General features: G+C 37.4%; 1 protein-coding gene and 1 long non-coding RNA gene across 2 annotated transcripts; both read right to left on the reverse strand.

The window, feature by feature from the left end:
• Positions 1 to 46,561: 46,561 nt before the first annotated feature.
• Positions 46,562 to 91,660, reverse strand: LOC126366198 (roundabout homolog 2-like). Its single transcript, XM_050009201.1, has 11 exons — positions 91,504 to 91,660; positions 66,295 to 66,434; positions 57,220 to 57,552; positions 56,017 to 56,170; positions 54,588 to 54,718; positions 54,117 to 54,389; positions 52,684 to 53,997; positions 52,271 to 52,604; positions 52,014 to 52,186; positions 51,052 to 51,398; positions 46,562 to 50,975 (listed from the first exon to the last, which is right to left on the reverse strand). Exons 2-11 carry the CDS (start codon positions 66,347 to 66,349, stop codon positions 50,391 to 50,393), a joined length of 3,699 nt encoding a protein of 1,232 aa, XP_049865158.1. The 5' UTR covers positions 66,350 to 66,434; positions 91,504 to 91,660; the 3' UTR covers positions 46,562 to 50,390.
• A 43,331-nt stretch (positions 91,661 to 134,991) lies between these two features.
• On the reverse strand, positions 134,992 to 136,720 carry LOC126366364 (uncharacterized). The gene is made up of 3 exons (XR_007566331.1): positions 136,577 to 136,720; positions 136,032 to 136,157; positions 134,992 to 135,165 (listed from the first exon to the last, which is right to left on the reverse strand). It is a non-coding gene; the product is annotated as an uncharacterized LOC126366364 (long non-coding RNA).
• Positions 136,721 to 144,179: the final 7,459 nt, after the last annotated feature.

Raw genomic sequence — 144,179 nt, forward strand, 5'->3', positions numbered from 1 at the left:
GAGGGCAGGCGGGTCTATAGGTATACAGTGAAGTGACTTTCTATAATAAATGAGAGTGCCCCCTTTGGGCGCAAAGATCCTGTCGTTTCGCACTAAATTATAATTCGCCATCTTGGGGTCGCGATTAGAGGGTTTGAGGAAAGATTCCTGCACTAATAAAATATCTACCTGATGATGTTTTACAAACTCGTGAATCTCTACACGTTGACCTAAGATGCCATCAGCATTGAAAAAACCTATTGTAAGGGAACGCGGTTTGACTCTACTTTTATTCGTACAATCCATTATTAGGCTTTAAATTGGGACAGGGAGTCTAATAAACTGTCAAGTTGACTAAGGGCCGACTTAAAGAGAATACTAAATTCCCTAAACTGGTTGACAGGAAACGCAGAGGCCTGAGGGGCCATCGCAGGAACCGGATGAGGCGCAAGAGTGGCTGCAGGAATACCTAAGTTGCTACTAGGTTGGGCGCGGAGCGGATTTGTGGGTCGGACGATTGCCGGGGGACGAATCCATGCGGATGGACGCTGTGGCGCGAGTTTGGTTTGCGTGAGTGGCAGAGCCGGGAAATCGCGAGTAGAGTGCGAGGAGGGGGCCATATGGGCCTTAGTGGGACCGGGTTGGGAAGCTGCAGCGCGGGCTGCCCTTCGTTGAGCTACCTTATGGTGGGTGCGTGGAGCCTTGGTGCATCCGCGATAGTTCGCAGGATGACCTTGCTGACCACACAGCACACAGCTAGGGGGTTCCACCTCGTTTTTGCCTCTAAGGCAATCCGAGGTAGCGTGATCACCTAGGCACTTTACGCACCTAGGCTTGGCATGACAATGCCTACTAGAATGCCCGTAAAGTTGACATCTATGACATTGCGTTGGGGGGCCTCCCTTATGGGGAGTTTCAACTTTAAGGCCAGATAGACCGCAACAAGTCTTCAGGTTGAAGATCTTCTTGCCCTCATCCGTCCTTTCTAATATAACGGTGACCATGTCGTACGGGACTTGGCCACGACCGCGGTGCATACGGTGCACCTCGAGAGCCGGAAAACCGTTTTTAATAAGGTCCTCCTTAACAAGAGTGGTTTATTTATTTATTTATTTATTTATTTGTTTCCCACTCCTTAGGGATTCCCTTTAGAATAATACGGAGGATACGTTCCTCCGGGAGGGCGTAGGTATGGAATTGTATTCCTCTACCTTTCAGAATCGAAGTGAGCTTTCTATGCTCAGAAGATGACGGGACCTGGATTTTGATCCCATCTTGGGTCGTGCGGGCGCTGGTGATTACGATGTTCTCCTCTTTCGCCCGAAGGGAGACTTCATTCCACCTATTTTTGTCCCTCATGTACAAGGGCGGAGGGGTGGGACCTTTTTGTACTTCAGTGACAGCCTTAGAAGGGCTGGAAGGGACCTTACGGACCTCGGGGATGGAAGAGGGGATCGACTTTCCCGAGGACGTCTTCTGAACCTTAGCAGGCTCAGATTCACGGTGACGGCGGGCTCGTTTTCCCTTACGGCCCTCCACGAGCGTGAATATGTCCTCCGAAGAGGACGACTCCACACACTCCGACGACGAATCGGACTCGGCAACGTCCATACGAACATCGCACGATACCTCATCGTCACCGGCGAGGAGGGAAGCAGGGGAAGGAGATGACGCGCGCGATTGGGACAAAGCAAGAGACGCGGTGGGGCGGGCAGGGCCGGGAAACGACGCGAAGGACGCGGTGGGGCAGGGGGTCGCGGGGAGACTGGGTGACGAAGCGCGGTCGGCACGAGGGCTATCAACGCGGGGCGCGGAAGGCAAAGTTAACGCCGCAACTTGCGGTACTAAACGGCATATCTCAGCGTAAAGCGCGCTGCTTTTATCCGCTAGGATATGCGTCAAAATGAGTTTACCGATTTCGGCCCACAGCTCGGAGCTGTCGGCCATTTTTAAGGGACGGCCAATCTGCTATAGAATAATTACTACCGCTTCGCAAAAGCGTTCCTCAGAGAATAAGCGGCGCAAGAAACTCTGAGGCGATCGCTCGCTAACTTTCGCAACTCGAGTGGGATTGCTCGAGGGTGTGTGAGAGTGAGTTTTGCCTCTTTGGTTGGGGTTAACAAAGAGGATGTGTGCTTATGGTGTGCCCTAAGCTGGTATCCCTTTGCCGATCTTATTGTGCAAGAGGGTTCCTATGCTCTAAGTGCGGAGGGTTTTTACACCCCGAAACACGAAGAGAAAAGAATAAGGGGTAGAGATTGGTCACTCTACCCCGGGTGACAGCTAGAGTCGACTAGGGTAGACCCCAAGGCCGGTGGTTCTAGCCCCGTCCGGGTAATATGCCTGCCTCAAAGTGAGGCAAGCGGACGCCCCAGGGCCACGTCCCACTCAGCTTAGTTAACACCGCAAGGTATCCACTGAGGACCACGAAACTGTGGTTTTAAATTAAGATCGATGCAACTGTAAAATAACAGTCGTTATTTTAACCTTGAAACTTAGATAAGCCAGCAAGTTCTGAAAAGAACTATTGTTGGCTCAATGTATGGCGGCAGGGTCACGCCAGCAGGTAGCCGGCAGACAATGGCGGCACGGGGCGCGGGGCGCGCGGCGGGGGGCTGCGGGGCGCAGCGCGGGGAGCTGCGGGGCGCAGCTCGGGACCTCTGAACAAACGACCGTTCGGGACGGCCGCTCGACGCAGAGTGGCAGACTTGCCCGAAGGCATTGACGAGGCCTAAGATGGAGCTCGCTCGCCCAGAATTGCCTGTTCACTCTGGTCTTGAAAGCACCTGGGTTATATGCATTCGGAAATACAGAAGACGGCAGAGAATTCCACTCCTTAGCAGATTACAAGATGTCTTTTTTTATCTTGCTGTTTGATGACGATGTACGGTCACGAGCATTAATATGTATATACTTCGGTACCATGTCACATTTACTTTTTTGACAAATTGCACTGTAAGTCTCACTAAATGTCAAATATGTTAATGCGACAGAGTCCTGAAGTGTGTACATTATATTGCTCATGACTGTACACACTGCCTTTTTACAAAATGAACACTAAAGATAATAAGTAAGTACCAGGTTTAAAATATAGTCCGCCCGACGAAAGAGGTCCTCGGATTTTAATGGAACTAATTGAAAAATCATAATACTAATATGCGGAATATGCAACACTAGCGCCGCCGCCTAAGCTGTATAAATTTTAATCCTGGTATTTTTTTTTCTTACTTCGAAACTAAGTATGTACAAAAAACACATTCACGAACATTGAGGTTGAAAGTAAAACATTTAAGGCATTCATTTCATTTATTTTTCCCTTCAAACATTGTTGGAACAAGCAGAGGTCTGTCCATAAATTAAATACCAAGATGTTTTATTTCGCATAACGGTACGGTGGTCATTTTTCGCATAACTCAAATAAGTAGGTAATAAAATAAAATCAACAACCTTTCTTCAGAACCGTCTGGAATTTAATAAGTGAAGTGTAGGTATTGTAAGGATAATTTGAATGCCATAGACTGTAAATTCAAATTTAGAAGTTGTTCAGTTAAATGCCACAGTGTGTAAATTCAAATTTAAAAGCAGTTTGGTCGGTGCCATTTTTTTACAGTAGCTTATAGCACAGTAAATATGTAGCGACATATAAAAACACACACAATAAAACACACACACACATAATAGTAATAATTCTTAGTATCAACTTAGCCTGAGAAGTAACATGAAACTCTTGTTTACACTGTGTCGAGACCGATAAATGTACCTAGTACGATTACATTTTCTTTGAGTGTTGTAGTTTATTGAAATGAATTGAATTTGGTTCGATGTTTAGTTTTAAGATTGAAAAAAAATTTTTTGGAAAAAATATTTTCTTGAAGGAAGGGGAGTACTGTAGCGACATATTTCATTACATTTTACAATGTCAGCTTTGTTTTTTTTTTTGACGTGACTTATTGTAGATTTGCCGCAGATGGCATTAACTACTTGGCCGGACAAATGGGGAGCGCTGAAGGCTCTCACCCGATACAACGTTTAAGACAACAGGCCTGAGGGTGACCAGTTGGGCGCGAACCTCGGCTCAGGGCGTCGTCTGAGAGGAAAAATATTTGAAAGAATTAATCTACCCTAGTGGGTCGATAGCGATAAGCGCTGAATGAGGGAAATCGTCGACCACGCCGGCGGGGTCGGTATCGGGGTCCAACAATGTCAGCGTTCTTAGTAGCAAGCAACGGCAACGTGGCCCTGTGACTGGGAGTCTTCCGTTCCGCCATCAGGCTACGTACACTGCCTGTATTTCATATAACCGCATGTTATTTCCCGGTGTTCCTCATAATTTCTAAACAGTGTTTACTGGACAATACATATTCTAAACTCACTAAGTGTTTTTACTTTCGTGACTTCCTCCTGATTAGTTATAGTCAGAACAATAATTGGTGTGGGTCTAAGTACTATATTATTATAATATACCCACATATACAAATGAAGGACCCCCCACAAATATCTTACTTAAGCTTATATATTTACTATGCACATCGCCCTGAGCCGATGTTCGCGCTCAGCTGGGCACCCTCAGGTCTATTGTCTTAAATTTTGTACCGGGTGAGAGCCCTCAGCGCTCCCCATTTGTCCGGCCAAGTATTTAATGCCATCTGTGGCAAATCTACAATAAGTAACGTCAAAAAAAAAAGTAACTAGTGTTGGCAATTTCAAAAAAGGAACGTCACGTCACTTTTTAAGAGAAAAACGTTTTGGTGGGTGTTCCGTCTGGGACTACGAAGAAGAAAAAACAAGTGAAGACGATTATTGTCGAGAGAAGCAAAAACTGAAAGACTATTTGTTGTATTCTTTAGTATAATATTTCTTATTACAATTTGTAGTAATAATATTTGGTTTCCGTAATAAGAGTGATATTTGTGGTACTTAACATTTTACTGATTAAAACAGGGTATGTTACTAATATTTACGTTTTATTGTAGAGTTAGCTAACACTAGTTCAGACCAGAACTCGCTGGCTAACTGGATTTGCATCCCAACGCCATTATGATGGAAAAATTCATTTCTTTATTTACATGTACGGAATATTTAAGCGTTCATTAATGTTTGACTTTCTTCCGCTCGGGAACAAAACTCATAAATATGTAATGGAGCTCAAAACACGGGCTATGCAAAATTTCAGCTCGCTTATAATGTCAGTTTCGATTTAACGTTTCATTGATTTGAAGCTGATTTCAATTTCTGAACTGTCAATTTAGAAAAGAGGAGATCTAATATAAAAATTGATTCTGTTGAATCGTGGCATAGATAATTTAATGAGCAACTTTTCAAACACGAAAAACACGATAGATGGCGTTGTCAAGTATTTTCTTCGTTTAAAGTTCTAATACACGGTAAGAATGAGATTTTGTGAGACACTTCATGTGTCTGAAATATGACAGAACTGCAGTTTCCAGCCCCACTAACCCGCAGTGGAGCAGCGTAGTGTAGTCTATACCTCCTCCGGTTGATTGAAGGGTAGCCTGTGCCTTACAGTTTGAGGTATATAGGCTGTTTATGTTTTGTTTTTCAGGCGCGTCCCAGCGTACCACCATACAAAACATAACATTCGAATTTTGAAAAAAGTAATATTAAAAAGAACACTCTTCTGTTTCACAGCCCGCAGCACTCCCATGAATCCTAGTAACTGGCTGATTAGTAATGATTTATCTGTCTGAGTGACTCTGCGTGCACCGAAATGCATTTCCCGGATGTGGCCGCAATAATTCAGACGGGACTGTCCTGGTTTGCACTGACGCAATGGACACCCTGTTCCTGCCTACAAATCTTTGGATTGAATAGGATTTGATTTAATCACTATAGCGTAGCAATTACAAGAAGATCATCAACTTGCTGATAGCTGATAACTGTCTGTAAAGGCAGAAAATATTATCCTGTTGGTAATCTATCTCAATAGGCTACTTGAAATGAAATACTTTTTACGAAACGTCAAAACGAAAGTTTTCTTTGGAGTTTGTATGGAAATACTGCCTTGTGACGTCATCGATAAACACGGTCAAACGTCGTACTTATTGTTACTCAATTTATAAATAAAATTCGAAAATAAGTTCAAAAAGTAAAACGAGCTTGATTTTTGATCATCTAAGACCGGCTTCTATTTCTAGATTAAGAAAGAAAGAAAGAAAGAAAGAAAGAAACATTTATTATTTAGGACACCACAGACACGGATTACATATACCTATATACATTATAATGACATCACATCAGAAGTCAACGCACACACGAAATATTTTCTATATAGACACATGGAAAACGAACACAGAAACTTATACCTAAATTACATGTGTAGTGGATGGTGTCCCGTATAAAAGGTTCTCACTCAGCTTATGCCGCGGCTTGAGCCGCGACGCTAGTATTCTGTGAGACATGAGTATTGAGTGACGTTTAGCATTTTATAATTTATCTTTGACCCAGTCAAGTACCCTATTAGTGTTATTGAAATATCGATAGTTTAGAAATCGATAGTTTTTACTCGTATCTAGATAAAAACATACAAACTACAAAAATAGTATCGTCACTAATGAGAGACTTTACAGGCGACGTTCCCCAACAAAATTCAGATGGCGCTGTACAGATTTGCCTTCGTTTAACCTTCTAATTTCATGAATAACAGACAAATATGAATCTTTTATCTTTGTTTTTGGGTATCAATGATGACCCTTGTTATAACACCCAAGCATAACACATATTCCACCCGTTATTATTCTGATCAAAATAAAGAGAAGCAATATAGGTAGCAACATAATTCTATACATAATGTGATACAACAACACACAACTTGTACAGGATTCGGATAAAGAGGAATTAAAGGCTTCTGAGTATATGACGTCTGATGCTTACCATCTGTAAGAAATACACACTACAAGTAAATTGCGGTTGTATTATTTTTGGGATCAGCGTGTTCATTGGTATTTAGCTTCGATCGCCATCGACTCGCAAAGAAGAAGATGTGATACAAATATCAGGAAACATTTATTTTTATATATGCTTCTGTTATTACATTATATTTTTGAATAATTATTTACCTACCCGAGCATAGGTAATTATCACGTTAAATCTGTACAACGCAACGCTATCTATATTGTTTTTGGAGAATATAGCGTGGAATATCCCTCATTGGGAATTTGTATTGTATCGATACTATAGTTAATAGTTTTGTTTCTGAGAGCCTTAATGGTATAGATTACTATCAAAACTATCTATGTACTAATTCTAAAAGGCAGGGTATTCTAAACGCTGCGTTGCTGCGCTGCGTTGGTATGGGCATGTTAAAAGAAGACCGCCTGAGTACATTGGCAACGTGGCACTCGACTTCAATATTAGAAAGAAAGAAAGAAAGAAAGAAAGAAACGTTTATTATAAAGGGACACCACAGCAACAAACAAAAAATATACAATAAAAACACGGAGTAACACATAACTTACAATCAAAAACATAATAAAAAATAAAAAACAACAACATACACAAGAAACACAAACAATCGAGTGTATGGACTGGTCAACGATGGTGGTGGTGTCCTTTATAAAAGGGCCTCACTCAGCATAAGCCGCGGCGCGAGCCACGACGCTGGTATTATGTGGACCCTGCGAAGTGAGGCACGGAAGCCGTGTCTCTGCTAAGTTAGGCACGGAAGCCGTGTCTAGGCACGGAAGCAGTGTCGTGTATGTATACGTGTTGTCGTGTGGTCAGCGACGTAGAGGAAGACCTAAGCTGAGATGGTTGAGTGTCGTGGAGAAAGACATGGAGAGTTGCGGGTTATCCGAAGACGATGTCCAGGATAGGGCAAAGTGGAGGAAGAACAGTAGGAAAGCGGACCCCGGCGCAAGACGGCGGGATTCACGCTAGGAAGAAGAAGAAGAAGGGTACTCTAAACGCTGTCAAAGAGAAGCCATCTACAAAACTTAAAAAAACCCAAAAAGCATTATTATAACATCAGTAATTTACCAAATTACAAGAAAAGGGCCATCAAAAGGAGATCTAATTAATTTCCTCTAATCTCTGAGGAAAACCTTTAGACGAAACAATTCTATTCACGTTTTATTCCTGAAAAAAATCCTTTGAAAACATTTTAGAGAAAATTGTCTTAAATAATTATCTACGTGATCTTTGACCCTTAGTTCTGGGTAAATGTAAGCATTGTGGAGGTGGCATCGTCTTATTGGAGAAAGCTCTACAGTTCATGTTTAAACCTGGGTACTTATTATTAAGAAAAGATAAAAATATTCATCATCATTAATTTAAGAGCCACGCTCCTATCGGTGTGGCATTCTCTATTCTTGTCTATCATAGGCCAAAAAAAGAAAGCGTAGTCTACATAATACTATCTATACCCTCTTCCGGACTAAATATCCAGACATATTAGTTTGACAATAATAATAGCTTTAGATTATAACGTAACTTTGGGCTTGAAAGGTTTATTTTTCCCGCAAAATAAAACCCGTTCAAACTTTATGAATTTAGTAAAATAAAATACCAACTTTTATACACTTAAAATTTTTAAACGCTAGGTAAAAACTAGGCATTCATTTTATTATTCTAAAAAATGAAAAGCAGCTAGCTAGCTAAACTAGCAAAATCCCAGCCAAAACTCGTCGTTAAAAACCGCTTAAAAAAGTGGCGTTTCAGCTCAGTCCTTTTAAACAATTTTATTTACTTGCGCCTGGTAAAAAAGTAAGAGCAACTCAGTCCGTGCGTAACAGCTTGCCAGAACAGTTATTTACGGCGCTCGCTGAGATTTCGGCAGTTAAAAAAAGTTTTTCCATTACAGAACTTAACCGAAATACGCTATAAGAGGTAGCGAAACATGAATAATAATTAACGGGTACAATCTCATTCCAAAAGCAAAATTGCTCTGAACTGTTGTTGGAAACAAAAGAAATTAAAGGTGCCATCTGTGTATAGGGAATTAAACAGTAATTGGTCGTTTTCTTAACACATAACATACATTTTTTATTTTTGCAATACTCCGGGATCGAAGCAACTTACTACTTATTTTATTTGTTTAAATATTATTGATATACTTTAAAACTGGCCGGAAGTTCTTGACGTTTCCCATTTCTTCGACATAATAATTATAATTATTATGATACTAATTTGTATAATACTATCTGAGTGAGTGAGTTAACCATGTTTATTATTGTTATACAATAAAGTTCTTAATGATTCCTTAATCAAATTCTTCAGGGAAGTCCTGATAGGCATCGGTTTATTGAAACAGTTGAGTACTTACTATTTCTCTGTTAAGCAATCATATTTTTTTACTATTTTTGTAATTAAATGTATTTATTGGACGATCAAAGACAAAGGACGAGCTGTGGTAGCCCAGTTGGTAGAACGCTTGCCTCTCACTTTAAGGTCGCAGATTCAATTTCAGCACAGACTTAAAACCAATGATTGTCGAATTTATTTTCGAATTTATGTTTGGATCATAAATGATTATCACGCGCTCAGCGGTGAAGGAAAACATCTTGAGAAAACCTTCATTCCGAGAAATGCGTTTTCGGAGGTAAGTGTCCTGCATTTGGCTAGTTTTCCCTTCACGGGTTGGCAGGCAGCCGTTTCTGTAAAAAACCGGACCTGTCAAATCTTTAGGTAAGCCGACCTTGTGAAAAAAGGAATAATGCTAGGGAAATGATATTTGACGAAAAAACTTGACAAATACAATACGCGCTAGCAATAGTATCTATTAGTAAAAATGGATACTTACCCATTAAATATCCTCAAAAATGGCCTATAAACATTTCCAACAAGCGCTGAGGACAACCACATAAAAATACTTTAAGAGGAGCAGCCTAAAAACATAAATATCACACAACATTAATAATGTGTAGCAATTAATGCTCACGATAAAAGCCGTAACATAATTATGTTCTTTTCTTCCCTAGTATTGTTTATAGAATACTATACTATGTATATTTACATAAACATATGTATTTTTAAATGTTTATTTTACACTTGTGTTTATTTATATATGCATATATTTGTATGTATACACACAAATATATATATATTTGTATTTATACGGTTTTTTTGGATACTTTGTGCCTTCCCACTTTTATTGACCTCTCACACACTGCGGGGTTTACGGGAAGTGATCTCTTTCAGAAATACGTCCACCTTTTGTACCTATTTATTTTTGTTATTAATTTAATTAATATGTACAATAAATGTTATTTTTTTAAGAGTGAAATTAATTATTGCAACACTCACTACGCTGACAGAATGATGACATACGTGGCCAAATGTAGCATCGAGAAGATTCATGTCACACTATACACATTATTTCTAAAATATACCGATAAATGTACTGTTATTTACAATTAAAATGGTGAAGTATAGCGTATGTAGTCTGCTCCTCTTAAAGTAGGTATAAAACGTTTGTAACGACAACTTAATCTTAAAAAACTGTCACACTAACCAATAAAAAACCAACGTATCTACTTGTCTTGTCTTTAAAACGTCTACATAGCTAAAACTTCTCAGTAAAGCCACCTTTATGTCGGAATGTCCTGAAACGAGCCAGATGGTAGTAGCTGCCTCATAAATTAAGGGCTGTCGACCCCTCGTTCCTAGCAGCAAGACGTTATTCTGTTTAATAACAACCTGCTAAGGCATGTGATAGGATGGGATATAAAACCAGCTAACCGTTTTAAGTGCGAAGCAGAGAAGCGGTTTAAGAGATACTTTGTCTTTCAACGGAGGAAATGAAAGGTTTGCAGCGTTTACATGGTCAGGGTTGCCAATTTTTGTATACGTATGCGTATTACGCAAAAAATAAACCAATGTATAAAATTTAAATATCTTTGTTTGGAATAAGGAAACCAATGAGTTTTTATTTTTTTGCGAATTAAAATTGAGTTTTCTTGTTTATCACGTGCTCAGCGGTGAAGGGACACATCGCGAGAAAACGCAAATTTCCAAGTATTGCGTTTCGGAAGCTCTTCAGTTTATGTAAGCGGACCTTGTGAAAAACGAGATAATGCTAGGGAGGTAGTATAGTTGTTAGAAATAAGGCTTACCAAGAGTAAAGGTAAAGTTTTCAACTTTCTTGGCACCTGTATTCTGAGTGTGAGATCATCGGAACATACACAAAAGCGGTACGCAAACTTTTTTATATATGTACATATTTATAGACGATATTTATTTATTCACACAATAATTGAAATCAATATAATCACACGTCTTATATTTTTTTTTATACCTATCCAGTTATATTATTTTGTTCTCTCTTTAATTAGTTCATCTTGAGAAGGATGTACCTACATGTGACTAGCCCATTAGAAATTAAATATGTTTGTGTTTTTTTTTTCATTATAATACATCCTTAATCTAAAAACATGGTTTGAATGATGCCGTTAAACCACAGAGGTTTGTCTCGGCACCCATTCGTCGCATTAAAATAGAAAAAAAATATATAAAAATACAGAAAACATTCAAAGGAATCATATCGATAGCGTTATACAATCATATCGATAGATAGTTCCCCTAAGCTGATCAATATCAGTATTTTATTCCATCTCATCAACGTATTTCAATCCGAAGTCTTCAGCTTGTTATTCCGCACCACGTCGGGCAAAGTTTGGGCAAACAAAGTCATAGATTCAGACGGAATGTAATTATATAATTGTGTAGAATAACATTGAGACTGTCTCGAGGCGGGCGCGCTCAGAGTGGTGAGTTTCTTGCTGCTTGCTCAAATAATAAACTACACAGATATAAAAGTGTGGAAGCGACAAAGTCGTCACCAATATAGATACTAATTCCTGTACACGCCATCTAATTGTTAGTTACATACATACACATAACATACATAAACACACGCCCGTATTCCCCGAAGGGGTGGGCATAACTACAAATAGTCAAGAAACTATTTAAAAATATCTAATAATTATTATTACTTATAATATATGTATAATAATTTTTAGTTATACCTGTCATTTTCTTATCCGCCTAAAGGAAATTAGTAAGGAAGCTTATGGAATTATTTACACATTATACGTCACAGTAACAATTAAAGACCATAAATAAACGTAAAACATTTTATAAACAAACGATGTGAGTGAGACTAATAATAATAATACACACCATCTGCGCATTGTACCTTTTGTGTATTAACATTGGTCGAGCAGGCGCCATAGTACTCCATAGCCTCAGTATCCCGGTCCACTAACCCCCAACCACAAGAGTCCAGTTCCCTTTGTTACCATAACCTGCAATAGTCCTACACGAACTAGGGATTGTCTTTGGGTGCACTCGCATAGTGCAAACAGAGATAATCGCCGGTTGGTGCACCGTACCGTTGGTGTAAAGTGCCTCTATGTGTTGGCTTCGGCCCCACCCACGCCTTTAAAAGTGCGGGACTCCATAGTCCCGAGATATGGAAAGAACATTAATGCTCTTAATGCCATTTCCAGTCTTTCTCTACAACGGAAACAACAACAACTGTATGTCTCGGAATTGTTTCGTGCAGTTTGCGGCTCAATTCGCCGCTAAATTTGATAGTTTATCTACAACTGCGCACTTTATAGCCCAGAAGTGGGATAAACGAGCAAGTACCACTAATATATGGGTCTAAGTTAACCACTGGCCGTTAAGTAAATCGAATGACGTCAGAAGGTTTACGTTTATGGCGACGGTAAATGTAAAGTTAACGATGGTACATTTTCTGTTTTTTTTTTTTTAAGTAAAGTCACTATGGATTTTACTTAAGAGTAATTATTTGGATGCACAAAATAAATCATCATCATCATCAGCCGCAAATCCTCAATTTCTGGATATAGGTCTCCCCAAGCCTCGCCACAATGAAAGATCTTCAGTTGCCCACATCCACGGAATAAAAAATACAAAAAAAAAAAAAAACAAAAAAAAATTAATTTATAATTTGTTTTAAGTTCTGTGCAATAAAGTATATTTGTTTGATTTGATTTAATAAAAGAAGGAGGTTGGAAGGGCCAAATGTTTTGTCCGGCCAAGTAGTTAATGCTACCTCAAACCTTAATGCCAGCCACCTTAATGCCAGTCAAATCTTTAAGTTGGATAAGAGGACCGTGTGAGAAACGGGACAATGCTAAGGGGATGATGATGACTCTTTCAAGCAGGTTTTGATATAATTTTAATTTTCTATTCGGCATAATACAGTGATGACACTAATGGTGCTGTCATCATCTCCTTAGCGTTATTCCGTATTCACGGGGTCCGCTGACCTAACTTGAAGATTTGAAATATCTGTTTTTTTTACAGAAACTGCTGCCTGTCTGACCTTCCAACCTGCTAAAAGCAAAACCAGCCCAATACAAATTCGTCGCAGAACTTCGAAACGCATTTCACGGGTAAGTGGGTTTCCTTAGAATTGAATTGAGCCCGCGCTGGATTCGAACCTGCGACCGCAGTTCGAGGGTAAGCGTTATTCCCACTTGGCTACCACATCTATGTCAATATAGTGCTGCAATAATAGAGGAAATATCTATAGCATATACGTACCTAAACTAAGTTCTTTTTGTCTCTCCTAACAAATTAAATTCACTAAGAAAAAATCATAAAAGGTAAACCTTAATAAAATATATTGCACTGTAATCCTTAAGAATCGTATGATTGTGATCCTTTTCAATTTGCTACAAAGATCAGTGTTCCCGGCGACGCAATTTCCCAGAAAACAGATGCAGCTATACCAACGTAAGTAGTTGGGAAAGTGATATAGAAAATAATAAGAAGGTAGCTTAGCTAAAGGCAGAACATTGTACGGGCTACGAAGGCTCTATCTCTAGGGAGTCGTAGCTGACTGCTACGGCCCGTAGCACAGACGTAGCGACTACGGTAACGAACATAGAGCTTTAAATTTACTAGAACGTTTTGGTATAAACATTGATCGAATATTCGACTACTTATATACGTACTTCATAAAAGACCATTTGAAATGCTACTATAGTATGGAAACTTATTAAAAGAGTTTATTTTTAAATAAAAAAAAATGAAATAAAACATTACGATGGTTAAAAATGTTGTAGGTTTCCTTAAAAAAAAATTAGGCTATTGAATTTGGTCAATCGCGATTTGCGGGATTCCTTCAATACAAAAAGTACTATCTTACGCTGCGTTACAACATCATTGTACTCGGTGCGTCGCGACGTACAGTTCGCGAGAATATACAAGTAAAAATATTGAAAGTAATACAACTGAAACCCATTACATAAAGATATTATTTTATATGATAAATATAATAAATAAATAAATAAATAATAATATTGCAAATTTTTACCTAAATATATTATTTGTTGAACGTCAAATGATTATAATGTGACTAATTATTAGGTACTTACTTATTTCCTTGATGCTTAATAATGACATTATTTGTAATATTGTACGTCCGACATGGACAATTTTATAATTTTTGACACCTGCATGTATGTACCTACACAGCTTCTCAATAAATCTTTCTTGTTTCTTGTCTAATCTGTCTACAACTTATGCCGAGAAAAAGTAGCTGCAATAAAACTCCGGCTTCGAGCCAAAAAGTTTGTTTAAAAAAAACTAAAGCTTACTTGCCATGTCTAAACGTTCTCAACACTCACCGAGACGTACGTAATCAGTATCGTTCATCGCCCCACGCAACCGGTAGTTGGATTTCTTGAACCGTGAAATTTTATCAAGAGAATTAATCTGGAAACTTTCCCCTTGGACACCGTACTTTTTACTTTTAATCTGGCAGAAATTGATTTTACTTTTCTCAGCGTTTGACCTGACGAAAGGCTGGCTTTGATGTTAGATAAACACTTGTATTGGCCCAGTTTATTTAACATCAAAGTTGTATCAAAATGCTAATAAAAATATGTTTGAGTTGTGGATTTGGTGAGTCGATTAACTTCTTTACTATTTTCTTTAATATTTACTGTATGAGAGGGTTATTTTTAGGCTTTCACTAAGTTCCTTATAAGTCAAACGCTTACGTTAAGCTGCTGGTCCCGGTCACTACTTACTGATGTAAGTATGTAGTCGTTACATGAGTCATGTCAGGGGCCTATGGCCGCTTAGTAATAACCCTGACACCAGCGTTGATGGGGTTGGTAATTCAACTCACAATCCACACGACAGAAGAAGATAAGTCACATAAAATAAAAACAAATTTAAAGTAGCTTATAACTAGTATTAACATAACATATAACATAAATAGCCTATATACGTCCCACTGCTGTGCACAGGCCTCCTCTCAATCAACCGGAGAGGGGAAACCGGAGGGGGGGGGGAAGGGGAGAGGGTAACTAGTATTAGAAAAAAACAATTTTATATCACGAGTATACTGTCAAGAAATCCTACTTAAACCTCACGAAGATTACACAAGTATAATTTCCAACAGATATTAAATTCAGAACTTCAATAATAGCCGGAACTAAAGCTATTGTCGCAAATCACTGTCCGTGTAATTACAGAAGCAACTGGCTAAAGGTGTTGTTTTGCTTCCTGTAATAATGCATTCTACATACTGGTCATTATAGCAGGAACCCTCGCGCTAGTTGCGAAGTACGATCGATAACGTGTTATAGATATCTATTTCTCTAATATACGATCCCGACGACCCGATTGGCAGCCAATCAGCTCGTGACACCAAACACTTCAGGACCCCGACACCGAACCCGCCGGCGTGGTCAACGATTTCCCCCAATCAGCGCTTATCGCTATCGACCCACTAGGGTCGATTAATTCTTTCAAATATTTTTCCTCTCAGACGACGCCCTGAGCCAAGGTTCGCGCCCAACTGGGCACCCTCAGGCCTGTTGTTGACGTTGTACCGGGTGAGAGCCTGCAGCGCTCCCCATTTGTCCGGCCAAGTAGTTAATGCCATCTACGGCAAATCTACAATAAGTCACGTCAAAAAAAAATATACATTTCTCTAGGAGTATAAGACATCAAATTCCAATAACTAAAACCCGATGACGTGGTCACTGAAAAGTATTTTGTTTTAACTTATTAAATGAAAAGTACAAAATAATGTAGATTTTTTTAGCAACCTATAGTCAAAATTTGTTTCATAAATGTTCTCCTAGGTTTACCCCGTCATTCCCTTATATTTTTCCTTCTATGATGTTTGTTATAAATGAATCGTGTCGTAAGAAAAGGTGCAGGTCGTGTCGTATCAGGTGGTGAAGGATTTGGCGGGAAGAATAGAGGAATGGCGATTACTCCACCGACAAGAGCGCAGCTTTTAAATAAAGAGAGAGAGAGAGTGAAAAATTATTTACACCATAATCAAAACAGTTGTTTTATTTTCAGTACTTAGTTACTGAAAAATGAAATTATTAAATGTGCAACGGTTTTCAAAGATTTTTCAAATATTAGCTATGTCAATAGTGTATAAGAAAAATTGGCAAGTACATACATAAATTGTTAAATTATGGCTCTTCCTTTTGCTTTTGCCGTAGTCGAATGAAAACATTAATGCGTTCAATTTATTTTATTTATTCCAAGTTCTGCTTCATATCGTGTAGGTTGTGAAGTGGATTACCAACCTCAACAATCCTGGTGCCAGGGTTACTATAGAGCCGCCAAAGGCCCCTGACATGGCTCATGTAACGACTACATACTTACATCAGTAAGTAGTAACCGGGACCAACAGCTTAACGTGCCTTCCGAAGCATGAACCATCTTACTGTCGGATAATCAGGTGATCAGCCTGTGATGTCCTAACAAAACTAAAGATCAAAAAGTGATTTTTGTGATATGTCCCCACCGGCATTCGAACCCGGAGCCTCCGGATCGTGAGACCAACGCTCAAACCACTGGACCTAGGAGACCGGTTTTGCAAGTTGAAAGAAACACTTATCATTTTTTTTTAAGAAGTTTATTCAACCACAAATATTTTACAAAATTACTTAAACCTAATTACATATGACACATTATCAGTTGTGGCCGAAAAGGAGGAGCCTCAGCATTGCTGCTGCTTTTCAGTCACCCCCTGTATAACCAACTGAGTCGCTACACAGCACGCCGCGAGAACATATTACCAAAACAACAACATAATTAAAATTAAAATTTATTTATTTATTTCTTTTAAAATTTAGACAGAAACATAAATATAAACCATGCTGCAATTTGGTCGACCAACGATAAGCGAGGAATAAACGAAAGTACTTTTCGGGGAAATCATTGTCTTTAAAACAATCAAACCAAATGAATATTTCTACCAAATAAAAATATTTATTTTATTTATCCAAGTAAAACATTCAACTAACGTTCAAAGATTGAACCGTGGGTTTTTGTTCGCGTAAGCTGGGAGCATGGAGGTGCTCATAAATAAGGTTGAGTCGTTGAATATTTTATATATCCGCCACCATTATCGGATGGGGCGGGACGTCCGGGCCGGGAACTCCCGGGCTTTCTTCGGGAAATTTGTTTATTATTATCGTGCTTCGGTTAGTTGTAATAACCCAGTTGAAAGAACGCTTGACTCTCATTGTAAAGTCGCAGGTTCGAATCCTAAAACAGGCCTTAACTTTTCGAATTTGTTTTCAAATTCATGTTTGGATTCGGTGAAGGAAATCATCGTGAAAAACTCACAGTCCCGTGTAAACACCATATTGTTTTATTTTAAGTTATACCTGTCATTTTCTTATGCCGAAAAGGAAAGGGACGGGCAATCGACATGCATAAAGTTTATGGAACACACGTCAAGTTTGGGCAGAAATTCATAAAACCCTCCTAAAATAATGATTACATTGGTCAATAACCCGACAGACTTAAGATGACAGCAAACATCGAACGGGTTGCATATCAGCGAGATGCCTATTTTATTCGCCCGGGTTATTCGTTAATTCACTCAGCATTTTTTGTTGTGTAAAGTGGCTTCGCTGCAGAGCATACTCTCCAGCGTACACATAAAATCTTTTTTACGTACACTATGTACTTAGTACGTACATCGATCTATATATGCTTCAATTTACAGGAAGAAAACATCTCGAAGTATGCAAACTGAGTGGCTCGCACTTCAATTTGTTGTTTTCTTTCTATATCTATATTATAGCACGTACACATAAAATATTTTCACGTACACTATGTACATGGTACGTACATTAATCTATATCGTCTTCAACTGAATTGTAGGTGGTGGCCCCGCGACAGAGCATCACACCACTATTTGTCCGGCCATAAGAGTCAATGGGAGTCGCGGATCGTTCACCTCGTTTCCGATGTTTTCCACTCCGTTAGATTCCTATGCTGTCTGCCAACCTTTGGGGTAAACAAAACAATCAGTTGGGAAGAAATCGATACGTCATACGCAGATGCATTGGCATCTCTGAAATAAAGTTTGAGACTGAACATTTTTCTTTCTTGATTATATTTTCTTGTTTTTTATTTTTTATTGTATTTAGATTTTAATGGATTATTTGAATGGTTGATGGTTGGGCTGGCAGAGGAAGACCTAGAAGGACGTATACTGTCCAAATTGGAGATAACCATAGAAAAGGTTTAGTACGATCTACTATAAACATACATTTCGGCATTTTTTTTTTCGGCATTTTCTGGGTAAGCTCGTTCCAACGTCGATCTCTTCTTCTTGTAGAAGAACGAAGTCAAGAGCGAACCCATCTTAATTAAAAAAAAAAAAAAAACCGACGTGCGTATGTGAAACGATTGATGAATGTGGAGGAAGCAAGATAAGTGTGTCAGGATCGAAGCAAATGGAATTCCATAGTCTCTGCTTACCCCGGTGGAAAATAGTCGTGAGTTTATGTATGTATGTATGTATGTAAAATTAATCAAATCAAATCAAATATACTTTGTTGCACGGAACTTAAATCCAACAATCAGACATAATACATGAATACAGTACAATTTGGACGGCCTTATTGCTCTAGAGCAAATGAACTATGTACGTATAACCACGGAATATTGTCGCGTCGCCCCATAAAGTGTCGTAAGACTAGCAAACTCGAGGACATTATAAACGCTGGGCAGGCTTGTATGCAGGATTTTCTGGCAGCGAGGTGGTGAACACGGAAAGCGGTAGCATGAATGTTTTATAAACCCCAGATCAATGGAGCTTCGATAGTCGCTTCATCTCACGTGAATGAACTGTCAACAAGTTTCAGTTCACTTAGAAAAGGTCGACATAAATAAACGGGGTTCGAAGCGAATAACAGCGTTTGCTGTGCCCTAGCAGGGCATCACATGTACGCATATATCTACTTTAACACCTTGTATAACTTGTGACTGCAATAAACTTCTATTCTAAATAACAAAACAATTCTAATCATTCATAATAATCCAACCTTTCAACTACAATTCCAAAGATAATAAATCACACGTTTTTGAAATTCGAATACGAATGTCATTAAATTATTTTATTCTAGAGCAACCGTCTATCGCATAGCAATTCGATTTGGTAACAAGAGAAAATCCGCGCCGAGACGTTTCCAATTTTCATTACCAGAGGATGAGAGGTTGAAAGGAAAAACGTTACAAGGAAAGATTATAAATGCAGGGTCGAACAGGATCCGGTTGCACTTCGATAGGGTGAAAAGCGTCTATGAAATTCGAACGTTCGAACTTTTTTAAAGGAAAATTGTTTGGTAGATGAGTCACATACTTATTTATCTACATAATCTAACAGCTTAAGCGTTGTTAAGCGTTGGGTCTCGCGATCCAGAGGTCCTAGGTTCGATTCACAGTTTTTTTTTTGACGTGACTTGTAGATTTGCCGCAGATGGCATTAACTACTTGGCCGGATAAATGGGGAGCGCTGAAGGCTCTCACCCGGTACAACGTTTAAGACAACAGGTCTGAGGGTGCCCAGATGGGCGCGAACGTCGGCTCAGGGCGTCGTCTGAGAGGAAAAATATTTGAAAGAATTAATCGACCCTAGCGGGTTGATAGCGATAATCGCTGATTGAGGGAAATCGTCGACCACGCCGGCGGGGTCGGTATCGGGGTCCTGAAGTGTTTGGTGTCGCGAGCTGATTGGCTGCCTCTATGGCTAGAGTAATCGGGTCGTCGGGACCGTATATTACGTCCTTCACGATTCCCAGTGGAGACATAATCAGGAAAATAATTTTGTGATATTACGTCGTTTAATTAGAACAAGTCAATTCCGGCCAAGTAGTTAATGCCATCTGCGGCAAATCTACAATAAGTCACGTCAAAAAAATAAAAAAAAGAACAAGTCAGGTAAATGTAACTCAGCACCGATGCAATATAAGTACGGGACGAAGAGTGTCCGTTCTATACGTAGTATTATTACATACATAAACTCACGCCCGTAATGCTTCATGGGGTGGGCAGAGCCACAAGTAATCAAAGACAACTTACAACCACTGTTGTTGCGATGTCGTAAGCTGGATATGATGAACCTTACGGTGTAAGGGATTAGCCTACCGCCCATAACCAGTAGTCTAACATGTAAGAGGACACAATCTCTCTGTCGCATTTTACGACATGCCCGGTAAGACAAGCAGATGAACGTGTTCTATTTTTTTTATCGCGTCCAGAACGGTTTAGAAACGACGTAGTTTTATTACAATACAAAAACGCTTTATTGCACATAACATAAACTGCCTATATACGTCCCACTGCTGGGCACAGGCCTCCCCTCAATCAACCGGAGGGGGTATGGAGCATACTCCACCAAGCCCTAAAACTAAAAACAATTACAAATATGACAAGAGAAGTACAATCGGCAACCGAATGGGTTATTCTTCATTCCATGCTATTAATACGAAGTCCTAAACCATTATAATGATAGGTGATCAGCCCAGCATCGTCCATACCTATATAATGGTCGTTAGAAGCAGCACAGTCCTTCTATCGTGTTTTTACTGCTCCAGGGGGGTTAAAAAGGCCATATCGAATTATTCATCTCGAAAAGCAAAATTGCAATTTAACATTTGCGCTTATAAATGAAGTGCGCAGTGTAACCAAATGTCAAAAAGCAATATTGCTTTTCCGTTTGATATTTGCTATCGGAACAGCAAATACATTTTCTGTTTTCATATTCGACATAAAATTTCTTATTTCCATCGAATAAACGCGCTAAATCCGGCACTGCAATCGGCTGCCTTATTGCCAGCTTATCGCAAAATATTTTAAGGCCCAACAGAATGTTCAATTACTTTGGCATGTGAAAAGCAATGTCTGTTAATAGAAGCCTTCAATGCTTAGGGAACGTCTGCCCCGAACGCGATTTCCGTTTCCCGAAGGCAACAATGCACAACGAATTTTTTGCATTCCAATCTTGAATAATTGGTAATATGAGCAGACGGTTCCGAAATATAAAGCCGGCATGTTTCTATTTATTATAGAAAAATGATGGAGCGTTTGCTTTGCGAGGGCTCTGTGTTTTATAATAATTTATTTAAGTATGTTTAAAAATAATAAGACCCACTTAAGGATATGATCGACTCGCATGACAAAATAATGACCAACTTACAACGATGCCTCAACAATGACTAAAGATAAACTAGGGTTAAAATAATAATCCACGCCAATAAATATGTCGACGACAATATATGACATCAACGAAATATGTTCGAATTTTAATTAAATTAAAATTAGTTTTTTATAAATATGTTCAAATTTAAATTTAATTTAATTAAAATACCTGTACTATCTGTTTCCTATGTATATTCCTTGAGACTATTTTATTATGTACTAATAAATAAAATTAATTGACGAAACATAATAATTCCATGTAGAATCCGCAACGTTTCAACGTTTCATAAGACGTACCATATTATTTTATTAATTCAAACCTATTTTATTATTTAGTCTTCATCATGTACATGGGCCATTTATGTCTATAATTTTATTTATTAGCACTGTAAGTGTATATGGCTTGATTTCTTCCGAAACTAATATCCTACGTCGCATTCTTGCCAAAAAATCAAGAAATATTTTCACTGAACATTAATTATTTAACTGACTAGCTAACAGACAAAAATCAAACGAAAGTTACTTCAGTCATTCATTCATTTATTTATTTAGTCAGGTACTTTGCCACATCACTTATTGATTGCTAAATGAAATTCTTGATTAATTACCAGATTGCCACTCGCATCAAACGCCAAGAAGGCTATTTACTCGAAGGTTAAAAGGCAGTGCCATTACTGGAATGAACCTGCAGTGAAAGGAGGTTGTTCGGAAGATGTCGTCTGTCACAAAAAGAGTGTAAAGGGAAGCAATATATAGGTATATGAGAGGTACCTACCTACGTAGGGGAGACACCACGCCTTTTGCCTCTTCGAGTTAGTCGAGAACAGACTTGTATTCGCTGAATAAATTTGTCTTGCATATCGTGAGATTTAGGGTCACGATCTGGAGGTACGGGTTCGATTCCTGATGGGGACATTGTCGAAATCACTTTGTGAGACTGTTCTTTGTTTGGTAAGGACTTTTCAGACTTGAATCACCTGATTGTTCGAAGAAGTAAGATGATTCCGTGCTTCGGAGGGCAAGTTAAGCCGTTGGTCCCGGCTATTAGCCGTAAAAACACCTCCACCAACCCGCATTGGAGCAGTGTGGAGTATGCTCCATACCCCCTCCGGTTGATTGAGGGGAGGCCTGTGTCTATCAGTGGGACGTATATAGGCTGTGTATGTATGTGTATCTAAGTGATTGGGAAAATTTATTGTATTCTTGCAAGAGTCACCGCTTTCTTCATAATGATGACTAACTTTAAGCGTAACTTTGATATTATGCACTTCTTTTCCCGGCCGAGTAGTGAATGATATCTGAGGAAAACCTCAACCAAACTTAAACATAACCTGTAAAAAGTCAACACGTCAGAAAAGCTATCTTTTTTGCACTAGATGATAAATTATTACCTACATAAAATTTTAATAATTGTAGCATTTCACAAAACGATCAAACAGAAAATTTAAATCGAAAAAAATTCTGACTCGGACGCGTCTAGAATCCTTGTCAAGCTAGAACGAGCGTGTTAACCATTACACCACCGGGTCGTCCCGGTTTGACGAGAACTGCGAGTCCAAGTCCCGTCCGTGTCTGAATTTTTTTTCGATTTAAATTTTCTCATTGTGTCTTTCCCTAAGCACGGGTAAGTGATGTCAAAACGAAAATTTTATTTTTATTTTATTTGGGTAACTTACATCGATAGTATACTTAAATAATAGAATAACTTAAAAATAGAACAGCCTTTACAAGTTACGTACGAAAATATTTCGAAACGATTATTATTTAAAAGTAGAAATGCAACTGTGAGCATTGTAATTTTTGGCATCGCTGGTATTCATTATGAAAGTGTTTGGCCAAAGCACTATAAAGTTTGATAATTCACAAGAAGCCTCTTTTATAACGTGACTTATTGTAGATTTCCCGCAAATGGCATTAACTACTTGGCCTGACAAATGCGGAGCGCTGAAAGCTCTCAACCGGTAGAAAGTTTAAGATTAAAAAACCGTAGAGACATCTTTGTTCACTGACGGACATTAATTTTGCCACCCCGTTATCCGTTTTCTACGAAAAAAGGGTTCTGTTTGTCCTCCATTACACCAGGGTTGGAGCTCTGATCGTCAGTAAATCAATTGCACGGGATTTATTTATGTTGGCCGCGCGACATTTGTAACTCCTAACGGGGAGCGACGGGATAACGTGGATATGACTGATTGGACTTAAATTGACCGTTATTTTGATTTATTAAAATTCAAATTCAGAAATATCTTTACGCGGTAGGTATTACAGGTAAACTTTAAAGGTAAAGGAAGGAATTTTATAATATATCTTCATCCGGGGATCCAAATAGTATTACGCGTATAAATAATGGAAATCGCAGCAACATCTATCTACCTGGTGTGTGTGGAAATTTTTATTCACAACTGGACCCAAGAAGATTCAAGAACTCACTCAAACTCACACAAAAAATCTTTTTTCGAGAATGCTTTTACTTTTTTTTGATGAGCGCACAATAATTTAAGATGTAACTAAGTACAGATTTCACTATTTTAAATAGGTAATTGCTGTTTCTTCTTCTTTATAGCGTAATTTTCAAAAAAGTTGACTACCGCTTTGCATTACGCCTATATCTCTGGAGGACTAGACAGAGGTGTATATACACCTTCCTCGCCAGCCATAATTATTTTTAAGTCCCATGTAATAGAGAAACGAGAGAGAACCTATTACCATAAAGTAAGAAAGTAGTTTCATTTTCTATCGACCCTTGAGGCTTAGGTATCATCTAATTTAAGAGCTAGGCTCTTGTCGGTGTAGCTTTCTCCATGCTACTATTTAAGGAATTATAGGTCGGTGGTTACCCTCTTCCCTGCCCCCAATACTCTGTCTGACGCGAGTGGGATGATGCCCAAAATAATATATTTCAAAGCAGCACCTACTAAAACTCCTGTCCTCCGTCTCTGAATAGTACTGACAGTTATTGCTGCCCTCTATCAGGTTCCAGGTTACAGTCCCTGTGACTTGTACCTTCCGTCCTGCATTACCGAGGTTTAGGTATACCAAGACAAATTGATAAACAGCGACACTAATTTTACGCTGCTGAAAGTAGCTGTTCTTTGAGCACGAAAAAAAGTCTTATCCACACTAAACCAACATAACTTAAGTGCAGAAAACTTCGGAGCAGGATACGGATATGCGATAACGAATGCAATTTTCCAAGTCCGTGAACAGAGTTTAGTCGGGATGTGATCTCGGGACTCCTTACCTAGGGCTCAGGTACTAGGGGCCAAGGAAAATCGATACAGAGCGATGTACGGTCATGAGCATTAATATGTGTACACTTTGGTACCATGTCACATTAACTTTTTTGACAAATTGAACTGTAAGTCTCACTTAATGTCAAATATATTAGTGCGACAGAGTCCTAAAGTGGGTACATTATATTGCTCATGACTGTACTAATAAATAAATATTTGTAATTATAATAATTCCATGTAGAAACCGCAGTAGCGCCGCTTCTGCGGGACCTGTTTCACGAGACGAACTATATTATTTAGTTATTTCAAACCTAGTATATTATTTAGTCTTCATCAAGTACATAGACTATTTATGTTTTTATGTATTAGCACTGTAAATGTATATGGCTTGATTTCTTCCGAAACGAATATCTTACGTCGCAATCTTCCAAAAATCAAGAATTCTTTTCACTGAACATTAATTACTTAACTAACTAGCTAACAGACAAAAATCAAATGAAAGTCAGTTCATTCATTTATTTATTTATTTAGTTAGGTACTTTGCTGTAGTATGAGCGTGGCTCGCCAACAAGCATAACAGTTTGGCGGGTTAAGAAAAAAAGAAAACAATAAGAAGTATATATCGGGGCAGGCCCGTATTTTATTTGAGATAAGTCTTCTCAGCGAGCAACCACCTACTCACACAAAACGCTTCTTCTTCTTATCTTATCGTGTGTGTTGTGAGGTGGAATACCAACCTCATCAACCTTCGTCTCAGGGTTATTACTGAGCCGCCAAAGGCCCCTGACATGGCTCATATAACGACTACATACGTGTACGCGTGAACGTTATATTTCAATTCCAAGAGTGATTGCAAATTTCCTCTCCAAAACTACAAACGATTTACTTACAAAACATGAAAATCTCGTAGCTGCAAAGGATATAAAACTAATGTCAGTTGAGACTATCGTTGCTTTGTAATCTAATAAAAAAAATATAACTATCTTAGATAAAATCGAAAATATTCGCATTTATCTTTGTCATCATAGCTCGATAATAGATATACGCTGCTGATCCAATAAATCGTCTCGATGTCCCCCTAATACATTGACCTATATGTGGGTGGACGGAGTATTCCATAATGGCATAATCCCCCAGGGATCCCGATTTACCATGGATAATCCCCCTTCATAGAAAAACGTACAATACACTGCACTTTTATGTAAATTAAATGTAGGGATCTTTATTTCGGTCGCTAATAGAGTAATGGAGTGAAGAAAGTAGCTACCGGAGTGCTTACTTGTGTGATTTGTTCAGGTTAAAGAGAAACTAGAAAATAATATTCAAAAGTCCTTTAGAAAGTCAGTTCATTCTAAAGAGTAAGCCATCCTTTGAAAAGAAGTTACGCAGCTAAGAACGAGAATTTTATTGAAGAATATTTAATAGACAGTATAGTAGCATCTTAACTTTTTGAAAAGAGGCTTAATGTGCTGTCGTTAATAATAAATTGAATACTTCCCTATAACGCAATGTTGGCACCACCAACAAAATATAATATGCAGTTGCACAAAGGCTAGCTAACCTGCTTTCGCAACCAATTTGTAGTCAGCAACCGATCCCGAATAATCCCACAGATGGTGCAACTATGACGTCCCAGTGTGATAAGTATCCGTATATGCAACAATCGGGTAAACAACCCCGACCTAATTACACCAAACAACCAGTGACCTTACAAACTGTGATTTGAAATATAGAAGAAAGGACAGGTTGTGAGAAGCTGCAGTAGTTATATAACACAATTGAAATTATCTAAACCAAAAGGATCTCAGCGGTGAAGGAAAACATCGTGAGGAACCCCACATTCCTGAGAAATGCATTTTCGGAGGTGTATGTGACCTAAACTGTATTGGGCTGGAAATCCCTTCGCGGGTTGGAAGGTCAGACAGGCAGTCGCTTCTTTAAAAAACCGGACCTGTCAAATCTTCAGGTTAGGTCAGCGGACCCTGTGAAAAACGGGATAATGCTAGGGAGATGTGGTAGTAGGTATTGAAGACGAAAAGACGACGAATTTGTCACCAAACCGTATGAGCTTGTAAATACACATTACATTTTAATGCTTCCTTCATCCATGATTATTAGTAATATTATCTAAGTGAAGGAAGATCGATTTATTTATAGCAAAATGAACGCGAAGCCTTTAATGCCAGCCAACTGTGCTGTTGAATTGTTTCACAAGATTGATTGGGAACCCAGTCAATAACTTTCATCAATCAGAATTTGGTATTCAGGCGGTGTTGGTTACATTTTGAATAATTAGACGAGAGAATATTTATTCACTTCCACGAGAAAGATGGAGTAGACATCGATTTAAAATGTTCACTTTAACAATTTATTCAAAGATTTTGCTTCACTTGCACTTTATTAAATGAAGCTATGGCATTAGCGATTTAAAGTGTTCTATACTCTTGATGATTTAATAGACCATTCCTTTTTATAATGTACATTGTGAAATGAACAATTCAGTAGCTACTGTTACTTACATAGAAGCAACCATTTATTGGCTGTCTACAAGTTTCCAATCAGTGTGAATTGCCAAAACTTGTTAATATTCTTGGCAGCATCGGTCTAGACAATATCGTCATTGAGGTGTCAATTACCTAATAAACTCTTCTAAAGAGCATATGACACTAAAACACCAGACAAATACTGCAAGCAGGAGCGTTAAGCTTGAAAATCGATGGCGCCGTCGGGTGCCCTCAGAGAGAAACTTTCTAACGACATAACCGCGTGCAATTGATATGCCCCAAGAGTAGGCCCATTGTAAAGAAAGGAAAATCCCAATCCGAAAATCTTGGGAGAGTTAGGAGACTGGCTGCATCAGTATGCGGCATGCGTGCCCTCCCCGTGTCGGTTTCACCCCCACTCACCCTTCGAACTCCTTCAGTAATTTGACTTTGTTGTTATAACTCAGTTTTAGTTTGTCGCCGCTGGCAGATTTATTAGTTTAGAGAAATGCGCTAAATACTTTGTCATGCTGTTGCGAGTATGAATTTGTGGTAATTTGTCTTGTGGAGTATTAAGTACCTGTCGCAGCTGTAATGTAATACCTTTGTTCTGAGTACTTAGAAGACGTATGGTTTGGGATATAAAAGGTAAAAGCTGACGCTAACTCACTTGTGAGACATTTTGTTTAGGAGGGTGTGCGAAGGTTTCTAGGTCTTTAACGCCTGGTCGGGTGATTTACTTTAAAAGTGCTTTTGTTTAGGCACTACGTGTCAGACATGCGGATTTCTAGAATAAGTATCTAAACAAAATAATTAGGTACTTTATTCAGTTTGTGTTATATCTTCATTGAGTCATTTCATTGTGTTAGGAGTGGAGCTAGGAAACTAACCGTTACAACAGCCACCATCTGTGATATGTTTAAAATGTAATTATGTCATGAATACTAGTATAATAGGGTTTCCAACTAGTTAAATCAGTTACTTTTTATTAAACGTCAAAACACGAAATTACTATGGAACTTGTATGAAAAAGCAACCTGTGACGTCATAGAAAAAGTGACACAATGTCGCACTTATTATTAAAATTTTCTTTAGTAAAATTCATAAATAAGCTAATTAGTTAAACTTCTATGTTCCTTTTGATCAGTCTTTATTTAGTAAACAGAAATCATAATTTATCTTTGACCTAGGAAACAACCTATTTATGTCATTACAGATATTGGCGTGTCTAAAACAACCCTCCGCCAAACTAATAGGGTCAGTTCGAGTATTTTGGTCCCATTAGACCTGGGTATTGTGGAGTACCGTATTCAGCATGAATGGAACGTTGGCTTCATCAAATTGCAGTGAATGGACGGAGCTCTCGACCACCGAACTAGGGGAAAAATTTGAATTGAATACGTCCTACAGCGCGGAATTCACAGGTTGATGTCTGACAGACGTTTACAAAACACACATAATTATATATGTCACCGTAAAATTGTAAATAACGTTAGATTATAATCTATCTCGCGAGATTGTGAACTGTCGAAAAATTGTGAAACGTAATATACTGCTTACAATTTAACGTATTATTATTCGTCAGATTATAATCTATCGAAGTAAATCTGTTAAATCACAATCTTACAATTGTCAAATTGTCAACTGTCCGACGGCTGTCCCTGATTGGTCGGCCTTACAGTAGACCGTTCTATGTCCATAGAGTTAGGAATAAAACACAGGTGTCAGTCAAATAAAATAAATGCTCTTCAAGATTGTGAAATCAAGTACGTATTTATTAATTATTTAGTAAGTAATCAATAATTCTGACATCACATGGTAAGAAAAAATTATACTAATTATTCAGTATACTTTTCGTGTGTAAGATAAACATGCTGGCGGCATAGGGGTGGCCCAAGGGCCACCCCCGCCGCACCCTAACCTACTGTTATGCCTTGTAAAAATTATGACAAAACACTATTATTCTAAAAAAAAATATGGATATCTATTTATTAATCCCAAAAATAAGTTATACCTAACAAACCAGTATTCCTAGATGTTATTATGGGAAAGTAAAACTATTATGCTAAAAAACGTTATGCAAAAAGGATCATGATAATTAAAATTATGACAAAAACATTTATGCATTTTAAGAGAATCCCAAATTAACATTATGCTCACTCTAATAGTTTTGTAACTCTATGGTATAGCACGCGAGGTGCGTTTCGTTTCACAATTTGACGGTTTCACTTCGATAAATTATAATCTACCGAAAAATAATACGTTAAATTGTAAGCAATATGATACGATTCATAATTATTGGACAGTTCACAATCTCGCGAGATTCAAATCGATAGATTATAATCTAACGTTATTTACAATTTTACGGTGACATATACATACATAACATAAATAGCCTATATACGTCCCACTGCTGGGCACAGGCCTCCTCTCAATCAACCGGAGAGGGAGAGGGTATGGAGCATACTCCACCACGCTGCTCCAATGCGGGTTGGTGGAGGTGTTTTTACGGCTAATACCCGGGACCAACGGCTTATATACAGTCATAAGCAATATAATGTACCCACTTAGGACTCTGTCGCACTAACATATATTAGACATTTAGTGAGACTTACAGTTCAATTTGTCAAAAAAGTTAATGTGACATGGTACGAAAGTGTATACATATTAATTCTCGTACATAAACTCACGCTTATTTCTTGCCGGGAAAAACAAATTAAAAAAAATATTCTTTCTTATAATTATAGTTTGAGCTGGAATTGCCACATGTACCTAGTTGGGAATAGCAAAATTTCAAGTTTTAATCTTAACCTCGTATTGCCCGGATTTCAAGGCACAACAACGGATTTTAGATTTAAATCCCGTTTTTCTTTTATCACTCTGATGTCCGCCTTAAAATTGGATCTCTTTTTTATATATTTCTATAAGATTTGTCTGGGAACCTACATCTTGGTAGTACAATTGGGTAATTTCCTAGGTCAAAGATAAATCGTGAAATTCTTACTAAATAAAGACAGATCTAAAGCTGTCGAAAAACGTTTAGTTTCCTATTTAAATTATTTATGAAATTTAATAATGAAAAAAGTAATAATGAGTGCGACATTTTGTCATGTTTTTCTATGACGTGACAGGTTGCTTTTTCATACAAATTCCACAGTAATTTCGTGTTTTGACGTTTAGTAAAAAGTAACTGATTTGACTAGTTAGAAACTATCCTATTCAAAGATCATCCTGTACTGAATGGTCTGCTCTACAGGGTAGTATGAAAAGCCTCGGTGACGCCCATCGGGCATGCTTCCGTCCACTCCTCTCACAATGGGACACGCCGGTATTGAAATTTGAGCTGAACTAACGTAGATTCCCTTTGTCGTTGCGGTTTAGAGCAAAATCCAATCAGACATTTTGTCAACGAAAATTGAAGGATTTTTGACGGATTTTTCGATGTCCACGTTTTGAGTGATAATTGCTTGTTGCATTTGGTTACCGAATTTTCGAAGTAATTGGTGTGTGTTTAGCAATTTTATGCGTAAATATGCATTGTATACGATCTACACCGCAATACCGTTGGTTACAATATAAATTCCTTCTTCTATGCTTCAGTAAAAGCCGGACTGATGTAAGTAAGTAGTCGTTACTTGAGCCATGTCAGAGGTCTTTGGCGGCTCAATAGTAACCCTGACACCAGGGTTGATGAGGTTGGTACTCCACCTCACAAGACAACCCATACGATAGAAGAAAAAACCGGACTTGTCGAATCTATAAGTAAGGTAGGTAGACCCTGAGGAAAATGGATACCGCTAAGGAGATGATGATAATCCCTTCAAATCGGTACAATTGTGTATTTACCTAGATCAAAGATAAATAATGAATTGTGATTACTAAATATAGACAGATATAAAACTGTCAAAAAACGATTTGTTTTAAATTAACTTATTTATGAATTTTAATAAAGAAAAGTGTAATAATAAGTGTGACATTTTGTCACGTTTTTCTATGACGTCACAAGTTCCTTTTTTATAAAAAAATCCATAGTAATTTCGTGTTCTGACGTTTAGTAAAAAGTAACTGATTGACTAGTTGGAAACTACCACACAATATTGTTTAGTTTTGCCTTAATTAAAACACATGACTGTCAGTCAGTCATTCCGTGATCATGGCACTTGCAACAGTGTCGAAATATCGGGAGTCTCATATCCCTATTTGAAACGCGGTAAGAACCCGTTATTATGTGTTTTAATTATGACAATAACCGCGTAAACATAAAACAATGTATAGTTTTGACTTATTAAATTTCGGGAATTCCTTTCTTAATGCACCTCTACGGTACCTAAGGTACCTGCATGACAAATTTCAAACGTCTAACTTGAGTGGTTTAGATATTTCATACAAAATGATTTTCCCGCTAATTCCCGTTCCCGTGGGAATTTCGGGAATTCCTTTCTTAGTGCACCTCTACGGTATCTAAGGTACCTGCATGCCAAATTTCAAACGTCTAACTTGAGTGGTTTAGATTTTTCATACAAAAGGATTTCCCTTCACTACTCTGCTCCTATTGATTGTAGCGTGATGAAAAGTATACTATAGCCTGTCCAGGAGTGTGAAGAATAATTGTACCAAGTTTCATTAAAATCCGTCCAGTAGTTTTTGTTTCTATAAGGAACATACAGACAGACAGACAGACAGACAGACAGACAGACAGACAGACAAAAATTTTACTGATTGCATTTTTGGCATCAGTATCGATCACTTATCACCCCCTGATAGTTATTTTGAAAAAATATTTAATGTACAGAATTGACCTCTCTACAGATTTATTATAAGTACTAGATGTCGCGTGGTTCGCTCGCAGCAAGCTGCTCGCGTGTCTTGTTTTACCGCCATTTTTTTACCGCGATAAAATTTGACCAAGACTAAAATAGGTCTTGTGAAATCAAAAAAAATCTAGGTGCTATAGTTTTGCCAGGCCGTAGGGTGTCTCCCTGATGCGGAGCAGTTTTCCAAGATGACGTTCCGATCATCAATTTTACCTCTGAGACATTTTTGGAAAAACAAAAATTTGTATGGCGGCCATCTTGTTTTTCTGCCATTTTGTTTTTTTTTTCACCAGGGAAAAATTTGACCAAGAATTAAATAGGTTTCGTGAAAACAAAAAAGGTCCAGATGCGATAAATTCGCCAGGCCGTAGGGTGTCTCCCTGATGCGGAGCAGTTTTCCAAGATGACGTTCCGATCACACCCCTATACATCATTTTTACACCCGAGACATTTTCTGGAAAAACAAAAATTTATATGGCGGCCATCTTGTTTTTCCGCCATTTTTTACCGCGATAGAATTTGACCAAGACTTGAATAGGTCTCGTGAAATCTAAAAATTTCTAGGTGCTATAGTTTTGCCAGGCCGTAGGGTGTCTCCCTGATGCGGAGCAGTTTTCAAAGATGACGTTCCGATCACACCCCCAATACATCATGTATACCCCCGAGGCATTTTCGGGAAAAACAAAATTTTGTATGGCGGCCATCTTGCTTTTCCGCCATTTTGATTTTTTTTCACTGGCGATAAAATTTGACCAAGGTTTAAATAAGGTTTATGAAAAAAAAAATGGTACAGGTGTGATAGTTTTGCCAGGCCGTAGGGTGTCTCCCTGATGCGGAGCAGTTTTTCAAGATCGAATAGTTTTTTCATACTCAACAATACGTTTCGATTACACCCCCATACACAGTTTTTACCCACGAGACATTTTCCGGAAAAATAAAATTTTGTACGGCGGCCATCTTGTTTTTCCGCCATTTTGATTTTTTTTCACCGGTGATAAAATTCGACTAAGGTTTAAATACGTTGTGCGAAAAAAGAATTGTTCCAGGTGCGATAGTTTCGCCACGCCGTAGGGTGTCTCCCTGATGCGGAGCAGATTTTCAAAATCAAGCAGTATTTCCATACTCAACTTGAGGATTTGATCACACCTCCCATACATCATTTTTACCCCCGAGGCATTTTCTGGAAAAACGAAAATTTTGTATGGCGGCCATCTTGTTTTTCCGCCATTTTGATTTTTTTTCACTCACGATAGAATTTGACCAAGATTTAAATAGGTTTTGTGAAAAAATAATCGTTCCAGGTGCGATAGTTTTGCCAGGCCGTAGGGTGTCTCCCTGATGCGGAGCAGTTTTTGAAGATTGAGAACATTTTCCGTTCTCGACAAGACACTCCGATTACATCCCTATACACAGTTTTTACCTCCGAGACATTTTCTGGAAAAAAGAAATTTTGTATGGCGGCCATTTTGTTTTTCCGCCATTTTGATTTTTTTTCACCGGTGATTGAATTTGACCAGGAATTAAATAGGTTTCGTGAAAAAAAAATTGATCCAGCTATAATAGTTGCGCCAGGCCGTAGGGTCTCTCCCTGATGCGGAGCAGTTTTCCAAGATCTGGAAGTTTTCCCATACTCACCGGGACGTCCCGATCACACCCCCCATACATCATTTTCACCCCCCGACCCTCCTTCTGGGAGAACAATTATGTCAGTGAGTGAGTGAGTGAGTCAGTCAGTCAGTCAGTGGGTTTGTAGCTATATATAATATAACTAGATGTCGCGTGGTTCGCTCGCAGCAAGCTGCTCGCGTGTCTTGTTTTCCCACCATTTTTTTACCGCGATAGAATTTGACCAAGACTTAAATAGGTCTCGTGAAATCAAAAAAGTTCTAGGTGCTATAGTTTTGCCAGGCCGTAGAGTGACCCCTGATGCGGAGCAGTTTTCCAAGATGACGTTCCGATCACACCCCAATACATCATTTTTACCTCGTGAGACATTTTCTGGAAAAACAAAAATTTGTATGGCGGCCATCTTGTTTTTCGGCCATTTTGTTTTTTTTTTTCACTGGCGATAAAATTTGACCAAGACTTTAATAGGCTTCGTGAAAACAAAAAAGTTCCAGGTGCGATAGTTTCGCCAGGCTGTAGGGTGTCTCCCTGATGCGGAGCAGCTTTCGAAGATCGAAAAGTATTTCCATACTCAACATGATGTTTCGATCATATTCCTCATACATCATTTTTACCCCCGAGGCATTTTCGGGAAAAACGAAAATTTCGTATGGCGGCCATCTTGTTTTTCCGCCATTTTGGTTTTTTTTCACCGGGGATTGAATTTGACCAAGATTTAAATAGGTTTCGTGAAAAAAATATTGCTCTAGGTTTTATAGTTTTGCCAGGCCGTAGGGTGTCTCCCTGATGCGGAGCAGTTTTTCAAGATCGAGCAGTACTGAAATACTCAACATGACGATCCGATCACATCCCTATACATCATTTTTACCCTCGAGGCATTTTCAGGAAAAACGAAAATTTTGTATGGCGGCCATCTTGTTTTTCCGCCATTTTGGTTTTTTTTCACCGGCGATAAAATTGGACCAAGTTTTAAAAACGTTGTGCGGAAAAAAAATTGATCCAGATGTGATAGTTTGGCCAGGCCGTAGGGTGTCTCCCTGATGAGGAGCAGTTTCTGAAGATCAAGAAGCATTTACATACTCAACATGACCTTCCGATTACGCCCCTATACATTGTTTTTGCCCCCGAGACATTTTCTGGAAAAACAAAATTTTGTATGGCGGCCATCTTGTTTTTCCGCCATTTTGATTTTTTTTCACCCACAATAGAATTTGACCAAGATTTAAATAGGTTTTGCGAAAAAAAATTTGATCCAGCTATAATAGTTGCGCCAGACCGTAGGGTGTCTCCCTGATGCGGAGCAGTTTTCCAAGATCTGGAAGTTTTCCCATACTCACCGGAAGGTCCCGATCACACCCCCCATACATCATTTTCACCCCCCGACACTCCTTCTGGGAGAACAACCCTGTCAGTGAGTCAGTGAGTCAGTCAGTCAGTACATGGGTTTGTAGCTATATATAATATAATATAGAGTATAGATTACGCTACTCAACAGTATTTTCACATAATTTCCGTATAAATTCCTTATAAATATCAAAACATAACGACGTGTCTAATTGTCTTTTAATATTCAAAAACGTGTCTGCTCCTCTTAATCCCTGTTTGTTTTAACTCTTGACACTTCTGAAATTACTTTAAAAGCGCGCAGCTATGTTGGTCTGTCAGGTTATGATGAGGCAATGTCGTCAATGCATTCAGAGGCACGGAGGGTCGTCCTCCCCAAATCATGTCCCTCTAATCATTAACATGGGCCAAGAAAGATCACTGAGGACACTATAATTATTACTGTTTGATTGATTAGACAGTTATGGGAACCAATGTATAGAACACATTATATACATCATCATAAATCATAAACATCAATGATGGGAACACAGTTTTTTTTATAGATCTATGTTCTTCTTCTATCGTGTGTATAGGGTGTATAGGGTTACTAGTGAGCCGCCAAAGGCCCCTGACATGGCTCATGTAACGACTACTTACTTACATCAGTAGGTAGTAACCGGGACCAACAGATTAACGTGCCTTCCGAAGCACGGATCATCTTACTTTCGGACAATCAGGTGATCAGCCTGTAATGTCCTAACCAAACTAGGGATCACAAAGTGATTTTTATGATATGTCCCCACCGGGATTTGAACCCGGGACCTCCAAGTAGTGAGCCCAACACATTTTCAGGACATTATTGTTTTTTTTTTTTTAATTTGTTTCGCTTGTACTTGTATTTGATCAAATAATAATTGAAATAGATAGATTGAGTAGTTTAGCAAGCAAGAATGACACAAAAAATCGTGAACCTTTCCACATTTATTTAATGATAAATATTGTTCATTTGGTTGTAAGATTTGTAATCCTGTATTTTGAAAATGTTGTCTATGTTTTAATAATACTATAATTTGTTGTAATAATAATATAATTTGTTGTTGTAGTGTTGCCTGGCTGTAACTTTTCGTACCTTTTGTTATTCCGTTAATTTTTAATTATTATTTTTTTTAAACAAATTCTACATACATGTTAATTACATAAGTTGTGCACGTCTGTAATTGGTGCAAACACTAGTACTAGCCCTAAGAAAGTTTTATTAATTGTTGTGTGTTTGTACTGTTGATGTGCCTAATAAATAAATAAATAAATAATAAGTAAAAATAAAACTATTCTCCCTCCAATAAAGCCCTTGCATTCCCAGTGTCATTAACGATGGCATCCCTCATGCAATGTAGGTTACTGTGCAAACATACCATGGGGTGGTTGCCCGGAGACCGCTTAGTAAGACGATGTCTGGTCTAATCGGAAGCTCAGTACAATAGGACTGAGCGTTTCGGATCGAAAATTGAGAGTGTGTTTGTAATCGAACACGTGTGAGTATTTATCTGTGAGCAGTCTTCTGTTTGAATTTAGAACAAAACACTGTTGTCTCTTGTTACCACAAAGCAATCGAAATTCAAAAATATAAAGCAATGTCAAAAAGCAATATTGCTTTTTTAGATGTGCATGTAAACTCGAATAGCTATAACTAAAAATCCCGTAGTCGGTAGTTATTTTATTCTCCTTGCACTCGGTACCGCCTCTGTATTTTGATAGATATGTACTTACAAAACATTGATGCATTATTTTACTATAGTAACACACAAAATACACTCAAACATACACTTTTGTGTGAAATGCTGCCTTTACATACTTTCTTGTTTACAAATTTAGTTTTAAACATTAATCATAGTCAAAAAGAAGATCTGCTAGCATATTATGTATAGCTTGAGACATTTTACACAAAGCTGTGCGACGTTTCTAGCGTTTTATAATTCAAATTCCCCGAAAACACTCCAGTCAGGTTAAACTAGCATCGTGAAAACGCAAACAAGACAAAAAAGTGGTTTCATTATTCCCAACAGCACAGCCATAATGTTGTGTCTAATTAAAAAATATGCATGGCCATATATTACAGAAGACAATGAAAAGGTTTAGCTTACACGCTCGGCGATCCCTAAACGCGATATCTTGACTTGCGGCGAAATTTATGGGCCAAAATAAAACGAAACTTAATTGAACGTAAAATATTTAAGATAATGTTGACAATGGCTAATCCCGCACCCTTTCTTGCTATAAATTAAATGCACTTGTGTACTTAGACGGCGCACACGCAGCGCATGTCGTGACCATTAGAAGCCCCTTGCAATAGATGCATGCACAAATCACTTGCCCTTATATGGATGGGGTGAATGAATAGGATTGTTATTACAGTTTTTTGATTCTAGCTCAAAAAGGGCAATGATTGTAAAATCTTATTTTGAATACGTCAAAAAATATGGTGGGAAGTGTAATGTTTAAATGGATGCGTTCGAAATACTTACTAAGCAAGACAAGATTTAGAGTTAGTTGGTATCTTTAACTATATCTATATTTTTGACGGCCTCCGTGGTCCAGTGGTTGAGCGTTGGGCTCACGATCCGAAGGGCCCCGGGTTCGAATCCCAGTGGTGACATATCACAAAAGTCACTGTATGACTTGGTAAGGACACTAAAGCCTGATCACCTGATTGTCCAAAAGTAAGATGATCCGTGCTTCGGAAGGCACGTTAAGCCGTTGATCCCGGTTACTACTTACTGATGTAAGTATGTGATGTTACATGAGCCATGTCAGGGCCTTTGGCGTCTCAATAATAACCCTGACACCAGGGTTGATGAGGTTGGTAATTCACCTCACAACCCACACGATAGAAGAAGACTATGATAAATATAAACATCCAAAGCAGTATTTACAACCGGGTAGGTACAGTCGACATAAACATTGCAATTTTGTCGAAAAAGCAGATATAACTAGATGACCCACATCAAATTTGGATAAAGTTGTTTAACATTAAACTTTTTTACTTTTTTTGCTTCTATGCTGTTCTGGGAGCAAATAAAAAACATAGAACACGTTCAGCTGCTTCTCTTCCCGGGCATGTCGTAAAAACCGACAGAGGGATTGTGTCCTCTAACATGATGGACTAATGTTATGGGCGATAGGCTGATCCCTTATCACCATAAGGTTCATCATATCCAGCTTACGACATCGTATCAACAGTGGCTGCAAGTTGTCTTTGATTACTTGTGGCTCTGCCCACCCCATTAGGGATTACGGGCGTGAGTTTATGTATGTATGTATGTATGACCCACATCTCTACTGGGAGACTTACATTTTGTGCATCCGTTGGGAGCAATATTTATAGGGTGCATTATGCACATGACATTTTTATGTATTTGGCGTTGCGCTGATATAGAGTGAACGGCTTCCTTTTCGTTTGCACATTGTCATGTTGACTTGAGGGTTGATAAATCTTTTGTGTATCTGTGGATTTGGATTTATAAATCTAAATATATAAAAGGAGAAACTGACTGACTGACATATCAACGCACAGCCTAAACGGCTAAACGTAGGCACTTGAAAGGGACGTAGCTTAGGTACCGTAGAGGTGCACTAAGAAAGTAATTCCCGAAATTCCCACGGGAACGGGAATTAGTTGGAAAATCCTTCCACGCGGACGAAGTCGCGGGCAAAAGCTATGAGATATAAACTTCCTCCGCGGTCCAGTGGTTGAGCGTTAGGCTTACGATCCAGAGGCCCCGGGTTCGAATCCCGGTGGAGAAATACCACAAAAGTCACTTTGTGATCCCTAGTTTGGTTAGGACGTTACAAGCTGATCACCTGATTTTCCGAAAGTAAGATGATCCGTGCTTCGGAAGGCATGTTAAGCCGTTGGTCCCGGTTACTACTTACTGATGTAATGAGTCATGTCAGGGGCCTTTGGCGGCACAATAATAACCCTGACACCAGGGTTGATGAGGCTGGTATTCCACCTCACAATACACACGATAAGAAGAAGAATGAGATATTTATTTTGTATTTCTGTCTATATGAAACTTAATAATAATTATTATGTCAACTAAAAGTAATCAAAAACGCCGTAATTATAGTATATTTAACAACAACATAGCATAGCATCGCGCTTGTATCCCTGAAAGGGTAGGCAGAGGTGTTATTGTATTACCATCCATTCCGCTGGTTTATTTTTCTTTATATCTGGGGGCACGGTAGTGCCACCGCCAATACGAGCAAAGCGAAGCGCAAAGGCAGGCACTACCTACCTTTTCTCGAAACGTTTCGCCGATTTTTTGAACCGTCATAACTCAGTTTTGGATTACAGTAGATAAACTAAACTCTCAGGATATGTTGTTAATGGACTTATTAAACCTATAAAGTTTCAAGTGCATAGCTTTTATACTTTGAATTTAATTATTTGATATTTATTATTAGAGTTTGTGAACTTATAGTTGGTATAATTAGGACGTGTAGAATAAGAAACTTGGCGCTACATGAGATCAGATGACTTTTTGACATTGTGATCGATATGATCTTGTCTTGGCTACATTTTTACATGAAAATGTTTTTGTTGGTATCACTAAACTTTATAAATTACACATACATTGGTTTACGAAAATCGCTAAACCAAAAGAGGTTTGACTCGAATTACTTAAATCTGTTTTCGTGCAAGTGATGAGAAGCAGATTGCTGCTTTGAATGAATCTTCATCCACTTTAACAAAATAAAAGCCTTCCATATATTTATCCACGCAGGAAATTATTATCCCTGTACACATAACGAAACCAAAACGAGTTGAGTATGCATGAGTCTGATGTTTGCTCGTCACAAATTTCCGCATTGTAAATATCCTGATATTCCTTCGTTTCTATTGTACCAAAATCGGGGAAAATTCTAACAGCGACAACGTAAGGCCGTTTCAGCAAAATGACAAGAAATTATTGTTTAATTCTTGTCCCCTCCTCAAGTAGGGCCAACGCAGCTGGTTCGCCATTGTCTCCGAAATTGCTGTTTAGATTTCACTACACTGTTATTTGCACATGCAAATCGGCATTTTGTTTTTGGAACGAGGGATGAGAAAGAGGCGAATTTGTGCCGAGTCTATTTGACATAGATTTGCATAAACTATTAAGAATTAGCAGCTGAGCTTAATATATTCTGAAGTATCTCGCGCGACAGTCAATTTGGGTTTAATTTGAACGAGCTCATGTGCGCGGATCTGTTTCCAGCCAGCGAACGAACAATATTTCACAGACTTACATTAACGTCGGGAAGAGCATTATCTATCATCTCTTGGAAATCTAGAGCAGACTGTTTATGTTAGTTCAATTTTGCAGGAATACAATTTGCAACAGAATATACGTTGTGGTAACTTGTGTCTTAAGTGTGCTTGACATTTGTGTTAAACCTTTCTTTCTGATAAACTTTTAATTTGATAACGGACCTACTTACTTCTTGACATTGAAATATAATTGGAGGTAATACTAAGTGCACGCTTATCGTTACACGCTAAAATTTATATTCAACAATCTTGGCTGGATTGCAAATGATAGACCAGCAACGAGGAAACACTGAAGACCAAAAATATATTTACAATATGGACCGTAATAACGCAAAGTAATATATCTTTTATTTGTTTATTTATTAAGTACTACTACATCATATATGTATAAAATATTAACAATTAAGACAATTACAGAAGTCAAGGAATTGGCCTTTGATAGACTGGAATGGAAAATGCTACACCGACAAGAGCGTGGCTCTTAAATTGATGATGATGAAGACAATTACAGTGTACATAGCATATACAAATGAATATCTTTTCGTGTAATCGCTTCAAAAAGAGTGTAAGAAGTATGTTCAAAATATTTGGCGTTAAGAAACCATTAAAATTTTGTACCGCCAGAAATAAAAATAAATTGCCAGCCACTATATTTCATCCGACGAGTGAGTTTATGAACAATATGTTGTTAAAAAACAACAAAGCAACCATCGCCACTAATCAACAACGAAGTTTTCACAAACCACCTGCATATGCAACACAATTTTATCGGTAAAACAATTGGACCGACAAATTCTATTTATAAAAGCAACACAGACTACGGTTCGAGCAAAAATTGGTGAAAATCAATAAATACGAGTTCCCCTCTAATGCAATGATGGATCGCACAGCACTTATCTGGTGGCGACATCGGTGGTTGGACACCAAACACTCATTTTCGACGTTCAAAGCTTTCTTTGTTGTTGCAGTGCAGTTAGAATGAGTTTGGAACTAGTGTAAATCGCACGATTAAACTTTAAGAGTGGTCAGAACGCGGATAAGTTTGCTAAGGGCCGTGTTCAACTTTGCCCTCTACACCATTATTTTTGGTAGAATAAAAAAAAAAATGATTAGGTGTTTCAATTTAAGAGTATTGTTCTAAATGTATTTACTAAACCACACGTAAGAGAGATAAAAAAACCGCACAACGCCCACACAGCATGTACTTAATGATAAATCAATTTGTAAATTAATTATAAATGAACTGATTATTAAATTTTTTACTCCGATAAATGAAGGGGTATGAAGGGTAATGAAGCATCTCACTTTGTGGTTTTTAACACCGGAATTAATTAATACCAACCACAATTCGAATAAAAGTAGACAGGAAATTAAAAATATTACTAATATTATTATTATATTATTATTATTAATTATGTATCGTTTCTGAATACATTGTGAACTCACTGTTTTACTAGTTCGTAAGAACTTTCACCCTCTTTTTGTATGTCTACGGAAGTTTACTACTTGCCTGTCCTATTAAGATTTCTTTTAACTAATCATGTATGCCATATTGTCGTGTCTAGAAGCAATAGGACAGGTCCCAGGCGCGACCCCTGTGACAAACTTCTCCCTTAAAACTTACGTTATAGAAGACATAGCCCTATTTTATTAGTTACATGCACGCAGATACTTGTTTTTGACAGCAAAGTATATCGTCTTAAGCATTTGTGAAACAAAACAACCGACGTAAACTAAAACGATTGCTTACCTATTCAAAAGCAACTGATTTCACCTAATAAATTCCACCCCACTTTTGATCGAGTTAATTTTAAGGGTAAAGACATTATAAAGAAAGTCACAAGTTTGACAGTTCGAAACCACCAAAAGATCAGAGAGTTTGTAAAATGTCGGTTAAAGGTAGAGTTGGGTATTGGAACTTGTCAGAATTACCAATCAACGTCAAAAAGTGGCGTCACTCTTTGATCAGATTTTATTAACCGAAACTTTGTGTAAGTAAATTAGATCTGTGCAAATCTAAGTGAAAGTTGCCGGGACTGTCCTCATATTTCAGCGCAGCCGTCGGAAAAGTTTAATGCCATCAAGTTTGTGAGTAATAGAGGCTTGTTTCCGACAACGCTAGTTTAATTCGGCGGGCCAAAATCTAGCCCATTTATTGCCAGTATGTGCTGCTTCTAAAGTCTGCTTTTAAATTGCAATCGTTTGTATTTTATATTTTACATATTATCTTTTGTACTTACCAAAATGTTCAGTGTTTTGGCAATTATATTTCAGTATAGTTAATAATGTACCTACATTAAGTTACCTACATCTACCCATATCGACAGAAAAATGTGTTGACCGATACGACCGTGAATGCTATTTGCACTCACCGTTTAAAACTTAATGAATAGGGTCTTCAACAATTGCAGGAGTAACATTTTTAATATCCGTAACGATAACACCATGTACTTTGCAGATAATCCCGGATCCGACCCTCCAATATTAACCCGTCCGAACTAACGACTTCACTATCGCTCATGGGCACGCACATGCGACTGACAGAACTGTTATTACGTCATTAATAAAATTACAAAACTCTGCCCCATGTGCCGCGCCATTCAAACTTTAGAGCCCATTTTGTCCCATCCATAGAGAATAGAAAATCTCTCTTCTGATATTACTGAAAGCGGTAGCACTTCTGACGACAATTTTGTAACCATTTTGAAATTTGTTTTTGCGCCATTAACTTGAAAATTGTGAGGGAACAGGTTGGTTATTCAGAATTGGCTACTGGCTACTGAAGTTTCAGAACTAGTCATTTTGTTTGGGTTGCATTATATAGGCTATATTTTATGTTATAAATGTATGTTATGTAGTATCAACAATTTGCTTAACATAGTTTCAAATTGCTGTATCAATATGTAGCTGAATAAAAACTGTGTTTAAATTGTGTATAGGCCTTCTTGCCAATAAGATACTGTCGAAAACAATTATCTAATATTCCAAGATCTCAGTCCTACTTTATAGTTTCATCCGAGGGGTTGGGTTGCAGTCGCTTTAATTAAATTTGGGCAATCGTCATCGCTAGTTGATGAGGACGTTACAGTGCGACAATGACCCCGATGTATGAATTGAGTGAATTAAGGGTGAATCACGTTTGTCTTGTGTTATCGCGTGATACAGGCAGGTTGCTGAACCATCTACAAAATGTATTCAAACATCATAAATACACAAAATTGCAATATTAAAACGATTTTGACAGAAAATTTAACATGCTTATGAATATTTGCTTTTGATAACGGTATCAAAGAACTCAAAACGAGAAAATGAAATCGAAAAAGTCGGGCTCGGACGGGATTTGAACCCGCAGCTCTTGTAAAGTCGAGTCCTCATTCTGTCTATGGGAATTTTTTGTCATTCGATGCCATCAAAGAAGCATTATGTCTATACCATGGCAAATACATGAACAGTCACAGTCAAATAGCACTTTCAGAAACCTCAAACAAGCTCCGAATCATATGTTTGTAGCCACAAATGCCATTAAAAAAGGTTACCTTACGCAAGAGATCCGATAAAAACCCGAGTGTACGGGGGTGCGATATTAAAAGGCTTAGAAGTGTTGGGCCTGAAAAGCCTCTGAACATCTCTGAACCTCGCCCACTTAAGCACAGTATTAAGGGCACTCTGGGCTTAAGGACGACCGTATATTATAGCCGCCTTTTCTACACGGCGGCGAATTTTATTATGCAGTTTTATACTTTGGAAATTAATACTTTCCTTTCAAAGGAATTGTGAATTACCGTTCTTAATAATTATATCGAGATGCAGACCATTCAATCTACAAGATATCTGAAATGGTTAATAAAAGGAAAAATCCGTTAAAATTTATTGAATCCTTAGATAGTAACTGGTTATTCCAGACGAAAATAAACGGGAATGGCAAAATTCAGATAAGTTTACAAAGCAAACGCATCCAGTTTCATCTGACGAGACGCAGATAAATCCGAACCTTTATGGACATTGCTAGTCTTTGGGTTTTATTTTTGAATCCACCTGGTCGGTAAATCACTCTGTCTGCAGGCATACCTATTTATAGGTGATGATAAAATTGCTTTGCACAAACACCGTCCATTAACGGAATTGACGCCAAAAACACCGCGCCTCCAAACCATATTCCGAACCAAACCAAACGAGGGTTGGCACGACTTAATTTGGCAATTAACTTCTAATTGAATTATATCACTCATCGAGTGGACGCCGGAAGAAGGATCAATTTTCATTCCGCGTGTGATGTATTGAGTGGTATGAATTTGTGAGTGATCGGAATCGAATTTTGATATGCAATTAGTGGAGACAAAAACCACTGCGGTGGGATACCCTTGAACCTTAATGAAGTTTGGTCAAGTATCATTATAATGACAAAAGGGCATGAAGGTAGTGCGTTTGATATAAATATAGAATAGATCACGGGCATTTAACAAATTAAATCTGTTCTTTATTTGTCTACAGTGATAAAATTGAGAAAAATAGTCCTTGTTTTACCCCTGCAGCAAGACACATTACCCGTGAGCCCCGCCGTTCCTCCGGTGAGACCGTGATCAGTTAACTTTTAAAGCTCATTAAAATAGATGGTTCATTCAGATCGTGTAAATTTCCACGCTGGCGGAAAATTAAAACGATACCCGCGGCGACGCGCTCCATACACCGCTGGAAAAATATGCAAAACTGGAACGCAAGAGAAAAACTCTGCATGTTTTTATACGCTTACTTCGCTAAAAAACTTTATCGGACTCACAGATACGGGTTAACGGATTTTATTTCTATTTCCAACTGTATTCGCTGCATGGATGTGCGATAAACGTATTTTAGTAAAAGCGTGCGCTTTTGGATTTCTGATGACAGTCTATGCTTAGCGGCAGGATTGAAATGCTCGCTGGGCATTAGCGGGCATTACGGGGAGACAAAGCGGGTTGGCATCCAATCAGCGTATGGGTTGGTATGGGCAAGCCACGTTAATGTGAGTAAGCTGTACGTCTGTATGGTTATCAGGCAGTTTCAGCCGAGCCGGCCGCACCGCAAGCTGTGCTAAACACCCTCCAATAATGTACTTATGGCGAGTGTCGAGTGGAGATTTGCTTTATGATTCGCTTGCTCGCAAATTGAATGCGTTGTCAACAATACTGACGTGTGCTTTTGTTCGCGGCGATTTAAATTTTCATTCATTTCAACATTTCGAACCGTTCATTAGTGTTTCTGTTTGATAGCGACGTTCTTTGTTTAAATTTTCAATTATTCTACTTAGGTTTTATTTGTCACGTTTACTATGCGACTTAATAATCAGGCTTTGAATGCGTAGACAAACGTTTAAATATAAATAAGTCCTTCTAATCCGGGTTTGTTTGGCTCAACAGTAATCCTGATACCAGGGTTGATGAGGTCGGTCATTAACCTCACAACCCACACGCACGAGAGAAGAATAAGTAGTTTGAATTAGACTGGAAGTACAAAAGAAAAGAAAGGATCCGCGTTCATTTAAGTGTAGTCTGTGGATCGTCTTTTATTTACAAGAAACAATATTATACTGCGTCATTAGCGATCTAGGATGGAGATCCAGGTTCAATTGTCGAAATAATTTTGTGAGACTGTCCTTTGTAAAAAGACTTTGCAGGATTGAATCACCTGATTGTCCGAAAAAGTAAGATGATTCCGTGGTTCTTCCCTGCTATTAGCCGTAAAAAAACACCTCTACCAACCCGCAGTGGAGCAGCTTGGTGGAGTATGCTCCATACCCCCTCCGGTTGATCGAGAGGAGGCCTGTGCCCAGCAGCGGGACGTATATAGGCTCATATCCCTATTTCAATCGCGGTAAGAACCCGTTATTATGTGTTTTAATTACGTTTATAGGCTGTTTATGTTGTGATGTTTATGTTTCATAAATAGTAGAAGGTAGCTATATTTAATGTGTGTTGATGTAGCAACAATTTTGTTCGTTGTCTTCAGCAGCAGGTAGGTATTTAAGGAAAGTACTATCTATCTTCTCAGCCTGTATCCAACTACTGCAGGACATAGGCCTCCTCTCTTTTACGTCATCCTTTACGGTCCTGTGCAAGTCTCGTCCATACTATCACTTGGCCTCCATTCAGTCACAACCTTAGTCCATCTGTTGTCTTCACTTAAGCCTAAGCCTAGCGATTCTTATACTTACATCTTCGACTTTAGTGCGTTGCCGAATTTCGACGTTTGGTATACGATCTACCAGGTGGATGCCTAACGTGGCGCATTCCATAGCCTTTTGTACCACTCTAAATAAATCGATTGTTGTCGAATAAAAGTCACCAATATTAGTAATTTAAATTATTTTATTAAAAAATAGGTATTCAAAGACTAATACAAAAATCAAAATAGTCTCAGATCGTTATTGTTGAGAAAACTCTCTATTTTAACAAATGGTCATGACGCACACAAAAATAGGCATTCTACTATGACTTGCATAACTGTATAGACACCTTGCTATGTCACTACAATGATATTTTACTTTATAATGTATTTACTGTGAACATGGTTGTCTTATAGAGAAAATCTCGTCAGTGCCGTTTTGTAAGTCACATTCTGATTCGATTTTCTTCAACAAAACCTCGCATGACACACACTAGTTTCGATCCAGGTCAAAACTGAGACTACGGTTTTCTACCTGAAATGAAAGTAGCATGACCGTTTCGAGCAATATTGCTATTTGACATTTATTAACATTGCGCACTTATTTTCATATGCGGAAATGGCCAAATCTGCCTATTTCTCGCATCAGGTGTGACTACTGTTGTGTTTTCTTCAATTTTGACACTTCTCCATACTTTTTAGTAGGTAAACAAACATATTGTTTTGGTTAGATTTTTACACTACAAACCTTTACACAGCGTTTTACAGCAAAATCTTAGTGTTATATATTTTGTTCCCTAAATATCGGAAAAAGGAAAACTTATTTTCGTTCAAAACTGCCTTTTCCCACTAGCTGCTTTTCTTTTTCGTAACTCCTCCTTCAGAGGGGATACACTCTAAGTTGCTCCACATTTTATAGCAATTTGTCATATCATATTTGCTGTACAGTATGAAGAACTGTCAAAATTTAGGAACAGTACTACCATCTACATTTGAGCTACTAGGTTTTATCCCCATTTTCTACAAGAAACGGTCATGCTACCTTTATTCCAGATAGAAAACCGGAGTCTCAGTTTGTACCTAGATTGAAACTACGTGAGAGGTTTTCTTGAAGAAAATCAAATTAGAATGTGATTTTCAAAAAGCACTTATAAAGTTTTCAGAATAAGACAACAACATGCAATATCTTCAAACATCACCTGTGAATCTACAACAAATATTACTGTCCACTTCTCACATAAAATCTTGAACATTTAGAAGTTGTAAAACTTATTATTCTGTAATACAATCATAATATATTTAGTGCGAATGATTACATTTATGCATGCAATAGATAGGCCACCGATAACTTTAAAATAGTTATTAAAGGTGGTTCCACACCGGGAGCATTCGCTTGTAATGTAACAATCCTGTAATGTTCGTAACATCTGTAATGGAAGATTTGATTCGAGTATTACATATTTTACAATAGGTACTTCATCATTGATTGACGAACACGTGCTTATTAAAGCCGTAAGACCGAATGTCATTTTCAAATCTGGAAATCTAGTCTTTACGAGGTTAAAGTAACAACAAAATTCAATTTTGAGCATTTTCCTGCAGTTGAATAAGTTGTTTTTACAATGTCAAACGAAGCAGTTATACTGTTGAGCATTGTGTTATTTACGTTAAAACAATACAAGAAATTACAATCCAATATAATTTTATTATAAAGATTGGACATAAGAAAGCTGAATGCTCCTTACTTATTGACGTAATGCTCAAATCTGTGATGGGGTGGGAGTGTGAGATCGAGTGAGAGTCACTCAGTCCGGCCAAGTAGTTAAAGTCATGCGAGGAAAATAACAACAAGTTACATCAAAAAGATCTACAATTTTAACTGTTTCATTACAGATTTCATTGCTCCCAGTGGAACCGCCTCAAAGATCTCACAGAAGACGATGACGTCGCCCACGCTTCACTTAAACGAAGTGCGAAAATAGGAACTAGAAATGGTGAGTTTAATAAAAGGAATCACCTGGCGAGTTGTTAATATAATACCTACATAAATATGGCACTTTATAAGAAGCAAGGTATCTCAGAGAGTCCACTTGAACAGGGCAAGATATCAACAAAGGCAGTCAGACATTCTCAAGTCGAAGTATAAAAGGCGTTCAACTTCATTTTACATATTTACAACGTGATAAATAAGGACGAGATGTGAAGTAAGTAATCGCTTCTTAACATTGTTAGGTTATATTTAGTGCAAGAATGTATGCTAATATTTGATGAAAATACATGGAATTACTTACTAGAAAACAGCTGATATAAAATCGACTGAATTAATAGCAACTAGGAAACATTTTTAACGTTAAAGGGTTTTACTAAAATAGTTAATAAAGTAAAAAAAAAATACTTTGTGGTTTCAATTGCAATATCGGTAAAACCAAACATACTTGTATAAGTAATTTTGAAAATCAATAATTATTTTCTTATATTATGAAATGGAAATAATAAAACTCATATGCATATGAACTCAGATTTTTTGGATAAAACTTGCATTAAATAGAACCTACATTCGTCCTAATTTATTAACATTTCTTTAACTATGTCTAACCTAGTTAATTATGATATGCAACCATACAAGTTGTGCTATGTAGTAGTTATAACAAGTGGCTATATAACTCATATCACATATCTTACGTAGATAATAACTTTGTATAATTCCCGGCACATAACTTGACCTATGCGCATGTCGTTTGTGTACTGATGTTAGTGATTTTTTATTTTATAAATATTATTTTTATTTAAACAAAAGTCGGCTGTGGAGAAAGCAAGAGAATTCCATAGTCTCTGCTTATCCCGGTGGGAAATAGGAAAAGTTTAAGTATGTATGTATATTAAACAAAAATGAGCTAACATAGATTAAAGAGAAGGCGAATGTCGTGTCTTATAAAGACGTCAATGAATTGGTGTTTGATAGACAAGAATGCAGAATGCTATACCGACAAGAGCGTGGCTTAAGTTATTATAATAATGATAGTTATTTAATAAATTAAATGATTTTTTTTTAATTTTTAGGCGCTGAAGACATTTTGAATTAATTTATGTGCCGGTACCTATAATCATTTGAATTTTATGTCACAACTCCAATGTTACTTTATATTAAGATAAGCTTCGTATGGCACAAGAAATAAATAAAACTATTTAAATGAAATAATCACTAAATTATAATCTAAATGTTTTTTTCAATTTAAATATAAAATTAGAGAACTACTTTAAATAAATCAGAATTTAATTTCATTACTCTTTTATTTTACCTAACAAGCTATAAATAAAAATGTTATTACACTTCTAAACATTGTATTGTTCTGAAATCTATAACTTTACTGCTAGTATTGATATTTACACTACGAGTTACTTCAAATTATTGCCAAGCGTTAATTTGTTTCATTCTCTATGTTTTATTGTGCTTATACTAATGATATTCGGATTACAAATTCGTTATTGATATTCAGACGGACATATCAATTGAATTCTATCAATTCCAATATTAACATTACAAACATTTATTAGAATTGATACAGATAACACATCATCAAGAATCGTAACTATCAGATTTTTTAAGTTAATATATTCAATAAGTTATTTACAAAATTTACAATTAGTGTACTATACAAAAGACTAGGAATACTTTCATGTAAAGAATATTTGTAAAGTACTATCTATAAACGAAAATATTTCCGGCAGATTGTGCATTTTCAAAGCCAGCTACGTTAGGCCAAACTCGTCACAGTTGCTGTCCCTTTAGGCCTCACAAAATGAGTTCACACAATTTGTAACACTCACTGTCATCCAGCACAAACTAAACCTTTCGAAAATAAAGTGAGTTCTTTACACGATACACCGAGCCTGTTCAACGTTAGGAAGAACTGCGATCTTTCGTTAGTGACGTCACTATTCTATATACTAATTGGAACAATGTCTAAACGTCTGTTTGGCACAAGTCGCCGAAAGCCGGCAAGGCGTGATACTACCGCGTGATAGAGTCCACGCGGGGGTGCGGCGCGGGAGGGGCGTGCGTCGGCGCAAGAGACGCCTGCGACGACCCGTGAACTCCTTGCCCGTGTCTAAACGAAGTCAGTCTCGCTAAGGTCCGCGTTGCATCGTTGTCGAAATTAGGCCTCTCATACTGATGCTGTGGTCTCTGCCTCTGAGGCTGCATGGCCTGCAGCTCGTCATACCCACCATCTTCAACATAATTCTCATCATCTGAAGTTTCTTCACCAAAAGCTCTATAAGTCGCTTCAGTTTCGGAATTCTTCCTCGAACTGATTCCGTAAGTTCTACCTATTAACGATTGTGTAGCTTCAGTCTTTGCGTTCTTGTCTCCTTTTCTTTCGTCTAAGCTTTGATTGTATCTTATTTGCGCTTTTTGTGTCTTGTCTAGCGACGGTAGATCGTAAAATTTCAAAACATTTGGGTGACCTTGAAAATATTTCTCACTGTAAACGTTTCGGTTGTAGTATCCGCCGTTGCTGGCTGGATAGAGTTCCTCATCGGGAATGTATCTGTTGTCAAATGATTCAACGTTTTTGCTTCCTGGCGGGAACCAACCCTGCGATAGGAAAATAAAGTCAGAAATGTTTTAAAGAGTGATAAAAAGTAAACGAAGGAAATGTGTTTTATCTTACCAAAGAGCTGACGCATTGTCGAGTGTTGGCAACGAGAGTCACCGAGGCGTAAGCGGCGGGCGAGGTTGCAGTTTTACTCGTATTCCACTCGTTTCCGTTCACTCGTGCTGAAGTCACTTCCGCGTATTCCGGTAGCGGTTGAGCTACTTTATCATACTCTGAATTGGCTTTTTCTTTGCTCTGGTTGGTTTGAGTACCGGACATACATAAACCCGGTTGGTTTTCCATCCAGAGAAGTGATTCAGTCTTAGTCACCGTGTTCTTATTGTAGCAACTGCTAAGTGGATGGGACAGTGACACAGCCGCTTTGATGTTCATTTGAGTCACTAAGCTAGTTCCATTGGAATCTAAAACAGAAATAAGTAATCGGATTATTTGTAGCGCAGCCCCATCGTGACATTAATGCAATTTATATCAATTTCATAATTCAAATGCAAATCATCTCGTTTACCGAAAGCTTAAAAGATATAAAAGCGATACAATGCAAACAAAGCGAGGGAAATTGGCTTGAAGGTAACTGGGTGAATCAACAAACGAATCGCCTCGAGAAAACAAAATAGAAAACATTTACATTTACTGGGTCTTTATTTCTCGGATTTGTATCATTCCTTTGTGCGCCCAACGTGAATGCAAAGTGAAAGAGATCCACTGCGCTCACGAGAGAGGGCTCGTGCTACCTTTCAACTCGAAAGTAATCTAGCACCCCCTCCCGTCGCATGGCAAAGCCTCCATCAAACAAACGCTCGGCGCCCCAGCCACCCCACGACACCCGAGGAATGTTTTTAATTTTGAAATTCTGATGCTGATTCTACGGAAAAAATGTAAGCGTTTCGAGATAAGCTGAATAACTGTTTATTTTTGAGTGGTGTCACATAGCTGAGCGCTGTGCGGATGTGGCACGTGCACTGTACAAATATATTATCGCTAATTATGATGAACGTGTTTTTAACTTTTAAACTTACCATAAATATTTGGGAGTGCAGACTTTTTAGCAAAAATATTATGTTTCCGCACGTAAATAATACCGCCAATCACAATTATCTTGAACAATACGATCGCCCCGATTAAAAAGTAAAACCATGTTTCCATCACAAAGTCCCCAGCCACAATGGACACTTCACCGTTCATCGGATACCTGAAACAATAACGCGTGGCACTCGTAAATTATATTCGAATGATTTACTGAATTCTCATTTTCCTGTGCTTTCCATAAATTTACCTCGATAAAGGATCCAGTCCGACAGAGCGAGAATCAATATTCAAATAGACTTTCTGACTAAATGGACCCAAGCCCACTAAAGTTTCAGCGGCGATTTGAACTGAATAGCTAACTCCGGATGTTAAATTAGTCATTATGAGGCTTGTGGCTTGCTGTACAGTCGTATTTATCGCCACCATAGATTTGTTTGCAGGGATGTCCAGCCAGTTCACTACAACATTGTATCCAATGATAGCACCATTTTGTAAATGAGGCTCCGGAGGGGACCACTTCAAGTGTACGGTAGTGGAATTGAAGATAAACATTTCCATATTTGTCGGCGGACCGTCGGGCACTGAAAGCAAAATTAAGTTTAGACAAAACTTTCCGAGGGTTATGAAACACATAAAACAAAGCAAAGATTATAGTATTACCATCATCCAAAGTTTGTGCCACTCTGGAATTGGACGGCTTTCCCTCAAACTTCTTATAAAATGGCACAAGGAAAAACTCATACTTCGTGTATTTTCTCAAAGACGTTATTTCATATCCCGACACGTCGTTGGAATGTAAAATAGTTTTCATCTCGTACTCATTCGTTATATTGTCTAGAGGCCGAAAGTATATGAAAAGACCCTCTAAGTAATAGAAATTCAAGATTTCCCACATGAGTTTTATGGTTTTTGAATCTATCGGCGTAGCTTCTATAAGTTCGACGATATTATCAGTCATTATATTGTTTCTAAATTCTGTATTATTTGAGAATAGTCCACTTTCCCACATCGAGTTGTCGTCGCCAATAGTTATAGCATCGGACGTCGGGCTCGGTGCAGACAAGCCATGTGAGTTCTCAGCTCTCACAATAAACATGTACGTTACCCCCGGCACTAGATTTCTAACTGTAAACTGTGTCGGATGAACCCTTTTAGCTAATACAACCCAACCTCGGGAATTCCTGGGTGTATTATTGCCAGATAAGGTTTCCTTCGAAAACATTTCAATTTGATATCCTAATATAGAGGAGGATCCAATTTTATTGTTCTGGTTCCATGTTATAGTCGAAGTTGTTTCCGAAACGTTGTACACTTGCGGCTTTGTAGGTGGTCCAGGGAGAGCAGATACGTCAGCAGCTCTAAAGAAGTGTATATTAGGGTTCGTTGGACTATCTACAATCAACACCCCACTCCACACATATTTGCCGTGATGAGACGACGCGACGCACGTATATGTGCCGCTGTCGCTTTTATCTAAATCCCTCAATATTAGAGTTCCATCATTAGACACATTCCTTCTATGATTTTGTATTAATGCTTCCCCTTCGAAATACCAGGCTATGATTGGTTCAGGTGTACCAATAGCGGTACAGGGGAAAACTGCCATCGATTTTATAGGTAACGTTTGGTTAGAGGGTCCATTTGTTATGATTGGCGGCGGCCGGTCATCGTCTGACGTAACGCTTAACTTCCCTCTAACAAACGAACTGCCGGCAAAGTTTACAGCCGAACAAACTATCGTGTTTCCACTATCGTTTTTGTTTGTATCATTGATTGTTAACACAGTAACTCCATCTAGAACCATCGATGCGTGATATTTCTCTCTTGACGTCCCGGGTAATATAAGTGTTCTATTCCCTTCAATACTCCAAAACATTGTTGGTTGAGGTTTTCCAGTTGATGAACAAGTGTATGTAGCTGATGAACCACTTTCAACGTTAACTGAATTTGGCCTTAGTGTAATTGATGGGGGATCTAAAAAAAACAAAAAGAGTACTTAGTCATTTGAAATTAAATTAAAAAATAAGTTCCAAAAAAATATCTTTATCTGTTTGCTTTAGCTACTAACTATTTGTTATTTTGCTGCTACTTACCGTATACGGTTAAGTACCCACTGGCACTGACAGCACCAACAGAATTTTCAGCTTCACAAGTATATTCTCCTTCATCTCCTAGAATGACGTTGTCGAGCCTGAGGCTTCTGTCGTCAAGGACTTTGACGCGGCCGAGTGGCATGTTTCCACCGCCAGCGGTCCGTCTCCACAGCACGTCGGGGAGGGGGTCACCCCCCACCCGACATTGGAAAGTCACGCTGCCGCCGGTCTGAGCCACGACGTCTTCGGGGCCCGTGATTAAGTACGGCTTAACTGCGCAATGAGAAATGTCCCCTGAATTACATGACAAAAGAGGCATCCGCGGGAAACGGCTTATGGTAAATCACTGCTAGAAATTAGTGCTATTTGATGCGCAGCTTTGAATGGACCGCGGGAAATCTTCGTCAAATTATCCAAGTAGAAATTCAATGAGCGTGCTGAATTCGTGCATGGATTGTAAAGCATACTCACTGTGTATTCTGAGCGTGGCAACGGCTGATTCCCTTGTACCCGCCGCATTCCTCGCGATACATTGGTATCTGCCAGCGTCGGTTTGCCTGGCGTCTTGTATTACGAGACTGCCTCCGTCTACCAAATGCATTCTGAAACAATATTGGGATATTAAAGCACCTCCAATGAACACACAAAAAGAAAAGATTCTTTGTTCCAAACGCTATTCATTACTCTGTTGTGTACATGTAACAAAGTCATTCAAATATGGGGCGGAATATTTCAATAGGAAATTAACATTTAATAAGGGGTCTGGTGAGTCAGAACTATTGAGATTTTTACTTGATTGCTTGTCGAGCTCTTCAAATATCCCCCTTCTTTTATAACTTTGATGTACCCTCCCTGTGCCTGTTAATTATTTTTATGCATCACCATACGTAACTACACACCCTTAAGATGTCTCATAAAAATTCATAGACAACGAAGTGAAATAAATTGGCAATAAAAGTTTGGGCATTAAACAATTTTGCTTTCAGATTTGCAATTACTTTTTATTATTAAATAAACAGAATCGTTCACGTTAATTAATTATCTTATTATTCAGAAAGAAAGTTATTTGATCGCTTCGAAGTATGAAATGATACAGTCATAATTCTTTGTGGCTGATTGCCAATAAAGACAGTGAGTAGGAGGATTCAATCCGCACTGCGATATCAGATATCAAACGAGTCTATTCGTAGCGATTCACAAGCCTATCGCGTTTCCTACAGCCCACTTAGCTCCACAAGAGCACTTACCAACTACCCTCGAATTCACATCTAACTGCGCTTTATCACCAGCTACCAAGACCCATTCGCCGTAAGTTTGATATCTCAAAACTTCTTATTTTAATATCGTGAATGCCAAGTTTGTAGATTTCCGCAACCCAAAAGTTTGTATGATCATAAGTTTTGCTCTTGATACCCATTCGATTCAAGCGTAAGTGGGAAGATGTTTTTCAATAGTTCGTGTGTGATTTGATTTGAATTGAAATTTTAGTTTTCGTACTAAATAAGTAGGTATATACTGCAGTAGGTAACTGTTCAATGGTTTTTGGTGTGTCAAATAATACTCAATAGAAACTTTTACAAAAAAATACGTGCTTTTCAAATACTTCTAGTCTTTTTAGTTCTGGACTTGTCTCATTACTTCACAACCTTCGATACATTTATACAAAGTATACACATATTGTATATAATTTAAATATGAAGTCTAATTCACGCAAAGGCGTAAAGGCATTATTGCAAGCCTATATAGGCCTATGAAACTATGGGAGTTAGTACGAAACTGCGTCGCACCACGTTCGGCGCTATGAATGCATTATACAACGCGATATATAACGCGAAATATTATTCAAAAACGCCCAAAACGCATTTCTATACAGTGAAACGTAGTGATTTTGCATACGAACCTAGAATCTCCATCAAAGTGTAACATTTGTCCATTCTTCTTCCAGTAGACAGAAGGTTCTGGTGACCCTCTCGGCGGTGAGCACTCCAGTATGACAGTCTCTCCCTGAGCGGTTTGAGTTGTCGCTGGCTCTAGTCTGAACTCCTCACGAAGAACTAGGAAAGAAAATAAGTGTCTTGTAGCATAGTGACTATATGGTTCCAAAGCTGAACTACGGTTTTTAATTCCACCATATTAGCAATAATGTTGGGTAGGTACAGACAGTTCCTCGATCAATTGTATACCAATATTTTATGTTTACTTTTATTTTTTTAAAGAACGTCTAGGGCCCTGTGCCGAGGTTTTTCTTGCTGCTTCTTTTCCCCGGCTATACAGGTTGTGAGAAGCTGCAGTAGTTTTAGGCGGATGAGACGTTCGTTATGTAAAAATTGACGATTCAAAGTGTAACTATGTTACCTACTGAATAAAGATATTTTTGAATTTGAATTTGAACCAAAAGGGGTATGGAGCGTACTCTACTACTCCAACACGCGCGTTTATATAGTTACGTAAAACGTATCGATGTCACAGAAAAACAAAAGTTTATCGCACAAATGATTGTCTTGTATGGAAATTGAATACGATATGCAATTGCAAGGCTTATTAACTGATTTGTCATCGGGACAGTCGACAAAACAAAAGATTATTGAATATATGGGATTGACATTTCAAATGAGCCGTGGTAGCCCAATTGGTAGACCGCTTGCCTCTCACTTTGAGGTCGCAGGTTCGAATCCAGCATAGGCCTAAACCAATGATTGTAGAATATGTTTTCGAATTCATGTTTGGATCATAAATTATTATCACGTGCTCAACGGTGAAGGAAAACATCGTGAGAAACTCCACATTCCCGAGAAATGCATTTTCGGAGGAATGTGACCTAACCTGTATCGGGCTGGTTTTCCCTTCGCGGGTTGGAAGGTCAGACAGGCAGTCGCTTCTGTAAAAAACCGAACCTGTCAAATCTTCAGGTTAGGGAAGCGGACCCTGTGAAAAACGGGATAATGCTAGGGGGATGATGATGATGGAATTTGCCATAATTTTTTATCACCGTCATACTGTTGATTGTTATAACCACTTACAACTTGGCTAAGGCCCCTGGTAAAACGAATTTCCTAAAATGAAGCAATAAGTACATTACATAATATTTTGTCAGGAGACTTACCAGCAACATGCAGAGTTGCATTCCTACTTCTAGCAGTTCCATAGGGATTATTCGCCTCACACCAGTACACACCAGCATCAGAGTGTGACCTTCCATGGGTGGCTCTTAGGAAGAACAACCCGCCCGCTGGTAGCAAGCTCCTGTGGTTGTCGGAGACAACCAGTTGCCCTGCCTTGTACCATCTGATGGTTGGAGGGGGGGAACCTCCAGCTCGACAGTTCAAGGTGGCTGGTTGGTGACGGGCCACAGTGACGTCCAATGGCTGCTCTATGATGTAAGGAGCTTCTCCGCTGCCCTGCATGTAGTCATCGTTGAGACCACAGCTGACCGGACCTGGACAAAGTTTATTAGACATGTTAAATAGAGTTTTTATAGTGCTCACCCGAGCTTAACGGCTTCTGTGGCTCACGATCCGGAGGTCTCAGGTTCGAATCCCGGTGGGGACATATCAGAAAAATCACCTTGTGATCCCTAGTTTGGTTAGAACATTACAAGCTGATCATCTGATATTCCGAAAGTAAGATGATCCGTGTTTCGGAAGGTATGTTAAGCCGTTGGTCCCGGTTACTACTTACTGATGTAAATGAGTAATTGTTACATGAGCTGAGCCATTTCAGGGGCCTTTGGCGGCTCCATAATAACCCTGACACTAGGGTTGCTGAGGTTGGTAATCCACTTCTTAACCCACACGATAGAACGAACCCCGCGCGTGTGTGTGAATCTCACAAAGAGAAAGTTTAAAAATAATAAGTTCCATCCTAGTCAGATTTTTCGATTTAATTAGCTCTTTATATTAAACAAAACTTGCATTTACCGGTTCTACTTTATGTTTGGATCATAGCTAAATGATAATCACGTGGTTTCCAGAAATTGTGCCCGGTTAATGGCAATAGACTCTATTACGTGTAGTTATTAGGGTGTAGGTTAGCAAAAAAAGGCCGCGTGTTGTACTACCTTACTGATTGTTATTGTTTGTTTTGAGTGCAATAAAGATTTTTGTATTGTATTGTATAATATATAATATAGCCGTATGCCTTATCCTACTCATTAAAAAGACATTCGTCTAACAGACAGGCAGAATCAGAATCAAAATCATTTATTCAACGTAATTATCATGGATAAACTTGTTGAAGGTCAATGTAACATTTTTGAATTTACGTCATTTCGCAAGGTGTTATGGCTGAGGAGAAGAAATGACAAGAAACTGCAACAGCAACACATCTTTTAAATCAATGAGGGTACATTACAAGTTATTTAATAACTAGAGGAACACATTCAATACCAGACATTTTTATCATTTAGGTAATCATTAATCTTATAATAGGCTTTTTTACATAAAGTAAGCTTCACGTGAGCTTTAAATTTGTTGTCTGACAAATTTAAAATATTATCTGGTATTTTATTGTAAAAACGTATACATAACCCCAAAAAAGATGAATTTAATTTACTTAATCTAGAATTTTGAACAACAATTTTATTTTTATTCCTTGTATTGTAAGTATGCCTTTCACAGTTTCTCGGAAGGAGAGATACATTTTTACGCACATACATAATGTTTTCATAAATATATTGACTTGCGACCGTCAGTATATTTATTTCTTTAAACAGCTCCCTTAAAGAGTCCCGACAACGCAGATTATAAATAGCGCGAACTGCCCTTTTTTGAATAATGAAAATAGTTTCTACATCAGCGGCTCGACCCCTTAGGCTTCTAAGCAAGACTGGAACCAAGTTAAAAATAGAATGCGATCAGCAGAAGATAGCACTTCCACGTTTTTCTTATCTTCTTTCATTTCCACAGAATATTATTATAGCTAACGTACCTATAGGGAATTATTTTCTCTTAACTTCGTCATGCAATATCTTTCGTAAAAAATATTTAATCCGTTTTATAATAGGCAATAGCGGTTATATCGCCAAGAACAGTATTTCCTAAACACACACATTAGATATGCATTATTTATAAATTCCGAACATAAACAATTCAGCAAGAGTGTACACAGTTCCTTGTTAGTAAAGGACTTTTGAAAGGCAAGCCGCGGTTTCGCCCACTACAATTTCACTAAGCACGCATGCTTCATTTTAAATTTACTTAACAAAAGGCCTTCTTGGCTACGGTTTATTTTAATAATAGGTGGAGTATGTCATTTGCAGCTACTCTAAAGCGGCGCACAATAATAATGAGCCATAAACACAGGCTAGCTAAAGCAGGGCTCCCTAAAGGATGTTGTTTGGGTCCCCTATATTTCACTGTTTACTACGAAACGCGCAGATGTTAGTTTTTGACACTTGAATTGATGTATGTCCATTGTTGAGCCTCACTATTATTATGGCGACGTAAAAATCGATCAGTGCAAAAAATTCGATTCGGGCGTCGATTTTGCGGGAATGAACCTTTGGGAATGGACTTCGACTCGATTTTTGCGACAAGCTTGTTTTTTTACGAAATCAATAGGGATTACTCTTTGTTAAGAGTAATTGTATTTATTTATTCACGTGTGTCCCAACGTTGTGAATGCGGTGCGCTACAAGGGCTAATCTATAATTGAATCTCCATTCGATCTGCTATCGTTCGATTTTTGTCTATAGCCCTCTGTTTTCGTTAATACCATGTTTTTGTACAATTTCGTTCGACCTAATTTTGGAAAAATAATATTATTACATATAACAAACAATGGATGGAACGGACGTTGAAGGGAACGGATAAAATTCAATGAGATTAAACACACCTTTATTTTCCCGGGGTTAATTTAATAAAAACCAGCGGTAGGTACCTACCGTATATTTGCGAAAGAAGAAAATGTTTATAAAATATACCTCTATATTGCGAACACAGGAAAGATAATTCAAAAAATATCCTTACTTTTGGAAGTAAGAATATTGAGTATACATTTGATATTTTATATTAGTATAAGAACGCTACTATGCATATTCATATGATAAATGATTCTTCTAATTCCCATCGCACCTTGGCAGATCCATAACTTTGTGTACAAAAAGATCAATAGATAACATCCCAAAGCTGGCACATGAATGAATGATACTACGCTAGAGACTGCAAAAAATATTGACCATACACCACACTACGAGGGCTATAAATTAACTGTCACCTTCATAAAAGACCCATTGACTGTATATTATTTATATATACACATACCCATGTGACTTATAAAAATATAAGACAGAGCAGATTGCAAGGAACATAAAAGATGTTTATGTTGATCCGGGTAGATACTTTATCGGTAGATGCTTTATCGCGCGTAAAACTAACTTTATTGCGTAGTTGTGTTTGAGCCCGATCGATTATTGGATGATATCCGAATCATCCTCTCCGCTACATGGCCTTTTATGGATTTTGTACAATTTAATATCGGCAACGATATTTGGAAGGGCTTTGCGTGTTTTATTTGATAGACAAGCAGATATCGTAGTTGTCACTGTGGTGTTATATAAAAAAGTCAATGTGATCCTGTGGGTCACCGGTTTGTTTCTCAAATGGGGAGCGGCTGTTACCGGCGGCACTGGACTTGCACCAATTAATTATAAATTTATCTGAAGTTCAGTTTTCACTAACACAGTTGCCCTGACCAAGACGGCGATATGGCTCACATTACGTTGGTCGAAAGCTCGGCGAGGTGTAGGTACTTAGTTTATCGTGGGATGTATGTACTTCTGTCTGATGATGTACCTAGTCGTCAGCTTATGTTATGTTGTTATAAGATATCATGAGAATTGAATATAAGCATGTTTGCTTCACGGGGTATGAAGTTCCACGGTCGTGCTTCCCGAAGGGAGTGATTTTTCAACTCGCACGCGACTTCACGCGAGTAGTTATACTCTATTGTTCAAAATCTTTGTTAAAAAAAAGTTTGCGAGGGTGCGTCCTGTCCCCCTGCTAATTTATACCACTCGCACATGTTGACACGCGTCGCAAGAAAAAAATAAATAAAAAGTCGGTTATAGAGACATGGGTTTCGCATTTAAGTCGGCGGACTTATAGCCAGCCGTCTCGCCGAATGGTCCACGTCCGTTTGAACTATGTTTTTGTCGGTTTTGAAATTGATAGCCCCACGATCTCCGTGAACTATAAAGCTTAACCGAACATTCGATTGCACTCAGTCAACACGAGAATTTGGGTTTATTGCCATGTTAAGTGGCGCTCCCTTTGATTCCGAAAAAAGAATTTTAATTTGACACAAATCTGGTATTGCGATAACTTTAAAGCCGTCAGAAGTGTAATAACATCAAAGAGTTTTGGTTTTAACGACCTCTTTGATCGTCAATAACACGTTCGGATGTGCAAAAATAAAATTTAATAACGTCAATTGTAATTACGCAAGGTCCCATGAAATTTTCAGAGTCAACCCCATGTAACACGATAGCTGTTTGAATTTCGAATAACTAATTCTAATGGCAGTGATTGGCTCCCTCAGGAGGTAATCATGATTTTTCAAATTTCGAACACGTGTTCAATTTTGGGACCCTTTGCAATGCGACGCCCGCGGCTCGATTGCCGTCATTACGTGCAGTTATCAAGATCTTTGAGACATTTTTGGCATTATTGGATGCACTTAGTAATTTTCAGAATAACGAGATCATTAAGGTACTAAATGTAAAATAATAGTTTCTTGCTTGTCTGCAAAGTGCGTGAATTATTTGTAACGTTCGCGAGAATTAACGACTTTCAGTTCACACCCACATGTGAGACTGACGCTTCATAACAAATGAATGTTGCGAACAGTCGCAACCAAGCAAGAAACAAACAGGCAATGAAATGTCACGGTTAATGAAATAGCACTTTAAGTTTACGGTGCAAAAAACGGAACGCGCCGCGGGCACATGTGCTATAAATTAGCTCTAACGGATGGCAGGATTAGCTTAATATGAATTTCGTGAGTTACACTGTTTGTGTTGTAAGGCGTTCGCCTAATGCAGGGACAAATTGTTGACACAGTGTCATCTTTCATAGGGTCCGTCGTACCTGCAAGGAACGAGGGCAGCCTATGGTAAACATTCGTATGAATTTTACCAACTTTCATTTTTACTTCAAAAACTTTCACAGTTTCTTTTTCACTCTTATTCATGTAACATAAAGTTGTATTTCTTTTGAAACCTTGTATTGTGAGTGATAACATTTTGTTGGTGTTTGAATTGTAGCCATTTCTTTGATGGAGTTTACGGAAACGTGTCGGTGACAGTTGCGACGTTTCTTTCTTTCAGTTGTTAGTGTTGCTATTTGGCACGTGGACAGATGGAATAACATTTCTAAAGGTGATCCTAAGTGCCCGTCTTTTACTAACTCGTGGGATAATCCAGATGTTTCAAATGATGCTCGGGATTTATCTGAATTATCCCATTATATCAAACAGCATAACTTATTCAAATGGGATTGGATTTGTCGTGTTATTTGCAGAACACATCCACATATGTGGAAATCAGGTACATAATGAATATCTCTTAGACGCATAAATAGAGGAAGACCTAGAAGCTGAAGAGATGACTGGGGTCCTTTTGATAAATAGTGCAAAGAGATCGCTCGGGAAAGAAGTTTTAATAGATACATAGGCAGGAGACCTTTGCCCAGCAGCAAAACACTTTAGTTTTAAAAGAAACAAAAAAACATTAAATCTGAAGACATTCTTATGTCTCTATAACATTTCTCTCATCGTCATGTATGACATCATTCAAAAACTAAACAACAATTTGTTATTCTTTTTAAAATCCATTAACCGAATTTCTTCAAATATCTTGTCTTAATTCATATCTATCGGCGACAAAAACAGTTGACGATAAATAACTTCCTCAAACACATGACGCTAGTAAATTCAGGAGTGGACCGTATGTTTTTATACGAGTCCCACTATAAAACATATTGCCATAGTGGGACAGTCGGTTGAATAAATAAACAAAAAAGTGTAGTTTGCAAACTGAAAGCTATCTGATTTAGATCGGAACTCCTTTGAGTACGATACAAAAAGGTTTTGGCGATGGCCCGCGCGATATAATTCGCTTTGTTGAGATTAGACTGACGGGTTTATTTAGGAGGCTATAATTTTGTTGTACCCATTGTGATGTCGTTCTTTAAAAAAAAAGCAAGAAAAAACATATGCATGATCTTTACTATAATGCCTCTACACTATCGGCGAATACAGACGTTTACGGGCGAACCTATCTCTATAACATTGATGTTTACTAATGTTACTCTAGCCTTAAAATCTCTATAGATCGTATAGAGGGGGCATTACAAATAATTGCGCAAAGATTCTATATATAAACGGAGAAAAATATATAAAAATAATAATGTACCATCGAAATTTTAATATATTATTTTTTGCTGTAATACAAACATCAAAAAAGTTTAATATAAATGTGTAATAGATAAGTCTATTTCAATCAATCGGTTTAAAATAAACAATCTTTTATGGAGCTCATAATAAACCAAATAACTCATATTTCAGATTCAATAGCCTAAAAAGTTATTCATTTAATCTAAATAATGTTATTACTGAATTACATAAAGTTGACGCAGAGTATAAATGTCCTTACAATTTATAGAGGTCACAGCATCAAAGCTAATAAACGTCACAGTTTTACTTTAAGATCTGAGATACGGACCGTTTTCAATCGAGCTCGATCACAATGCATTCCGCCCATTGTAGCACCCCGACCGATTGACTCTGTTTATTTTTATTATTCTTCCTTTTTTCACCACGTTTTACGCTGCATCCATCACGCATTAGTCACAAAAGATAGGCGTCGTTTAACATTAGCTTAACTTCTTTACGCTTTGATAGTCGCCCGGGGTGGCTTTTGATGGCGCAGCGTAAAATGATCCGTTGCGGCGAGGATGCATACTGGGGATTTGAGCGGGACCAGACACCAACTTTTTATATGCTGTGGTAAAATATACGTGTAATAGACAGATGCGAGAGTTACGCATGTGTATTTTGTTATCCTAATGAGGTCTGTCAATAAGATACGCGTTCCTCTTCGCGTATGACTCCCTGGAGTGCAGTTCCGCGCCGTTTGTTTGTAAGACACCGGTTTTTGCCGCTGTTAAGGTTTTTTACGGCTTTTGTTGGTTTTAAAATGTTTTGTTTTGGTGTTTAGTAGCTTTAATGGAGTTGTACAGGGAATATATGGACGTAATTATCGACTCTTAACTGCAAAAAGGTTAGCGAGGTTAAGTAGAGTGTTTCAATGCTGCTTCAGATATATTACAACAGCATTGACATTATTATTTGTATCTGCCTTCAAAGCTTTAGAATAGCTGTAGCATCAACTTTTCTTTTCTTTTTTGTATAACTCCTTTTTTGCTAATTACTTATACTACTTAATTCTCTCTTTCTTATTTCTTCTTCTTTACTTTACTTTTATTACTTATTTTTTATTATTTTTGCTTTTTTGTTTATTGATTTCTGTCTACTTCTCAGTAATGCATGTATTAGTTGTAAGTAGAAACTTCATTGACTTATGTACAAACTATTTGCATTTTATAAATTGTAATTAAGGTGTTTGTTTCTCAATTTGAAATAAATATTCGTGGAAGAGAATCAATGTGGGACCACATTGACTTTGAGTGAGTGAATCACCAGCATGTTTCTCAAACGGGAAACACTGGTTGGCACCCCGGTACCGTACTTGCACCAATACGAGTAAGTTAGTAATTTACCAGAAGTGCAGTTTTCACTAACACAGTTGGCTCGACCATTATTTACGTCGATACTGCCACTATCACGTTCGTCGAATAGAAAGCTCAGTGAAGCGTGGGTTCTATGGACATCTCCCATTGGATGGAAGTAGCTCTGACTAATCCAGTTGAGAATATAGTCGTCATACATCAGAACCATCATCTCCCTAGCATTATCCCGTTTTTCACGGGGTCCGCTTACGTAACCTGTACTTCGACGGGTCCAGTTTCTTACAGAAGCGACTGCCTGTCTGACCTTCCAACCCGCAAAAGGAAAAGCAGCCCAACACAGGTCAGGTCACACCTCCGAAAAATGCATTTCTCGGGAATGTGCGTTTCCTCACGATGTTTTCCTTCACCGCTGAACACGTTATAATCATTTATGATCCAAACATGAATTCTAAAACAAATTCGACAATCATTAGTTTAGGCCTGTGCTGGATTTGAACCTGCGATCTCAAAGTAAGAGGCAAGCCTTCTACCAACTGGGCTACAACGGCTCATACATACACAAAGAACCAAAAATATATTTAACTTTCACTATCAAGTAATTTATTGACATCCGCAAATTATTCCTAACTATTTCGAAGACTGATTCAAGCAATATTGTTCAAATGACACGGTTATTTTCGGTATCGGTAAATGTTCCCACAAATCTAAGATGGTACGGGAAGGCACTAAATATCAAATAGTGTGGGGTGCCACCCCTAGGGAGGGTGAGGAGCTATTAGCGCCGGTTGAACTCTGACTTTATGACAGCTCAAGAAATAGCCAAAGATCTGTCTTCAAATTAGCATTAAAAGTTTAGTTGGGTACTTAAAATTGCTAGTAGGTAATAGGCAAATTTGAATGAGGGTTTTCGGTTCGGAATAAGGTTTTATTTGGGTTTTCATTATTTATTTAAATATATTTGTTATGTTATACCAACCCGCAGTGGAGCAGCGTGGTGGAGTATGCTCCATACCCCCTCCAGTTGATTGAGGGGAGGCCTGTGCCCAGCAGTGGGACGTATATAGGCTATTTATGTTTATGTATGTATATTATGAGTAGTTATTTTATTAATTTATTAATAGTCTAAATTGCTATTGGTAGTAACACGATTGAAGCGTGATCTCTGTTTATGAAACGAAATGACAAAATGACAGCGAGCAACCCCCCGCCCCACTTCGCACACCCCTGACTCGACTCCGCTGTGTCCTTGCTTCGACTCCGCCGTGCCCCCACCTCGACTCCTCCGCGAAACCGCTTCGACTTTAGTAGTAGATCATGTGAGTCACGCACCTAAATAACCAAATTCCGCGCGGATGAAAGTACGGGCAAAGATCTTTTAACTTATCTAATTATTAAATAATTTATTTATGAAATGAATGATTATTTTTTCTTACCAGGACACAAGCAGAAGAGCCCGAGCAGTGACGTCACCACGGCCAAGGAATCCATGTTGAGGACCTAGAGCATCCTCTCAGCAATGTTAGGAGTACTTTTCTTGTGATGATCTTTCATCGTTCTGCTGCGTGTCTTTCATCTGTAAATAAAAATACATTTTTGTTATAAAAGACATTCTGCTTATAGAATATACTTCACTTTTTGTTACGTTTAATATTTTTATTTTATTTTCGATCAAAAAAACACAAACACAGAATTTGTATGATAAGTATAATAATTTCCGATTTCTTTGGATATTTTAATAAGTAAGTTACATAATAAAACATTGTATGATCAGAAAACAATTATAATATAACTAAAATTTTCAAGCACTCACAGTTTAAAAGCGAACTAATAATCTAATTTACCTACTCGTTCCAACTGGAAACTATTCAAAAATGTAATTATGAGCGTGTATCCGAAGTGTAAAGTTAGTTACGAGTAGGCTCCAAGGCTCTTATTGGTTTACAGTCCTCACTCGTGCCCCGTTTTCATTTAACATACAATTTCATAAACCCTTTTCCTTTATTCAATAATACGTAACAAGTTAACGAGACCCATGCTCCCACCTTTGGGTAAAGTGCCCTTAACTGTAAAGACCCTTACTACGATTTTCATAACGAATTTTGATGAGGTGATTCTGGGCAACTGTGTCGCACTATCTTGTTGGACGTTGTAATTTGATAGTTCAGCATTTTGAAAAAGATTTTTTTTAGGAATTCCAGATTAGACAAATGTAATTGGGACCTACCAAAGAATTATATTTATAAAATCTATCACAACACAGGATATATCATTTCATTTTAGTAGCGACAAGTTGTATTGTTGGCTCTACAAATTACGCTATGACTTATCTATATTATGTACCTTAGGATTTAAAAAGGTTATTTACGTGATAAAAAATCGTACAAAGTAGCTTTTAGCAAATAAAGTTTTTTTTAATGAATATATCTAAAAAGTGACAGTCTAGCGTCTCTGGTCTCTAATTCATAATCAAATACAATAAATTTACGTAGTAGGGACACTAAAACACCTCGTGTTTGTCGGACAGAAGGTCTTCATAATCAAATTATACAAATAAACGTCTTGAGGCCCAGTAGCTGCTGACACTTCCCGGACTCACATTGTGTAAACAACATCCAATATTTATTTGGATTATTAAGGCGACCGTAAACATCTGTCAAATTGAGATTTGGAACTCTTAAACTTGTCTCAACGGCCGTTTCTTCAGAACACACGGATTTGTCTTCATTAAAATTTAAACTTTATATTCCAGAAGTAAGATCCAATCTAAATCCGGATTTCATTAGAATTTATTGGATTAAACACGTCTTGAAATACTGAAGAGCTTTAAAATACTGACAGTACTTGTCATGTTTACAGATTCTGAACGAAAGGAGACATGTGTTTGAGGATATAAAATGTTGTGTGATGATATCATCGGAAATATTAATAAGGATGTTAAAAGAGCAATGACATAAAACAGTCTTGTTAACCACCCGCATTGCAAATCAAATAAAAATATATCCGAAGACTTTAAAATACGAACAAAAATAATTCTGGAACGTATTACTGACAAAACTGTCAAGGATGTCTCAATTATAACTGACAGTTCCTTCATTGGAGCAATAACCATCGATACATACTTCGGTTGATTGGAAGCAAATATTTTTCGTTTCAACAAAAACGATATGCCTGACAACTATTTCCAACCCAATTACTTTACGAACCAAAATACATCAACAGTACTAAAGTACTTACTTGAATGAGTTATCGATAATTCTGCGGGTAATATACAGTCAGTTTTTTTTTTTTTTTTTTTTTTTTTTTTTTTTTTTTTTTTTTTTTTTTTTTTTTTTTGACGTGACTTATTGTAGATTTGCCGCAGATGGCATTAACTACTTGGCCGGACAAATGGGGAGCGCTGAAGGCTCTCACCCGGTACAACGTTTAAGACAACAGGCCTGAGGGTGCCCAGTTGGGCGCGAACCTCGGCTCAGGGCGTCGTCTGAGAGGAAAAATATTTGAAAGAATTAATCGACCCTAGTGGGTCGATAGCGATAAGCGCTGAATGAGGGAAATCGTCGACCACGCCGGCGGGGTCGGTATCGGGGTCCTGAAGTGTTTGGTGTCGCGAGCTGATTGGCTGCCTCTATGGCTAGGGTAATCGGGTCGTCGGGATCGTATATTACGTCCTTCGGACGCCGATACTTTTCAGTACCGTCCCTAAGCGGGATGTATTCGGAAGCCGCAACTACCAGGGGATTTGGGTGGTGCAGAGCAGAATCGAAAAAACGATACAGTCAGTAACCGTAACCCTTTTACATTAGTTTGTTAGACTGGCCCTGGCTTAAACTATTGACTGGCTCAAATTAGATCTCAACTAGTCCTGATATGAACTTCCGTCATGTGAAGTGGGTGATGATGACTCTTATCCATTGAGTGTTGCTCAAGCTAAATCATAGCCGAAAATATACGCGTAAAATGATTTAAACTTTTATATCACTACATAGTATAAAACAAAGTCACTTTTTCTGTCCCTATATCCCTATGTACGCTTAAATCTTTAAAACTACGCAACGGATTTTGGTGCGGTTTTTTTAATAGATAGAGTGATTCAAGAGGGAGGTTTATATTATGTTTACTATGTGTATAACATCCATTAAATAGTGGAGAAATACTGTTATTTTTGAGGTTTTTAATGTTATGTCGTAAATAATTTCATTTTTTTTCTCAGCATTGCACCCGAGCGAAGCCGGGGCGGGTCGCTAGTAATTGATAAACAGCGTTGTAAAAGAAAATCTTCCAATAAACGATGTTGTAGACGCACGTATGACTTTCGCTATCAAAATTTTAATAAAGACGTTGTTTGTATAAGAAAGCTGCGGTAGCCATTGTGCCAGATAAGATATGACACACACCATAAATAAACTTAAATAAACTGGATTATGCTCCAATAAATATGCTAGAAATACCATGGTGATAACGGATGTGTTTCACTGCGTTTATGACAATGTTGCAAAGGGAAGTTAACAAGCAATAAACCTAATCGTGTCGAAATAGATAAACATGGCATGTTTCATGTGTTCCAGGCTAATCCCCGATATTAGCTCGTCATAGCTCTGGATAATGCTAATTAACTAGAACTGCATTCCAAAATCTGAATCGATATCAGTTGAATTATCGAAATTTGAGGATTATCGGAACCGGGTTTAATTTCAATGACTTCGAATTAGATTTTGGAAGCGGTTTAGCTTAATATAGGTTTTCAATTCAAACGTATTAATATTGCAGCAGAATATTCGCTGTAATTATGTTCGAATTATATGTTTGGATGATTGCGCAACAAATTGTAAATAGACGTGCGTAATAGACCAATGCGTAAGTATACTAACAACAAAGAACTGATTAACTTCAAAGATCTCAAATGTTCCTAAAGTATATTTTCATATTGTTTATCAATACTTTCAAAATCTTTATCTACTCAACTTTACCCTTTAGTTCTCACGATGCACATATGCGCTAGCTCCGAACGGGTAACCCAAACAAACGTGGCCAAGGTTAAGATATAATTTATTGCCACTTCAACGATGACAGCACCAAAAAATACTCTCAATATAAACAATGGGTCCTTTAACGCAAGTGCTACACGAAATGTCATAAAGTATGTACATAAAATGCAGCGTAATTGAGGCGGACGGCAAAAGTGGAGCCAAGTTTTAATGCCAGTGGCTTTACATGTTCGAAAATTGTTGTGAAAACAGTGGACTTTGCTTGTAAAATACGGTTTGTGACGCGCTGTTTTCATTGTTTATGAATATGTATATGCATGGAACACGAGTATGCGATAAACCATAATGGAAAATATTGTACCACGACATAAGCGGACATTTTAAAATATATAACAGTAGCACACTCGAATATTTATCTATAGTGCCCAACAATTTGAACCTACAGCTCCGAATTATGGATGATAATGCTTGTTTATACGGAGATATGGCGTATGGTATGTGGGATTTTAGATCTCAACCTTATAAACCACTCTCTCTAATCCAAATATGGTTATTAAAGGTAATACCTTTTGACAACAAAACCATTAGAAGTGTAGCGACACTCGAAAGCACGCGTTTGTTGACTCTTGACTTTCAAAGGTGCGGTTCGAGATAACTTTAGCAAACTACAAAACCTGGTATTCATAATGTTTATTTTTCACATACTGCTTCGTCAACATGGCATATTAACGTTTGAGGATTGTATGGCCAGCTCGTTAATGCAACCTACAAGAATAAAAATAAATACAAGTGTTTATAATGACGCTTCGTACTTAACAATAACGAAAAATCCAAGAATATTGCTAAACTTTGGAAAGTATGTTTGCTGTCACCAGACTGTGGTCTGAAAGGCAACGTCAATCTTATATTATTTATTTGCGTTTGGTAAGCAACCTTACAACCTCGTAGCATGCTCTCATGAAACCTTACCACATCGCGCGGGAACTTTTTTAAACGTGGGTGTTATTATAAAAATAAATGAAAACATACTTTTTGAGTAATGTTTGTTTTGACGCGAGCTACCATTACGATACTCTCTGAGAGTGTCGACGTGTGTAAGACCCACACTAAGAACGATTGATTTGGGGTCTTGTAAAATATGGACGTGTATCGCTCCACTTTCGGGATTGATTAATTGTAAGCTTTGACGCCGCGATGTTTTCGTTCCAATTTAAGAATCGTCTGGGATGCTTATTTGTCGAGTGTAGAAGCAATTTTTAATTACCAAAGACCATCAATCTGGATGCGTTGATTTATGCGTTAACGATTGGTCTAGACGGGCAATTGAAAAAGTTTCGAAATAGACGTCATGTGTGAAAGCAAGTTTGACAACGGAGGATTAGGAGAACTTCGACGTTTACATCGGTGCGTGTATTGTCGAAATTGCACAAGTTTTTTCGAAAGTTTCCGACAAAAGCGTGGTCTTTTACACAATGGCGTATTTTTGTTCGTGCGGTCTCGACTGACAGTTCGCGTGATGTATTAGGCCTGGGCAGAGGATTATTTTTACCCATTTCACGAAGTTTGCATGCACCGCCATTGTATAGAGCGGAAGCGGCTTTGCAAAGCGGCCATGAGATTATTGTTGAGGGAGAATTTTGGATGCTTATGAATGATGTCGTCGATGGATTTGAAACACAATGGGTATTTAGGAGAATAATTCAAATCTCGAGCTTAGAAATGTATTAATTACCAAGTTTTATTTTGTTAGAAGTGGGTAAGTACTTACTTATTTTGAACTGTGGAACCTGATATATAGTCACAGACAAAAATGTTATTCCATAAATGAATTATTGCAAAACATTGTTTAGATTTAATTCTGAATCCAAACAAAACTTTGTCACATGAGTTGCACAACAATAGCAATAAAAACTCGCATAGAGACAAATCCCAAACTGCATTAATCTCGAGACAAAAAAAAGCTGATACGTCTAAAAAGGCCCGACTCCAAAGTTGCAACAAAAAAACTTGGAGACATAAAAGGCGGCGTTCGAGTTAACACCCTCGATTTATCGCGACAATAAACTGAGATGCTCGCGTGAAATGAACTGACGCAGTGAAATAACAGTAAGGTCCATGTCGCACCTGGGACCTGTTATTATGATATTTAGAACCTTCATGTTTTGTCGTGTTTTGCTAAAGAAGTTCTTTTAAGCTGTAAGGACACAGTATATAAAGCATTATTAAGATATGTGAATAGTAAGATAAGGGTGCTGGTGCGGATTATATTTGTGCTTGTCGTTTTATGGTTGTTTTAGAGTAATTAAATACATACAATAATGGTATAATGTAATGATTTCTGGTAGGGCTCTAGCTAGAACATCACCGATTGAGAAATTGGTCGGTGTACTGCGGAACAGAAGGCGATTGGGGCAACCACCGTTCTACACGCCCTATCTATGGAGTAATGGCGATTACTCCACCGACAAGAGCGCAGCCCTTAAATAAAGAGAGAAATACCAACAAGATCAAATACAAAAATTTCAAATACTTAAAAAAAAGATAGCATGGCATCACGTCTGCATCCCCAAAGGGGTACACAGAGGGGGATACTATCCCTCGCTAGACGTTTTAAGTCCCATGTAGTAGTGAATGAATTCATTGGCATTAACCGGCCACAAAATCGCGGAAACCACGTGATTTCAATTATTTATGATAACAAACATGACTTAAAACTCATAAGATTATTATGCTGTTTTATAAATGGGCATATTCAAAGATATCCGCATTTGGTATAGTTTGATTTTTTTACCTACAGGAATAAAATCAACTGGCGTCTAGGTGGTCCTGTCTAACTTTATTGTAGATTCAATTAATTAGTCGCCTTTACCTATTAAAAGTAAAATTTCAGCCAGTGATAGTTATGAAGGACTCCTATATACAGGGTGGCCCAGAAGTTCAGGTTCAAAATGAAAAATTAGAAAGAGGGGCTCATTAGCTACCAGAAACACCCCCATGTATGTTCAGCAATTATTTACGGTTTAGGAGATATGACCCATTTTGTACCTTTTTCTAGATTTTCTACCTTACTTCAGAAATAATCATTTTGTCGCTATCCCTTTCTTAATAATTATTTTATTTTACTTCACAACTATGCCTAAGTCTGTGTACCGCTCAATCAAAGATAAATCAAAGTGAAATCAAAGATAAAAAAAAAGTTATCGGAAGTCAAAGTGAGAATTCGACCAAAATTGTTACAGTTGTTAAAACTTCGCCGAAGAATAATAAACACATGAGATTGTCATGGACACTGAAAGTATTTCTAAAAACTGCTCCATTTAATAGGCTTTTAGAAACATTCATAAAAAGTACCCTTAATACGGGCAAAAAACTAAGTAATTAGCCCTCAAAGATTGCAAGACAGACAGATTTGAAGGAAAATTTGACATTCTCATACAATGTAGCTGCTACTTTCTAACGTTGTTAAAGGTGCTAAAAGACAGATTTTATTTTAGTATCCAATAGTATGAATCACCAACAGTGTTTGGGGATAACTTTTGTCCCTTGAACTCTATGTACCTTCATTAAAATACGAATACCAAAAGTGACTGCAAGTTTTGTCTTCGGATTGTTGCTATGTCTACCCTGTTAACGATTATAAGCGTGATTTTTATTTACTTTTAATTGAAAATGTGTCTTTGAGCACCTTTAACAACGTTAGAAAGTAGCAGCTACATTGTATGAGAATGTCAAATTTTCCTTCAAATCTGTCTGTCTTGCAATCTTTGAGGGCTAATTACTTTGCCCGTATTAAGGGTACTTTTTATGAATGTTTCTAAAAGCCTATTAAATGGAGCATTTTTTAGAAATACTTTCAGTGTCCATGACAATCTCATGTGTTTATTATTCTTCGGCGAAGTTTTAACAACTGTAACAATTTTGGTCGAATTCTCACTTTGACTTCCGATAACTTTTTTTTTATCTTTGATTTCACTTTGATTTATCTTTGATTGAGCGGTACACAGACTTAGGCATAGTTGTGAAGTAAAATAAAATAATTATTAAGAAAGGGATAGCGACAAAATGATTATTTCTGAAGTAAGGTAGAAAATCTAGAAAAAGGTACAAAATGGGTCATATCTCCTAAACCGTAAATAATTGCTGAACATACATGGGGGTGTTTCTGGTAGCTAATGAGCCCCTCTTTCTAATTTTTCATTTTGAACCTGAACTTCTGGGCCACCCTGTATAACCTCTATAACGTGCTAACTCTACATAAATATAGTATATTTATAAAATCGTCATTAGTATTGACGTACTCTTTACTCCATCAAAAATAGTTTCTTCGAGTTTTATAAAAAATAAAATCTGTCATTCCAATTTTATGCATTTCACCTAAAATATTGTGTCGGACATGAGCATAGAACGAATTTGTATTTATAAATATTGCAGACCAACTTTGAAGTTGAAAATAGAAACGTCAAAACGGTCAAAAGAGCAAAAGTTTAGTTTACGTCTCGAGCTACTTCTAGTTATCAAAGTTTAGTTTACTTTTAGTTTGGGGCTGTGAAATATGGACAGATGGATAGTGTTAATAATGTAAAACTAAAGGAAAAAAAAACAACTGGTAATCTTTTATTAATATACAGCTATTGAGCGCCATAAATCATAATGATAAAATAGTAGATGCTTATCTGGAATATAAATTAATAAGGAAAATAATTGCATTTTAAGAAATGACCCGAACAAAATAATAAAAATATTCTGAACAAATCATGAAAAAACAATATTTTAAATTAAGAACAAACAATAAATGGAACATAAATAAAGCCTACATTGATGCTGATTCCAGTACACTATTTAATATTATTTTAAGTTATACCTATCATTTTCTTATTCCGAAAAAGAAAGGGACGGGTAATCGACAGGCATAAAAAATAAAATTATAAGGCAACAAAACTTTCAACATTTAACATTGGACAATAACTCGACAGTATTAAGACGACAGCCCACGTCAAATAGGTTGCATATCAGCGAGATGTCTTTTTTATTTGCCCGGGTTATTCATTTTAAAATTAACAGTTGTCAATCATCCGTCCTTTTCCTTACCGGCGGATAAGAATATGACGGGTATAACTTAAAATAAAATTAGGAGGTGTCTGCACGAATCGGGGCCATTATGAACAAATTATCAAATAAAAATATTTTAAATTAAGAACAAACTACACGATCGCCAGTTATTCAAAAATGGAACATAAATAAAGGCTACAATATTGCTCTCACGCGGAAGTTCCGAAATTAGAATTCCAAAATATATTTCGCATTTTAGAGAAACAGTATGCAAGTATTCGTTTGTTACATAAACATGATTGATATTGAATTAAACAGTTGTGTACGACCACACAAGATGTTAATTAAATCTATAATTATATTGCAATGTGTCCCGAACAACTATAAGCTTATAGAAGTAGGTATTCGTGAATGAAGTTATTTATCTAATATTCTAGCGCATGATTTCACACCCAATACAATGGCGTCTATTGCAGAATAAGACGTTCTTTATCGTGTAGATAAAATAGTTCAATATTATTTAAGATAACCTTTTGATAGGATTATCTACGGGTCAAAGTGAAATAGGGTCCTTTGTCGCGTCGTATAAAAATCTAAGTAAGAATTTATTGTTATAATATTTTTAAGGATTTCGACGGTGTAATGAAGTATCTGTAGGTAGGTATGTTGTTTATTATTTATCATTCTTCACAGTAATTGAAAATGACATCACGCCTGTATCCCCAAAGGAGTAGGCGGAGGTTGTATAGTGTATTTTACACCTACTCTTCTCCAGAAATGTTTAAGTCCCATGTAATAGGGGGCAAGCCTATAGACATTAATTGGACGCAAATCTTGGATACCACGAGATCAGTAATTATATTGACAATACAAACATAAATTCAAACTCATAAAGTCAAATTCGCTGGTTTAGAGCTTTAGTCGGGATTTAAACCCGCGATACGACGATGTAAGTCACGCTGTTGAAAACTTTATTAAAAGAAAGAAAAGAAAGAAAAAATATTTATTCGGCATAGGTCCTTAAGCTTGGTTGCGCAGCGGTAAACGCGTTCGGTCTGCGATTGTTGAAGTTAAGCAACTTTCGTAAAGGCCGGTCATAGGATGGGTGACCACAAAAAACAAAAAAGTTTTCATCTCGAGCTCCTCCGTGCTTCGGAAGGCACGTTAAGCCGTTGGTCCCGGCTGCATTAGCAGTCGTTAATAACTATAAATCCGCACTGGGCCCGCGTGATGGTTTAAGGCCCGATCTCCCTATCCATCCATAGGGAAGGCCCGTGCCCCAGCAGTGGGGATTTAATGGGCTGATGATGATGATGAGGTTCTTAACAAAACTTTTATTAGAAATCTGTTGAATTATTCCAGATTATTCTCCACTTCAAAAAATCTGTTGTCTTTTCCTAATCTTTGTTGAAGTTGGAATCTTCGTAATCTAATACCAATATATACTAACTTGAAGTGAAAACTCAAATACATAGCAACGAATCTAAAAAGTATCTACTAACTTAAGTTATAATTAGCAGAAAGCTTTGCTTGTCGAAATAAATTCATAAACAAGTCACTCAGCACTATCTTCATACCAGCTTTCAAGCAATATAAACGAAAATATATCGAAAACTATAAACCACACAATTTAAGAGGCATTGTCTCAGGAATTTTGTTCAATTTAGCAGCAAATGCGCTCGTTCAGTCGTACAAACCGTTCAAAAAGTAAATTCGAACCTTATGTTTGGCGCCTTCAATTAGTTCTATCTTACTTACCTATGTAACTATCAATGGTTTTAATTTAAAAGCCAGGCACTTTTTTATAATTTCTTTACGCCAAGATCACACTCCGGACACTTCATACAAAACGCATCGTTTTACACAGACACTACACATTGACGTTATCGTACACGCGCATCTGTGTGTGTGACGTCTACAGCAGTGCCACTACAGGCCACACAAGACACGGACAGTCGCTCCTGTCGCGCCGTTTTATCCACCACGCAATTAACAGTTATGCGTCCTACAATATTTTTTTACTTATAAAATGTGACAGCTTGCAAAACACGACTGGCTGTCGCGCAGTTCTGTTACTGTAACACCACATTTGGAGGACGGTAGCGCGCGACAATCATCGATGTTTGAAGTGCGTGCCGCGTCTGCGCCGAGCCATCTTCTTGTTATTCTCATTGCTTTTGGTATCGTTATTACTGAACCACATTCTTAACGACGCGTGTATTTTAGCACGTTATGGTTCCAAAAGGCACGCATGCATGCTCGAGGCAGCTGTGCATGTAAATCTCGGACGCCAATAAAACTGAATAATCCGCCGCGCCTGTGGGCGAAGTGTCAAATTTTCCACGTCATTAAAGCTTCTTTTACATCCAAAGGCGAGCCTTAAAAATTCATAAGTATATTCCCAACGCATACCTAACCGAGCAATCAATCTTTTAGCATTTATGTGTAACTAAATTGCGCCCGATTCGTAATTACGAACACTTTCCGTGGACGATAACCGTCCAAAGGTACCGGTTAAAATTGCGCGGCTGTCTGAAAATATTTAAGGCGATATCGATCAGAGATAACTAAGAGTGATAAGGTACGGAAAGTGAAGTCCTGTTCGGCGAAAGCCTGGTCTTTGATGTGGGATTCTCGAGTTAGCGGTTGATTCACTCCAGGCGTCTATTTCTGGCGTCAGCGTTCCTCAACGCGTGGCGAACGAGTGGTTACATTTGTTTTGCCGATGCCCGTTAGCGACGCCACACCGATTAAACAGCCACATCGACGTTGCACAATATTTGACCACATGTTTCTAACATCGAACCACGCGCACTATCAAAATATTGACGCTCTTATCCGCATCGAGGTTGCATTGTGGTTACTTCAATAAATACAAGTGTGCACCTCTATATTTGCTTACCCCATTAGCTAGCACTTAATGTTTAGGCATGCGGCATTAAAAAAATATTAACTCAAGTGCCGTCGATGCTGTTGAGAGTTAACAAGAATTTTTGCCTTATCAAACTCACATTATGACCAATTACAGCGTCCAGTTTTAACATTTTTGCCTGTCGAAGTTCTAAATCGTCTCGTTAAGGTTATTTATTTAAGCCCTTTTTTGTTGAAAGGGACGATTTTAAAGGGTGGCCGTGTAACAATTAAGTAGCCATTGGGGCTAAAAAATGTCACCCTTTAGAGGCTTTTTACGGGTGCAGTGTCCAAAAAAGAGGACAGTTTTTTATCACCTGAGCTGGAAGTCACAAATGTTTATCGCCACTCGACGGCTGTTGATTTATGCTTCCACCCCCGAGGACCGCGACAGACCCCACCGAAATGAATTAGATTGTTTAATTGGTCATTTATTTTTCGAAGATAACGCCGGTCACTGTGTTCCGAGTGTTTTTGGGTTACTGGAGTGCCAGTCAACGGAAACCGAATTGGAATTATCCAATCCCCGTAATTGTCCAAACATTTTTATTAAAAATTAAAGAATATTTTTATATGAAACAGATACCTATTCGTTTTAGGCATCAATGCAGTCGGTCTAACTTGAAATTTATTACACATAATTGCCACGAAGAACGCCGTATCTCATGTATTATGGATTATCTTCGAGAAATATGACGTAGTTTTAAGACAAAAGGTACAAAAAGTGGGTCAAAAAACTGGCTAATGATCGGCTTACACTTTTCTTAAGCCCACCGGAGACGTAAAAATTAAAGGCTTATCTTAAATTATGCTTAATTGGAGGGCCAAAAAGTACAGATTGAATTTCAAACGTTGATTGATAGCTTTACGTTAGTATAGTGTTTCTGATAATGGTTTAATGTGAAAATTCCGATATTTATTAAACTAATTACCATAAAATGTGTTTCGAGATCGACCGCCAAAGTCTATTAAAAAAAGTTATTGAATATACTTTAATAACAGGATACCGTTCTGTTGGTTTACCTATAAGAAAAGGCCGGAGTAATATCGAAACGGCCACTTTGCATCTAATATTGGTGTGTTATAAAACGCTGGAAGAAAATCGGAAATCTTTTCATTCGTGAAAATAAAAAAAGAGAAAGCGAAATGACGAGAGACGGCTACATTACGGTGAGTGCGCGATTTTTGAACGTAATCATATCAAGCTCTAATATTCAAGGCTCCGATTTCACAAAATGTTTTAGGAATTTCGTTTAGAAATTCCATTATGTTATTTATGGCGGCCCGAATCGACGGCCGATGTTTATGGCACAACTAATTACAAGGCATTTGCATTTTACTGTTTGTTTTCCCACAGATAGCGATAATTTCGGCTTCGGCCGGGGGCAGAAAATAAATTCTAATACAAATGACTCCAATTCCTGATTATATAGACATTAGTGATTATTTATCGTTGCGATTGCAACACTAACGAGTTCGAAACCGAGTTAAGCTGTAACTAATCGGCAATTAAAACAGCTTGTTTTGGAATTCAAACATTGATTTACTATTAGCATACATTTCAAAAACTAATAAAGTGTTTTTATACATAAGATTGTTAATATACCGACTAAATGAGGGATTTTCCAGGCTACGAACCCCAAAAATAATAAAGATAGCGCTGTCCATATGCATACTCCATAGATAATTACCAATTTCCTCATTACACGGCTACATAATTATTCAAAAATATAATAGCAGAAGCACAAATAAAAATAATCGTTGCTTGATATTTGGATCAGTAAGCTCTGCACGACAACCGCGCCGAGCGCGGCGCGAATTATATCGAAGCCTTCGACCAATAGCCGTTTGACGTCCATTTACGTAGATAGCATTAGTATCGTTTATTAGTCCCATCAATCCGCACTGGGCCCGCGTGATGGTTTAAGGCCCGATCTCCCTATCCATCCATAGGGAAGGCCCGTGCCCCAGCAGTGGGGACGTAAATGGGCTGATGATGATGATGATTAGTCGAAGAGCTCGATATAATTCGCGCCGCGCGCGACGCGGTTATCATGCAGACCTGGCAGATTTTATGAATTATTTTGTTACTAATGTTGCTTCTCTTTATTGTGATCAGAATAATAATGGAGGAAGATGTGTTGTGCCTGGAAGCAATAACAAGGGTCATCATATATCCAGAAAGAAAGTAAAAGATGCATATGCCTGTTATCCATAAAATTAGTAGGTTAAACGAAGGCAAGTTTTAACAGCGCTATTTATATTTTTTTTTAGCAAACGTAGCCTGGAAAATAAATTACAATAAATTTATGAACACATACACATACATACATCATATATACGTAAACAAGCGTCCGTAATACTAAACACACACAACACATACAAACATACATAACCTCACGCTTATTTCCCACCGGGGTCAGCAGAGACTACAGAATTCCATTTGCTTCGATCCTGACACCTCTCTTGCTTCCTTTACATTCATCAATCGCTTCATACACGCACGCCGGTTCAGAGTAGACCGTACTAAACCTTTTTGAAGGACATCTCCAATTTTGTCAATGTAAGTCCTTCTAGGTCTTCCTCTGCTACACACACATATAAATGTAATATCAATAACAGATGAAAGAAAAATATTCATAAAAATTAAGTCGTTTTAAGTAGCAAAAAACATAGTCATGAATGAAAAATCTTCTATGCATCTGAGATCAATAGAAAACCTTAAAAAGCACTTTTACTTTCGTGAGGATTGTGAGATCCATCTTGCAATGGATTTAACTCTATCTAGTCCAATTGACGTGAGCAGTAGGTACGTTATGTTACGTTCAATGAAATAATTTCAAATTGCATGTTATTAATTGAAATGTGTATTACAGTAATTCAAATTGCTTTTTTTTATTAAATATTTTTTTTATTGAAATATAATATTTATTTCGGAAACAAGTCCATATTATGTTAGTAATAGAAAGCTTAACCTTGTATTACTCGTAGTAATAGATTCTAAAAACGATAATATAAAAAATATTAATATTGCCAACATTTTTATTTCTTGCTTTTCGGTTTTATGGAAAAGAAGGTACTTAAGTGAAACTAACATCTAAATTACGAGAATGTACATAATTTCACGCAGAAAATAATAAATAATTAACAAATTACAAAATGCAATTAACGATCAGGTTTCTGAGGCGGGTATCAAACAGAAAGCCGCTAATGTTTATAATAGCACAATACCGTATTGTTCCCAAATCCCTTGCACAATGCTCCCGGTGTTAGAGCATTCCACTCTTAATTCCACTAAAACTCTCTAAAAGGAATTTTTCGAGTGGCAATCCACGAATTTCAATAACAACAAGCGCTCTTAAGAAAACTGTATCGCTTAAACTGCGTAAACAGAAACTACGGACTCGAAAAAAATCGATACAAAGGTCTCGGTTCACTAAAACAACAGATGTTTGGTACAAAGCTCAGCACTTATATCGTTTTGTGTTACAATTTCTTTTGTCCGAACGCCCCGAGGTCGTAAATGACTAGAAATTTTCTTTCATTATCATTTATTGCGCGTTTTATTCCATCAGCGAATCACTTTGTAAGTATCTCAAAGTATTTCAACCATAAAGTGCGGTCGTATCGTTGTCTGGCATAAATCAATCAATGAAGATAAGTTATTCCAACACAATATAATAGGGATTATCTTTGAAATGACGAGCAAACGAGGAGTAAACTCAATGAAAAGACTATAAGTCACCATTAAGACGCTGAGGGCTTTTGCTGGCGACTGAGTGATCAGTTATCGTGAGCGAAACGTAGTTCGGGATCTCTGGACAATGTCAATGGGGACAGCGATGGTGTTCGGATGTGGGTGGGAATGAGACAGTTAATTCTAATTATGGCCGTATTGTGAGGCGAAATTTTATTGCTATCTCATTGGGACGCTCATTACGCCAGGACCGTAATTGTGCTCTATTGTGCTCGCTCCACAGTCGCCATTTTTCTGCGAAGCGTGTGAATCTAGGACAGATTCCCCTCGTGAAGTTCCGCTGACTTTTCGTTAGAAATTAATTGCTTGGTTGAATTTTATCCGGGATGTTTGGCCAAGAGGGGTCGGCTAGACAGCTTCAGAAAGATAGTAAAAAATCATGAGATTTTAAAAATAAATCGAGGTAATTACAAAACTTAACAGTCTACTAGCACCTACATAAAACTTCTCAGCAAAGCAACCCGAAGCGGAACTTTCACGTAATCCATTTTGTACAGAAGATACATAGCAAATATTTTCTGGCAAAGCTTCTTGTCCAAACAAATGCGAATGCAATATTCATTAAAAATAACGAGCTCTCTTGGGCTTTGCTAAAGGGATAACAAAATAAATAACTTCGGTTATTGTGTGTCTATTTGTAGGAGAACACACATTGGTCTTAGAGAACCACCGATGGCCTCTTCAGTTTCATCGCGAGCTGTCGGAGCGATTAGCGCTCTGACAGCTAATTTATATACTCAACTTACTGGCTGTTCTATTCCCGTAGGGACGCGTGTGCGCCTTGTAAGTATAGACGCGGCAAAAGATAAGGACAATTTTAGTATCGATGTAATAAATGACATGAAAAATCTATTTCTGGCAACATACGAACGGTTTTTTTTTTAGATATACATGGACGAAGGACGTAGTCTGTATAATAAATAAGTAATAATGTACCTATGTAAGTGATATAAATTATTTGATTAAATGTAACATAAATACACAAGTATAATTATTTATTAAAAACGTATTTGTACGTGGCAATAATATCCCAAGATAATAAATGGTTCATGTCTCTCGCGAAAGTGTAATATTTTTTACATAATATATAAAAGTCATATTATGAAACATGAATACAAAAGCCGCCTAAGGCCGCCTTAGTGTCTATTTTTATGTCTTTTGTATTATGTTGTTGTGCAATAAAGTATTACTGGTTGATTGATTGAATACACTGACACATTCTGGTTTACTTGGTTGAAAGAAAAACGCTCGCCATCTCAACATCACATCGACTAAAGTTCACTTCGGATACCTCGACAAAATCTAAACCACTGCGCTATATTTATAGAAAATAAACAGCTTATAATAATAACTTAATATATATAACAATAGATAACAAAGTAGTCTATCATATATTCACCAAAAACTAATTCGTGCTATTGAATATAAAAGGAAAAAACACATAAGTATGAATACAAGAAAAGAGACACGAATATGTCAGGTAATTAAGTCGAAATATACATTATTTTAGATAATATTTAAACAGCAATAACATTTTTAATGGACGATACAACAAAGATATATATTAAATTAAAATATATAATTTATTAAATTAAGTAGAAATGAAAAAACCATAAAAGAGACCGCATATTTCCGCACTAAAACTGGTATCGATGGCAAAATTCATTCAATTGCGGATTCGTCATTATGTAAAATGCAGTCGTAAATCGAAAAACCAGTGCGTTTTGTATCCAACAGTATTATTACCCGTACAATGTTGGCAGCTGTGCGGCGCTTACACCTCATTGCCTTTTCCGTGACATTGCCCGATTCTATAAAAGATATTGAATTTAGTAATATTATTAGAATATCGGAAGTGATTTATTGGATTTTGGTCTCCATCAACGTAATGCCTGTGATTAGCTTTGTATATTTGAACGAGCTTCGTCATTTCCACCGCTGTCTGTGTTACTGTTTAATATAGATTTGTTTTATTCGGATGGGTTGGAATTATGACATATAGTGTCAGTACCTAGATTTATTTCATAGACAAAAATATCTACGTGTTTAACACAACAATTGCGTGCCAAAAATAATAACAAAATACAATATTATGACTACAAGAAAGACAAAACAACGAATGTATATCATTTTACTAATGTAACGTTAATATAAAGGTAATAAATACGTAAATAATGAAACTTCAGTTCATGACAAAACACGTTATGTATATAACGCACTATTCAGTAGGATAGTTTCCAACTAGTCAAATCTGGCACTTTTTACTAAACGTCAAAATACGATATTAGTATGGATTTGTATGAAAAAGCCACCTGACGCGTCGCAGGAAAACTTGACTAAATGTCGCACTTATTATTACATTCTTCTTTATTAAAATTCATAAATAATTTAAATAGAAAAAAGAAAACGTTTTTTGCCTTTATATAGTAATCAGAATTTCATAATTTATCTTTGACCTAAGAAACTACCCAGTTACTTGCCGTGTCTAAATCTTCAGAAGCACTGGAGTTATAGACATTGTTCGAAACCGAAACATACGTAGAGGCGCGGCTTCGACAAGCTCAAACCCCTTCGCGGCTAAATGTGGAAACAATTTTCGGAATGGACTCGCCTGACAAATAATTCGTGGACAAATTAGTCCAACAATTTCTCTATTCAGTGAGCTTGTTAAGACTTTAAATATTTGACGCGCCACAACGAGAACAGGGTACAATTAAATTATAAACATTTTCAATCCATTTCAAAGTTAGGAATGTACGCATTAAAAGTTTTAAGGTGTTTCTAATGGAAGAACTAATTTTGAAGTTAAGAGTTTCTGATTGGAATCCTAAACATACTTACAACAAAATGGTTTTCTACCATTATGAAACTGATTAGTATGTACTTACGCCTAAGATATAGAGCTCTGAGCTTACTTGTATAGGAAAGAGTGACGGAGATATATACTGGAAACATTTATTCAAACAAAGCACACTTTTATAATAACAACATAATAAACAAACAAAATGAATAACAAACATAACAGAACATTTGATAGAAAACAAACACGAACGTAATAACAAATAGTAGAATGTGCACTAATTTGAAAAGATGAAGGACTCGGCACTATGTTTGCCAGATAAGTTCATTTGTTTGTAAGATAGCACAAAGAACGAGAAACTGGAACGAGTTGTAAATACGTAACATTCTATATCTAAAAAGTGAAAAACTATCTCGCATGATTTTTTGCTAAACTACATCTGTTTTTATTCAAACGTATGTAAAATTCTAAGATATCAATTGTCACTATAAACAAATGCCATCGATTAATAGAAGCAAGGGTTGATGGAGTTCGTAATCCACCTCACAACCCACACGATAGAAGAAGAAGAAGAGAAAAGAAACAATTTCAAACAATCAAACTACTCCACAATTAATAAAGACCAAAATGCTCATTAAATAATTGCTTCAAGCGATACGGCACCTGTTATGTTGCAGGCTATAATCTAAATCAATGTGTATTAATTATCGTTACCATCATCACAACGCTACTATTAACACGTAACTAATATTAGGGTTATCAACAACAACTTTTCAATTACAACACAATTTTGATTTATGCTGCGCGAACGCCACTTCTGTACTGCTAGGGACCTAAGGTGATATACGCGTGCTTAGCAAATATTCAATCACTCTACACTTGAACACCCCAAAAATATAATGTTTTGGAAACATTGACTGTGACTACTTATTCCAACAATTTACTGGTCACATTAAAAAGGAACAGGCGAAGCGTTGTTACTTGTTCTATATTTAGATAGACCGTCACTTATCATCTTTAGAGCGACATAAATTCACGAAAAATCGTTATTCCAGGCCATCTCACTAAAAGCGGGGCCTGTGCATCGCACGCTCGTAAATTACCCAGCGACGACGCACTAAAATAGCGTAACACCCCAAACGCCATGGGAACCGAGGACATCCGACCCCACAACCTCGCTAAATGCCTACAAATCCGTCGCTCGGATTCAAATCAAAAAGACATCGGGGGAGACGTCCCAACTACGATTAGAGACGCCTATCAATAAACAATTTATAGGGCTTACGAAATTTCTCAAAATGTATCAGTCACGCGATGAAAGACGCTGGTAGCTTGGAGCGAGGTGGAAGTCTGAACAATGAGAATCGGGACCAAGCCGGAAGCACCGCGGATTTTTCCCTGTTATCCCAACAACAATGGAGCCTTCAATACCTGCAGGAGACTACACCGTCTTTTGTTTAATTAATTATCCAACGGATGGAATAATTAAGCTTAAATTCGAGGCAGTGATTAAAGCGGTCTATTGTAAAATATTAATATCAGGTGCATTGTTTGTCTACATAAAGGCTAATGTCTGCGCTCCGTGCAAATTTATTGAACGCATTTCATCAAGGGCACCCTAAGTGGAAAATTGCAAGTTCAAGATTCTAATTAAAATTTGTGTAATCGTTTTAATGAATGATGCTTTGTTAGGGATAACATAGGAAATGTAATTGATAAATGTGGTGAATTCAATAAGTGTCCGGCTATTGATTGGTTGCAGCTATCGGACAAAGCTAAAGGGCGATCGGTCACTCGGTGACAGTGGTCTCCAGACGGGAGCCAATCGAGCGGTAACACCAACACCATGGTTATAGTACCAGCTCCATCAATCAGAGAACATTCGCAATACGACCGATAATGTATCGCCAACAACCCAACGTTTAATTGGTGATGGATCGTCCTGAACCCCGACAGACGAATTTCATGGCCTCAAAATATCATATTTCGCATGGGGATTTCGTCTTTAGACTCACCCGTGCATATTCGATATGGATTTATTATTTTCGTCTTTACATTTTACCCTCTTTTGGGCTCGGAAGCGATACGTGAAATGACGGAAGATATGAAGGGCGGTAATGGGGGAAAATTGTACTTTATTCGATTTTGATAGACTTGTCGGCAGATTTAGGCTTCGATGTCACTCAGGAACTTTCACGATCCTTCTTCAATTTTCGACATCCGTAAATAATTTAGCTTTACGAATATATCCGTTTCTTTCAAAGATTAGAAATATGAGAACAAATTTTGATATTGGCAATATTTTACGACATTAAAACGAAAGCAAAATTTGCCTTGCCTGTGTTACATCGTAACTTTTATAAAAAATACGACCCTATTTTTTTTTTCAAACACTGTCTCGTTGCTATATTTACTTACACCAGGGACCTTAGCTAAGTTGCAATCGATTATGACAATCAATAGAGATATGATAAAAATAATAGGATTATCATTTCACCTTATTTTAATCCCTTTCTTATGTATTATCTCTGTCGATTATCATTTTTATTTTATTTATTAATTTATTATTACAAAATACAATCTTCTGTAACTTGGCTAACTTCGCTGTAAGATTATTTTTCATTGCTAGTAATAATATGAGTAAAATTTAAGTACTGCTTTATTTCTTAGCCTTTAATCTCGCGTTGGGAGCGTTCCGATTAAAAAAGTAAGTAATATTTTTTGTTGGCAGCGTTATCTTAATTACACGGACAGAACTTCTGAAGTAGCGGTTGATATATTTGCTCTCATGATAAGCTTGTCATAACGAGAAGTCTTACAATTTTGAATTTAGTACTGTTAGTTATCTTGCATATTATACATAAACATAAAAAACGTAAACAGCCTATATACAGAGGAAGACCTAACTCAGACGCTAGTGGGGAGCGGAGAGTTGCCGTTCTATACGTAGTACTATTCCATGTCCTATGCCATATGGCGACAAATCATAAACCTATATCCCTGTATCGGTTTTAACGGTATGCTCCGAAAGAAGATAAGCAATCTTGGTTTAGTATATTTTATATTTCCATTTCGATATGCATTTGGAAGTAATATGAAAAGTTATGCAGTTGTCTTTTGACTTATAGTTCTGAATATAATAATCTACTTTGTTTGTTTGTATTGTTACATCAATTTGGCAAAATCCGGTTCTTAAAATATACTAAGCCTACGTGCGCGCAGCGTTATTTATTAGGTATCTATTCTACGTAAGTGTGTTATAGTTATTGTGGTCCTGTGGTTTACCGGCTTGCTTCTCAAATGGCGAGCACTGGTTCAAACCTCGCTACCAGACGTGCACCACTGAGTTATTAATTTTGTTTTGTTAGTTATTAAGTTGGCTCGACCATTATAGATTGCAAGACGGCTCATCACCTACCTACGACAAACGGCCTCACGATCCGGAGGTCCCGGGTTCAAATCCTGGTGGGGACATTTCACAAAAATCACTTTGTGATCCCTAATTTGGTTAGGACATTACACGCTCATCACCTAATTGTCCGAAAGAAAGATAATCCGTGCTTCGGAAGGCACGTTAAGCTGTTGGTTCCGGTTACTAATTACTGATGTAAGTAAGTAGTCGTTACATGAGTCATGTCAGCCTTTGGCGGCTCAATAGTGACCCTGACACCAGGGTTGATGGGGTTGGTAATCCACCTCACAACCCACACGATAGAAGAAGAGCTACCACGTTGGTCTATCAGAAAGCTTGGTGTGATGTGGGTGCTTAGTTCTTCTTGCGATGGTTGTATCTCTGATTACCCCATTGGGATATAGTCGTGAGCTTATATTATGTATTATGGTTCATACTGAATGCTGTTCTTAGCCTGCAGTAGAATATCTATAAAGCAACAAAGTTGTTCGCAGTGGGTATGTCACTTGAATTGGTAATTTGTATCACTTTGTCGTCCAGCTTAATGTTGCTAGATTAAATAAAGACTGTGTATTTAATTTATAGTCCTTATATGTACTCTAATACTCTTACATTTTCGAAGGGATCGCCCACATTACCAATTACCTATTCGATAAGGGTTTATTTATGACCATCGGCCGGGTTGCGTACGGAATTAAAATTCATTGTTTCTTATCCTGGTAAAGATATGCCGAGGTCACAAGATATCTTTGCTTTATCAGAACAAGAATAGGCTTTTAAAGGAGCGAGCGGGACTAAAGGCGAAGTGGGGGAATAATTTGACCTATCCGAATTGGAAATTCTCGAGGACCCATTGATCTATTTGTTTCAAATTCAACTTTTGAATCGTGATATCGGATTTCTGAAGCATTAAACACCGAGTTATTCGTTTCGATTATCGGGGATTAGATGACAATGGTAGATAAAAAGTTACTTTTATCGCCTTTACTTCTCTCAAAGTGACAATAAAATTTTCAATAGACAATGTTAACTTTATTTTTATTGACGCAATAATTTCTTTTGACAACTTTTTAAGGAATGTTATTGTCTTCTTCTATCACGTGTTATAGAATCGCCAAAGGCAAAACATGTCAGTGGACATAGATCATGTAAGTTACCAGGACCAACGGTTTGGCGTGTTTTCCAAAGCACGGATCATCTTACTCTCTGACAATCGCGTGATTGGCCTGTAATGTCCTAACCAAACTAGAGATCACAAAGTGATTTTAGCGATATGTTCACACTGGGATTCGTACGAAGGACCTCCGGATTGTAATGTTCGTTGAGACGGATTTTTCTTTAAAACTAAATTTAATAACGTATTTTTTGAGCTGTAGTATAAAACGTTTGCGACGCCATGTGCGGTACATAAATATGTATGAAAAATGTAACGGACGCACTTAACTTTTTTTAGTTTCCCGTTCATTTCGCAAACAACGGAGGTCCTAAATAAGGTGGCTAAGTGGGCCGTGGTGTAAATATGCACATATTTGTATTGTATGGTAAGCATTCAGATGCATCCCGGCGCATGCGTCGGGTTAAGCGATGACCCCGACACGTATGGCATATGGGTGCATATATACAAATGGTTTGGTAACTCCTTGAAGCTCCAAAAAGTCAAAATTCTACCGCATCGTTCGCGCTGTGAGAGTATTCAGTTTTATAAGGAATTGTAATCACTTTTACGGAACAGAGTGGGTCGTTTATAGGGTTTCGAACCTCAAAAGGAAAAACAGACCCCTTATAGGATGACTTTTTTGTCCGTCCGTCTGTCCGTCAAGATATTTTTCTCGCTTTGTATACAATTTATTAAAGGTGTTTGGTATATCACTTCACTTTAAGATTTCATATCAAAAGTAGCTGGAAGTTATCTTCTTATTACTCGTGGTTCTACCATTTCATTAGATAGAATACACTACATAAATTTACACCAATTTCTCACCGAGGTAAACAGACTATGGAATTCCATTTGCTTCGATCCTGATTCACTTCTCTTGCTTCCTTCACATTCATCAATCGCGCCATAGACGCACAGTGATTCAGAGCATTGCAACTTTTATAATAATTATTTTTAGTGTTATATATTTAGAGGCGTCTAGAAAATAATGATTATTGACTTAAATAACTTCTCCTAGAACAGTTTTTTCTATGAACCTGACAAATCGGCAGTATATTTATCCGTTGGTCCGCTACATTAGGAGACAGGATCCAAAGCATTAACTCTTGTCTCTCGTGTAACAGTTTGAAAATAGAATACATTTAATACCGGCCGATGTACATGTTTTATGGAACTGGAAACTCGATACTTTTTTACTTAGTTTTTTATTTGTTTTGGAATCAGACTAATTGACCCGTGTCATATTTTCAATTAGTTTGCCAGCGTATATGAGTTTTCCGGTGACGAATTTCCGTTTTAGTGGAGTTGAATATTTAAAAATCTTTGCCTATTTTGTTATAAAATTTTACGCGATGTATAAATTTTTTGTAGGTAAGTTTTTTTGGTCTTATTAAATTTATCATTTAAGTTTATCACGTAAATTACCTTTTTTTATGACTATATCGTACTCGTCGTTAAGCTTCCGTATTTTATGTTCATTATCTATTATAAAAAGTCGTTATTGATCAAAATAATAATGACTAATTTCATGAGTTTTTTATCATAAGTGTTCCTAAACATAATATCAATATATTTTTTATGTAACTTTGTTTATTGAAGTTCTCATTTCAAGCGATTTTATTGAGCTGTACCCAAATTATTGTGTTTGTTTATTTGCTCGTAATTTTATAATAAATGTCAAATAACAGCTCATAAAAATAAAATAACCGTTTGCTGAAAAAACATTTTCAGTTAAAGAACTTGCTAATAAATAATGTTTAAGTAAGATTTAAAATAGGAATTAGAAAATCGATAGAAAGTAATAAATTAAATATACTTAATCACTTATAATAACAAAAGATAGTGAAGTTACACTTTACACAAATGCTGTACATTATTTAGTTTAGATTAGACTATGAGATTGTTTTTTATTAATTTGAATTTGACATACAATAAAACAATGTTTTACATCCATAGCAAAATAATACAGTCACGGTGAAACAAGGTTTTACACTCGAAGTTTCCACTCAAACACCATTTTCTCTAGCTCGGGTAAGTATATTTTTCGCTAATTCATCTCTCCGCGTGATAAGTGGCGGACGACGGAAGCTGCTTTTTTCTCAAACTCTCAAGAGCTTTGCAAAATGTCTTCGAAAACGACTTTTTCTCTCTTAAGCACATTTTGACATCCTTCCCGCCTGTTTTTACAATGCTGCACTTAAGATCACTCTAGTATTGTGCTTGTGTTTGCAATTTGCGAAATTCCTTTTTTGAGAATGTTATTATTATTGTGCGCAGTTTTTGTTGTTATGTTTTTTGTTCTCAGGATATTCTTCATTTGAAATTTACCGTTGGTAAAACACTGAAGGAAATGTTTGTCACGTTTTCGTTTATAGGATCTTAATATGAAATTACACGCTTGAAAAAACGTAGACAAAATTCGGTCGAAATAGACTTTACCTTTAGTACATGCCACACGTGAAAAACTAATGGTAATAGAAATATTTGAACGAGATGATAACGTATAAGTAAACAGATTCAATTCAAAACATAAATTAAATACACTGGTAAATAAATAAATAACACGTAAATACAATAAAAAATCATCCAACTCCAAGCAAAAATACAAGTCCAAAAACTTTCACTTTTAACACAAGAATCACTTAAATCTGTTCCGAAAAAATATAAGAAAACACGCACGTGGGCACAAGGTTTGAATTTCGCGCCGAACGCACGCAGCGAGCGACGTCCTCACCGCACGGTGGTCAGAAGGCAACTGAAGTCTGGTTGGCTGAAGACTAGACAAGGGCAGATGCTCGGGGGAAGGGAGGGGATGAATCAACCCCGGCCAACATTTGCCCAGTGAAACCAGCAACATCAATAAGGAAGTATCCGATTAAATGCTCAATAACAATGGCGACTTTGAACATCAATTAGGTAAAGCAAACGCGATAACCAAATCTGTCAAAGATTCAATTGATAGAGATCGCTTAATGCCAGGTGAAAGAGATAATTAGTACTCTGGGCAGGGGAAAGGCCGGGAAAGTTGCGGCTGAATTTATTTTATCGCCAAATTTTGACTGTTTGGGGAATTTATTTGATTTTACCTTTTAGATTTTGCTGAAGTTTGACAGAGCACTTAGCTACTTGTTGGAGATATTATTATTACTTTCGACATTTTATGTCAATATTTATTTATTGTGTTTTGTAATAAAAATAGTAGTAATAACATAAAATACCTATAGCATAGAAGATGACGTATTTTTCTTTTATTCGGCGTTGTAAAAATAGAAAAAATTGAACTAATACTTTACGGTTATTAGCCGTGAAACACCTCCACCAACCCGCAGTGGAGCAACATTATAGAGTATGCTCAATACCCCTTTGGTTCAACGACTTCCGTGGTCCAGTGGTTGAGTGTTGGGCTCACGATCCGGAGGTCCCGGGTTCGAATCCCGGTGGAGGGTGGTTAGAACATTACAGGTTGATCACCTGATTGTCCAAAAAGTAAGATTATCCGAGCTTCGGAAGGCACGTTAAGTTCCCGGTTACTACTTACTGATGTAAGTAAGTAGACGTTACATGAGCCATGTCAGGGACCTTTGGCGGTTCAATAATAACCATGATACCAGGGTTGATGAGGTCGGTAATTCACCTCACAACCCACACGATTGAAGAAGAATACCCCCGTTGGTTGATTGAGGGGAGGTCTGTGACCAGCAATGGGACGTATATAGGCTGTTTATTTGTTATGTATGCACTTACTTTACTGTTTTCATAGTAATCGGACAACATAAACTGTTGGATTATCTCTTTCGATTTAGTTTAGATTCAGCAGGATAATTCTGAAGAGGTTTTCGTGTTCAGCGCAGACTTTGTGTGTGCATCCAAACAACTGGCTACAAAGTAACAGTTTAATAAAGTGCACTGTTTAAAAGAGATCGTGTCTGTTAAAGGAGACTTTATAATGCCGTGAAGGTGGATTTAGACCAAACGAGTGAATGCTGAATGATGCTTCTATAAAATAGAGACAGATACAGCACATTCTTTCGTAGCAAGAATAAAAGAAAATAATTCTCTGGGTCTATGTTTTGGCTCTGTGTTTGTTAGTCTGAAGCCATCTTCAGAGTAAAGAATTTTTCATCTATGATATGGCACTTTTTGGCGGGAACGGAAACGGGACGTTTGCTTTCTTCATTGAACAATATAAATAATTAATACAAACTTGTGTTTTATGGTTAATTATCGCTTTAAGTTAGTCGGAAAACATTCGCGATAGTGTTATTATATCGGAATGTTCAATAAACAGAGTGTGCCTATCTATTTTCGCTTCGTGCCAACTAGCCGCTTCATAACTCGAAAGTATATGCGGACTTTTGAGTTAATTCGCTTGGGGTTCTGCTCCGAGGGTGGGGGCTTAGGTTTTATCATTCATCGTCATCACCTTTTATCATTTTATTAATCATCATCAAGAAAAAAATTACATAAGACATGGCTGTATGGACATAGTTCCATTTGCCTTGCTTTTCGGGGAAAACCAAAACAACAAAACATCTATGATATATTATTTTCTTTGTCACTGTAAGTGTTGTGTATAATTTGTTGGTGATCCCAAATAAATAAAAGTAACTGTGTCAAACAGTTGGTAAAGAAGCCCAACTTTATGCTAAAATTAACATATCTGAATTTAGTTACTTACTCAGATTAGATTTCAAAGGTCTGGGCCCTTTGTTATCCACCCTTCTCTCGAGATACTTGACTTTAAATCTTGTTCAGTCGAGATTAGATAATCTTGTACAATTTCGACTGAATTTAGGATAATCTAGTTCTAAGCAATCACATTCTATTAACAATTATAATGGAAGTTAGGCAAATATGTAAACTTTTTTGGTATTTTTTAACGTGACTTATAGTAAATTTGCCGCAAATCGCATTAATTACTGGAGACGCTAAGGGCTCTCACCTTGTGTTTGATATTTTAACAGCGACAGGTGAGCAGAGAGAAAAACATACCTACTTATTCGTACTTTACTTTTCCTTAATTGTATTTTTGGTATTACACTTTATACCTACCACCTCTACATACATCTTTATCATGATTATTCCTGTATTAACATTTATTTAAAACCTTCTTATCATGTGGGTTGAGAGGTGGGTGCCCAACCTCATCAACCCTGGTATCAAGATTATTATTGAACCACCAAACTCTCGTGACTCGAGTAACGATTACGTACTTACATCAGTAAGTAGTAACCGGGACCAACTTAACTTGCCTTCCGAAACACGGATCATCTTTCTTCTGGACAATCAGGTGATCAGCCTGTAATGTCCTAACCAAACTAGGGATCACAAAAGGATTTTTGTGATATGTACCCACCGGGATTCGAACCTGGGACCTCGTTCGTGAGCACAACGCTCAACCACTGGACCACGGAGCCCGTTATTCTTTAAAAAAATATAAAACGTCCTTAAAGTACTTAGAATATCGTGTTATTTATTTCTGACACATTTCTTCCAAAACGTGGAGGGATATTCTAACCAATCCTATGTAATCCTTCCCAAAACATAGAGATACGGGTGATATGACAAATTGATGATACTATGACGTGTCATTTTAATTCTCTTTAAACTGACTCTGAATAATAGAGTTAAGATGACACGGCAGAATTTAGTATGTTACTGTATTAAGTTCTTCTTCATAATAATGATATTGTGTCGGTATTGTTCGTGTTATAATGCATGGTGTTAGATCGAATCTTTAATTATTACATCTTGTAGGAATAATTAGATATTTAGTGATACAATCGCTTTATGATTATGCATAATGGTTTGGTCATCTTCTTCAATTGCATTAAACCCGCCTTTTGCCATGTACCTGGTTAAGTCTCTGCACTGCAGCTGTACAAGAGTACTATGCCAAAAGTTGTCTGGAAGAGATTGCTCTTAGCGATAAGGCCGCATTTGCCCACCTTAGAATAAGTTGATCCTGTAAATGTCTTGTAAATTTGTATGCAATAAAGTGTTTTATTATTATCTCGGGCCTATGGTGTACCGGACTTTTAGAAGGCGTGCGTGGGGCCGAAGCCAACACGTAGAGGCCCCTTAAAACAATTTATTATATACGTAAATGTTGTATTATTACTAATTCTATATGAAACAAAACTCCTGCAATCCAAGTTATTAAAGACAAGTCTTTGAAGACACTCCACAGTAGCTTACAAAGAAAAAAAGTAATCAAAAGATAAGATAAAAGAAAACTGTCACGCTTTACACATGTCATTCCTAGAACACATCATGTTAACACGCTTAATTCTGTTCAAACACGTAACGTTTGTGGTACCCTAAGATGTAATAGTAAAGTTTGTGCTCAATGTTGAACCAAGTCACACAGACTGGCTAATCCCCTATACCGCGTTAAGCTCAGAGAATCTCTCGACGAGAGATATAGAGAGATAGAGGGAGATACGGTTTAAACACGGCTTTGGACCGTGCCGACCTGGCGCCTATACGCTTTTATTACATCTGATAGTGTTGTGGAACCTCCGTGGTCTAGTGGTTAGGGCGGCAGGCTCACGATCTGGAGGTCCGGGTTCGATTCCTGATGGGGACATTTGTCGAATTCACTTTGTGAGACTATTCATTTTTTGGTAAATACCTGAATGACTTATATGTGTGAAAAATAAAAAATGATTCCGTACTTCGGAGGCCACGTTAATCTCCTAAGAACCAGATAGATGACTTTTAAAATCCAAATGCCTTAGTTTAACTATTGTCTGGAAATCCGGTTCTTACGAGGTTAAGCCGTTGGTCCCGGCTATTAGCCGTAAAAACACCTCCAGCAACCCGCAGTGGAGCAGCGTGGTAGAGTATGCTCGATACCCCCTCCGGTTGATTGAAGAGAGGCCTGTGCCCAGCAGTGGGACGAATTAAAAAATATTCAAATTTAAAATTTGAAGATAAATAAAAAGACGACACTTTGTAAAACGAGTCAAGTTTTTTATTTCAATAAGTATTTCCATTTAATTTCACACGGCAAAACATATTGCATTAGGCAAAACATTTTATTTACTTCATCTTTTACATTTTTACAAATAAATATTTTATTTGAAAGTTATTTGAAAAATTGAATACGTTACAAACGCTAGGATATTTTTTATTCAAATGCAGACATTTTCGATTCAAAATGGCGCGAACACGATCGTGCTTTTTCTTATTACCTAAAGGCAGTAGGTATCTAAAGCCTTAAATTCACTAAAGAAGTTATAAAAAATATTATTAATAAGATCTTTTCATTTAATGTTCGATTCCATATTCAAACTAGTTGTAGGTAGTCGTTATCTATAATCATGTCAATAATAAGGTTAAAGCTATTTATTTCTCAAAAACTAGGTTAAAGATAAATTATGAAATTCTGTTTACTAAATAAAGACAGATCTAAAGGTGACAAAGAACATTTTCTTTTTTCAATTAAACTTGTTTATGAATTTTAATCAAGAAAAACGTAATAATAATTCCGACATTCACGTTTTTCTATGACGTCACAGTGTGCTTTTTCATACAAACTCCATAGTAATTTCGTGTTTTGACGTTTGGTAACAAGTAACTGATTTGACTAGTTGGAAACTAGCCTATAATAAAACAGTAAAACAAACAAGTAAAACAGTTATTATTAGTTATCCAGAGAGTCCATTTTTTTTACGTATCTGCTATATAGATTTTAAATTTATTTTTAGAAGAAATCATAACTCCAGTATCTCTTTTGGCAAGCTTTACTTTATAATACTGACTAATACGTATTATATAGCAGATAAGGTAGACATTTATTAAATGTATATCAGCTTTTTTTTTTGACGTGACTTATTGTAGGTTTGCCGCAGATGGCATTAACTACTTGGCCGGACAAATGGGGAGCGCTGAAGGCTCTCACCCAGTACAACGTTTAAGACAACAGGCCTGAGGGTGCCCAGTTGGGCGCGAACCTCGGCTCAGGGCGTCGTCTGAGAGGAAAAATATTTGAAAGAATTAATCGACCCTAGTGGGTCGATAGCGATAGGCGCTGAATGAGGGAAATCGTCGACCACGCCGGCGATGTAAATCAGCATTCATAATTAGACTTCTACGTCCAAACACTATTCATCATCATCAGCCCATTAACGTCCCCACTGCTGGGGCACGGGCCTTCCCTATGGATGGATAGGGAGATCGGCCCTTAAACCATCACGCGGGCCCAGTGCGGATTGATGGTTATGAACGACTGCTAATGCAGCCGGGACCAACGGCTTAACGTGCCTTCCGAAGCACGGAGGAGCTCGAGATGAATTTTTTTTTGTGGTCACCCATCCTATGACCGGCCTTTGCGAAAGTTGCTTAACTTCAGCAATCGCAGACCGAGCGCGTTAACCGCTGCGCCACCGAGCTCCTCTTTCTTACATGATTGGCCAAACACTATTAGTTCCAGCCTTATCTACCGGTATAAAACAGCAAAATGAGGGGTGTTTTACAGAATTTAATTCTCCATTATAAACTAGGGTTAATCCTAGACGTGCCTTGCTAGGCACTCGAAAACCCCGCGACTGGATCCCTGTTGTAATTTACTCCGCGCGTTGTTAATTCCACCGAGTTGGGAATTTACACAAATTCCTGTGCAATGTCACAAAATTCTCACTCCACGCCGCCGGTGCGAATAATCGACGTGTTTCTATAGTAGATGCGTGTATGTGGGATAATGTCAGCATTGAATTATATTTAAAATACGTTTAGATAATGTGTATTCTTCCCTGTTACGTCTCAAAAAGTGAATTAAATCCCTCATTCATTTCTTACATGATTGGCCATTATAATGGGCCATGGACTAATATATCAGATCCGTTACCATAAAGGTCCTATCTTAAGAGAATACCGTGTGGCCGTGGTTCCGATACCATTGTGTCCTAGTGAGATAGGGCTTTTAAATATCGTCGCATCGATCTTAGAAGTTCGTATCAAAAGTGGCAGCAAGTTTAATTCTGGGCGGCTAAAAAGGCCTTTTTTGATGAATCATAATTATGTTCCTATTAGGAATTGAATTGCAAATCGTAAATGGCCACTTATGGATTTTCATATTTCAATTCATATTACGATTCTTAATATGAATTGCCCATTTTGACAGATAACTTAATGTTTTTCTTGCCACTGGTTGCCTGGAAGAAATTGCTGCTTAGCAATAAGGCCGCCAGATTGTACTGTATCTTTCGTCCATATGTGGAAAACTTATTTTGTATGTTGTGTGCAATAAAGTATATTTGTATTTGTATAACTTGTGGCTCTGTCCACCCTATTAGGGATTACGGGCGTGAGTTTATGTATCTGTGTATATGACAAACATAACATAACATAAGCTCATGTATATATCCCCAAATGGGCTGCTTAGAGGTACATCCATCGCAAGATGAACTAAGTACCCACACTTCATCCAGCTTTCTGTTACACCAACGTAATAGGTGGTCAGCCGTATTGCCGTCGACAATGGTCAAGGCATTGGTTTTATTAAAAATTCAATCAATCAATTCGACGTTCCCTACGTATACTAGTCAAAGTGAAAGAAAATTCGAACTGCACTGGCAACTGCATTACAATGTACACATTAAATCACATCTCCTGGCATTTTTATTTTTTCGTAATTCGTTATAGTTTAGATTTTAAATAGCCCGTAAATAATTCTAAGTGCATTCTAAGTGCATCAAGGAATTTAAAGAGTATTCAAATTGCCGCTTAGAATGGAGTACCGCGTATGCCATCCCTTTCACTCACACGCACACTACGACATTTGACACTTCGAACACTTTTGGCGGGAACACGTCGTTACAGGTTAGCTTACGAGAAAAATATTTTGTATTGGTTGTTTTTATGGCTAAAGTGTAAAATTCAGTTTAAATTTACGTATGATTAGTGTCTACGTGGAATAAAAATGGCGGGAAAAAGAAGGCTTTATGGACGACTCGAAAAAGAAGTCTCAAGTTTCGAAAACAGAGCAAGATCGCTTTTTAAGAAACCGTCACAAGGATAAAAGTAATGGTAAGTACCAAATTAAGATAAATTTAATTCATTTTAGCTTTAGGTAATCTGTAACTGCTTTTAATGTTATATTTTTTACTAAAACAACGTACATTATTCTACCTGGTAGATAGAATAATATGCGTTTTTGGGTCTAAGTTAATTGCCAAACTACACTATTCGATCCGGTAGATAGAATAGTATGTGTTATATGTTTGTAGTAAATGTATAAAAAATAGTATTCTATCTGGTAGAGTGAATAGTTTACGTTTTTGAGATTTCACAGACGAGCGAGGAGCATTATTATTTCTGGTAAGTAAATTGCATTCTGTGCCTTATAGGTTCATATTTATATAGCCACATAAGTTATTCTAAGTGACAAATAGATTAGTACACACCAGGTTAGTAGGATTAGTATACAGGAAGTGTATTTCAATTAGACTCATTGCATACTCAGGTTACCGCATTGAACAATTCGTTACTTTGAAACGAAGGACAAAAAAACGCTAGCTAGCTATTTAGACCGTGGTACTGAACAATATTTGCTACGTAAAGTAAATTAAATGTATATATTTGTCCCATAGTAGAAACAGTTCAGTAAGTACTATAGGTAAGTACCGTAAACAAATCTGTTTCAATGCACTTCATACAAAACACGGTGTATGTAACGGAACAAGTGATAAATAACATGCACTATCAAAATACGTAGGGTAGTTTCGAGAGATAATGCATTTATTTGAGACGGATACATTTTTAGGGTTTCATGACTTTCTTAATTTGTAGTCGTTAATAAAATGTTATTTATTTCTTGGTAAAATTGTAGTTTTTAAATAAGGTCCTCCCCCACGTTAAAGTGTCCAGTAGAGGTATCTTCGTTTGATGCAGTCCTAAAAACGGCGGTTGAGTCCGTCCTCAACGTATCCTTTGATGAGATCAATGGGTGCAGGAGGCTCTTCCGATTCGTTATGGCGGTTTAGGAGTGCGGTGTGCACGGGATGTGGGTTTGCCGACTTTTTTGGCGTCGGCGCATGGGGTTGCGGACCTTGTCGCTACTATCCTTTATTCTAATGGCGGCGGGGAAATTTTGCCTTATGTGTCCGATGCCTTGACAGTTTGGGGTGGCCTGAATCCGGGTGTATCGGCCCCTGTTATCTGCCCTATTCAGCGTGCGTGGGATGATGTTGGGGCAAAGCGGATCGAGCATCAGCTCCTGGCACATGCAAGTGGGGCATATTTGGCTAGACTCCGGGCGGTTTCACAACCTGAATCTGGGGCATGGTTGCACGCATTACCCTCCCCTCACTTAGGCACTTTATTAGACGATGATTCGTTGCGTGTGGCGGTCGCTTTCCGCCTGGGTTGCAAGGTGTGTGAACCCCACATATATATGCACCTGCGGTTCCATGGTGGAGGCTGATGGCCATCACGCACTGAGTTGTCGACGTTGCGCGGGGAGGTTTTCACGTCACCATGCACTCAATGATATTGCGCGGAGAGCCTTAGTATCAGCGAGTGTTCCCTGCGTGCTTGAGCCTCCGGACCTATGTAGGTCCGACGGGAAAGGCCGGATGGGCTGACTTTGGTGCCTTGGAAAAATGGCAAGTGCCTAGTTTAGGATGCTACCTGTGTCAATACTGTCGCTTCCAGTCACCTTAGTCGCACCGTCCACTCTCCTTCAGCAGCAGCTGAGGACGCCGCTGAGAAGAAAAGAGAAAAATACGCAGCACTGGCGCCACTGTACGATTTTGTGCCCGTTGCTGTGGAGACCTTTGGCTGCTGGGGAGCAGACACCAGAATCCTCATTTCAGAGTTAGGGCGCAGGCTCAGGGAAAAAACGGGTGACTTCCGCTCCGGTTCGTTCTTGGAGCAAAGGTTCGCCATTGCTATTCAGCGCGGTAATGCGACGAGCGTTATGGGTACCTTTGCACCGGGAACGGTCAGGGACGGGTTATTTATGGACTAAGATTTTTTAATAATTTTATTGATAAATTGTATATTTAGTATTAAGATTTAATAAATTCTTATTTTTCATCATCATCAATTTAAGAGCCCCTCATCTACTCACACCACTTATTTTTACTTTATCAAAATTCATATATAAGTTAAATAGAAAAAAAACGTTTTTTACGTTTTTTTGTCTATCCTAACAACCTATAACTATAATATGTTAGATTTGATTATAAAATACCTAACAAAAGAAGAGAGAGAAGTACAAATTATGTTACATTAATATTGCAAATTAAAATTTAAAGTAAAAATTGACAAGTATTTGTAAACATTTTTCTTGTCTCAAGTACTTTATACTATAAATAAGTAAATAAAAAAATAAACACCTGTAATTTCATGTTATTTTTGATAATGTTTATGTTTTCTACTTACTCTATTTTAAACGTTATGATGGGTAAGAATTATGTGATGTCAAAAAAAATACTCTATACTTAAGAATAACTTTCGTAAAAAGACTGTTGGTATCTTTTTTCAATGTTACTTCTGTTTCTAAGAATAAAAAATATAACAAAAGCTTCGTGATTATTAAAATTGTTTTAATTTATAAAATTTCCCCTTCACCAACTGCGTTTTTATACAAATAGAATTGTTAGCATCATAAGCCTTATTTTTATTTTTACAATGTATACCATTCTATTTACAGAAAATATTAGATATCTGAGTAATTATTTCATTCTAATTTATATTTAGTAGTAAAAAGTAAAAAATACACAGAAACTCACAATTTCGTCACAATTAATTAATCACATCATGTAAAAATAAATGACTTGTTCAGTCCTATGTATATCAGTCTACGTGTCACATTGAATAGTTTGGTTAATAAAATAGTAAAATTATTCAAAGAATACTATTTTTTGTGGTAGATAGAATAGTTTACGTAAAAAAGGGCCACAAAAACCATCCACGTATAGTATGCTATATGGTAGTTAGAATGGTATACACGCAATTTATTGTCCCTTAAAATATTCTATCTACAAAAAATCCAAAAATAATAAATTTTAGTAAAATATAACTTAACTATTCACCAGGAAATTGTTAAAAGTATACACTGTATGAGTTTTATGGTTGTAGCTCGATTACGAAAAAAGTAATGACTGTTTTACGGTTTTCTGGCTCTCCTGTAAAGTGACGATTTTTCAGTTAGCGTAGTGTACGTAGGGAGCGTCGAATTAATCAATAATACTTTATTGCACAACAACATACACAAAGGCCATAAACATACGAATAAAACATAAGCACAATACGCGGCCTTATTGCTGAACAGCAATTTCTGCCAGGCAACCTTAGGGTGAAAGAAGATTATGCATTGGAGCACGGGCTGGTGCAATAAACATAATATAATGATACCAACATAACTAAAAAAGAATACTAAATAAAAATTGCACATGCTCATTGGTTGTAAGAAATAAACAGAAAACTTTGTAAGTACCTAAATTGCATTCGAAAAACAAAAAGTGAGAAATATAAAAAACTATTGTCCTAAACCCGCAAAGTTAGAATAAAAAACATCGCATGACAACATTTCAATGTTTGAAAGCAGTTACGAAGCGTCAAACATATAATTTGTACTGTAAATTGTTTTAACAGCGCAGAGATAAAGGAAATTACAGACGCTTTTAACTTATTAGTGAATGTTTTAACACAATACGCACGTAACGGTCACAATGAAAACTGAAAGTGTTACGATGAATATTTAAAATTAGGTATGCGAAACAATTCAAACTATTAAGAATTAATCCAGCTTATCCGCCAAAAGGTACACTAAAGGTAATAAATACCACGTTAAAAATATAGTCCGAGCCACGAAAGATGTTCCGCAGTCGAGGCGCTAGGGTCACAGATTCAGCATAGGTAGACTTAGATAGATAGATCGATAAAATATTGATTTAGGTTTAAGACGTTGACTTGTCAATCAACATAGTTCCATAAAGAAGACAATACGCGAGCGTACTATACCAGCCTTCTTGTCATGCCTATATTTATAAAAAAAAAAATTATAGTTAACATGTGTGTCATAATTTTTAACAATTTACCTGAAAATTTAAAGGAATGGAAGAATTTAAGCATGATTTAATTAAATAGTTATGACATAATCATGTGTTTTTATAGTGTCAACGAATTCTTTAACTATAGGAATAAGACTGAATAATAATAATAATTATATAAATATTTGCACACCTGTTTGCAGGTTGTATACTTGCACTGTTTTACTTAGAATAAGATCTGTGTTCTTGCAATTATATGATTGATTATGATTTAAAAATCCGTAGTAGGATAAGATATTTAATGCATTCCTGATGTTTTTACAGAGGTCTTAAATATAGAGGAAAGTACAAACAGGAACCCTGTAAGGGCATTTAGGGTTGTTCTTTCGGGGCGCGGACTATATTTTAACGCTGGTTTTAGTGCTAAAACTTGTCACATTCTAACATTTCTAACTTTATTTACTTATTTGTTTATTTTATCGATTTATATGCATTGTTTTGTAAGTATTATTGTATTTCTTTCATGTATTTGTAGATACACTGCACACACACACGCTTTTCATATATGTTTTTGTAAACTACTTCATTTTATAAGTAAATATTATTATGTATTCATTTAAGTTGTATTTGTGGGAGACACGGCTTCCGTGCCTCACTTAGCAGGGTCTACAGAATACCAGCGTCGTGGCTCGCGCCGCGGCTTATGCTGAGTGAGGCCCTTTTATAAAGGACACCACCACCATCGTTGACCAATCCATACACTCGATTGTGTTTCTTGTGTATGTTGTTGTTTTTTATTTTTTATTATGTGTTTGATTGTAAGTTATGTGTTACTCCGTGTTTTTATTGTATATTTTTTGTTTGTTTTATATTTGTTGTTGTGGTGTGCCTTTATAATAAACGTTTCTTTCTTTCTTTCTTTCTAATTCCAGTACAAAAAAACATATTTTATAGTTATAAGAACTTACCTGTCATTGTCTTATCTGCCGAAAAAGAAAGAGACGGCTAAACCATGAAATCGTTTCTCAATCAACAGTTTATTAAAAACGCGAGCTGCAAACCGCGAGTTTTCGCTTTCAACGGTAGTTGGAACAATTGCAAAATAACTTCCACTTTTCCTCGGCGCCTATTCCAAATGTTTACAAGGTCTGGAACCGGTCCAAAGTTTCACTGCCTTCATTAATACTGGTCTAGTGTTAATGCAGACTACCCGTGAAATTTTTCTAGATGGTCCTCCAGTTGCTACGTTTTATTCTGTCTGCCTCGAGCCTCGTTAACGATGAGAGTTTATTTGGCTGTTGTTTTCAATTTCGAATAGAGCACCGGTCATTATTTTAGCTTTTCGTGCCAAAAGTTTTTTAAGGAGGTGAGTTGCTTTCTCTAAATAATTACTTAATGAATATTTCCATGTTATTAGGTATGTTGCTGAGTTGAAGAAAAGAGAACCATATTGAAGACTATAGAGAACCGGAGAGGAAATATGATTGGCCACCTGATACGACACGATTCATTTATAACAAACATTATAGAAGGAAAAATTGAAGGGAAGAGAGGAAGGGGTAGACCTAGGATAACATTTATGAAACAAATAAAAGAGAAGGTGCAGGTCGTGTCGTATCGGGAGGTGAAGGTTTTGGCGGGAAGAAGAGAGGAATGGCGGTTACTCCACCGACAAGAGCGCAGCTCTTAAATAGAGAGAGAGAGATTAGATATGTCCGTCTACAGAATATGCACTAGCTATTACATTACACACACACAAACACACACTATAATTTAAGAGCTACGCTCTTATCAGTGTAGCATTCTCCGACCCACTAGGGTCGATTAATTCTTCTTCTCAGACGACGCCCTGAGCCGAGGTTCGTGCCCAACTGGGCACCCTCAAGCCTGCTGTCTTAATTTTGTGAGAGCCCTCAGCGCTCCCCATTTGTCCGGCCAAGTATTTGCTATCTGGGTCAAATCTACAATAAGTCACGTTAAAAAAAAGTAGCATTCTACATGTTACTTTTTTAGGGAAAAATAGGGCAGTGGTTTCCCTCTTGCCTTGCGCCCACAAGCTATTACAGGTTTAATATAAATAAATATTCTAAGTTAATAAATAAACAGCCAGAGCGGTATATAAACTGAACTGAATTCAACTTCCGGGAATAGTATACTCCACCACGATGCTCTACTGTGGGTTGGTGGAGGTGTTTTTTACGGCTAATAGTTGGGACCAACGGCTTAAAGTGCCGTCCAAATCACGAAATCATCTTATTTTTTCAGACAATCAGGTGATTCAAGCCTGAACAGTCCTTACCAAACAAAGGACAGTCTCACAAAGTGATTTCGACATCATCATCAGCCCATTAACGTCCCCACAGCCGGGGGCACGGGCCTTCCCTATGGATGAATAGGGAGATCGGGCCTTAAACCATCACGCGGGCCGAGTGCGGGATTGATGGTTATTAACGACTGCTAATGCAGCGCGGGACAACGGCTTAACGTGCCTTCCGAAGCACGGAGGAGCTCGAGATGTAAACTTTTTTTATGGTCACCCATCCTATGACCGGCCTTTCCGAAAGTTGCTTAACTCAACAATCGCAGACCGTTTACCGTGCGCCACTGAGCTCCTCAATATGAATATGAATATTTATAATATAATTAGTGTGTATTGTACGCTATTATCATTAATGGACACAATTTTCCTCCCTAACATTTGCAACTCCGTCAACTATTTTCATTAGCAGAGTCGCATCCATCTTCATAATACCCAATCTTTATTATCACGGTCTCGTCGGTCGGATAGACATCCTCTATAAAAATACACAGCTGCCTCCAACAAAGGCCTATTTCGAATGGACATTCATTGTTCAACACCAACATACTACAATAGACGACACCTCTGATCACCCCGTCTCTTAACAACAATACTCGGTCCCATACTTCTAACAATAAACATATTTGAAATCTTTGAACAAGGTATTTTTGAAAAAGACACAGAGTAAACGCGTTTTATAGTGACAAGTGAAGATACTGGATATTTATTCGAGAAAGTAGACGGTTGTGTATTAGGTACTATGGTACGGGATCTTTAAGCCCATGTGATCCCATGTTACGCGTAGGTTGATGTCGTTTTATTTTGACAAACGGATACATTCCCTTTGTTGCGTTAAACGCAATATATCAGCGGGTGACACGAAATTTGGGGACGGAAAACGAAAAAAATGTGAATGGTATTTATGACTGATAGAAAACTTTGTATCAATAAACGTAAAAAGATAATAATGAACGAACGATCTCGTATTTTTATTGAAGTAAAATTTTTGGAGCAATGTAAAGTTCCATTTTACGACTCCTTTTCATCATCTCCCTAGCATTATCCTGTTTTCCACAGGGTCCGCTTACTTAACCTGAAGATTTGACAGGTCCGGTTTTTTATAAAAGCGACTGCCTGTCTGACCTTCCAACCCGCGAAGGGAAAACGAGCCCAATACAGGTTAGGTCACATACCTCCGAAAACGCATTTCGGGAATGTGGGTTTCCTCGCGATGTTTTCCTTCACCGCTGAGCATGTGATGATCATTTATGATCCAAACATGAATAAATTTGAAAACAAATTCGACAATCATTTGTTTAGGCTTGTGCTGGATTTGAACCTGCGACTTCAAAGTGAGAGGGTTTGTTCTACCAACTGGGCTACCACAGCTTTTACGACTTCTTGTAAGCTATAGATAAAAAGTCACCTGTTATGATGGAGACAATTATCGGAATGGTTTCTAGCAAGCGGTTAGAGATATATCACATCACCAATAGAATTTCAATGCGTCCGACCACCCGCCAACTTACTAACGATGTCGTTTTGAAGACAATACTAGTGGCACAATGCAAGAATAACGACCTTCCGAGCCGTGTGCCATTGATACTGTACTAGCCAAACAGCCAAAAACAAAAGACGAATATAAATCACTGGGCTGTACCCCGCGCGTTCAAATGCAAACAGTCCTTTAAACACTAAATCTATCACTATTAACCCAAACAATGCACCTTAAGCCCTTGCAGTAAAGACCTTATTGTTCCAAAAAGATTCTTCCCGGCCGCATTTCAAAACTTGCTGGTACTAAATACTAACCACTTCCACGTAAACAATAGCAGTTTTAGGACAATGTTAACATTATTACTTTACTACCAGTGTGACATAATCATTGGTCCATTGTGTGGAGGACGATTCTCAAAAGTCCATCATGGACATTAAATATCCATGGTGCGGTCTATACGGGCGGACATTGTTGCAAATGGACAAAATATTTTACCGCGTAGCGTAACTAATTGATTGTTCGACAAGTCCTTTCAAAGTTTTTGGTGTTGTAAATTTTTGAAGTCGCTTGCACCGGTTGTGTCATGGTCAATAAAGAGTGCAAAATGCTCCAAAAGTGTCGCACTACAAAAGAAAGGTTTCTTCTTAATCTCTTTTGTTCTTTTTAAGTCGCAAGTACGAATGTCCTTTTGGAGCCGTGGTAGCCTAGTTGGTAGAACGCTTGCCTCTCAATTTGAGGGTCGCAGTTTTGAAATCATGTTTGAATGATAATCACGTGATCAGCGGTGAAGGAAAACATTGTGATGAAACCCACATTCCCTAGAAATGCATTTTAGGTATGTGACCTACCCTGTATTGGGCTGGTTTTCCCTACGCGGGTTGGAAGGGAGACAGGTAGTCGCTTATGTAAAAAACCGAATTTTCAAATCTTCAGGTTAGGTAAGCGGACCCTGTGAAAACGGGATAATGCTAGGAATAAGTGTGTAAAGTACGACTGTCCTTTTAAAATCTAAACCTTATTGTTTAGCTATGTGTCGGGAAATTTAGCCTTAACGGGGTTAATATATTTTGCGATTGTTTCCTAATTCCTATACGTTGCGCCGGTCATTACCCAAATAAAATCGTCAAAAGTGTCATAGTACTTGACTTATAAGTTCTACTGGAAAATAGAAACAAAGATGATAGTAATTTTCCCTATGGACTCGACAAAACATCAACAACCCCTGCTCAATTCAAACCATTAACTCTGCTCTCTACAATTAGGTTGTTCTCAACAAATTCAACTACAAAGCTGTTACGAGAAAGCAGTACCTCTCCTGCTACTAACAAAACACAGTGTAATCACTCACATCATACCTGGCTCAATCTCAACGAAGAAAGACATTAGCGGAATTACCTCGTACAATCATTTACTACGTATTCACAGGTACAGGAGCTGGTTTTACGTCCCGCTCGTTCATCAGTCCAACGTATGCTGCTAGAAAAGGACAGCTGTGAACCCCTGGACGATTTACGTGCCCGGCACGCTCTAATCTAATTGCCGCTTTCATGTCATTTGGCGTTTCCTTGACCTTCGTAAATGCGTTTTGTGTGTTTCCACGTCGCCAAAGTGTGAAACTTTGGGCAGGTCTTGTTTCGGAAAGTTCTAACTATTTGTTTGTCTAATTGCCGGAACAATTAAGAATTAGTTGAGTCTTTTCGGATAGCGGGAGAGACAGAAAAGGTAGGATATATTTTTTTTTGTAAATTATTTGCAGCGCATTATTATTAAGTTGGTATTAATTTGATGTTTATGAAACTGTTTTAGGCTATTAAAAAAAATTAAAAACGAAAACCCTAAAATGGAAAAATCACGCTGTAAAAAGTATGAAAAAATAAATATTTCTCTGAAACTCTTCCGAATATCGAGTGGTCGTACACATCCCTCCTTCTAGCTTCGAGGCAATCGGGTAAAAAAAACTCCAGAATATTTCTTCTCAACAATTGTCCCCGCCCTTGTGGCATTTTCATTAACAAACCGAGCACTCACAATGTTATTTTTCATCTTCGCGAAAAGCTATTACGCGGACATTATTTGAGTTGCACTAAATTTCTTTTGTGGCACCCCACAACACCAACATTGTTGTTGCTCATCGCATGACAGGCTAAATTAACACATCGCCCAATCCCTGTTCCCTAATATGCTACACGTAGTAAATTACTTAGGAAGTTTCCCAACTGACTGGAAACATGAAACATGTTTCTCGATTTCTGATAGATCTTTGTGAGAATTGACATATGTCGTTATTCAATCGCGTGTCTTTAAGGACAGGGGGTTTAGGCCACATCAAAGCAATTCATCTAAAAAAACAATATTGCTATTTGACGTTTGTTTGCATTGCGTAATTACTTTTATATGCGCAAATGTCAAATTGCAATATTGCTTTTAGAGATGCATTGCTTTGATGTGGGTTGAAAATAACCCCCCAGTTGAAAGTAAGGTAAGGAATAATACAATTACAAAAAATACTACACCAGTAAGTTAAGATAAGAGATAATTTATTTCAGTAAAAATATAACTTATGTAAAGGAGCGATCTCGAAATAATCTGTAGATAAATAAAATACTATGTAAACGTGACCAAACGTGACTTTTTTCCAAGAAGAAACTTTTTGGGATTCTGAAAAGTCAAACAAAAGAAAACGGGAGTTGGTTTTGTTCGAAACTTCTACCGTCTTGGTGGCAAATCTTGACCAATAGTTTGTAAACTTTTGATGAATAACAATTAATTGTTACTTAACCTCTCATATGCCGAGATACCAGACACAATGGATTTTACATTGTGTCTGGTCGAGATCCGCGTTCCGGCGTTCGAAAGATTAATTGTATTTTGTTAAAGGAATTGTATCCTTTTGTTTTATAATTATTGTTTTTACTTGACATCTTTTATATTAACAATGCTATAAATAATTAATTGTGCATGCTAGTTTAAATGCTCTTTCTTTTTATGAATACTTATACAATTACGATGTCAATTTTGCGATGCCTTATTAGGGTTATGTACTGATACTGTTATTAACTTTAAGACCTTTTTATAATGTATAATAAATGAATGAATGAATGAAAAGTAGTCATGTTTAAGCTCCTTTTTCTTCGTCTTTCTTTTTTTAAAGTATCAGCTAGAACGAATTACATAATGTTGATGCATAAGGGAATAAATCAAATATCCTCAACTAAATGACATCCGCCCAACTGAAACTTTTTATCGCCTGGTCTTTTAAGAGACTTGTTATAACAAAGAATCACGCCTGACTCCACAAAGGGGTTGGGAGAGGCATATAGTGTATACACTTACTAGCCAGTTATATTTAAGTCTCTTGTAATAGAGGGCTAGCCTATTGCCATTAGTAACAAATGCTGGAAACCAAGTGATATTAAATCTATGATTAAAACACACAATAACGGGTTCTTACCGCGTTTTAAATCAGGAATATGAGACTCCCGATGACAGTCATCCCGTGATCATGGCACTTGAAACAGTGTCGAAATATCGGGAGTCTCATATCCCTGATTTAAACGCGGTAAGAAACCCGTTATTATATGTTTTAATTATGATAATAACCTAAAACAATGTATCAAATCTACGATCTAAACATGAATTCGAACTCATAAAATCGAATTCAGAGGTTTAGAACCTCAGCCGCGATTCAAACTCGTGACCTGACGATGCAAGTCTACGTGTCACGCATTCTCTGAACGGTTTTGTTTTTTCGAGAAACTTTGCTTTCTGAAAGACAATTTTACACTAACCTATTAGTGAAGCGTGTCTGTAAATTATCATCTGCTCCACCCACAGTCTTTAAGGAACGTTTGCGTGTGCCAGCCCGTGCCTGCGCACCCTTAGCACGCGATCCTGCGTCGATGCAATATCGCACAGATTACGTCGCAGAAATTACTCTCACGCACACGGAATCATGCCGTCATTTTGATTATCGTATTCCGTTCGTAGACCGTTGGAATATTGTCTGTGAATGATATGATGATTAATATATTATATTAATATAATAATATATTAATATATCCTTACCAAAACTCTAGCATTTATTCAAACAATTAAAAACAAAACAAATATATTATTATTATTAATATATGTCATCAATCATATATATATATATATATATATACCTCATCATCTCCCTAGCATTATCGTGTTTCTCTCAGGGTTTGCTTACCTAACCTGAACCAATATAGGTTAGATCACATACCTCCGAAAATGCATTTCTCGGGAATGTGGGGTTCCTCACGATTTTTTTGTTTTTGTGACTTTTTGTGTATCTAGGTATCATCCATTTGTGTAAATTTGTTTTGTATGTTGTGTGCAATAAAGTTTATTTGATTTGATGTTTTCCTTCACCGCTGAGCAGGCTCGAAAACAAATTCGGCAATCATTGGTTTAAGCCTGTGCTGGATTCGAACCTGCGACCTCAGAGTGAGAGGTATACCTCACTAAGGAGGTGTACCTACGCCGCAATAATATCACAAATTCGAACTTCTCAAATCACCGGTCTCAAAGTTTTCCCATAAGATTTGGTTGGTCGCTTCGTGTGTGGTTGGTATACGGAAACACTTCCGTTTCCGTTGTATTTCTTGTAATCACTTGTTCTTAACAACGTTCTAAATTTAAATCACTGGTTGAATTGATTTCATTGTTTTAATTAAAAGGCTCTTCGTTGGGTATAAGGTTTATAATTAAACATACTTAAGTACATTCTATTTTATTTGTTTTCTGTTTGAAATATTCAGAGTATACCTAGTTATGTATTCCGGACCTACCGCGGGTACTGTAAGAGTCCCGACGTAAGCTTTCTAAGTATTGTATGAAGCGCATTCCCAGACCTCCGGCGCAGACGAACAACATCCGTCCTGCGCATTCAGCTATAGATAAGCCCGAACTACAGGGAGGTATTGTTGTTTGCATAGCTTTCTTAGATCATAGAACTAGCTCATAAGTTTAGTCTTAAGTTGACCACTGTAAAGTACGCATTAAAAGTTTAAATTCAAAATTCAATTTTTGCTTTTTAAAAAGAGTCCCTCGCTCCGCGGCAACTTAAGTGGCGCAGCCGGTAGGATATCCGCTATTGGAAGAAGCTGTACCCAGAAGACCTGCAACTCGGTTATCACGGGTTACAGTACGGTGGATATTCTACGAACCAAATAAATAACTTTTGGACAAGCGGCGTGAGACAAAGGACGAGTACTCTCTCGGTGGCAACGCACAACTCTAGTAGGAGGAAATGGGATCGAGCGGTCTGTGAGTAGACTTTTTCACTATCCTGTCTTATCCCTTTCTATTCCAGCTAATTGTGAGACTCATTTAGGTAGGGTCTGACAATCGGACATAAATTGCCGAATGTTTTAGACAGCTAGCATAGTTTAGATAGGATCTGACATTTGGTCACAATCGCCGAATGTTTTAGATAATTAGCATAAAGTAGTTAAGTGATCTGATTTTCTAAAGAAAAATAATAAAATATAATTGAACAGAAATAATTGAAGTGATTTATATTATTGTCTTATTTTGTGTCATTTACTTGTGTATTTTTATTGTGTTTTTATTGTGTTTCTATTGTATTTTGTGTCTTGTGTTAATTTTAAGTAGATAAAAATGACGCAACAAATTTCTCTTGTTCCAAACGAAATGCTAAGCCTTATTCCAAAATTCAGTGGCGAACCACAGTTGCTAAATTTATTCATTAATAAAGCTGAGTATGTATTATCGGCATATGCCCAGCAACAGGACAATCCACACCAAACGCAATATGTATTTCATGCTATTTCAAGCAGACTAATAGACAAAGCAGCACATTTACTAAGCGAAAGACAAGATGTGAACACTTGGTCTTCCTTAAAAGATTTATTAATCCTACATTTCGGTGACCCAAGGTCGGAAGAATGTATAGCTATCGAATTGGAATCAATGAAAATTAAATCTGGCGAATCGTATCACGATTTTTGTTGTCGAATCCAACAAGTGCGAAGCACTCTGTTTGCTAAAGTGAATCTATTACAGGATGAAGGCGTTAAGGCCGCGAAAATGATAATTTACAATAACACTTGCCTTAATGTGTTCATGTATAATCTGCCCGAGAACCTCATTAGGACGGTGCGACTTAAGGGTTCTAACACGCTCGAGAACGCCTTAAGCGTAGTTACGGAAGAAGTAAATTTCCAATTTCAATACGACGCGAAAAATAAGAACAAAACTCAACCCGCACAAGTTTCACAAACACCATTTACGAGAACAGCTCAAAATTTCAGATTCATTCCATCCGGTGCTGGATTTGGACCGTTTCCACAACAGTCCCGTAATCCTTTTACCCAACAATTCCAACCTAATAAATTCGGATTCACACCAAAACCCCAGTTCGGATATCGACCCCCGAACCAAAATCAAGGATTTAGATTTGGTATCCCCAACCAAAATAACTTTAAATTTGGAATACCTAATAACCAAAACTTTAAATTCGGTATCCCTAACCAACAAAATTTCAAATTTGGAATCCCAAACCAAAACGCACGATTTAATTTCCCAATGAATCATCCGTGGTATAGGCAAAACTTTAATAACCCGCAACAAACACGACCTCTGTATCAAATTATGCCTAAAGCCGAACCTCAGAAACCGCATGCATGTGCATTACCCGAGCCTGACGTGTCGATGCGGACTGCTACAGCGCAATTCATGATCGACTCCCCTGACGAATATAATAATATCTACTATACCGATGATTGCTTTGTCCCATACGATTACAACTATGAGGAAAACTATTTCACCGCGCAAGATGATTTTTCTGAGAACTGCGAGGGCGTTCCTCCCCCTGAATTTGAACAACAAGCTGAAGAAAATGAATTGACTCCAACGGACTTGCCAGCCGAAAATTTTCAATCAAAGGCCTCAACAAAACCCCGTCTCAAATAATCCGAATAAATTGCGTAAATGCACTAAAATTACCCCATATTAGAATACCTGAAATTAACGCTACATTTATGATCGATACCGGAAGCTCTAGGTCATTCATAAGTCCCAAAAAGGCAAACGAATTTTTTGCAAAATTCAAAATTCTGGAACCATTCGAGGTTATCAGCACACATGCCCGTAGTTGCCATAATGAAGTAATACAAATTCCCCTTTTAAAGACATTTAAAAGCAAGTTACAACAAAAATTTTATGTCTACGATGTTGATAGTCGCTATGACGGTCTAATCGGCTCAGACTTATTGAAAAAACTGGACGCATCCATAGATATGAAACACCAAGTACTGCGGACCCGTGACACCGAAATACCCATACTATACGAAGCACCACACGAGTTGATTTTAGGACCTCGTACCGAAACTAGGGTTCGCATCCCAACTGATCTACAAAACGGACATGCAATTTTGGACTTTATAGAGTTCACTAAAGGTGTCCGCATGCCAACCGCAATAGTAAACTGTGTAGACTTTATGGCTACGTCAGTTATACAAAACGCTACTGACGACACCATAGCAGTGACGTTTAATAAACCTCTGCCTGTGACACCATTCCAAGAGAACGAGATCATAGTAAATTCTACTGACCATAGTTACGACGTTGACGACCTATTGAAACAAAATTTACAGAGACTGAGACTGGACCATATGAACCAAGAAGAGAGAGACAAAATATCAAAATTATGCTACGAGTTTCGAGATATATTCTACAGTGAAGACATCCCGTTAACCTTTACAAATCAAGTAAAACACGAAATTCGCACGACAAATGAAGATCCAATTTATATCAGGCCTTATCGTCACCCACCTGCACAAAACTTAGAAATTCAAAATCAGGTTGAAAAGTTATTGAAAGATAATGTTATTCGAGAGTCGCACTCTCCATGGAGTGCGCCAGTGCACTTGGTCCCCAAAAAACAGGACGCTTCTGGAAAAACCAAATTCCGTATGGTAATTGATTACCGTCGCCTCAACGACATCACAGTCGACGATAAGTATCCACTTCCAAACATCAACGACTTGTTTGACAAACTAGGCAAATCTACATACTTCAGTACCATCGACCTAGCGAGTGGATACCACCAAATAGAAGTAGCCGAGAAGGATCGACACAAAACTGCGTTCTCTACGCAAGCCGGTCATTTCGAATTTACCCGTATGCCTTTCGGTCTTAAAACCGCACCCGCGACGTTCCAGCGAGCAATGGACAATGTCCTCCGTGGCTTGCAAGGATTACATTGCTTGGTGTATCTCGACGATATAATCGTCTATTCATCCAGCCTACAAGAACACCTAGAAAAGCTAAGAAAGGTATTCGAAAGATTAAGAGCAACAAATCTCAAAGTCACACTTGATAAATGCGAGTTTCTTCGTAAAGAAGTACTCTATTTAGGCCATGTAATAACTAAGGAAGGTTTGAAACCAAACGATGACAAAATTAAAGCCGTTTTGAAATTCCCTTTGCCAAAAACAACTACGGAAATTAAAAGCTTTCTTGGTTTAGTCGGATATTATCGAAAGTTTATAAAAGATTTTTCCAAATTAACACGCCCACTCACTAACTGTTTAAAAAAAAGAAATCGGATTCAGATCAATCAAGAATACATCAACGCATTTGAAAAGTGTAAGGAGCTTTTGGTAAATGCCCCTTTGCTACAATTTCCGGATTTCACAAAACCCTTTGTACTTACCACTGATGCCTCAGACTATGCGATAGGTGCAGTCCTATCTCAAGGACCAATCGGTTCGGATAAACCAATCGCATACGCTAGTCGTACTTTAAACGATGCAGAAACCCGATATAGCACAACTGAAAAGGAACTTCTTGCCATTGTGTGGGCCACTAAATACTTCCGCCCATACCTATATGGGAATAAGTTCACCATATATACAGATCATCGCCCACTAACATGGTTAAAGTCCATGAAAGAAACCAATAGTAAATTAACTCGTTGGAAACTACGTTTGGCAGAGTTTGATTACGATGTCGTATATAAAGCAGGAAAACAGAATAACAATGCTGATGCACTATCCAGAATAAGGGTAAACGCAGTAGGTAACGATTCGGAATCCATGCGAGTCAATGTTGACGAAAGTGAACATAGACTCAGATCCTACTTGGATGACGTGGTAAACGAAGTAGTCAGACTAGGAAGCCGACCCCAAAATCGACGTAATGAGCAAGTAAACACAGATGATGTAATAGAACTCTCATCGGACGATGGAAGCGAAACCCCAAGGGCGGGACACAACGAATTGGAGTCCCAATTCCCAATCGTCTCACCATCGGAAAGTACCATTACAATCCCTGAAAACACTAATAGTAACACCGATACAATCCATTCCGCACGCGATATTGATACTAATGGAATCCCCATCTTGAACGAAGCAATCGACAGCAAACCCAATCAAATACTGGTTTATACCTGGAACAGAAATGAAACATCAATTAATAATTTGTCCAATTCAAAGCAAAGAATAATTGAAGTAACCTTACCTTTAAATAGACCGGATCTAGTAAAAGAATTCCTGAAAGGTTATGTAAGACCCAAAATAAAACAATTCATTTACTTCGAGAGTGAAATTCATCGCAAACAGTTTGTACAGGCATTTATATCCCTATTCAAGAAGGGCGCTGTACATCTCATGGAATGTACCAAAAGAGTAATAACCGTTGAAAATGAAGAAGAACAGAGACAGATAGTGCTGAAATATCATGAGGGCTCTACATGTCATCGTGGTATAAAAGAAACTTTAATGAAATTAAAACGTGTCTATTATTGGAACAATATGGACATTACAGTAACCGCTATTATCAATTCCTGTGAAACATGCAAAAAACTTAAATACGATCGGAAACCCTTCAAACCGGAATTACAGTTAACGCAAACTCAGAATAAACCGTTTCAAGAACTTTTTATGGATGTATTCTCTATAGAAGGACAATACTTCCTCACAATAGTAGATGCTTTCAGCAAACTGGGACAAGCTATCCCTATCCCAAGCAAAAACACCCCTGAAATAGTACGCGCATTAATTTCGTACTTTTCTTATTACGGTACCCCTAGAATCATAAATGTAGACCCCGGCACAGAGTTTAACAATACCCTTTTGAAAGAAACCTTATGTTTCTACAAAATAAACCTTCATATCGGAACTCCGCACAACCCAAATTCCATGGGAATAGTAGAGAGGTTTCACTCTACCATTTTAGAAATTTATCGTATCGCAAAGTATGAGCGAAAACTTACCGACGCAGCTTCCGTCATGACGTATGCTATCATGGCATACAACCATACAATACATTCTACTACTGGATTAACCCCATTTGAAGTAGTATTAGGACACACGGATTCCTCAAACGCGTTTGATGTAGACTTTAATAAACATTACACCCAAAAACTAATCAACGATCATGCGAACCGAACAAAATTCTTATATAAGTACCTAACAGAGAAAATGATAGACCACAAGGAAAATATTAGGGAAAAGCGAGGAGGTGAGAAAAACATTAACTTAGACGAAGGAGAGACAGTTTACATCAAAGGAGTGAACACTAGACGTAGCAAAGACAAACCACGTTTTGAAAGGGCAATAGTATCTGGAAATATAGTTAGGAACACTGTACCCATCCGCGTTAGGAACCGCGAAACTAAGGTAACTATTAAGGATATTCGACGGCCCCCACAGGTTCGCGACCGTGCTGCTGGTAATGAGCATCCAGAGCCAGAGCCAGGCCCTTCAACTGCAGAAGATTGAACGGAACCCTGGAATACTTCCTGTGAGAAAGGGACGCGCCATTATTACCTACGATAAATGGTTAATTTTTAAGACATTAGATTTAAACCTTGTATATGAAGATTTAGAGCTCAATGTTAATCGACTTGCGGATCTAAATGAACATGTGCTACATTACTTTAAACAAAACATTACCTCCGAATGCACTGATATTAAAGTGCAAACTGAACATGTAAAGAACATAACCATACAAAAGTTTAGACAACTTATTCCTTCTGTCAGACAAAAACGAGGATTGTTAAACCCAATAGGTTCACTAATTAAAGTTTTAACGGGGAACTTAGATAACGAAGACGCAATAAGGTACGATAGTCAGATCAGTAAATTACAACAACAACAACATAGTGTCTCTATGAAAATCGCCTTGATAACCGAAATTATGGGATCTGTTGCAAATGTAACAAATGCTACGAAGAACAATTTTATCCAGCTCGATAAAGAAATATACGATTTGAAAATATTACTAAATGAATCAATCCAGACAAGCCAAAGTATAAATAAAGTTATCCATGTCTATAGTCTTTTCTTACATAACTTCCAAATGCTCTACATAAAGCTGGACGAAATTGAAACTGCCGTTGCATTTAGTAAGGTAGGAACTTTACATCAATCGATTATTGATACCGATGAATTTATGACTGTACTTAGGAAAATAGAATTAACTGATAAATTGGTTTATCCCGTAGAGTTAAATAATTTGATAAGAATTGAACAATGTGTAGAGTTAAAAGCGTTTTCTAAAGAAAATCAGATTACCTTTATTATTGAAGTTCCGTTAGTCAGATCCGAGAGTTATCATTATTATCGAGTCTTGTCATTACCTGTAACAGATAACCTAAATCTAACTACCCTAATAATTCCCAAATACCCTTACCTTATTGTGAATCAGTCGAAAGCTCTGTCGCTCTCCCACTCTTGCCTGGAAATAGAAAGAAGCATCTTCATGTGTCATGAAGACTCCATTGTTCCGGCGACCATGGAAGATGCCTGCATCACCGATCTACTGAAGTTCGTCATTAATACCACCATGTGTTCCCCTATTCACGTGGATATAACAAAATTCAAGTTACAGCCAATAGAGTCAAATCGTTGGATATTCTACTGCAAAACCGCTACCCTAATGACGTCACAATGTGGAGAGGATGTCACTAGAACATATGTAGAAGGAACCTATATACTTACCATTGAAGACGCCTGCGAAATAACAATCCAAAATGTAACTCTGAAACAACACCGATCGAAGGCGGGCAACGTTTTATACGAGAAACTTCCAATAATTGATCTACCATCACTATCAACGTCAAAGCCAGTTGTCTCGAAGAAACCACTTAACCTGGATGAAATAGATTTACAGACCCTGCAAAGCCTGTCCCATGTCCTGAAAAATAGTGAAAGTGAATTAGTCAGTGAAGTGAGCACATATGGAAGTGTAGTGAACGCAAGAAACATTAGTATAGGGACTCTACTTCTCTATGTAATCATAATTTTAAGTATTTTCATATATTCATTTAAACGTTTTAAGAATTTCATATTATCAGATCGGAATCATCAAAGGGCTGAAAACCACCCCTCCGATAATTCCAATCTTATGGAGGGAGGAGTTATGTATTCCGGACCTACCGCGGGTACTGTAAGAGTCCCGACGTAAGCTTTCTAAGTATTGTATGAAGCGCATTCCCAGACCTCCGGCGCAGACGAACAACATCCGTCCTGCGCATTCAGCTATAGATAAGCCCGAACTACCGGGAGGTATTGTTGTTTGCATAGCTTTCTTAGATCATAGAACTAGCTCATAAGTTTAGTCTTAAGTTGACCACTGTAAAGTACGCATTAAAAGTTTAAATTCAAAATTCAATTTTTGCTTTTTAAAAAGAGTCCCTCGCTCCGCGGCAACTTAAGTACCTATTCTGAGATACCATGGTTTTGTAAGTTCAAAATTAAAAGATTATGTAGTTATGATCCACAGAATACGATCTGGCCACTATTGTTCCAAAAAGTTTGCGTTTTGTTATGAAAAAACAAACTTTTTGGAACCATAGAGTGGCATCATAGATGATGTTTAGCATATTCCAATGGAATGCAAAAAGATTAAAGATTATTCAGAATATGGTGAAAATCAATCTAATGGACACAGGCATATCACAGACCATTCTAGTAGACCTTTCGGACTTCGTTGGAAAGCTCTGTGATTTAGTAATCAGTCTGTAATAAATTAAATTGTTCTGTTTAAATATGTACTAGATTGTAGAGGTTAGAGAGTACTTGTTAAGGTTCGATGGAGCTGGCTTGTTTTGAAAATAAAAGTTCCTAAAAAAAGATAAAATAACCTACTACTGAATTGTATTTTAACTGCGTTTGACTTTTATTGTGTAATCAGCGCTAAAGTAAATCACACAAATAATGTAAGGTTACAGACTCGCCATACATTGGTTGTGTACCAAATATGTGCATTGTGTTTGAGAGGTAATCTTCTTCTCTTCTTTCATGTGGATTATGAGATCAATGACCAATCTTATCAACCCTGGTGTCAGGGTTACTATAGGCCCTCAAAAGCTAAATGGTTCATATAACGACTACATACCTAAGTAAATAGTAGTCGAGACAGACAGCTTAACCCTTCGAAGCACGGATCATCTTTCTCTCGGACAACCAGGTGATCAGTCTGCAATATCATAAAGTGATAAAAGATAAAGATTTTTATTGTGCATAAATTTAGGTACAGTTGTAGATAAAAGTTGTAAATTACATCTCACAAAATTTCGATTTTTGTAATATGTCCCTACAGGGATCCAAATCTAGAACCTCCGGATCATGCGCCCAACGGCCAACGACTAGGCCACGGAGGTCGTCATTAGCTATAATAACTATAGCTGAAAATGTTACGATAGGCTTTTGCGTTATTAATATTTCCTATTTACCTTCACATCAACGTCAATAATTATTCTACCGGTCAATTTACTAAAAGACTCTTTCATGAGAGTATCTATAACATAATGTTTTCCTTACAGCTCAATAATACTTATTTGGTTTCATAAACCTTCATATCCGAAAGTAAACTTTATTCCCCAACCCTTAAAGACTTTTTTGATGGATTTAGTAAGTCGGAGTCGTTTTGGCTAAAGTAGGTCCATTTCTTTCGACGCCCCTAATAATGTTCGGCGATTTGTCAAATAGCAATTTCGTAATAGAAACCCGCTTGATGTGACAGTAGATAAAAATATATAAATTGCGCAAGATTAGATAGAGTAAATTGAAACTGGGACAGACAATGGGATGTTTATAATAAGTCCCCAATAAGAGTTATTGGCATTTTAATCTATTTGTAATAACTTATGCAGGGTGTTAGTGACATCGTAACGAAAACTTTGAGGGATGATTCGGGACATGATTCTGAGTTGATATCAAGTGAAATTTTCCATTACAAAAGTATGTAACGGAAAATAGTTAAAAGAAAATACAAAAATTTTCATGAATTTCCGACAGGAAAATCCACTTGATATCAACTCAGAACCATGGTCTGAATCATTTCCCTCAGTATTTGTTATGATGTCACTTACTCCCTGTACAAGTACATACAAGTAGATAGCTCATTATTCTGAGTTCATATCATCGCAAAAGTATAGAATAGAAAATAATTAAAACAGACACAAATAAATTAATTAATTTTGTGACGGAAAATTCCATTTGATATTATCTTAGAAGCATGGTCTGAATCATACCCTTCAGTATTAGTTACGATGTCACTAACACCCTGTATCATTAGTGACCCGTATGCAATATTATTATCCGCCCAAGTAGTTAATGCCATCTAAAGCAAAGCTGCTCTTGCTTGCAGTGACTTCAAAATAAAGCTAAATTATTAGAAGATAATAGCATAACTCTTGATTATTACCAGAAGCCGGAAGGTGTATTTAAATAATATTTATGATATAAGTTAATCTTCTTTCAATAATAGGTACAGTCATGAGCAATAACATGTACCCACTTTAGAACTTTGTCGCACTATCATATTTGCCATTTAATGAGACTTACGGTTTAATTTGTTAAAAAAGTTATTGTGACATGGTTTCAAAGTGTATCATATTAGTACTCGTAATTGCCTTCGTAATTTGTACGAAACGCCAAAACGATGTTTAAGGATTTTTGTATGGATATAGCTGCTGCTATAGATATTCATAACTCCATACTCATTGTTACTTAATTCGTAATTGTAATCCGAAAAAAAAAAATGTTTCTGATTTTGATAGTACTAAACTGGCTTATTTTTCTAGGTTGGCAATTTATAAAATTTGTCTTTGACTCGGTGTCTATGCCCAAACCATGAAAGAATTATTTTTTTCAACCCTTTCCTAATCACGAAGACTATCTTGCTTTAAAACTCATTGAACATCGTTTAATACAAATTATGTAATTATTTCTTTTTATAACCACGTTTTTACGATCAAATCTATGAAACGATTGATGAATTTGGAGGAAACAAGAGAAGTGTGTCAGGATCAAAGCAAATAATGGAGTCTCTGCTTACCCCATAGTAAGTGTATAATATCCTGTGATAAAATTTATCGATCGATTCAATAAATTTTATCGAAATCGATAAATTTGTTTTTTCCCTTAACATGCGTGGCACGTGATTTTGTTCGTATTTAGACAGAACGACATGACTTATTTCAATCGACGAAACGATAGAATTATATCGTCAGAATCGATAAAATGGCCGTGACAAAATTTTAGCAAGTTGCGCATGTTACTCCTACTGAAAAAATGGCCACAACGATCCATTATTATTATCCATTGGCATGTTTCCACCGGAAGTTACGTTTTCTATTCGAAACAAATTCTATTTTCGAAATCCTTTTGAATATTAAAATCGCATTACCGTGAAATTCCCGTTCGAAACAAAGTAAATAATGAAAAAAAAAATCAAATCTGAATCTGTTTGACAACAAAAACGTTCCAAATTCAATTAAAATCATTTGACTTTTACATCCCTTGCGTCATATACAACAGAAATAAGCGTGGGCCTCATATTTATATGTAATAATACCTTTTGTTACTGCCTTTTGTCTGCTATCTGTTTTATCGCCGCTTTGTATAAAAAACCAAATACCTTGTTACCGTCAACATTAACTGCGTAGCTTCAATCCAGTTGCGTTAAAGTCTATTTTTCCGTACATATAGTTTTTATTAACAGATTTTCTGACCATAGTTTACAGATATCCGAAAGATGACAATAGATTCAAATGACTTTATTCCTGACATCTTTGTTATATTGTCGTGTTTCTTACGTCTAAGCGTTGGTGTAATTTATGTTTCTTTTTGAAATTCCCGTTGATACAAGTGGTTTGATAGCGATAGGCTTAAAATAATATTTGAAGTACAATAGAGTTGGGAGTCAACTGAATGTGGTCAGGAGTTGTGTTGTTGTTTATGTAAAGATGCAGGCTTTTTTATCCTAATATTATTCTCTTAGACGACGCCAAGACGAAGAAATGGATTCTAGTAGGGCTCTAGCTAGAACATCACCGATTGAGAAATTGGTCAGTGTACTGCGGAACGGAAGGCGATTGGGGCAACCACCGTTCTACACGCCCTATCTATGGAGTAATTATGGCGATTACTCCACCGACAAGAGCGCAGCTCTTAAATATAGAGGAAGAGAGGCGACGTCCTCAGCTGAGGTTCGCGCCCAACTGGGCATCCTCAGGCCTGTTGTCTTAAATTTTGTAGCGGGTGAGAGCCCTCAGCTCTCCTCATTTATCCGGCCAAGTAGCTAATACCATTTGCGGCAAATCTACAGTAAGGAACGCTAAACAAAAAAGCTGTTTGTATGTCTAAATTTTTTGATTATTTTTTACGTAGAATGAGGCCAAAGTTGTGTTTTCTTAAACTGACGCAGATGTGACAATTTCATGTAATTTTACGTAATAATAAATTTATGGGTATAAATATTAACTATTTTGTAAAGAACTGGAATTATTTCCATTTGTCAAACCAAATTTGAACCAATATTTTTATACGGCTGTATAAGAATATTATCATCCACTTTTGTCACGATTATAAAAATATTATTTTCAACATTCGTTTGACATGAAATGATTTATGAAATGAAATTTCGCCCTGGATGTATTTAAATTACCGTAACAAACGCTTTGAAAAACAAATTGAGAAACCGATAAAGTATGACCAAAGTGACCCAACTCAATTATAATTATTAAGTAAGTATTTAAAAAAATTGAGTTAAGTATATTAAAATTATAGTTTAAACGATTGTAAAAAAATACCGCTAATAATGCAAAAAACAACTAATTACTGTCATATTATACCTATTGTTTGTATGATTTTTTTTATCCCAATAAGAACATTTAAAGTCACCTTTAACATCCTATTCAAACACCCCAAAATCAACCAAACATTCAAAACAGAATCAAAAGTCTTATTAAAAAAAACGTACCTTAAAAATCAATTTCGAATAACCAAGACAAAGTCCAATCACAATCAAATATTCAAAACACAGCACAGTTAAAACACGGAAAACATTGAGAGTTGCATTGCAATATCGTGCCAACGAGCGGATCGAGGTAGGCGACGGAAGACGCGTGCGGAGGGGCCAATGTATAAACGGTTACTGAGGGGAGGGACTGAGGGACCGAATCTGCGAGGCCTCTGGACAGACGCGCGCATACCTTAAGCACCCTCCATAGAGGGTAGGCTTCATATGTTAGCATGTCAGGTAAGACATACGCCTTAGTTATGGATGTCGTAAATCGACGTTTACGGGTAGCCGTTATTGTTAATTTCTGTTTCTGAGCTGCTCCACTGCTGCTTACTTCAAATACTTATCTTTACAGTCTCTCACAGATTCCAACAGCTTATTTTATAAGCATAGAATAAAGAATAATGATATGTATAAATCGGACACTCTCCATCCCGCACTAATTTGTATCGGTGCCGTGCTAGATTTACCTCACCCCCGCTGAGCCTCACTTAAGCACACCCCCGACACTTCATACAAACAACCTCGTTTTACACAGACACTACACATTGACATTATCAACACGCGCATCTGTGTGTGTGACGTCTGAAGGCTGCCAATTACAATACCTAATTTAACCGTCATTACTTACTAAGGTATGTAGTACTATTTATAAAATATGCTTTTATAATAATCAATTAATGTATTTATTTACCACAAACAAGAAATTTTGAACAATGAAGTTGCACTATATACATAAATAGGCGTCACACTTAAAAAATCACTGAACTAATCAATTGCATTTACATTATTTTTACATTAAGCACTTAGCCTAGGATCTATTTTATTGCAAATTATTACCATGTTTTGATGAATAATCATCATAAAAAGAAAGTTAAGTCTAAATCGCCAAAAAGAGCGCCCGGGCTAATTGTCTCGCTCGCACACGGTAAATCAGCACACCGCACACGGTAAGACCTACATTTTTATATGGAGTGTCCTGGCTGTGATATAGAGTAGGTATAAAGGTATGTTTCCTAAGTGTATTTGGGGTAAAGTCCTAAACTAACAAACTAACAGGATTTGGGCTGCCTCACCTGCCGGCTTGATTATTTGACGAGGTTTGTGCAAAACGTACCCGCATTATACAATAAAGAACCTAAACTGCTTAACAGAATGTAAATAGAGCATGTCAGGGTAAAAATACCATAAAAAAATTACATATTTATAAAACTTCATTTTTATGCTTTAAATATTGCCCATACCAAAAATCAACGTAGTCCGGCGAATTTAGGTACCCTGGATCTCAGGAGGATACATACATAACATAACATAAATAGCCTATATACGTCCCACTGCTGGGCACAGGCCTCCTCTCAATCAACCGGAGAGGGTATGGAGCATACTCCACCACGCTGCTCCACTGCGGGTTGGTGGAGGTATTTTTGCGGCTAATAGCCGGGACCAACGGCTTAACGTGCCCTCCGAAGCACGGAATCAACTTACTTTTTCGGACAATCAGGTGATTCAAGCCTGAAAAGTCCTTACCAAACAAAGGACAGTCTCACAAAGTGATTTTGACAATGTCCCCATCGGGAATCGAACCCGGACCTCCAGATCGTGAGCCTAACGCTCTTACCACTAGACCACGGAGGCTGTTAGGCAGGAGGTGTTGGCAGGAGGATAATGTTTCGTATTTATTTATTTATTTATTTTTCAGAGATGGTTTGACTACTGGCCGGAGTGCGCACAGGACCGCGGAAAATGAAAAGAGAAATGCAGGCTTTTGCCCAGCAGTGGGATCTTGTAGAATAGATTAGAATATTTCTAAAAAAAAACAGAATCGACAAACAACATCGGAACCTGATGAAACCGAAAAGAAGAAGCGGTGCAAAATACTCTTTACCAACATGGTCTTTGTACCTAGGTATTCCTATACATAAAATATATTATATATTATTACAAACATACATGTATACATGTCCATAAAGACACCGAGTAGGCAAAACCATAAGTTATTCTTCTCTCGTGTGGGTTGTGAGGTGGATTACCAACCCCATCAACCCTAGTGTCAAGGTTACTATTGAGCCGCCAAAGGCCCCTGAAATTACTCATGTAACGACTACGTACTTACATCAGTAAGTAGTATAACCGGGACCAACGGCTTAACGTGCCTTCCGAAGCACGGATTATCTTACTTTCGGACAATCAGGTGATGAGCCTGTATTGTCCTAACCAAACTAGGGATCACAAAGTGATTTTTGTGATTTTTCCCCACCGGGATTCACACCAAGGACTACCGGACAACTCGCAGCCACTCTTGATATTCGTGCCAAGACAAAAATGTGGTTCGAAAAACATTCAAAATCTTCTATTTCATCACAATGTTCCTTTTTAACGATAATGAAAGGAAATACAATTAATAACACAAAATTAAACAATTTCATTATCAACGAAACCCACATCGTTGTATAGTTTTTATTCATCCGACTGAAAAGATAAATGTACTCATCTTGTCACGTGTCGGATGAAGAAAATTTATTTTGAGGGTAAGTTCATAGATATAGGCAACTGAACAGGCTACATAAGTTGCTTCAATGTTGGACCAGTCCAGTTATCAGCGTTCCTTTAACAATTTTAAAGTTTGTTATAGAAACATTATTTACGTTGGCAAGATCAAGGTTGGTAGGATTGATCCTGAAATGGTAGCGAATAAAAAAACATTGGACATGTTCAGCTGCTTATCATCCCGAGCCGATCCTGGACCAAGGTTCACACACACAGGTACCCAGATGCGGATGATTTAAATTGATCAAAACTCACCCACCACACACCTTCTGAATTATATTAGTAAGTTTATTTAGTACGATCCCCAGTCACACTACCAACTCGGGTACTATGCCACATTAAAGCAAACCTAAAAAAGCAATATTCTTTTTGACATTTGTTTGCATTGCGCACTTACTTTTACATGCGCAAATGTCAAATTAAAAAAAACGCTTTATCAGATGAATTGCTTCGATGTGGCTTTTTAACCCCCTTGTTTGGGACCCCGAAAACATCCTTTGCGACAGCATTTCCTCGGTGACCCTCGAACACTTCCTACCTAGTAGAAAGCTTCACATATACCTAGCACACACGACCCACCGACCAGGGCCACCCACCCTCACACACACCCTTACACACCCTCGCACTTATTCTCATATAATATCTACTGGGTAAACCCGTAGCAAGTACGTGCAATAAAAAGTTGAGGTTCCAAAATTAACGACGCACAGTTGACAGCCGGCTTATCTGCGGCTCTTGAGGGCACCGGAGACTGTATTGTTTTCCTTATTTACTTGCCGGGGAAACGATTTATTTATTCCGAGAAACTCATCATCTCCAGCATTATCCCGTTTCTACAGAGTCCGCTTACGTCAACTGAAGATTTAACAGGTCCGAGTCATGGGTTCGAATCCTGGTGGGGACATATCACAGAACAACTTTGTGAGCCCCAGTTTGGTTAGGACATTGCAGGCTGATCAATTGCTTGGTCGAAAGTAAGATGATCCGTGCTACGGAGGGCAAGTTTTTGTATAGAAGCGACTGCTTGTGTGACCCTCAAAGTGTAAAGCAGGCCAATATAGGTTTGGTCACATATGTCTGGTGAGTCTCCTCGCGAAATTTTTCTTTGTAGTACGGTCACGAGCATTAATATGTATACACTTTGGTACCATGTCACATTAACTTCTTTGACAAATTGAACTGTAAGTCTCACTAAATGTCAAATATGTTAGTGCGACAGAGACCTAAAGTGGGTACATTATATTGCTTATGACTTTACCATGAACAAATACTACATTATGTAAGCATTTTCCTTTCTAATGAACTTTAATCCCATCGCTTACAGAGTCGACAATTTTTATTTACAATCCTTTCAGCGGTCTTAAGGACGTAATAAATTGAATTCAACCACCATTAAGGCTAATAATGTGGCAATGATACGACCGGTTTCTTTTCAGGGCCTTTTCTGTGCCCAACACACTTTTGAAAACATCTTTACGACCGTGTAAGTAAGACCTTTGACATTCCATTCAAAGCTCTTGAACGCGGCCATTTTAACGAATGTTGAGAGTTGTCAGGGTTCAAGTGACGTTGGTAAATGTATACAAAACGCGAGATACATGTGCCTTGGTGGACTATTAATCAATGTCCCTTAAAAGCCTCTGTGCTACACAAAAAATTAACACGAAGCGATTCTATTGGAGACAAGGCTGTAGCACTTAACGTTTCAGTCGACAGAACAGAGGGCATGAAAGGTCCATTGTGCAATCGTATTTCAGTAAATGAACGTGGATTTGTGAAATTCAGCTTTGTTTTAGTAGTTTTTGTTTGGGTGGACAGCATGCACTTACATTGGTATCTATGTAGATTCCATGAATCATATTAATCATTATTATTATTATTGTTTTGTATATTATGTTGTAAGGAATACTTATACATATGAAAATAAAATATGTTAATCCATTTTTGTCTCTGTCAATGTCGCATTTAGAAATCGTTTGCAACTTGGCAAATCTGACTTGTCTTAGTTAACCTGGGGAGGTCAGCTACAATAATATTTATACTATATAAAAATATTACAATGTTCCTTTTAAAAAAATCAATTTGTGAAAGCAAAATGTTTCACTTTCAGTTAACATTCATATAAAACTATATAAAATAAAAATGAAAAAATAAATATAAAAGTAATCAAGATTAACAATCCACCTTTCAAAAAGGAACTTGGTACTTTTTCCTTTATTTAAACCAAATCAGGTTCGTACTTTTAATAAAATATTAAAAACGTACCTAATGCCGGCTAAAGTGATTCTGTGGTCTGAAAATGTTAATGTAAAAGCACAGAGATAACATAAGATTTATGGGAGTAAGGCAGGCAAAATAGGAACCATTTTGTTCTGAATTGAATGTGAATACATTTCAGTAGGATTTAATTTTGTGGATTGTCCGCGTTATCTGTTGATTAATGCGGAGTTTCTACTTTGTTGAGCTTGACACGTGATGAACTTATAAGATACTATTATTTTTAACCCTTTTATTGTGTTGATTAATTATGAGGAAAGCGGCACATTAATGTACCTAATATACCCTCGGATTTTTTTTTATATTCTTTAAGCATGTTAAGTAAGTAAAATATTTATTTCCTCTACAATTAATAACATTATTCTTATACTAATTTACAATCATTTTATAACGTGAACATTAATAATATTTGTAGACGCTGGAGCCTAAACTAGGATACCCTGTGTATAGGTCTCCAGGCCTCCACCTCCAGGAATACGGTCATTAATAATGTTATCAATAGAGCAATACAAAGAAAGTAAACAAAATCAAACTACGTAAAAAATACGTGAAAAGTAAGTGAGTGTGTGATGTTGGCGCAACTATACCTGATGGTTAACATAGAGAAGCCCTAATTGTAGTAGCAACTGAAAAGCAACGCAATGAGTCAGTTTCGAATCAGTTGCGACTACCATACTGGCCTAGTAGGTGCTTCTTCACGCTTCGCTTAAAGGACCCCATTATTAATTCGTGTGCGTCTTGCTTGCATATTCCATTCCATACTGCTCTTTTCAGCAAATTAAAATTAAATCACATCGTGAATTACAATCACTACCACAGAACAAAGAAGGACGATTTTTGACTTTACCTTTTTTCGTTTGAAAAATTAGAATACCATCCAGTGATATTTCACGCCAATTTCTTCTGATGTCATTCGATTTTTAAAATTACCAAAAAGTCAACGTTATCTGTTCAGTAATAGTGATTATAATTCCATATAATAAAACTAAAACTTGTGACAGCGCGTACGACACGGAGTAATTCTGATCTGATTTCACCATTAAAATCTTAACTTTTGAACATTAAAACCATGACTTCCCTATTTGTTCGTTTACTTAAGTACCCTTTCTAATAAATCTGATTTAACACTTACAGTTTTTAGTAAAAAACTAAAACAATACAACCCTTTAAACCTTAGCAAACAAGTTTCCAAATTTAAATTCAAATCAAAAAGCGGGACTAAATTGCGAAGTTACTTGAAACTTGGTTTTATAAAACTCTACGATTAATTAATTAAGGTGTGCACTTAAAAAAGGATTCTGTGTAAAAGGGCTTAGCGGCAAAGTTCCGTAACGAACGCTCATTGACGGGAGCTGTAATCCCATCAGACGGGATTTAAGGCTCTGCTTACATTGATTGAAGCTATAACCGTAGCGTGTTGCCCAATATCCCGCAAACGCGATAAATATCCTAATTATATTGGCAACGCGATAAATACACCAATTACATACATACAAAAACTCACGCATATTTCCCAGCGGGGTAAGCAGAGACTATGGAATTCCATTTGTTTCAAGCGTTTCATACACGCACGTTGGTTCAGAGTAAATCGTACTGAAGGATAGATAGATAGATCGTTTATTTGCATGAACACAGTACAATGGCCTTAATAGGTAATATGTATGTGCTTAGTGTATTCAGCCTGCTTGCAGGCGTGCAAATATTAATTTACAATAAAACTTCTCCAATTTGGTCAATAAACCAATTCTATTGATTTAATTATGCGGGAAGCTTGCTAAGGAATGTTCCTTACGGATTTGTGTCAAAATCCAGAATGTAGACATACGTGAGATATAACTGCGAGACGGATTGCTCGTCTGGAACACACTCCACGCAGAACAGACAAAGAGCTTCTTCCTGTGTAGCGCATCGTGCAGCGCGGTCGGACATCTTATCGCCTGCTTATCGCCATCGGACAGCTAAAGTCGATTGATTTTTTCAAATATACAATATTGTAATAGTAAAGCTGCTTGATTCCCAAATACATAACAAACAAACAAAGCATCATGTCTGTATTCCCATAGAGGTAGGCAGAGAAGTACGTTTGATTCCGTAATAAATAAAATAGATAAATAATAATCCACTCAGACGACGCGACGTCCTGACCCTCGCGGCCGATTGGGTACCCTAAGACAAGTCCGGTAACAAAATGTGCATCGCTTATAGTGCCTTTGTGTGAGGAGAGCCTAATGGTATCAAATAGAACGCCCGACGCTTCGCTTCTATTTTGAATCCGCAGCCCTTTGTATAGAAAGGGATGCAATTTCAGATTACAGTTGTAATCCGAGAATAATACATGAGAATCACGGGCGATGATCGATCAATACTGATTTGCAATATTTCATTAAATGCTTAATTATGCATTAGGTGGGGGGACTTCCATGGCCAACTTGGGTACCTTTACATATCAATCAATTTAGTAGAGGATCAATAGCAGTCACTGATTACTCTAGCTATAAAAGCGGTCAACGACTTCTCGCATTCAACGCTTTTAAGGCCAATTCCTTGACTTCCCTATAAGACACGACGTTAACCTTTTCTTTAATCTGTTCCATGTAAGCTCTTCTTGGTCTTCCCCTTCCTCTCTATGATGTTTTTAATAAATTCGTCGTGTCTTATAACGGTCCGTCTATGACGGTCGAGGCAAAAGTGTTAGTGAAAATTGTACTTAAGATAAATTAATAACTCATTGGTGCAAGTCCGGTGCCCGAGTTCGAAACGACGTTCCCCGTTTAAGAAGCAAGCCAGTGTACCACAGGGCCATAGAGACTAGAATTCTAACTCAGATAATATCACTATTTTAATTATTATTTTAATGGCCATATTAATTATTCATAAATGGTGCCAACCATAATAGTTATGAAAAGTTTACACCAGTTTACGATTTAGTAACAAGAAACAGTAGTTAACAGGAAATTAGTGTGCCTCCTCACGTTCGTAATAAAACTTAAACGGCTTATATACGTCCCACTACTAGACACGGTCTCCCCTCAATTAACAGGTATGGAGAATTCTCCACCACGCTGCTCCACTGCTAGTTGATAGGGGTGTTTGGGGGAGTAGTCAGAACCAACAGCTTAACGCGCTTTCCGAAGCATGGAATCATGTTTCTTTTTGGGAAATCCAGATGATTCAGTCTGCAATGTCCTAACCACACAAAAGACAACTTCACAAGTTTTGACAATATCCCTATCGGGCATGGAACCTGGGCCTTCAAATCGTTAGCCGAACGTTCTATCTACTGGAACAAGACTGTTACGTTCGTAATTAAAATCTAAAATCTCCCCATCAAGTTTGAAGAACCACCCTGCAAGTAGGTGACTATGCGAGGAAGGTGAAAACTCGAAACAAAATTGCGTTAAAATGTAATAGAAACTCGTTTCCTTTAAAAGTTTATATCGGATTACGGCGCAAATTCAATATTTAAGATTGATTTTGGCAGATGTTTGAAGGGCATCTACGTCACGTCGTGGCGAAAAGGGCAAGCCTCCCCACATGGCTATATATATATATCTACCAGAACATCGGTAATAGATTTTGTGAAAGTAACAACCTACCAACGCTTAGTGTTCCGATTTAGGCTTGTGCCAAGAATCGATGTTAAAATCAATTTAGTTTTACAAGTTTTTGACGTGACTTATTGTAGATTAGCTGTGGATATAGATAGCAGTAGATTATCAGAACATTAAAGTAATAATATATGACAAGATCTCGGAAAAAGTTGAATAGTAAAAGTCAACTCTGCCGTCAGTGTTGGTATCGGGAAGTTATTGCCGTAATTACACATCAACATTATAGGTACGTGAAACTAAAGGAATAAGGTTACATTGCACCCGGCAACGCAATGGCGTAACCCAAAAAAAATAATAGTGTAACAACGCCACTATTGGCATTGTAATCAATAAAAGTTAGTTCCCCGGTAGCACCACTAGATGGCGCTGTACCAAATTAGAACGCGGTATCGATGTGTTCAAGTCATTCTAATAGGAACGGACATACATTTTGTAAATTAATTCGCACCCTTCGTGGAAAAACGCAGTAAGTTGATTTTATCAACTTTTCAGGAGCTAAAAAAAACTGTCCTACTAATTAGTTATAAGTCCTGGAAATAACCTTCAAAGAGAAAGTAATAGCAAAATGTAGCCCGGATTGACTCACATTTATTAATTTTTAATTAATTGTGTATATTTATAAAAAAAATAAAAAAACACGATTGCGTAGATATTCCACGAAACTATAATCAAACGTTCCGTTGTAAGTACAGACACTGCTTTATTATTACGTAGTGCAAACAACATTGACAGTTGTAACTTTACCTACAACGTTGTTCACCTTCCGATTTCATCGTACTCGGATGTTGTAAGTATTAGTTACTTCGTTCTTACACGAAAAATTTTAACAAAATGTTTTGCGTAAGTTGAGAAACCTATTTGTTCCACGTGAAAGTAAATGATCTTTGATAGTGTAACTATAGAAATTGCTTTTTTAATAAGGAAATATCTCAAAATAATTGTATGTATCTTTAAATACATGTTTGTTGCAGGGGTTTGTCTAGAATGTAGAAGTATGTATGCTCATACATTATACGGGGTGGCCCAGAACTTCAAGTTCAAAATGAAAAATTAGATAGAGTGGCTCATTGGCTACTAGAAACACCCCCATGTATGTTCAGCCATTATTTATTATTATTTATAGTTTAGGAGATATGACCTCTTTTGTACCTTTTTTCTAGATTTTCTAGCTTACTGCAGTAATCATCAGTTTGTCGCTATCCCTTACTTCATAATTATCTTATTATACTTCATAACTATGTCTAAAGACATATACCGCTAGGTAAAAAAATAAAAACAGTCAAATCAAAGATAAAAAAAATGTTATTGGAAGTCAAAGTGAGAATTGGACCAAAATTGTCACAGTTGTTAAAACTTCGCCGAAGAATAATTAACACATGAGATTGGCATGGACGCTGAAAGTAAGTATCTCTGAAAAACTGCTCCATTTAATAGGCTTTTAGACACATCCAAAAAAAGTACCCTTAATAGAAGCAAAAAACTAAGTAATTAGACCTCAAAGATTGCAAGATAGACAGATTTGAAGGAAAAATTACATTCTCATACAATGTAGGTAGCTGCTTCTTTCTAACGTTGTTAAAGGTGCTCAAAGACACATTTTCAATAAAAAAATCACGCTCATAATCGCTAACAGGGTAGACATAGCAACAGTCTGAAGACAAAACTTGCAGTCACTTTTGGTATTCATATTGTAATGAAGGAAAAAGTTTGGGTATCCCCAAACCGTTACTACATACATACTATGAGATACTAAAATAAAATCTTTCTGTCTTAAAATCTTTGAGGGCTAATTACTTAGTTTTATGCCCAGGAGGTCGCGGGAAGCCGCTGGATGCGGGCAGCGCAGGACCGATCGTCGTGGAGATCCTTGGGAGAGGCCTATGCCCAGCAGTGGGCGTCATACGGCTGATGATGATGACCCTATTAAGGGTACTTTTTTGGATGTGTCTAAAAGCCTATTAAATGGAACAGTTTTTAAAAACACTTTCAGGGTTCATGACAATCTCATGTGTTTATTATTCTTCGGCGAAGTTTTAACAACTGTAACAATTTAGACGAATTCTCACTTTGAATTCCAACTTCCAATGACTTTTTATCTTTCATTCGACTGTTTACCTAGCGATACACATCCTTAGGTATAGTTATGAAGCAAAATAATTAGAAATTAGAAAGAAAAAAATTGAATTATTAAAAAAGGGATAGCGACAAAATGATGATTTCTGAAGTAAGATAGAAAATCAAGAAAAAGGTGTAAAATGGGTCAGATCTCCTAAACCGTAAATAATCGCTGAACATACATGGGGGTGTTTCTGGTGGCTAATGAGCCCCTCTATCAAATTTTTCATTTTGAACGTGAACTTTTGGGCCTGTATATTGAAATAAATAAAATCAGTGTTAAATTAAGTGTTTATTCTAATTTGTTTTAAAAAAATGAATATTTATTTACTAGCTGTGCCGAAAGCCGTTTGAGCCGCATGGGTTTTCAGTTTTCAGGGAGTTATTTATATTTGTAATTAAAATCTAACTTTGAATTTTAAAACGTTTATTAATTATTACATGCATAATCACAAAATATATTTATACGGTACATTTTGGCACTTGCCTTTATTAGAAAAACCTTCATTTTTAGTTAGTCATTAAGAGTTTTCTTGAACATTTTGCTCCTTTCCGATCACCCCCTCTTTGCTTTTCGGTAGAACCTGCAAATGACAAAATATAAAAAACTATTAAGTATGATAACAAATAACTAAAAAGAAAAATAACCATTAATACCTACTATAGTAAGCTTAGAGATGAGCCAATTTTCCAACGTATCCAAAAAAGCGACAGTGTCAGTGATAAAAATGTATGTGATTACATGTCAATCTCTCAAATCACTATCACTGTCGTTTTACGTACTTAATCGTTTGCAACTTGGCTAAAACCCCATAAAAGCCAGTTGGTTTGCATAAGAGATAACTCTAGAAAAAACTACATTAAGCAAATCAAAAATATTTGTGGTTGTTATGATAAGAGGAAAATAACAGAATAATTATACCACAAATACACAGGCACTGACTATTTCAGAGAAACTTTACCACGCGCCGCTTCCAGGTTAGTAGGTAAATACCTATATCAATCTAGAATACAAATACTGAAAGGATATTCCGGCATACAAAACATGGAACGTTTTCAGCTGCTTATCTTCCCGGCCAAGTCGTAAATCAGAAATGGTACTAATATTAATTTTAATATTAGTACTATTTCTTAATTACCGACATACATAAGTACTCAAAGTGACACCCATAACGCAGCCGAGCGGCGAAATCACTAGGACATTGCAGTCTGGTTACCGGATTGCCCAAAAGTAAGATGATCTGTGCGTCGGAGGGCATGTTAGGCAGTCGGTTGCGACTTAAATAAGTATGCAGGTGTGTCGTCGTTACATGAGGCATGTCAAGGACCTATGGCGGCTCCGTAGTAACCCTGATACCAGGGTAGATGAGGTCAGTCAATTGTCTCAACCCACACGAGAGAAGGAGAAGTTTACTCGACTTTAGTAGGATACGGATAGGTACATACGAACCTTGAAGAGAATGTGTCTCATGTTGACTACGACGAGAAAATATCCCATAGTTTCTTGAAATATTTTTGCATTTCTGGTCATTCTTCCACTGGGTTGTACTGGATTGGGTTGCAGTATTAGTGGAATCTGTTAATTGTAACAATGGTTTAAATACATTGTTTGTAGGTAGGTACATAATGGACGTTAAGAAATAAAAAGGACCCATTACCAAATCACCCTAATAATTAGACACAAACCTAGATATTTTATCGTTATTTAGGTATTAAATAGAAGGTTAGTACCAATGCGTTAATAATAAAATGCATATCAAACTCAAGCGAACAAATAACAACAAAATCAAGGGAGTTTTTGCAAAAGTTAACTTATATAACTAGGTAGATTATTCACAACCACGCCGAAATACTACAGTTGATGCTTCTGTGTAAACCTTACAAAACAAAATATTTATAATATTAATAGTCTAATAAATAGTAATATACTAAGTAGGTAAGGTAATAGGTACTTACCTAAAATCTAGCTAGTCTATTTATAAGTAAATTACTCACCATCTTTGATTTTGTCCAAGTTGAGCATACGTATAATCCTTGGGTTTTTTACTTCCACACAAAGATATGCACGCTTCGAGTAGCCACCATGAACAAATTAAATAGAGAGATAATTATTACATCTATCCAACATTCGTCAATCATGACTTTTTATTCTAACAAAAATCGACCTTATTATTACTACAATGCGATCGTTATTTGTAGGGTCGTATGCTGACTGACGGAATACCGTGGTAAAACCACGATCACAAATAGACAATCAGCTTTCACTCTACAAATAACGATCACAGTGGTAAGGTCGTTTTTTTATAAACTTCGTCGGCAATAATTTTGTCTATGGGTGATATTTGTTTTACCGTGGTAAAACCACGATCAGCATACGACCCTACAAATAACGATCACAGTACAGTAATAATAGGGTCGATTTTTGGTTGAATAAAAAGTCGAGATTGACAAAAAATTGGTGGATAGATGTAATACCTCTCTAATATCGCCGGCGCGGCGTAAGTACAGTAACCAAATAAAACGTAGGGATTTACGCTAGTGATAACTAAGTATATTTATTTAGGACATTAATAAGTAGTACATATTTGTAGGTAATTAGAATAACACGACAAATGATTCAAATTATTGCCTTTAAAAGAGTTGTATTCATATAATACGAAGAGTATAGTGTAAAATATGTCATCGAAAAATGAAGTTAATTGAAATAACGTAATAGTAATATCAAACCTTGCTTGGAAAAAACTACGTATTTATATTTACACCAAACCGTTACGCTAAAAGATTCGCAGAATAGGCAAGTAGCTGGAGTTACACCAAAAAGTAACGCTACAAGATTCGTGAAAGAACGAAGTAACTAGACGTACAACCATTGTCGTGTCGTATAATGTCGTGAAACATGTCAGTACGTTTACTTACGACTCGACCATCCTAAAAAACTTTCGTGTAAAATCGACGTAAGTGTTATTATGACTTTACTATATGGGAAAATTTGAAAAAAAAATCATGTATTTATACTTACTTTCTTATTATGGGGGAAAAATATTTTTATGAATGTTGCACAATTTCATTATTTTTGTAATATTTTCTTCATTTTTACTGATATCGTAATGAAAATTTGTGAGAAGGTGTATTCGTGTACGCTGAATTGAATGGTGCAATAAAAAAAAAATGTCGCTAGTCCACTTACTGCGTTTTTCCACGGGGGGTGCGAATTCCAAATAGAATCCTCCGCTTAGGGTAATATAGGAGCAGACGGTCCCCGGCTCTCTTAGATTACCTGCTTAAAGCGAAACCTAGCTAGCATTAGATCCCTACGAGTGTGAGCGAACGAACGGCCCCCGGTCCTCATCACTGTCGAGACTAGTGCGGTCACTACGGTTGTAACTGTAACCTGTCTGGCTTGGTTTTTTTCCAATAAAGAGCCTTCACGCCCTAGAAACGCGGTTTCCTTCTGTGCCGTCTTCCCCACCCCGCGCATCGTGCTTCAATAGGAAATTATTTCATCAACACATTTTTTCAGTAACTATATTATAAATTAAAGTCATTTTCACGTACTATGCCCCATAAACTTCTACTTACATAATTGACAGAGAATTTCAGAATCCATTAAGTACGGCAGTTGGAATACAGTCACGCCTTTTGTTAACTTTGTAAGCGAGATGAATGTAAAAGCCTTTTACGACTCAACCCAAAACCTGAAGAAAATGAAAGGAAAAAATAAAATGAATTTCATACTTAAACTGGGGAAAATTTGCATGATATTACAGCTCATCCGCTTCTTGTGAGACTTTATGTACGATGGTAAACGATGCACAACAGAATTTGAATTTTCTTTTCAAACGACAGAATTGCTAATTAGGCAGCAAAGTTGGATCGGGTTTTAAAAACTCTTGGGTTAGCATATTAAGGAGCCCTGTAGGAATGCATTTTTGAAATATTCGTGACATCGTAACGAATACTCAGGGGGATGATTCAGACCTTGATTCTGAGTAAATATTAAGTGAAATTTTCCGTCGCAAAATTCATGATTTGTTTTTAGTTTTTCTTTTAAATTATTTTGAATTCTATACTTCTGCGATAAAAAAATCCACTTAGTATTAACTTAGAGTAATCAGCTGAATCGTCCCTCTCAGTATTTGTTACGATGTCACTTACACCCCGTACAAGTACATACGGTAGCCATACAAGTAGGTATGGGTGTTAGTGACACCGTAACGATTACCGTGGGGGATGATTCAGACCATGATTCTGAGTTGATATCAAGTGGAATTTCCTGTCGGAAAATTCATGAAAATGTAAGTGTTTTTTTTTTTCATTATTTTCCGTTTCATACTTTTACGACGGAAAATTGTACTTGATATCAACTAAGAATCATGGCCTGAATCATCCCTCAAAGTTTTCGTTACGATGTCACTAACACCCTGTATGTAGTCGGGTGGTATCTTTGAGTTGTAAGGTCTCCCTCCCATACAAATGAAGCGTGTAATCATCGCACACTTGCACATGCCCACGGCACATGGATACAGCGACAGACCCCGTCTTGTAAAGACTGGTGACTAAACGGCCGGAGGCGTCCAATTTGCAGAAAAAGAATCCCACAAACACTGTGTCTCGCCTGAGATCACACCGCGCACTATTTGAATTCTCTCCCAAGGGAGGGTAGAATCAATTTAAATTTTAACTCACACTTAATACACCCTTGTTTGGTGTCTAAGTGGTGTGTTCGAGTCACCCTCTGTTTGGAACGAATAATAAGTTGCGAAGACAACAAGGCTGAAAATTCAATGCAAACAGTCAAAGGCCGCGGCAGTCTTTTGCTATTTATTCAAGTAGGTACCTAAATATTCAAGGCAATATGAATGCAGATGAAAATATCAGTCGAGTTTTGGATTGCCTTTTCATTTTCTTTCTTTTAAACACATTTGGCACTTACTCAGTCGCGCGCTATAAACTGCTAGCATAAAGTGGAACTGCGTAGTCTACAGTTTTATTTTTATAGCCATATTCGCTATAAAAGGCTTCCACAACAGCGAAGATATTTCCGCATATAATTTCAGTTTTATCTTCAAATTCCGATTCCGCAATCCCGGTTTAAATGCATATAAATGTCTTGTGGCGTTTGCGTCTAAAGACGCTTGAATATCAAGTAAGAGCGGCGAATCCGTTAAATTGTTATGCCGACCGTATGAAGGCTTGGAGTCGGCCAAATAGATATTGTAAATCTTACAAACACGCCACTGGCTTGGCTCGCTCCCATTCTCATTTTCTAAGATGACCTCTGTGTGAATAAATCCAGGTTGGCCGTAATGAAAATGCCAAGCTAAATGCTCCTACGACGTAAAATGTAAACATTGCATGAAACGTTGTACACAGCAAGCTTAGCCAAATTAACTTATTCGTTTATGTACTCTGAATACATTGTCATGTGTTGTATTTTCTGGTACCTACCTCTAAGTAGGTACACGCATTTGTTTGAAGGTATGTACCTAGGAGGCAGAGGTGGGTATATTCAGTATTAGGTATATCAATATAGATAATTATATTATAATGCTTACTGGCATGCTATTTTCCGTTCTCGTGTAGGTTGTGAGATCAGTGTGGGTTGTTTAACGCTTAACGTGCCTTCTGAAGCACGGAACCATATTACCTTTACGGACAATCAGGTTATTCAAGCCGACAATATCTTTACTAAACAAAGGACGTCTCACAAAGTGATTTCGAGAATATTCCCATCGGGAATCAAACCCGGACTTCCAGATTTTGAGCCCAACGCTCTAACTAGTACACCACAGAAGGTGAGACGACTGCCTAAGGAACTTTCATCTTCCTAATCCAACTAAGGATAGTCTCACAAACTGATTTTTGTGATGCCACTGGAAACTCAACTTAGGACCTTCAGATCGTGAGTCGAATGCTATAACCTAGGCCAACGACCCCCGTGGTCCAGTGGTTGAGCGTTGGGCTCGCGATCCGGAGTTCCTGGGTTCAATTCCCGGTCATATCACAAAGATTACTTTTAGTTTAGTTAGGAAATTACAGGCTGATCACCTGATTGTCTGAAAGTAAGATGAACTGTGCTTCGGAAGGCACGTTAAGCCGTTGCCCGGTTACTACTTAATGATGTACCTAAGTAAGTAAGTAGTCCTTACATGAGCCATGTCAGGGGCCTTTGGCAGCTCAGTAATAACCCTGTCACCACGGTTGATGAGGTTGAAACTCCACCTCATAACCCACACGATAGAAGAAGACCTAGGCCATCAAATATGTATAATGCGAAAATATTTAATAATCTCAATAACTCCCATCCATAAAGTCTTCCTGCTAACGTTCGTTTCATCGCACTCGACTATTGAATCCAATAATCGAGCAGATGTATATGAAATAATCTCTATGCCTAGTTGAATGTCGAACTGTGCTTCGGAGAGCGTATTTTTTTAACTATACTTTTTTTTAAGCATAAAACATATAAATTTAACGACTATTATTTTCCATTGGGATGATCAGAAGTAGGTACTTCTATCGCATGATGAAGTAGATATCGATAGAATAATAAATTATTAAATAACTGACTTATTTTATTTTAAAATAAAGGTGTTTTTCATTATAGGTACTTAAACAAAAAATAATATCTCCAACTTGTACCATTATCTCCCTAAAATTATACCGTTCTTCACAGGGTCAGCTTACCTAACTTGAAGATTTGACATATCTGGTTTTTTACAGAAGCGACTGCCTGTCTGACCTTCCATCCCGCGAAGGGAAAACCAGCCCAATACAGGTTAGTTCACATACCTCCGAAAATGCATTTTTCGGGAATGAGGGTTTCCTCACGATGTTTTTCCTTCACCGCTGAGCACGTGATAATCATTTATGATCCAAACATTGATTCGAAAACAAATTCGACAATCATTGGTTTAGGCCTGTGCTGGATTTGAACCTGCGACTTCAAAGTGAGAGGCAAACGTTCTACCAACTGGGCTACCACGGCTTATCTCCAACTTTTACCATCAGCGTTTTTATTTGTAGTCCGTATCTTATCCACTTCGTTATACTCCGGCGCTGGGTAACTCTGTTAATTGGTTCTAGTTTAATCGATATAAAACTTATCTTTAAACTCATTCCTCTTGATAAAAGATCTATTTTCGTTCTTATGCAATTACGAGACGATAAACTATGGTGAGTTATATAGCTAAACAGTGATATGTTTATACATTGTTTTAAGTTTACGCGGTTATTATCATAATTAAAGCACATAATAACGGGTTCTTACCGCGTTTAAATGGGGATATGAGACTCCCGATATTTCGACACTGTTGCAGGTGCCATGATCACGTGATGACTGATGAGATTGGAGTGCCCGTAGAAAATTATGGATCTACCTACTCCACTCCAATCTCATCAGTCATCCCGTGATCATGGCACTTGTAACAGTGTCGAAATATCGGGAGTCTCATATCCCCATTTAAACGCGGTAAGAACCCGTTATTATGTGTTTTAATTAGTGATATGTTTAATCGAGCGTATGTTAGAAAGTATTGGTGCTAATTCCTGCAGACGCCATCTAATTTTATTCTAAGTTATACCTGTAATTTTCTTATCCGCTGAAAACGAAAGGGACGGGTAATCGACAGGCATAAAATGTATGGAACACACGTCAATTTTAAACAGAAATCTAAAACAACCGTCTAAAAATTTTACATCGGCCAATAACCCGACAGAGTTAAGTAGACAGCACGTCAGGCGGATTACATACCAGCGAGTTATTCATTCGTTTTAAAATTAACTTGTTGACAATCATCCGTCACTTTAATTGTGAAACTATACCAAGTTTGGTGAGGTTAGGTTAGGTCGTGACATGAGCCATATTAAGATTTGGCGGCCGAATAACAGCCATGATACCAAGTAGTGTTGCCTATAGGTGGGTCACTATCGATTTCTTTTTGACGTGACTTTATTGCAGATGGCAGGCATTAACTACTTGAAAAGTTCAAGACATTACGTTTTAAAACAACAATATTATCAATAGTATTGTTGTGTTACGAGTATTGATCTACGTGAGCTATCAATAGTATTGATGGTATTATCAATAGTATAGATGATTTTCAAGGTCAACAGTAACATTGGTTAGTGAAAGGGGTCATTGCCCTAACAACTAAAAATATAGCTTAAGTCTTGTTAATTGTGTAATTTATGTACTTAGGTCATATATTATTATTATATTATTGCAATACTTTAATAACTGCAACGTTCTACTTCCTTATTTAATAAAAACTTTTTTGTAAAACAATTAGATTAAGCTGTTGTTATCTCAAATAAAAATAAATAAATAATAAATAAAACTTGAAACACACGAGCCACCGGTGGCTGCCGCGCACTATCGCTTTATTTGTAACAGTGACAGAACCGCGCGACAGCCACCGGTGTTCGAAACTTGGAAGTCAGAAGAGCAAAGTAAAGATAAGGGCAACATACATCAAATTACATTTCTTATTGTTGTATTTAACAAACTTTTATAGATAAGTAATGAGAATAAGTCAACCTACGACAACGCTGCAGCATTCTCAAGTGGACTTTAAACATGAGCAAATAGATACTTACTTACGTTGTATGCAGCATTCGAGTGCCCATTAGCATTGTAGAAATACTGCTAACAACATTCATACTCTAGCATAATTGTAAGTATTTTGATGTCTATGCTTGTGAACTCATAGAGATGGAGTCAAGAGTTCTAATTTTAAAGTAGGTTTTTTTTATTTTAAAAATGATAATAAGATTTTGTAATGATGTAGCTGTGATGTGTTGCTGGCCGTTTTGAGATCTATGGTCATGTTTGAATTTTGTGATACCCACGTCCTAAATTTTAATAAGTACACAATTAATATACCAGTTACACAATGTTTTTTTTTCTTATTTTAAAGGCATCTGGGCCTTTATATTATTATTAATTATAAGTTTATTTTATTCTTTATTATATTTGTTTATATTTCCATTAGTGTTTTTATTTTGTTATGTTTTTTTTTTTGGAAGACGTCTGATGTCGTTAAGCAGACTTGTTCTAATGCCGGTAAACTAGTCAGACATACATACATTTATAACATTTTTATATGCGCAAAAGTGAAAACAACGTGGCCTTTTTAACCCCTCTTTTGAGGTAGAGAAAAGATTCCAGCTCACAACTCATGTCATCCTAAGGATGATAATAAATATTATTTTGATTTTATTGTGTTACTAATTCAACCGTTTAAGTACTACAATTTGTATAACTAAATTGTTACTAACCGAAATGAATCGTCGGAGATTAAAAAGGCCACATCGAAGCAATTCATCTAAAAAAGCAATATTGCAATTTGACGTTTGCGCATATAAAAGTAAGTGCGTAATGCAAACAACAAAATAAATGTCAAATAGCAATATTACTTTTTTAGATGAATTGCTTCGATCTGGCCTGCTTAACCCCCCCCCCCCCCCCCCTTCTGTTACTTGAAGAAATGAATTATATTATTATAACTAAGTAAATTCGTCGTAGCGAAATGTTTTGCTATAATTTAGACTTCTTATTTACCGCCAGTACAGTTGAATGCCTTTTATGCCTTAATGG

The sequence above is a fragment of the Pectinophora gossypiella genome, chromosome 4 (assembly GCF_024362695.1).
Source record: "Pectinophora gossypiella chromosome 4, ilPecGoss1.1, whole genome shotgun sequence".
NCBI classification, from domain to species: domain Eukaryota; kingdom Metazoa; phylum Arthropoda; class Insecta; order Lepidoptera; family Gelechiidae; genus Pectinophora; species Pectinophora gossypiella.

Bases quoted from the DNA above. Each gene is read 5' to 3' on its own strand.
- LOC126366198 (XM_050009201.1), bottom strand. From the start codon at position 66,349: ATGGATTCCTTGGCCGTGGTGACGTCACTGCTCGGGCTCTTCTGCTTG. The intron at 52,187-52,270 runs GTAAATTTATGG...TTATTGTTTCAG, and splicing joins GGACTGGATCCTTTATCGAG to GTATCCGATGAACGGTGAAG. The intron at 51,399-52,013 runs GTAAGTTTAAAA...TTTCTGTTTTAG, and splicing joins TGCACTCCCAAATATTTATG to ATTCCAATGGAACTAGCTTA.